This window comes from Oreochromis aureus, linkage group 23 (assembly GCF_013358895.1).
Source record: "Oreochromis aureus strain Israel breed Guangdong linkage group 23, ZZ_aureus, whole genome shotgun sequence".
Classification (NCBI taxonomy): domain Eukaryota; kingdom Metazoa; phylum Chordata; class Actinopteri; order Cichliformes; family Cichlidae; genus Oreochromis; species Oreochromis aureus.
This window is the reverse complement of record NC_052963.1, coordinates 18,003,909-18,142,633: the sequence shown is the minus strand read 5'-3', so window position 1 is coordinate 18,142,633 and position 138,725 is coordinate 18,003,909. Positions and strand designations below refer to the sequence as shown.

Here is a 138,725-nt window from a genome sequence, read left to right as displayed (position 1 = left end):
ATCGCTGTGTGACTGATTTCAATTGAAAGCCTGGCGTGCGCTAGAATAGAATAGAATAGAATAGAATAGAATTCAACTTTATTGTCATTGCACATGTCACAGGTACAGGGCAACGAAATGCAGTTTGCATCCATCCAGAAGTGCTTTAGCCATGATATAGATATATCACAACATATATTAGCAATAATATAGATATGTAAGTATATTACAGAAATGGGTCTATTATGGTATGTTATAATGTACATGGTATGAAGTATGTTATGAATATTCTATAACTATAAGTATGTACAGGCTGTAGTGAGTACAAGCTATGTACAGGCTATGAACAGGATATAAATATGAAAAACTATACAGAATATGAAATAAAAAACTATACAGAAATATGAGATATACAGTTATACAGAAATGTGAACTATGCAAGTTATGAACAGTTGTAGGATTAAAAATTATCGTATGTACAGAATGATTATTTACACAGAACTATACAGTAGTGCAGTTAAGATAAGTGAGATATGTGGATAATTTCTACAGAGACTATATAAAGTGCTAGTGGTTGTGAGTGGTGGTTCAGTCCATGTTATTATTGTGTGTTTGAGGGTACAGTTGTCCATTGTGTGTGTGTGTGTAGGTGGTTGTGGGTGTGTGTATGTTCAGTCCATGAGTTTAAACTCATGGGTCAGATGTCAGGAGGCAGAGTTCAGGAGTCTGACAGCTGTGGGGAAGAAGCTGTTCCGGTACCTGGTGGTCTTAGTCCGGAGGCTCCTGTAGCGCCTCCCAGAGGGCAGGAGGGTGAAGAGTCCATGTGATGGGTGACTGGGGTCTTTGATGATTTTCCCAGCCCTTTTCAGACACCGCTTCCTGTAGATGTCCTTTATGGCAGGAAGTGGTGCTCCGGCGATGCGTTGGGCAGTTTTCACGACCCTCTGCAACGCCTTCCGGTCCGAGGCAGAGCAGTTCCCGTACCAGACTGTTATACAGTTGGTCAGGATGCTCTCGATGGTGCAGCGATAGAAGTTCACCAGGATGTCTGAGGACATCTTGCCACGAGTTCCCAGAATCCTTTGCGGTTTTACCCCTGAATGACGTCACATTTTCAATCTCCCTCTCTCTCTCTCTCTCTCTCTACATATATGTATATATATATATATATGTAGAGAGAGAGAGAGAGAGAGATGTATAACATACATAGAGCATGCATTCCCTGTGTAGGTACCTCTTAAACCTAAGTCTAAGTCCGTTGGGCATCTTTCTTCGCCTTTAGACAATAATTCTGATGGCAAAAGAACCAAACGGGACAGGTAAAAAAAAAAAAGAGAGAGAGTTCCACCACACACACACACCCACACACACACGCACACACACACGCACACACACGCACAAGGACGAAGGACAGCAACACTAAATATACACATGTCCATAAACTAACTACAAAGTCATTTTAGTTTGAAGCTGTGGAATGTTTTTATTGACTGGGTGAAATGTAATGTGAGTTTTTGAAATATAAAAACCAACTTTGTTTTTCAGCTTCACTCAGATATGACAAAGGAAAACAGGTTTACATACAAACAGTGTGAAATGGTGAAATGAACTGTGTGAAAGTAAATCCTGTAAAATGCTCTTCTTCTGAAGCTAACATGAAGGTTATAATCATTACAATAAATCCATTGAACGTCTCGCTCATAAAAGGAAACACACACTAACTTTGGTTTGATCAGGAGCAGCTGTACCAGTTAAGACAAAAGTATAAATAGATTCAACAACATTTGTGGCTTTAGGTACAGATGCTTTTGCTGATGCAAACAACCACATCGCCAACACCACCTGTTGCTTTTGATTCACACTGTTCTTGGATCTACTGTCAGCTGTGAAAATGCGTAACCATGGCAACAAAGACGATGACAACGCGCTCGTGGCCTCGTAACCATGGCAAGAACCATGGCAACAACCCGTAACCATGGCAACAACCCGTAACCATGGCAACCACAACTCTGCCAACCTGTAACCATGGCAAGAGCCATGGCAACAACCCGTAACCATGGCAAGAGCCATGGCAACAACCCGTAACCATGGCAACAGCCATGGCAACAACCCGTAACCATGGCAACAACCATGGCAACAACCCGTAACCATGGCAACAACCATGGCAACAACAATGGCAACAACCCGTAACCATGGCAACAGCCGTGGCAACAACCCGTAACCATAATTAAAAGATCTCTCTGCAAAATTATGCAACATTTTAGGCACTATTGCCCCGATCAAGTCAGTGAGCTGGGATTGTTTATTCTAAACATGAACTACTGTTACAGCAACAGACATGGACTACTGGTGCCCCACACAACAACTCAATGTCCACTATGTGAGGGAGCCAAACACATGCCTTCTCCTCTCGTTAACTGAGATAAACTGCTGGCATATTTGTTTTACATCTATACTATCCAGTCTCTCCTGGTGGACATGGCGACGATATTCATGGTTACATACAATTTTAGACTGATGTGGGCCAAAGCCTAAAACGATGTGCCGGGAGTTTGCTGTTCTCGTCGGCTCAGATATTTGAAGTTTACACAGCTACATTCTCGCCTGAAAATATGTTAAAAGTTTATTTTGTGACCCAGAAAGAGTAATAAGAGTAATATTAAAACTAAGTAACTGGAGTAGTAGTAGCCATTGTTGGAAACTGGAATTGGCTGGGCCAATCTGGGATATGGTTTTTCAATTTTGTTGTCCGGGTGGAAAAACGGGAGAAATTCTCGAGAATGGTGGCTCCGGGAGATTTTCGGGAGGGGCACTGAAATTTGGGATTCTCCTGAAAAAATCAGGAGGGTTGGCATGTATGGCCTAGCATAGCCTGTAACGTTGTTATGACAGACACATTTTATGAGTGAACTTGACTTTAAGTGACTTACAGGTTTCTTTGAAAAATACTTTCTTATATCCAGGTTCCTTCTTTTTTCCTACCATCCTCCTCTCCTCCTTGCAGGTCCTTGCAGCGCAGGCTTCCCGCTGCTAAAACTAAACAGAGCTCTCTGAAAGGCACAGCCAATCACATTGGCCATATTTGTCACATGAGGTAGGACTGCTGCAGCGAACATAATTTAAATCTTTCTGCACCGCTGGGTGAATGAGACGTTGATAGATCTTTTTTTTTTCTTTCTATCGGTTTTGTTTTTCTTTACTCGAAGAGATCAAATTATTGGTGGGGACAAATCAATAATCGCTAGATATTGGTGGGGACACGTCCCTTCCGTCCATGCCAAATCTACGCCCTTGCTTCAGACACACTTAGACATAAATTGAGGTAGACTGGAGAGATTGAGTAGTTGTACTGACTGTGGTGCACTTACATTCCATTAAGAATGGTCCCAAGTAAGAACGATAGCCGGTTTATCCACACTACCCTCATAATGATAACTCATTGATTGCGTAACGAGATAACACCTCAGAGAACACATAAGGTAAGCTCAGCTACTGATCTGACAGGATGGACTGGTTTGTACCTCCTTTCCATTGCATATAGCACGTTTGGGTGGAACACCAAGAAGCAGAGGAAAGTATTTACATGCGTGTTTATTTGACAGTCTTAATTTTTAACGTAATGATCAATGTATCAAATCAAATCAAACCACTTTTATTGTCACATCATATTATTGGTACACTGGTAAAGCACATGTAAGTGAAATTCTTGTGTGCAAGTTTCACAAGCAACTGTGGTGTGCAAAATGTAAAAACACGAGTGTGTATGTCTATACATATATATACAGGGTGGGCCATTTATATGGATACACCGTAATAACATGTGAATGGTTGGTGATATTAAAGTCCTGTTTGTGGCACATTAGTATATGTGAGGGCGCAAACTCCTCAAGATGGGTGGTTACCATGGTGGCCATTTAGAAGTCGCCCATCTTGGATACAACTTTTGTTTTTTTCAATAGGAAGAGGGCCATGTGACCAGTGTTGGGTAAGTTACTTTAAATTAGTAACTTAGTTACATTACTAGTTACTTCTATCAAAAGTAACTGAGTTACTTCAAGTTACTTGTTACTTTCAATGTAACGAGTTACTAGGGAAAGTAACTTTGGTTTTACTCAGAATTCTCTTGTTAATGTGTTGCTTCCGTAACTGGATACCCAGCAAGATTGCCAGTCTTCTAGCTTGCTTACATGCCACAAGTGCACTGTGCCACCTACCAATAGAAAGGAAAAAATAATGTTCATATTTCCACGAGAGAAATCCCACACCGGGACCGTCGTTGACCAACGCCATGGTTCTAGCCTACGTCACAGCGTCATGTGCGCTTTTTACATCCAACATGAAAACTGCAGTCTTGGTGCTTTGATTGTACTCAGAACTCGGAAATTCCACCTTCTGAATAGGAAGATGTAGGCAACACCAGATTGCAGATGAGCTGCATACAGGGCTGGACCGGGACAAAAAATGGGCCGGGCATTTTGACTAGAGACAAGCCTTTGAATGAAAACAAACGCTGTTGTGACAGTGATGTGTACATGGTTTTGATGGTATATATGCATCAATCTATCAACCGTTTGTTGTAAGATTCAGATAATTATTTAATAAAAGCTAGATATTTTAAATGAGAATAAGAAAGAAAAGTGTCTTTTCTCAATCATCCAGGAAAGTAAACCCACTGATCAACACATTGATCAGTGGGTTTTGGTCAGTGATTGTTGATCAATGGTCATGAGAATTTGCATAATTAAGATTAAGAAACTGACCTCCCAGCCCATTGTTCCTTCAGTGGGCTGGTTTCAGTCATTATGCAAATATACTGTTTATAAGATTGGGGAAACCTGTAGTCAGCTGAGACTGAAGAAGTCACTTGGATAAGTGACGAAACATTTCTCCCACCAAACGCTACCTCCAGATGAACAGAATCAACTTTTGGAGAAAGAAAGAAAAGTATATCTTTGTGCCCCCCTTTCCCTGTTAATGCCCTACATGGACCCCTGGCAAAACTTTGCTAGACCCGCCCCTGCACAGTTACCAGCTGTCAGCTACGTAAAAAAAGAATCCTGGTGTTATATGTCTCTCAGAAACAGTTCATAACTTCCCTTGAACTCATTCATATTACCTAAAAGGTAAACCTGTTTCTCCATCACCTGTTCACAGCTGTGATGATTCAGTAAGGACGTCTCCTGGTTTCATCTTCATGTTTCCCTCTCACCAGATAACCAAACCGATATCATGACCAGCAGCTTTACAGCTGTGGCTCCAACAAACATCAGCTGATACTAGAAAGTAATATTAAATAAATTCTAACAACAGCTGATCAAGCTTAAACGTGCTGCTGTTCTTTAACGTGACCTCCGCTGGTTTATTCTTTTTGGTGCAAAGTGGGCGATAAACAAATGTGAGAAAAGCCGTTCAGCTGATCATTGATCAGTTTCATGATTGAAGTAGAAACAGGAGAGAGAGGGGAGAAAATGAGAGAAGAAGAGGCAGCTGTGCAGCGTAAAGACACAGAATAACTTCAGGTTTGTGTCTTTTTCATTGGTGGTTATAGGTTATAAGGTTATAATAACGCTGGTTTGAGCGCGGAGTCAAGGAGGCCATTTACGTGAAAAGGGAAAGACCATCTCTGAATCGAGGAGGGGGCCTAAGGGTACATCTTTCGCCATCTTACAATGCTGTGATTGCAGCCATTCCCCAACTCTCTGTGAATGGTACTCATGGCCATTGATCAGTGGTCTTTGATCAGTGGGTTTTTGTCAGTGATTGTTGATCAATGGTCATGAGAATTTGTATAATTATGATTAAGGAACTGACCTCCCAGCCCATTGTTCCTTCAGTGGGCTGGTTTCAGTCATTATGCAAATGTACTGTTTATAAGATTGGGGAAACCTGCAGTCAGCTGAGACTGAAGAAGTCACTTGGATGAGTGACGAAACGTTTCTCCCACAAAACGCTACGTCCAGATGAACAGATTCAACTTTTGGAGACATAGTATTTGTTACAAATCATAGTATTCAAATCAAAATATAGTATTTGTACCAAAGCATTGTATTTGTACGAAGTACAGTATTTCTGCCAAATCATAGAATTACTGCAATTTCATAGTATTTTGAGGAATCCCTTTTGTTATAGTATTACTTCTAAGTCATAGTATTTCTGCTTTGTCATAGTATTTGTACTGAAACGTAGTATTTCTGCCAAATCATAGTATTACTGCTATTTCATAGTATTTGAGTGAAATTACAGTGTTTCTGCAAAAACATTGTATTTCTGCTAAATCATAGTATTTCTGTCATCTTAAAGTACTTGTACTCAATTATAGTATTTGTGCCAAAGTTTAGTATTTCTGCCAAATCGTATTATCTCTGCCAAATCATAGTATTTGTGCCTAAGCGCAGCATTTGTACCAAAACATAGTGTTTCTGCCAAATCATAGTATTTGTGCCAAAGCACAGTATTTCAACAAAATCACAATATTTCTGCTATGTTATAGTATTTGTGCTAAAACATAGTGTTTGTGCCAAACCATAGCATTCACCCAAATAATAGTATTTCTGCTATGTTATATTATTACCGCTCATAGTATTTCTGCCAAATCATGGTATTTGTTCCAAAGCATAGTATTTCTTCCAAATCACAGTATAACTGCAAAATAAAAGTTTTTGAGCCAAAACAAATTTTTTGTGCTAAACATAGTATTTGTGCCAAATCATAGTATTTCTGCTAAATCCTAGTAATTTTGCTCAATGATAGAATTTCTGCTATGCTGTAGTACTTTTTGCTAGATTATAGTATTTCTGCTAAGTCAAAGTATTTCAAGTAAATCATAGTATTTCTACCAAGTCCCAGTGTTTCTGCTAAATCATAAATAATGTTTTAGCACAAATTGTATGATTTGGCTCAAATACTATGATTTGGCAGAATTTTCTATGTTTCAGCACAAATGCAATGATTTGGAAGAAAAAATATTATTTAGTATAAATACTAAGTTTTAGCAGAAATACTATGTTTTAGCACGGATTTAGCTAAATACTATGATTTGTCACAAATGCTATGATTTTCAGTATCTTCACCGCCATACAACTTTTTGCAACTTTTCATCTTTTTCAGCTATTTTCAGCAGACAGCTTCAGCGTTACGGCATCCACACAGCATTTTCGCAGGAAATGCAAATTTTTCTAGTTGCAATAGTCCTAAAAAATAACCTGCTCAGGGTGGAAGAACTCAAAGTTTAGGAACCAGCTGATATCATACACATGGCACAAACACCTCCCCTCTTGTTCTGTACCTCTGAAATATGAATATGTGGCTGAGCATGGAAACTGGAGAAGTCTTTATTCAGAGTTACTTGTAACGCGTTACTGTAATCCGATTACTTTTTTCAAGTAAGGAGTAATGTAAGGGATTACCATTGTAAAAACGGTAATTAGATTACCGTTACTTTCCCGTAGGAACACTGCGTTACTGCGTTACTAAAACCATAATTTTTTTGCGAGTGTCTCATGACAATGACATAAGCGAGTGCGACGTTCGTGACAACAGCTGTGTGCAGATCAACAATGGATAATATATTGAGTGTGGGAGAGAGTATGAGCATGCAGCGTTTAAAGCGTGGAAGTACTGACCTTATTTTGAGTTTGATTCCATAAAAAGTGACAAAAACATTAGTGTCCGTTGTGCGTGGGAAGAAAACTTCTTTTTACAGCGAAAAACCCCCTAAACTTCCAAGCAAGCACCGAGTGCGCTACGACTGTAATGGGAAATTCACAGAGAAACTCGCGGAGTCTTCGACTGACCGCTGCGGCACACCTGCACCAGGGTAAACCTCCGCCTAACACACTCCTGCTTTATAGGTGAAAATAGAGCAACTAGTCTTTGACTTTATTTATTTTCTGCTGTGTTTTACTTGCATCTGTTTGAAAGAGTGAGTGTAAACACAAAAACATATTTTATTTTATGTGCTGGAATGTGCCGAAAATAGGTTTAAATGTTAAACAAATTTCTTCCAGTCAGAGAATGTTGCATATAATTTAATTTTTGCTTGATGCATAAAGTTAAAAGATTAAAACTAATAAAACAAGTTTTAAGAAGAGACTTTTCCATTTGATTACATTTTGTATGATGAATTATGCAGAAAAAGTAGAATTGGACTGAAAGATCTATCGCTTTATCACCTATTCAGGTTGTAAATTGTGTTTTAAAAAGTAACTAAGTAACTAAGTAATTAATTACTTTTGAAAATAAGTAATCAGTAAAGTAACGGGATTACTTTTTGGGGGAAGTAATCAGTAATTAGTTACTGATTACTTTTTTCAAGTAACTTGACCAACACTGCCCATTAGTGCATCGGTGTTTGGGCATTTAGCACCACTAACAGTATTTCTCACTGCAGCACCAGGTGCTGAAACTCACGTCACCATTTTTAAGAAAACACCTGCTTTTAGATGATCCTGAGAAGTGTTACAAAGCTTCAACGTGAGTCCACTATCCTAGCCACTTGGTTGTGCCTCTCAGTGTACACACTCAAAGTTTGCATCTTACATCCTGCTACTTTGTGTTGGATATTCTCCAGGTCACTTTTGCACAGTCTGTAGCTTGGGTCCTGTCTGCTGTGGTAGGCTCCTCCCTCTGTGGATCGGTTGCTTAGTGCCTGTTCTTGTTCTGCCATGATCAGAGTCTCTGCTTTCCTTTAAGTTGGCTTATCCAGCCACTGGTAGGATTTGTTGATATCAGCCTCTTCTTCTGTGTTTCTGGTACATCCCATGCAGGGGCTTGGTCGACCATGACGGTTCATCGTTTCTGGTGTGGCCATATCACTATCGTCCAACTTCACAGCAGAGGAAATGTGTGAAATAGTCAAAGTATTCCAAAGGTTAGAGAAATCATTTGAATTATAAAAATGTAGGCTATTAAAGTTGTTCATTACAAAACCTCTACATGTGAAGGTGTTCTACCTTTTGGGTGTAATAAAAAAAAAAAAAATGTTTTCTTAGAGTTGATATTTTCTGCTGCTGGATTTACAACGTCCGACTGAAATGCAAACATGTTTTTATCCAAGTATGTGCTGTTAGCCCAACAAAAGCTCAACTATAAACATCACATGACTTGTAATGTTTATAGTGTTTATAAAGGTATAAAGTATTGAAATGCTGTTTTTTTTATGGATTTTATGGTTTCTCCCTTTTTACACCTCCAAACACAGCTCACTCATGAAGAATAAACCTCTCAAGTTTGCATTCGCCCCTGTAAGCTGTTGAGTCCTGACTGCACCCAGACGGATTAATAGCAACACAACATTAGAAACCAAGAAGCAAGACGTTACTATGTTAACGAAGCTCAATAAATGTATAAAGTCATATTAAAACTGTGATTTTTCCCAATGTACAAATTTGTGACTTTAATCTGTACATATTTCTGACTATATATTCTTATATTTATTATTTATTTCATATAAATTATATACATATATTTTGAGGGTGTTCTTGTTTTTGGTCCTCTGACCCCTCCGTATTATTCTCTTCCTGTGTTTCCAGGATCAGTTAAGGCTTTTCTCCGGTGGTTTATGCAACACCAACTCTTCTTCATCCTCATCATCACAGTTTGATCCAGCACTGCTCTATCTCACAGTGTTGGTGGTGGTGGAGCGGCGGTGACTTCGGGTCCTGCGGGTACAACAACTTTTTACGTGGACAAGAAGAAAAAGACACCAGTTAGAGCAGGGGTACGTTACAGAGCAAAGCTGAATCACAAAGAACTAAAGTAAAATAAAATGAAGTCCATCTGATTATAGCTAAATAAAATTAATATGTGAAAAACAAATAAACAGTACAATAAAATAATGCTGATAAACTTGTACAGAGTAATCTTTTGTGGATTCTTACCAGCATTTGCAACAAATAAGCCCAAACAGGAACACCACAATCCCTACAAATGGTAAGCTCAGTAAAGCCCGATTCCCTAAGAAAATATAAAAAGATTAAATTAAGTTTACACGAACAATCTGTTCCAGTCTTTACATGTGAAAATGTATCAGTAATTAATAGATACACTACCACAGTCTCTGTTGTTTTAGTAATATAAAATTTAATATTTTACTTATATATAATTTGTTGAGCTGATAACTCACTGATTAAGAGTGGATTCAGGATTTTTTCACTGTATTCATGGCTGACTGGGTTTTCCAGCTGACAGCTTATCAAACGCTCTCTGTTTTCCTACAAATGATAAGAAAAAAGGGGCTTATGAACACACACACACACACACACACACACACACACACACACAGCATTTTAAATAGATAACAGAGTTCCTTTTTATTGTTTAACTTTTTTTAAGCACATATTGAATTTTACCATTTCCCAATGACTGAATTTTTGTTTTTTTACAGTGGGGCTCAGGGGTGCCAGAATACACCCAGATTTCCCTCCAACTCAGGGGTGGGCAATTCCAGGCCCCGAGGGTCGGTGTCCTGCAGGTTTTAGATCTCACCTTGGGTCAACACACCTGAATCACATGATTAGTTCGTTACCAGGCCTCTGGAGAACTTCAGGACATGTTGAGGAGCTAATTTAGCCTTTTAAATCAGCTGTGTTGGTTCAAGGACACATCTAAAACCTGCAGGGACGCCGGCCCTCGAGGCCTGGAGTTGCCTACCCCTGCTCCACCTTTTGAACTAATTGCCATGAAGCTAAAGATAATCATTGGACAGTCTGACTTCACTCTGTTTCTGATTCTGTTTTTGTAACATGTTGTTTTGTTTGTGTGTGGATTTGGATGTGCCAACATCAGTGTAATCCTTGTGAATTTTCATTAGTGCTGTCATGAGAGTTGCAGAAACAAGAGCCAAATACAGACTCCAGACTCCAAATTTCTCTTTTAAGCTGGACTTTCTGCTTCCAGCTATTTGTGCGCTCACAAAAAGGGACATTTCACACATCAAGAGACACTTTTAGAGCACAAAGGGATCCCTATGAGAGATCACTATCAGATGATGATTATTTTTTTAATCGCTGCTGTTTGTTTCTCAAATGAAGGCTGCACACTGGAGGTCTGAAAATCTGGATAACTCTTCTGAATACAGTGTACAAAATTCAGCATTTAAGCTGTTATCTTCTTTGGTCTATAAGTGTTGCCATGTACAATACAGTATATGTGTAATAAACTGAAGCTTTTACTTGACTTGTGGTCACTTTTGGTCTTTAAATAATGAAGAAAAAGCAAACAGGTTCTTTATATATTGTGTAAAGGCCAAATGCACATAAAGCTACGATAAAATGTCTTGAAAGTATTTAGATCAAAAAAAAGTTTTGGATTCATTAGGTTTGGATAAAATGACAAAAATAACCAACAGAGCTGTCATGTGATTCAGTAATCAGATCCTGTTTATACCTGTGTGATGTTGAACTGATTGGTTGGAGACTGTTTCACCATATCACCAGTCACCCAGTAATAGGTGATCGGTTTGGCGTCGTCTGTGACGTTGGGTTCACAAGTGAGAATACAGTAGGTCATCTCAGGGTTGCACCATGTGGACACAGTGGGATTAGGGACAGTGGCTGGTAGAAAAGGGAGAAAACCAACAAAGATTTAACGTAAAATCAGGTGAACTAGTCCGTGCTAGCTAGAGTATGAATTCCTCCTCCCACTTACTGATAACAATGATTTCTGTTGTGCTCATGACTTCATCATTAATCTCCGCCGTGTAGCTGCCGCTGTCGTTTAGAGCCAGGTTTGAGATCCTCAGGACCCCAGTGGAGGTATCCACCTCACAGCCATCTAAAAGTATGAAGCAAAGGTATCATCGTGGATCATTTCAATATATTAGCACAGAAATTCCCTTAAACTTAAACATAGTTTAAGGTGCTAACCAGTAGATGAAATTTACATCACTGGAATCCAAAAGTTATTTAAAGGTTAATACCTCATAACACTTTAAATATCCCCTAAAAATCTACTTAGCCTGTTAATGAAGGCTTAAGTTACACAGTCCTTGCAACCTCTGGTTGCTATCGAAAGATATTTAGTCTCTGGCCAGTTGGTGAGTGTTTGCTGAAGGTCCCGAGATGTCCCGGGGTGAATACTCACAAAGAGGGTGCTTCACCACAAACCTCCTGGTGCCTGCAAATTAATTCTGTCCATCTGGGTGTAGCAAGTACAGTGGCTGAAACATTCACTCTCTCATCCAAGTGACTTCTTCAGGTCTTTTTCAGTGAAGTCACGAAAAAGAGCGAAGAAGTCACTTGGATGAGAGACTTCTTTCGACAAAACTTCCACTCACTGAATATATGTTATGTTGAGATGAACAGAATCAACTTGCTGGGATTTTCTTACCTGGATGATTAAGCAGGCATCAAGACTACTTGTGATTGCTTTAGTCACCATCAGATTGACGTGAAAACCAGTAGTTTGCTTAAAGGCGGTGAATTGTCTGTGTGACTTAAGACTTAACTAACTTGCCAACTAACCAGTGAGTGGAAGTCAAAGTTGAAAAAATGCAGATACTTTTCTGCCTTACCTGCTAAATCAACATGTTTCAAAACCTGCAACTTTTACTTTGAAGGCAAACGAGCTCTGTTTCCAGTTTGTGTCACACTTTTGAGTTTTACATCTGCTTGGGAGCAGATGGCGCATGTCGGCAGACAAGTCTGCGTCTTTGAAAGTAGAAATTAAAAATTCCAATTACAAACTACTGCTCATTACCAAACCAATTGCAAGGAGGTTTTCAGTGGAGCACCAAATACGTCTTTGCGACCAATTCCACCTTTCTACAGTCAGCAACTTCCCACAACTACTTGCCACCCAATCAGTCAGAGAAAACACATTTTTCCCTGGCAACCGATGGTTGTCAGGCAGTCATCAACTAGTCTCTAGGTCTGCGTAAATGTGTCCCTTAAAATATTATTTAAGCAAAGGTTTAAGTTTATTTAAAGGTCGTCAGTACCAAAACCTTCATGTTTGGTGTATTTTCAAGGGTTAAATTAAAGGAAAAATGTAAGGATACTTTTAGGCTTCATAGTTTTACAATGAGAGTCAAGACTTTTTTTCTAAATATGCTACATATAAACATTAAAAATGTGTAATCTGTGTATGTATATGGATTTAAATTTTGAGTGAATGTACCTCGGAAGTGCCAGGAGGTGTAAGGTTCCCGTCTGGTCCACTCCAGAGCAATGTCCTGATCATGTGTCCACTTGATCCTGGTGATGGAAGCAGGCGCAGAGCCTGGTGTGAGGACGACTTTGTCACCCACTTTCTTGTAGATGCCTTCTTTCTCTGCAAAATCAACATGTTAAGAGTTTCACATTCAATTCTTTAAATGCACTGTTGCTTTAATTTACAGTTTGGTCTTATGCAATGTAGACATCCAGGTTGTGGGGGCAGCAGTATAAGAGTAGATGCTCAGACCTCCCTCTTCTCATCCACCTCCTCCAAGTCTTTTGAAAATACACCGAGGCATTTCCAAGCAAACTGAGAATTGTAACCTCTGCAGGATGTCTACTCTGAGATCTTCTCTGTTTGTATCTGTGGTTATATTCTTTTGGTCACTACCCACAGCTCATGGTCATAAGTGAAAGCATGGCTCAACCGGCCCTCAGCAACAAACCTTCGCCCCAGTGTAAGCAGGAGATAATGCAGAGAATAGAATCACATCATCTGCAAACAGCAGAGATGAGATCCTGAGACCACCTAACATGATCTGCTCCATCCCTCGGCTGTGCCTAGAAATTACTTCCAGAATCAGTGACAAAGGGTAGCCTGGGTGGAGTCCAACACCCACCATTGTGAGCCAAGCTCTAACTGTTGATCAGGGACCAAAAAGCCCGTAACAAAAAGCCACTCCTGGAGCGTCCCCCACACAATACCCTGACAACTGTAGTAGAATGTTGAAGTGCACAAAACACATGTCAACCGGTTGATCAATTCCTCTTCAGTCTGATTTGATTAATGGTCAGACTCTCATCTCCAGCACCCTGACATAAACCTTTCCAAGGAGAGGTTAAGAAGCACGATACTCCTGGAGTTGGAAGTCAGCACTGAGCAGCTTCCTCTACCCGAATCACCACCCTTAAGTCTGGTTCCATGGCCAAACTCAACTCCTACCAGGAGGCTGTCTGTCAGCCACCTCCAGAGTTTCATGGGCCAGAAAAGCTGGATAGGACTCCTTCTTCAGCTTGACAGAACTCTTTACTTCTCGTTTGGGGGTTTCTGCCATGGTAGACACCGACCACTGCATGAACCATTCTGACTCAGTGTCCCCAGCTTCCCCCAGAACACTTTCAAAACTCTGACTGCTCTATTTTAATTTCCGTTTTTTATTTTTTAGCATTCCTATTATGTGTTCTTGAGTCTAGTCAGCTGTGGGAGGAATTTCAGCAAATTTAATTTACTGTATAAGAAAAGGCAAATTTATACTACTTACAGTACTTATTGATCACACTAAATAGCTTAAGCAGCAGATCCACTGTAACTATTTATGACTTTATAGACATGAATTCTATGTGCAAAACAAAAATGTATAAACATTCATCTTGATGCTAAAAATGATACATCAGCCTTTTACAACATTGTACTTTTATGTGATGAATCTATTTATGACATCAGTAGTAAATGAAGTGAAATGTACAATACTTTGCACTGAAGTCTAAGTGAACATACTTGTGAAAACTGGTATTTAAATGATTTAGGTTAGTATGCAAATGTTAAGCCATGTGAATTTGCACCACTGAAAGATCCTCTTTTACAGCATAACACTGATTACCATCGAAGCACAACAAGGATTTCCTTAGTGAAGTGAACCATTCACCACAGTCACAGGTTTCTGTCTTTAACAGTCTCAGAGTTTTTTCTTTCCTTGTTTGTATACATGGATTTCTCCAAAACATGTGTCAGTCTTGATTACTGATAGGTTGCTTTACTGTAATATGGAGCCTTATTTACAGTTGTGCAGCACTGGTTTGTCTCGTTGTTTCACAGAATTATGTTACCAAGATGTGATGGTAGCAAAAGTGGCCATTAGGGGTCACTGTGGAGTTGGCTGTCGGACTGTTGGGAAACTTGTTAAGTTGCTTCAAACCTTTCAGTGTTTCACAATGTCATCACTAATTTTAAATATACTAATACAATTATAAGTGGTAGGTTACATCACAAATACTTTATGTTATTATTATTACTTTTATTCAGGTTTGTAGCTTAACAGCACATTAAAATAATTAATTTTAGTCATGAACACTTGTTTGTATAGCAGTGTTATTGTTATTGTGTATTTTTAAAACTTAATGCAGCACAGGCGAAGCCTCAGGCAACCGGGCAGACTCAAAACAAAGGTATGCACAGTACAGCTTACAGGATGTTAACATAGTATTCTGGATAGTAAACATATAATATGAGACTGATGACAAGAAGGAGAAAACACACTTATACACAAACACACCACACCAATAAAAAATGTTCTTTGGTTAAGTTAGGCACAAACTGTGTTGAACATGCAGTACTTTCTGATTCTGGTTTATATTCAATAAATATGTCATTTGTCACTTCATTTGTTGTACCTGTAGCATTTTTTATATGTATGGCAGCCAATCCCGTGGTTGTGGTTGGTTGCCACAAATGCACAGTATGACTTTAATCATGAATACAAACATTATATAGAAACATTTTAAATTTTTGTTTGCTTACCTGAAACTTTCAGTTTGTACCAGTGGGACTGTTTCACTTTAGAGTGAAAAGTACACCAACCCGTCCCAGTCCTGTTTTTTCTAATTATCTATCAAACTTCCACACAGAGTATCCAAAACTCACCTGAGTTACCACCCAGCGTCTTCAAAGCCACCACCAGAATCATAAAACCCAAAGAGCGTGACGGTAACATCATCCTGAATTAATAAAAAAGAGCTGGGAAATAATCCACCATTCTGGTGCAAATCCCACAAATAATTCTAGGATGTGGAAGTTGTTGGAATAAAGGGAATAAAACAGGTCACAGGTGCCTGCTAATCTAGAGAAAGAAGATATGACATTAAAATGAAAGTCAAATTTTAAAAAAAAAAATCCAGGAGGAAACAAATTCCACTTTGTAAAGAACTGGTCGAACAACTTCCAGAGCAGGTTGTGGCAAGTACTGCAGCACAGGTTTATTTTACGCACAGTTTACGTGTGTCTTTGTGGTGCTGCTCTCTCTTTCTACTCCACTTATTTTCGGTGTAAACATTGGGCTCCGTGCTCCAAATGATTCACTTTCACGCTGTGGTTTCTCAGAATTTTGTAGATCTTAAATCTGCTAAAATATTGTGCCGTTTTTACTGCATGCATTAATCACAAGAAAACAGTACGTCTCCATTTTTGCTACAAAATAAAGAAATGCTTCTGTAATGACTTTTAAAGCCTCTAAATATTGTATCAACCCTTTCTAAAAACGGTTGCTGAACACAAAATTGCCTTTATACTCTTGTACAGCCAGGCCTCCTGTCATTTGTCTGTATCACAACACAGGGCTGCACAAAAGGTTATGTCCATCTTCTTCAGTGAGGCTAAATCTACATTTCCTTGAAAAAGGAAGACATTTTTATTAAGTATATTCATTTATTATTTTGGTTGACTTATTTAAGCTTTGAAAAATGAAGCACTCAATAACTCAAGAAGCTGCCTCAGCTTTACTTAGTTTCACAAATATAAAGTTGCTATAAAAGTTCTCACCTCAGTGTATAAAAATAAGGCAAATAGTCAAATTGTCAATATCTTAATATTAAGGAGACCTGTCTTCTCTTTCTGAACACCAGGACCAGTTAAACCTGCTACAAGGCCACCAATGCTGCAGCTAGTACTGAAAAACACTAGAGAGAGAGCATATGGGCTTCTCTTCATTGGCCCCCTGCTAAATCCAGAATCAAGTTTAAAATCCTTCTCACATATAAAGTCTTGAATAGTCAGGCCCCATCTGATCTTAATTACCTTACAGTACCATATCACCCCAACAGAGCACTTCGCGGACTTCCCAGACTGCAAGCTTACTTGTGGTTCCTAGGATATTTAAAAGTAGAATGGGAGGTTGGAACCAGCTCCCAGTTTGTATTCGGGAGACAGACAGGCTTAAAACTTTTTTGATTAAGCATATAGTTAGGGTTGGATCAGGTGACTCTGAATCCTCCTTTAGTTATGCTGCAGTAGGCGTTAGCTGCTGGGGACTTGCCATGATGCAGTTTCTTCTTCACTCACTCTGTGTTTATACACCTTTGTTCATTTAATCATTAGTTATTAATATCTCTGCCTCTCTTCTAGTGTTTCCCTTCTGTCCCGTCTTCCTCACCTCACCCCAAATCAGTCCTAGCAGATGGGCGCCCCTCCCTGAGCCTGGCTCTGCTCTAGGTTTCTTCCTATTAAAAGGGAGTTTTTTTTCTTCTCACTGTCACCAAACCGCTTACTCTTGGCGGTCCTCTGATTGTTGGGGTTTCTTTGTATTATTGTAGGGTCTTTAACTTACAACGTAAAGCGCCTTGAGCCACCTATTGTTGTGATTTGGTGCTTTATTTAATTCAGTTTTATTATAAACTGGTCTCCACAGACTGAGACATGGGAATTCCCAGTAGACTGCTTAATTTTTAGTCTTTACCCCCAGTGTACTTTAAAACTAGACGTGATTCTCTCACATGCGTTTCTGCACAGCAAAAAAAACATCAATGAAGCAAGATGAGACTGCACCGATAAATCTCAATAATTTTATTGTCTTTGTTCTCATGATTTTACAAATATGATACTTCTGCAATTCAACTTTAACTGTGCAACACAATGGCATTATGGACTGTTAAACTCGACATCCCGATGGGACGTCTGTGACTCCAGGAAGCTGTGAATCCTGCAGACCAGAGGGCCTCACTCAGATATATATCTATTTATTTTTTAGTGTCAGTTTATGAGTGTTATGCATCAAGAGTCAAAGTTCTCATTCATCTCCCACCTGCAGTCTGTCCGCAGGATTCACTAGCAGCTTATGCACACACAAAAAAACGATTTTTCACCACTGATGACGGCTACTGTCAGGGGGGAGGAGGAAGCCGAGTGCCTCCCCTCCCTCTGTCCCTCCTCCCCTCCCTCTGTCCCTCCTCCCCCACAGGTCAGCGAGCGGCTCCTCGGACGTGGGCTCGAAGTAAAGTTGTACAGTCTCTTTGGATGAGGCTGGCGGTACCTGGTCAGAGCTGCAGGGCTGCTTGCCTTTTTAGAAATGGGTGATCTTGCCACGTAGGTTTCAGGGACACCAGTACAGATAATAACAATGGCATGCAAGACTCACATACAGACCCACTTGTTGTTGTTGTTTTTCTTTTTTTTCCCTTTTTCTTTTTTGGGAGTAGAAAATAAAAAGATCCTGACAGAAGTACAAGCACTGAGCCCTCGCAAACACCCAACAGCCAAGCGCATCGAAAACCGTACGGAGGACGAATGGTGCCTAAACTCACAGTCTTTTTTTAAAAACAAAAGTATCGGGGCCCTAATGGGATGCTTAAAACCATTTCAAAACACAACAGCTGGCTTCTTTTCATATTCAATAATTCCTGCGTCTGAGGGCATAATACATCTTCACATTTATAATATTTCTTCTACACCTTTTTGTTTTTTTTTAACTTTCACTACAAATGTATGTGCTTCTGATTTCAAACAGCTCGGGAAAAACTAAAGATCTGTAATTCGACGACAGTCCCGCTTCCCTCCGGCCGATTTTTATTGCAAAATGAAGTGATAACCTCTGAAACAGCAACACACACACTTCAATATGGCACAAGCATCTTAGAAATGGTCTAAATGCATCGTCGTCGTGGTTTGTCGTGGGTGAATATCAAAAACCAAAACCACACCATATCTAAAAATATTAAGACATTAATCATCAGTAGAGCAGAAAAGAAGCTTTTTGTCCCCCCATTAGTTCAAACATGCAGTCTGCCGCTCTGTAAGCAAAACTCGACCGCCAACTCTTGGTTAACGCAAAAGAGATAGGATAAAGACATAAAAGTAAACGGCTCGCCTCGACTGTTCATCCAACTTTATCACAGGAGCTGCAAACTTTAAATCCACGCCTTTCTCTGATTTGAGGGCTGGATGACGATTCCTTCACCTGAAAACTGCAAAGTAAAGCATGTAGTGACTAAACTCGTCCGCTTTAACCACACAAACGGAACAAAAACGAAGAAAGTTCATCATTTAAAGCACTCTTAAGGAGGATTTCCCCGTTTATCTAGCTTCGTGGATCACCTTAAGACATCTGATGTGCTTATCTTCATCAGCTTTGGCACACTCCGTGCCCTCACCCGCACATCCATGCGTCTCACTGAGGATATCGCTGTTGCATCTGGAGTGTCTGAGAATAACGAAACCTGAAGGCATTTTCCTCCAGCCCTTTTTCTCCGAGGCCGCGCGCCTCATCTACCCACTCATCATCCCCCCCTCCCACTACAAATAAATATTGGGCAAACTGCTAAAAACACAAGGAATAAAAAACATAAAAGAAGCAGAAATCAATTTAGTGGCCTCGTAGTGTGAAACAAACTCTCAAAAAGTAACAAACCCATCACCGCCCAGTCCTCCTCGTTAATCAAACAAAGTCACAAAGAAAGAAACGTTACAGGGAAGCTTATATCTAGAGTAGTGGTCGTTTTATAGCGGCGACTATGTCGAGAGAATGACTGAGCATCGAGTCTGTCATGTCCTTCTTCAAAAAAACCCTAAAAAGCTGCCTCCACTTCGCCTCCCTGCTCTTTGCTCTCTTCGCCCGGAGGTGATCATGCTCTGTTCGATCAAAGTCTTTGACCTTTAACCCTTCCCTCCCCCCGCTCCCATCCCCAACAAGCGCTCCTCCCGCTCCCTCTCCTGCTCAGGGAGGCGCCGCTCAGTCGGCGTAGTGCATGATGGACTCGACGTAGTTGCCGGGGAAGAGGCCCGTGGTCCCGTTCATGACGCCCTCGAACCAGCCGTCGTCGTTCTTCTTGATCACGTAGATGATGGCGCCCTCCTGGAACGAAAGCTCGTCCTCTTTGTCGCGGGTGTAGTCGTAGATGGCCACCACTGCGGGATGACGGAATAAAATATCTAAATAAAGATGGAGTGGACTAATATTCTGGACTAATATGGACTAATATTAAGAAAAAAATATTTTTTATTTCTGACAAGTTGTAAATTTATGGCAAGAAATCCTTTTCCATTTTTTTTAGTTAATAAAATGAAACAGTAACATTTTCTAGTCATTTTTTTGCCAAATTGTCCTCATTTACACATTTTTTTCTGCTTATAAAATAAGCAGAAAAAAGGAAAATATTCAAGTTTTTTTTTTTTTTTTTTTTAATTTAAATTCTTCCCTGAATCCATTTTTCCCCTCTTGGACCCACTAATCTTCCACATTACACTTCCAACATTTTATTTTATCTCACACACACACACACACACACACACACACACACACTTCCTTGACCAGCAAAGGCAGACCTTTCTCCAGGTAGCTGCGTGGGGCCCAGGGCGGGTCCTCCTCAGCGTAGGGGTCGCTGTACTCCACCACCGCCGACTCTTCTTCATCCTCATCGTCCTCGTAGTCTTCAGGTGGCGGCGGAGGAGGTGTGGGCTCCTCAAACACTGGCTCGTCGGCTGGCGGAGGTGGCACGTCTGAGACTAGGAGTAGTTTCCAGGTTGGGCAGTAAGGGGAGGGGAAGACAACCAGTTAGAGATGAGAAGAAGCTCAGAAGCAGAACTCTCACGGTCATGCAGAAACAGCCCATGCTGGTTGTTTGTCAGTTTTACAGAGAACCTGAGGACAAACATGCTGAAAACAAAAAGTGCACGCAGCAACTCAACATGCATTTACAGAAAGACCCTCCGGAGTAATCAACGAGGAACACACGAATACAAACGCCTCATTATTCTCATCATGCTTCACACTCTTTGCTTACACACATCATACCGAGCAGTCAACCGCCACCATCTGCTGCCGCTCCACCTCCTTCAGGCTTCGAAATCCCTCTCAGATTTTAATCAATGGGAAAAACCTAAAATACTTTTCCTCTGAGCAGTTTCACTTCTCCATTTCTTGCTTTTATACCTTTACACTAAAATGAGCCTTTGGTTTTTAAAAGCGTCACATCTGCTCGTAGTCTCACATGCTCTGCATTACTTTTACTCAGTAAGTGAAGTGGTTTCAAATGTTCCTGGAGCAAAACACATGAAAGGGGAACTAAAATCTTCAATGAACACTCAAAAGTCATTATGTACCCAGTGTGTTTTGCATACTGGTACAAGGCGTTTCAGATGAATGCACCCAACCTGCATGCTGATAGTGGGTGAAGCAGACATCAGGTTAACTGAGACCCCTGGGCCCAGATTTCCTTTATAAAACCTTTGAGAGCTTTTCTGCCACCACGCTGTTCACTTATCCCCTCACACATCATACATTTGTGATTATTGGCCTTCACACACTTTGCTTTTTCCCCCAAAATTGGATTTGCACTAAACGTCATTAGCACCAAGCTGGCCTGCACCATCTGGTTTGTTTGTTTCAGGAGGAATCATTTTGTTTCCAAGTTCCCCTTTTGTTGGCACCACATCAGCATTAGTCACCTTCTCCTGACAGATGACGCACTTCGACAGGGTTACAGCTTTCCCTATAGTTTCTTTGGATAATTCCATTCGTACTGGTGTTTTTTTAAGTTTGCTCCACACAAGAAAGAGATCGCAAGTTTTGTTAAACTAAAAGTTAGTTTAAAACCTATCCTATTATAACATTTGTCTCCATGTTATTGAAAAGTGCTCATTTAGATCATTTAACAGTCATGTGCGGTTCTACAGTAGTATAGCAAGGTTACCACAAACCCTAAAGCACGTCTGAACCTGCCTCGGCACATTTTTAAAAAATCCAAATGCAAATTAAGGCAGCTGTAGATCCAACAGCTGCCAATGGCAGAATAGCGACTTCTGTTATGCTAGTGTGAAGTCTGGCTCCGGGTGTAGTTGCTGCACTTGGTGTCGGTGTAGTCCAAAAAAGGAAAAAACAAACAGGCCACCGCAGCCCCATGATGTCCACATGCTCCAAATAACCCAACACTTTCTGCTTCATTTCCTCTGTGACAGTGTCAGACAGCTGGACTGTAATGTCTTGAGCTGCATGAATGCAGGTGTTTGCACATAAAGTTGGTGATAGATTGTGTTTTTCCCCCTTTGTCGAGGTAAATCTGTCAGGTGTTGGTGGGTTTTTGAGGTTGAGTCAAATTATTGTTTGACAGTGCCCTCGTGTTTGCAGTATTTTACATTCACACGACATCCATGTCTTTGAGTTAAACGCAGAAAGTGCTTTTCTGATTTATTCTTTGCCTCAGATGAAGAAAGAAGCCCCTCCACTTTGCCAACTTCTTCCTGACGGTGCCAACCTCACTGGGGAAAAAGTCAACAGCACCACCTGCTGGACTGAAATCGCAGCTAATTTTATTCTTCCTGAACTAAAACCTTCGTATTTCGTGAACCTGTATCAATATAATGTTGCCATGCAAAATACTGTCATACTATGCTTGGAGTGTTTAGCCCCGAAATATCTCAGTGATTTGAATCAATTATCGCGCTTTGAGCCTTCTGGAGCTTACAATCATATTTCTGGCATAATCTCCAAACGTCTCACACAGTTTAAAGATAACTGCTCAGAACGAAGCCTGAATGTGAGGGCAGCAGCTGATGTTGGTGGCTGTTTACTTGAGAAAATATTCACACATAACAAAACACCCAAAAACGCACACACAGACACCAGATTGAGTGGAGGTCATGCAGAGGGGGCGAAGAGCTAAAGGCCACTTACTAGTCTCCTGAACACGGGCCACAAAGCCCATCAGAGGCAGCTGAGGGGTGATCTGCATGGAGGGGGGAGGGGGCACGAGTGGGCCTGCTATCACCAATCAGAAATCAATACACAGAGGAGGAGGGGGCGGGGCCAGAGAGAGGAAGGCGACAGACGTGAATAGGAAGAGGTTAGAGAGACCACAGCAGAGAGTTAAAGAACACTTAGTAAAGAACAGGGTTCTCATCAGAGTCCTGCAGGCCTGCAACTACTTTAATTATACATTTATTAATGAAATGCCAAAAAATATTAACCAAAAAGAAAAAAAAAAAGAAAACCGTGAAAATTAAGAGAATCCAAAGAATTGGCAAGAAAGACCGCAATTGTCACATCTTAAAAGATGGAACCAGAGAATATAAAAGTCATCTGACCAATAATTAATAATACAATTAACAACTAAACTGTTTCTTGAACTTCTGTGAGAGGAAAGTGAACCGTTTTGGAGAGCTTCACAGACATTTTATGATCCAAATGTTTCTTCAATCAATCAGGAAGATGATGTGCAGCCTAAAGTCCTCATTCTTCATCTGGCTGTCAGACAAGCGTCTGAGTCTAATCAAAGGAATAATTGATGGGTGAAGATCGCAGGACTGACAGCAGCAGCAGACACAAAGACTGAACAGCTGTGCAGACAGAGAGCTGGTGAGGAGGTGAAGTCCGCTGAGGACGCTGAAGCTGATGGGAAATGGCAGACTACAAGACCAGACAGGCGAGGGTTTAATAGAAAATGCAGACAACCCCCGCCCTCAAAAAAAACCCCAAAAAACCTAAAGGTTCAATGAAGTTTAAATTAGCAGATAAGACTGTTGAGTGAAACAGAGGTAATAATAAAGTTTTATCATGCACTGCTCACACACGGGTGCTCACGAGCAGAGCACAGAGAAGAATTCATTACATTTCATTTTACCATTTTTTTTTTAAACCATCTCTCTAGTTTACCAGTAACTAATCCCCCCCCCGCCTGTATTCTAAAAGAAGAGCCCCAGTCCTTCAAGTACGAGTTTGAAGCTTGAAGCAGTCTGACCATGCTCCTCTGACCCCAATAAAGCATCTTCACCCAGACATCTGCTCCCCACTGGATATTTTCATCTGCAAAGCTTAGACATGGTTGTGCTGCAAAATCCCAGCAGATCAACAGTTTATGAAATATTCAGACCAACAACCATGCCATGTTCAAGTCACTTAAACCTTTCTTCCACATTCTGATGCTCGGCTTGAACTTCAGATGGTCACCTTATCCGTGCCTACGTGGTTAAATGCACCGATTTGCTCCCACGTGACTGGCTGATTAGATATTTGTGTAAATGAGCAGGTGAAAATGTGTACCTAATAAAGTGGCCGGAGTGTAATATTGGTTGGTCTGTTTAAGTTAAAAACAAATTCGTTTGGCGTTTGTCTGTGTGTGTGTGTGTGTGTGTGTGTGTGTGTGTGTGTGTGTGTGTGTGTGTGTGTGTGTGTGTGTGTGTGTGTGTAGAGCTGCATAGATCCATTAATATATGGAAAATGATCAATTCTTAAAAGAAAAAAGAAAAATTGTGTGATTAGTTGCCTTAAACTACCAAATATATTTCAGTTTTATTGTGTTTAACCCAAGTCATGATTTGATCATTTACAGTATTTTATATAGCAATAAATAAAACGATTAACTAGAAGGTCGTCTGCAATTTAACTGATTACAGAACCATTAGCTGCATTACCATTGGCCCAAACCTTTATAGGATAAAGAATAATCTTAACACATTTTTTTTATGTTCAGACTTCATAAGGAATGAAAATCTTATCTATAGAAATCCAAAAATGAAACAGTGAAGCATACAGAGAAGCAGTACCTTGGTTCTGGGCGAAGTGTGGCCCCCCGTTAAGCTGGCTCTGGTTGTGGGTCACGTTGGGCTGACCGGTGACAGACGAGGGTCGGCGGTACGGCAGGGAGCCTCCCACCGGAGGGTTCTGAGGCTGCTGCGCGGGGCGGTTCATGCTGTAGAACTGAGGAGCACCTGAGAGAAGACGGCAGCAGGGGGCAGCAGAGAGCCATGTGAGTCTGGGAGTGCAGGCAGCAGTTGCATGGCAGCACCATGTGCTGCTGTCTTACAACACCAAGTTTATTAGAAGAATAAAGCTCTGAAATCTGACAATAATCTATTAAAGTTCTATTTTTAAACAGCCACATAGATGTCAGGGACACAGCAGGGCTGTGTTTTAGAAATGAATGTTTTATTGGATTTTTAATTCACCTTACTGTGCTCCTCTGCACTGGTTTACTATTAGCTCAGACAATAAGCAATTCTTTGGATTTTGCATCAAAACTTTGCAGTTTTACCCGCCCCCCCCCAAAAAAAACAAACAAACAAAAAAAAAAAAACATACCTTTTCCATTTGCAAAGTTTAACATTTCTTCATTTTGAGCCAAACATACTTAAGTAGTTTGGTTCAACGCTAAATTGCTACAAATTTCTGTTTTTCTGCAGATATTTCTACAGAAAAACGGCAGGTAAAACTAGAAAACTTTGCATTTTATACTTTTTTTTTTTTTTGCATCTCACCTTCAAATGAAAAGTGTCAGGAAAAAAAAAAAAAAAAAAAAAAAAAAAAAGAACTAAGTAACACGTTCCTTAACTTGTCCCAAATCTCTCTCTGAGCCAACTCAATATTAACATTTGAGTAACAGCAGTTCCACCCTCCAGAGCTGCATGATAATTACAACATTGAGCCACAGAAAAACAGAAGAACAAATCACCTGGACACCATTAAGAAAAGAACAAATAAATAAATATACACAGGAAGAAAGCGTATCACCACACAGCTCATGCATTAAATATCAGAACATCATCATGAACAGAGATGCCGGAGGCCGATGAGAGGCTGAGAGGGAGGACGAGTGGAGCATCTAGCAGCAGCAGCGGGATGATGGAAAGTTGGAGGCAGATGGCAGAAGAGCTGCACACAAACAGGACTTGTGGAAGGTTGTTTGTTTTGTGTGTTCCACAGACTACAGCAAAGACATGTGCAGTCAAAGACCTGTTTTACAAGTGTTTTCTAACACTGAGAGAGTAAAGTCTCCCAGGTAAGAGACTCATCTTCTTTAAATTCATATCCTGCAGTCAATATTTAATTCATGTGTGCAGCCCTTATGAGGTGAGAGTTTCTCTTTAATACCGACCGCAGTGCTCATCAGAGCTTTAAATCCAGTCTACATCCTGAATAGAAAACCATCAAATTAAAATAATGCAGCTCCACTGATCAGAGCCCTCTCAGTTTTCTGAATACTTCAGTGGCATCACTGAGCGCCGGCCTGCCAGGTCTGAAATAAAACACTCAAATTTGTTTTTGCAGAGAAGAGGCCAGACAAACTGCAGTTACATCAAAAGATAATCCTCTTAAACTTCACTCAAGTTTTGAATTTAAAATCACAAAATCTTTGGGAATTTACAGCTGTCAGGAGAAATTATTCGACAGGTATAACCACTTCACTGTTTCTAGCATTTTTTAAGCAACTTAAATGATCAGGTACCAGCTTAAACATTAAAGCCTTATCTGCCTTTTTCTTAAAATTACTGACATTTTCACTGTGTTCAGTTTAAACTGCTCATTTCAACTTAGTATTGGTTTGTTTTCCGCTTGTGTAAAGGGCTTCTTTCTGTCCATTCCTTTCACACTAAAAGTACTTGACACTAAGTGACTGCGGTTTATAAACTGGCTTACAGAAGTATCAAAGCTGTTTCCAGCAGAAACTTCTTCTTTACTTCACCCTGAATTGGACAATCTGAAGACTAATGGATTTTTGTAGTTATCAAGTGAATGTAGACTAGCAGAGTCATCTGGGGATCGCAGCAGAAGTTATTGTATTCATTCAGGGAACATAACAGTTGTCTTTGTAGTCTAAGTAATGTAGTTGTCATAGTTGTAAGGGAATTAATTCATCGTTGTAGTTGTCAAGGGAACATCGTCTTAGTAGTCGTCGTCAAGGGAATCTAGTTGTACTCGACTACTTGTTATCATCGAGGGTTCGCAGCAGTAGTTACTGTATACATCGAGGGAGCGTAATAGTTGTGGTCGTTGTCTAATGTTTTCATCTGAATCCTGTCAATTTTGTGTTTCAACTGTTTATAAATTTTTATCATTGTTTATGTTTTGCTTGTTATTTTCTGCTACTTATTGTGATCATTATTTCCTTAAGCCAGCTTTTATGCTGAAATGTATTCAGGTCCACGGTATAACTTCATTTTTTTTGTGTCTTCTGCACAGCTACCTGTAGTTTGAAAATTACTGGTGTAATCATCGCAGATACAATAAATCCTTTTTTCCTGCCATTAAAAACAAACAGGTTGAATTTCTAAATTTAAACTGAAATTTCAGATCTGAAAATCTTTCAAGAACTAATTCAGACTTCCAGATGAAAAATAAATAAGTAAATAAATCAGGGTGATGAATGAGCACACTGGGATCATACAAGCACGTCACGGAAGGCGGGATGGAGGGCGTGCAGGGGGTGAGGAGGGAGTCGCACTCACCTTGTACAGGGTTGCCATAAGAAGCGGGGCCTGTGCCAGTGGGTACCGTGGAGGCAGGGAGTTGGGGAGGGGTGGGGTACAGGCGGGATCTCTACAGGGGGATTGGGGGCTTGTGGGGGGCCGTCTAGGGCAGAGGAAGGGGGCCCAGGGGCTGTGGCAGTGTTTGGGGGAGGTTTGGTTGCATTGGACTGGGGAGGGGCTGAACCTGAGGGGGGAATCGTGCAAGGATACAAAGGGGGAGGAAAGATAAGTGAGGGAGGTTAAGAGAAGAGTGAGAAGGGGAGAGAAAAATCAATCCAGATTTCCTGCACACTGATTCGCCTAATGAAAGCCAGAGTGAGCAGTACTCCCAGATTACTCAACACAGATTAGTGTAGTTAGTACGTTTCAGTAACAATAAGGTCCTGCAGCTCCGAGAAGAGAGGAAGGGGAAAAAAGAAGGGGTTACCTGGAAAAACGGTGGGCGGGGCTGGGGTCGGAACGGCGATGGGCACGCCCACGCTGCCACTGCCGCTGTTCTCTCGGCTGCTGCTGCGACTGCTGCTGGGGTGGCTGCCTCCGCTGCTCCCACTGCTGTCGATGGGTCGGCAAAAACGTGTCAGTCCACAAACAAACACGGCAGCAGATATTGGAAGAAAAAAAAAAAAAAAACTGCACCTCTTCTTCACAATCACAGGAAATAATACAGCCTACATGTAACATGGTGTGCAGTCTGCCCTCAAACCAGTATGGAGCTTTTTTTTAACCCAACTATAGAGCCACAGGAACAAAAGTCAGGAACTTTGAGAACTACTGATGGGTGGAAAAGTGACAGTCTGTGCTTTACTTTAACCTAGTGTCAGTATAAACTTTTGAGTTTAAGTACAAAACTACTCAAGAAGGGGCAAAAACCATGCTGTGAACAAGAAGCGTGAATTGTCTCAGTTATGATTTTAAATTAACGATTTTGCACTTGCAAATAGTCTGTATAAAAAAAGATGGCTCTAGCCTCGTTAAGTAATCTACTAGTCTTTGAAATACAGTTTTGATATAGTTGTCTTCACATGGGGGAAGGTGGAGACACCAGGTTATCTTCTCTGTCAGAAGAGAGATTGTTGAAAGACCCGAAACCCCCAATGACCCCAGGTTACATCACTGATGATGTGTCCAGGGGCACCAGATGGTGCATCATAAACTGAATCAAAGAATCTGGAATTTTGCTTTTAGTTTATTTTAAATCAGATGTGAATATCCAACAAAAAGGGTCCAGCTGATCACCTACCACTTGCTAGCTGGCTAGCACTGTTAGCAGGATGAATCAGTTGTTGACTATGACAAAAATCTGCATAATAATTGCAAAAAAAATAAGGAACACAAGACGTCTGTTTTTTTTAAATGCAGCCAAGTGCTGTTCAACAGAGAGATGAATCTGCCGTCTCATAACAAAAGAACTTGTCAATCACAGGTTTAACCACACTCAAGTATATGCTAATTTATTATTATTTTTATATTTTTACTTAATTTAAAAGAGTAATTTTACATTCATTAAGACCTAAAAACAATTGAGACCATGAACTGACTCAAGTGTTTACCGAGTTCATCATCAAGTTAGAAGCAGGGCATGTTTTCCTAAGATTTGCAGTCCCTGAATTAAGTAGACCATGTACAGCAATGGGTCAAGGAACAGACCCCAAAAGGTCTAAGCAGGCAGCTGTTGGTAACGCTTCCACAGATTCAACTACAGAAAACTTTAGCTTTAGTTCCACTAGACAGAACGTGTTGCCTGAAAGCTCCCATGAACTAACCAGTGAGTGTGTCCAGTACCTGATTTATCAAACAGGCAAAACAAGACCTTCAGTGTGAATGAAACAAAAACACTAAAAAAAATTTCACCCGATGAACCATTTATAGCCACAAAACAAATACATTATAAAATTAGGTTTGTGGTTAGACAAATTAAGGTTACTCATGTTGCTTTGCTAGTGACAGCTTTTAATAGCATTAGCTAAATTCTGGGCTAATGCTAAATGACTGCTACAACAGCATCATTGGTGATTTGCAATGTTGATCAGTGACCAATATTAGCATGACGATATAGGAATGCCAACTCCTCAGGATATCACATGGTGCTTTGTTTTCTGACCTGCACTAATTTCTTTTTTTAAAAAAAATATTGACACATATAAAAATGCAAACAAACACACACATACAAAAACACTCTCCAGTGTTGGTCTTGTAAAGTTTTGTCGAACTCAGATCCCCAATCCCAATCTTGAAAAGATGCTGGAGTAACCGTTTACACTGAACCCGACTTAGTTTTAATCCTTTGGGGAAAACAACAGACATTTCCTGAAAGTTCCTGACATTGTTCCCAGGCTCACATCATTTACTTCCAAGTGAAATTTAGATCTATAAATAATTCACCTCTCTAACACACAGTTTTATATTCAATCTGCAACCAGCCTCAAGCAACACACAGTTCAGCTGTCTTTTCTGTTTTCCTAATAACTCACTTCATTAATGTAGCACCCTCAAGAGCATTGATGTGTTAGCGTGAGCTGTATGCCTTTGAAATGACTATGTGACAGTGACAATATTAAAAAGAAAAAGAGGGGGCAGCTGGAAGCCTTCACAGGAACACATGACACAGGTGACGCAGTGGCCACATGGGACAAAGACAAAGATATGAGACGCCGTAAAAGCAGCAGGAAAGATTGTGACACATGGGGCAGACTTTCTGTTGATGGGCGGGAGAGAGCATGGATGAGAGATGATGAAGATGAGCTATGGATGGAGTGGAGCGGATACACACTCGTGCTGAGAGGAGAGTCGGGGAAGTTTTCCTATTTCTAGAAATACTTGAAACATTTGGCCAACAGATGGGACGCCGTGACGAAACTTTCCATGTTGTTTTCCCCCTCCCAAAACCCCTCGTGCTTTTACTTCTGAGACGGCAAGCAGAGTGGATCTAAGAATATCACTCCGTGTTGGGCATGAAAAAGCCTCATCTTGGGAGATGAGCTGACAGTGGATTGACAGGACTGTGGGGGCGACGCTGCCTATTTAATGACTATTACCATAGGAACCTGTGTCTAGCCAAGCTAAATAAAGCTCTGCATCTCTACCTCATGCTTGTTTCTTTGTTGTTATCTGAGCAGCGAGGGGAGCAAACAGGTGAGGAGGTTTCTAAATAATGTGTCAGTCTGGGCTTCTCCTGGGAGCTGGAGCTGCTGATGTGGGCCTGGATGTGAGGTTTAGGGAGTAAGAGTGGTTATAATTTCCACAAGGTGTCATATCAGAGAAGATGCTCAGAAGCTGGCTCGCATTTTTAAGTGTAGGAGAGGAGAAGAAGAAAAGGCAAGTAGAGTGGGGGAAAAGGGGGGTGGGGGGCTTGTTTAAAAAGTGTAGAGAAGCATGCTGGGAAGTGGGGTGGGGGTACCTGTACGTGCGGTTCCTCTGATTAACGGATGCAGTGCGTGCAGGGCTCTGCTGGGGGTGCGCCATGTTGCGCGTCGGGCTTGAGACGTAGTCGTTAGGGACAACGGGTGGACGCACCGGCTCAAGCGTCCTATAGGGGGAGTGGCGCCTGCGAGAGGGTCAGGAGGACAGGAGTCGAGAGGAAGGGGAGGGGGGGGAGAAAGGAGGGCATCCATAGAGAAGTGTAGGGGGAGGGGAGGGGGGAGAGGGAGGAGGAGAGCAAGAAACAAACAAGTGCAAACTTAAAAAAAATGGGTGATGGCAGGTGGTGAAACATCGGGGCTGGCTGGGGTCCACAGGTGAGGGGGGCAGAGTCAGAAATGACGTGGCTGCTGTCAGCTGAAAAAGACATTTATTGCTTATGTAAAAATGTATCTATTTTACAGCAACGCTGGACAATTGTGGTTTATGGCTCAGTCACACTAGGATAAAAACAGGACGGCAAAATCCCACAGACAAGGAAAAAGAAAAAATTGTGGTTGCCCACTGACTGCAATTACATTTTTTTGCATTTGAAAACCACGTTAAATCACAAAACAATTGCAACCTGTCTGCAAACAATCACAGTCTGACGTAGACTGTTGCAATCACTCCCAGACACGTTGGTGAAAGTTCGCAATAAACTCAAGTCAGTCTCCAACCTGTCTGCAATTAATTTCTTTACAGCAGGGGAACCAACTGGACTGGTTGCCAAATGTTGTATCCTATATAAAACCAAAGTTACTGAGTTCCTATGTTATTTTGCAGTTAAATTGTTGTCGTGCAGACCTTGTTACTCGACCTCATTCGATTCCAAAACTGATAGTAGACTGACTGCAAGTTTAAAATGTTGTACGAGCTAGTTTCAGGTTAGTGTCAGTTAAATGTAATAAGCTTGGCAAGACATGGCCCACCAGAGGCGAACTGCAATCTAGTTTTTATTATATATTCAGCTTTTGAACAAAGTGCATTGCCCTTCATGGTGAGGTTACACTAGCAGTACGTTAGAAATGCTTGGCACATTTTCACCCTAATTCTTGTCATAAAGTGTAAAACCACTTTATCTGTTTGGCTCTAAAAACTCTACAGTAACTGTACTGTGCTTTTATAGACCCCCTGGTTCACTCAAAGACAACGTTTACTTGTAGTTTACATAACAACAAAGGCAGGTTATGGTGCATTGCCTTATTGGCCTGGCTCCCTTGAGACCAAAATGGGCTTTATGTGGCTCATTACAAAGAGTGAGTCTGACACCCCTGATGAAGACCAATGAGAGATGAAGCTTGTTTTGTTTTGTTTTTTCCCCATCTTTCTGGCACTAACTTCAAAGATATTTAAAAGGGACTGTATTTTTCATGGATCACAATGTTATGGAGTCACAAGCTCGCCCGTTTCATGATGTTAAATTGATGCTAGAATTTAAACCTTTTTTTAAGAATTATTGGAACAAAGAAAATTTAAATAAAAAAAATAATAATTGTACTACTGCTAGTACAGTTTGTGTTTATAAACTCTTTTTTCATGAAATGAAAAAAAAAACAACACAAAAAAAATATTCCTGTATGAAATATTATGATGCCACTCAATCATTTTAGTCACTTAGCAACAATTCCTGAGTTATGTAGTTAATTCAACACTTACAGTCTCAGTGTAAATTAGCAAAAGCAATCCTGAAATTATGAAATTGTTCAAGGGATCTAAAATAACAAAAACAGAGCAACAGGTTTACATTCCCAAGTGATCCCACCCACATCTTCTGAACTATAAAATTCTTGAATAAAAACCTGAAAATGTGGTTTTTCAGCCAGCAGCAGCTCTACGATGATCAGTTTTTAACATGGGAGGGATAGAAAAAAACATAACCCTGAGGTTTTATTGATCTGGGCCTGCAATAAGATGTGTTGGAAGTAAATTTCCCAGCTGACACAGTGGGGTGACCCATCTCTGAGCACTGTTGCCATGGCAAAACGCTGCTATGAGGAATATGGGGCAGCCAGGAGTGGGCGAGTTGGGTCACAAACACACAACTCAAAGTGAAAACAGAGGAAGTTGAGTAACAGAGGAGAAGGCGACAAATTAAAAATCACACAGAGGATGTCCGCCTGTAGCCACAGGCTGCGGCTGAAGGTGCGTCATGGAGGGTTGGAGCGGTGGTTGATCGACATGCGTCTTGAAGGGACAGAAAGAGACACACACACACTTTTTCCACAGAAACACAAACAGCACTTCATACATAGGACTGTCCCAGGGGTAACACACACACACACAGCATTATGAGGTGCACTAGCAGAGTTCCTGTGGGATAAAAGACACCTCCAACAGTCAGACACAAGACAGACAACACCAAACACCTCCGCAGCTTCCATGAGCTCCGACACAGAACATGACATTAAAATACTCCAACACTAAGAAAGGACCAGAAAACGTCTCAGTGAAAAGTGATACTCTAATTAAAGTTGCTCCAAAACTACACCTACATTATACAATTAAAATTAAAGACAATTAAAGCCATTAACCTGCCACAGCGTGCCTGTATGGCTAAATCTGGCTGATAGTGCTCAATTTAATGGTTAAAGATAAAATACATTTATTGCAATTACTTAACAGCATGACCAAGATACAAGCTGAGGGACACATTTTATAGTTAAAATAATGATGATGCCTCAAAAATACATTTTTAGAAAAAGACTAAATCAGTTGAAAATGAAATTATGAGAGCAAACGAGAAAAAAACTGTTCAATTTAAATAAACAAAATGCAATAAGAATGGGGCTAATCCGGGATTTAAATAAATATATATATTTTTTTCCTTTTTTAAGATACCTTACTTTAAGAAATAATGGGATCACAGCTCATATGATTAATAGTTAGATTCTTTTTTGGAGCTTAAAATGTCTTACTCTAATGATCATTACATTTGTATATATAATACAGTGCAATATATATAATATGTACCTTATTTCCATGTTAATGGGTCGGCCAATCTGAATGAAAAGTTGCACGAAGATTGTCACACATGAAGTGATTAATAACATGTACAAACTTTAAAAAAGATTTGTTATGAATCCTAGTTGTTTTGATTTTGGTATTCAGCCTCCCCCTTGCAAATACAGTTTTTCGTTTGTGTCATTTTAAATGTACCTTGTTTGTACTTAGCTTGACGATCACCACAAGTACCACAGGTCTTATATATAGAAGCTAAATTTGGACAGGTCAGCGTTTGTACATTTTCCATTTTGTTAAACTGAATCTTCTGTATTTTACTCTTTATTTACCCCTTCTTTTTACAAAAATAATTTATATCAATCAGTTGTAAAAATATTAGTTAAGCATGCAAGTACATCAGTTTCTTTTTACTCATCAGCCAGCATGCATACGTCAGTGCCGGGATATAAATAGTCACAAGGTAAAATAGGCTAATATCAACCATGTGTCTGTACTGCTAGGCAGGCAGGATTTGACGGGTTTAATGTAGCTAATTGTCTTCTTAAAGCTAATAGAAATGAAAGTTAACCTTATTGGGGGTTTTTTCCCCATTTGATGCTTTTTCCATTTTAATGTCTGATCTAATTTCAGTCAGGAGGAGTTTAACATGTTTGAATTAAGAATAGAATAAAAAAAGCTTTTGTTTTTTTTTCTTAAGATGACATTTTAAGCTCTTTCAAAACAATCTCTTCTTCTACAAACCCAAAAATATAAAGTTTCTTTTCCTAAAATAAGGGATTTAAAAATCCTCGTTCTGGTCTTGAATGCCAGAAAAAAAGCCAGGTATTAAAACAAAAACAAATTTGTGAACAGACAGCAGCTTGAATTTTGGAAACACTGCTGCTGATGTTCATATCAAGTCCATTGCCAAAAGACTTTAAGCATTCCAAAAAGAGCGAACTTTAACACACTTGCACAAAAAACTAAAATAATTTAGGGAAACCTATTTAAAAGATGCATGCTGCATGTCTGAGAGCAAGAAGCCCTAACAAATCCAAAATTCAGCGTGCAGCTTGATGTAAAAATATTTCTTGTATAAAAGAAATCAGGTTGTCTCAGCAGCACAGAACAGCACTGTAATGTGAACTGGCCCTAAAACGGATTTCAAAACCACCCTGAAGAGACTAATTAAACAAGGAGGTAAAGGAGCGATGATGAAACTGGGAGTAACCACGTCCATATGACGGGCCTTGTCGCTACGCTCCCAAAACCGACCCTGCACTCCGTACGTCCGTGTCAACACACACCAAGGTGGTTGCACAGCTTACATACCCAAGCGTCCCTTTCCCCGTCATGGGTGGGCTCGGGGGCTTCTGTGTGGGGGGGTTGGTGCGAGGGAGTCCGCCTCCTCCGGCCTTCATGTTCTGAGCGCTGGCCTGTGGCAGGTAAGTGGACATTGGTTTAGAAATCTGCTGGTTAACCATGAGACTTCTTACACAGCTATCAACCTTCAAATTATCCTTTATTTTGTGATGAGAGTTAGAAGAGAAGATTAACAGCACTCCTACAGGAGGCAGGTAGCTTAGCTCAGCATGAGGAGGTAACAACATCTGCCCCAGTAACAAGAATTCATCTCCATCGTCCACACAAAGGCTCAGTTGGTAAGAGCAGGTCATCTACTAATCGGTTGGTGAATTTGCATCGGATGCATGGAGGCATTGGGAGGAGGGGCATCCAGCAAGCATGAGTGTGATTGTGTGAATGTTAGATAAAGTGCTTAGGTATAGATAATATATGAATGCTGAATAAATGTGGTTGACTAAGACTTGAAGCAGTTTAAAAAGAAAGAAAATATATTACATGCTAATGGGCTGGTTTTAGAAGTGCTGATGGATAGATTTTGCCTTTGCACACTTGGTCGTTACAACCAACTTTCTGGGGGGTTTTTTTGCTAAGCTAACTTGGCTCTTACACTCCAACTATAACTTCATGAATTTTGGGTAATGATAATAAAGGTCTTGAAACTTTCTGCTTTTCTTTACGTTCTGTCACAGATTCACAAATTGTCACAAATTCAAATTAAAAGTTGCTAAAATGTTAAATTAGGTCAAAGCACATAAAAGTTTGGGGGGGGGTTTTGGTCATAGCACAACAATAAAGTACAGGGAGACAGCCCTCAGCAGGCTTATCTAAGTCAGACAGTCTGTGGAGAGGGAAAACAGAAGTGCCAGAGTCAAATTAGGTAGGCAAAATTAGGTTCTAACACAATATTATTATCATCAACTAAAATACAAAATCATAAGAGTTGGTGTTGATGATACAAAGCTGGTTGTTGTGATTCAATTCTGGTTGTAGTAATCAAATATAAATTGTCGTTTACGCAATACATGGATGCAAATAAGCTCCAAATTATGGTGTAATGCATTTGCATTTCCTCTCATACCAGCTGTAAATTTTGCATCTTTAAAGGTTTCTCCAGGTTTTATTTCCAAAAACGACAACATAAAGCGAATACTGATATTTCTACTTTTTTGTGCATTAAAATAAGACAAGCAAAGGATTTTTCACAAGTTCATTTTTAAAGAATTTTTCTAAAATATAATCTAAATCTCTGTAAGCAAAGACATTTTTAACTGCAAACAAACCAAAAATGTAAAAGAAACCACAGACAGGACAATTCAAAACATCCACAAATCACAAAAAGCCCTTCCTTGTTTGGGGCTCTTACTTTGAAAATCTTACCTTAAACCTTTGCAACCACTACAGTTGGTAACAAAGATAAAGTTAGGCAAGCATAAAGAGAGAGAGAAGAAATCAGGTGATTAGTGTGCGAAGGAGGGGAGGAAAACAACAGTTGTTCAAGCTTGTGCTGCACAAAGCCGAGCTGGAGAGCTCCGGCCAACAATAGCTCAGTGTTTAAAATCTGAGGAATTCGACCTTCGTAAGGTTGAAAGCCAGCGCTTCAGTTTTCTGTATAAACAAGCTTGTCATTGTTCAGAAAGTCAGCAGGAACAAAGCTTTAACAATCAGGCTCTCCCATGATTTTATTAAACATAAAATCATGAGAAAAGCCTGTTTCCAGCTGCAGGTGGCAGGCTTAATGTCCTGGCCGTCACTGGCTTCCCGTCCATGTGAAAAACCTGAGTCATTGATTTTTTTCTTAGATTTCTTGACTTTGAAAACCACTGAAACCTAATAAATAATAAAGAACATGACCTCTACACGTCCTTTGCTTATCCTTTAGATTTTCATCAGTGAGCAGCCTGGATTAATCCCAACATGCAAACACATTTCCATGGTCTTCTTTTGACCCCTAAAATTAAGTATTTGACAGTACTGCATACAAAAAAATACCAATATAACCTAAATTCTATCCCTTAAATCAATATTATTTCATAAAATATAAAAATAATCACATCACTCTTATAAACTGGCTTGTGGTTGGTGACTTTTTAAGACTACTTGTGGCCAAATTTAAGGGAAAAAGACCAGAATCAGCACCTTAACTCCGTGGCCCATGTCGTCTAGCAGGCTGTAGTCGATGGGCTTGCGGATGTATCGCACAGGCCTCTCGGGGTTGGCCGGGGCGATGATCTTGTGCGTGCGGGACGTGTTCTTGTTGGTGGTGAGAATGCCGATCTCCCGCCGTGCTACCTTCTCTTTGTGGATGTCCACCGTCTAAGGATGAGAGGCATGTTTTCATTTTTTTTTTTTTCATTTTTTAATTAAAACACTTAGTCCTGAAAGCCTTCCAAGACTTTATTAGGAGGAAGAGGTGTTTCAGTGTTTCATAATTTAAGGTTTTGATTGCTTTGAAGTATCTGTTGCATGTTGAAACCCTTTTATCTTTCGATCCAGCGTGCAGCTTCAGCACGCGTATTTGCCTGCAATGCAGATACACTGAATTATACATTCATTATCCGCACAGTCACATCAGCGTCTGATCCATATGGATAGTAAAACTTTATTAAAACCTCATGAGGCTTACACAGTGTTTAATACCCAATAGAAAAAGGACAAAGAGCATTAAAAGGCGATATTTAACTGTTAATTGTGCTTTGAGAACTGATGCAGGGGGTTCCTTCTTGGCGGGTGAGTCAAAAGCCTGATTTGTTTAACTTCCCTCACCTGTGAGATGTGGTTGATGGAGGACTCCATGCGGCGGAGCTGCGAGGCCTGGATGTCCAGCATCTGCAGGACATTGTTGGCCAGTGTGTTGATCAGGTAGGCTACACTGGCCAGAGACTGGGTGGTGTAGTTCTTGGTCTCCTCCAGCGCCCTCTGCTTGTCTGGAGACTGAAGAAGAGAAATGGATATTTGACTTTCAAAAGACATGATTTGCATTTCATGGAAAGCAAACGATGCAGGTTTTACAAAGTGATGAAAACTGAGAGAGGAGAGGGGAAAAACACAGCCTGGGTTACCTGAGGACATTCTGAAAAATGCGGACTTTAAGTGGGCCACCTTTACACTACAAGATTCCTGCACATTTGTAGTACTTGTTGTACTCAGATGAGTCTAACAGTTTAGACAAGGGCCATGTCAAAACACAGAGGAAATCCCACAGGGGGCATTTACACACTTCCAGGGCTACTTCTAGCCTGCTGCATGAGGGTGGGCAGCTACAAAGATTAGAGGTTGCAGCAGATGACTGGTACCCCCACAGGGTTCTGGCATCTCTGAAACGACTGTGTTTGCATTTGATCCCTGACAAAAACAAGCAGAATATAAATGGATTGTTCCAGTCGGCTTGGCTTCTACAGGAAGAACAGCAGTCAACATCTGCACATTTATTCTCTGCAAGTGCAGAGACATAGGAAGACTAAACTGTCACAGACAAAGTTGTTCTGCTTTTGTGTCAAAACACTTTCTGTAATGAGTACTACAGTATTGTGCAAAAGTCCTCATTTCTTTACATTTTCTTTGTGTTTTCATACTACACCATACTAACATACTACACCTACTTCCCATTTTCCTAACAAAACATAAAGGAATGCACAATTTTGCATTGCAGTGCTGTACTATAATCAGTGCCCTGATGATTACTGTAGCAGCAGGAACAGCAAGATACATATTATTATAGGCTAAAGGTGATATCCACTCAAATAAAATGTCTATTATAATGCCAGCATCTCTTCAAAGAAAAAAAAGATGTTATTAGGCTGTTAATTCTGTAAAATTGGTCCATAAAAAGTACACAACAATGTTTAGGAATAACAGTAACAAAGTAATTAAAAACATAGTCCTTTCAAAGAAAAATCAGCAAGAAACAATCTCCCGTGGAAGTCGTGATTCGCTGAGTGAGTAGATGGCAAGTGATGTCAGCATGCAAACCAAGCAACTGCAAGGAGGTGTTTGCACATCTATACGCACATTTTAGCCTATAATCAGCCTGAAATCACCATTTAACCTCATGTTTTTGGCCTCTGTGGGGAAGACGGACTATCAGAAGAGAGCAATACAAGCACAGAAAAAACACAAACTTCACAAGAAAGTTCTCAGGCTGGAAATTAATCTAGGACCTTCTTATTCAGTATTCATTTACTGTCATACAAGAGATTACAAACATGAACCTCACAGCCTCAGGAAGAACCTGCACCTCAGTCTTGTTGTATGAGCTTTGAGGCTACACAGCCTTCTGAACAAGGAGAGGATGGCGAACAGAGACAGACAGCTTTCATTTGAACTTGATTCCAAATTAGCTGAGCTATGGGTTTGTAAAAAACAAGCCCCAGTGGATGGAAGCAGCTAAAAAGACCCCTTTCCATGTAATTATCCAAACACACTTTATGAAGGACGATTTAATGGGGCTACAGGTTATGTTGAACCTGGCACATAGTTACCATTTAACTCAATGCTGACCCACTAATGATAAATCCCCACATGAGCACTTCAAAAAGGTCATTAAAGAGGTTAGAGCTACTTCAATGCTAGAGAAAATATCATCCCAACACAAAAAGCAGTGCACAAAAAATGGAGCCTGAATGCAGTTGGTGTAAGCAGGATGGAGAGCAAAAGGTTTCAGCACCAAGAAGCAAATTTGTAGTGAAGCAAGAGAAAAGAGCTTAGCAGCAGTGAAGTGAGTAGCAGGTAAAACAGCTGCAGCTGGCGTGAAAGCGGTGTTCAGAGGCAGCCGATTGGCCGTGGGCACGGCGTGGGCACGTCGACAGGAACATCAAAGGGCAGATGGATCGGCTAATGTTTCTGCTGGGAAACTGTGTTCCTTAATCCTCTGTGACACTGCACCGAGCGCAGCATGCGGGGTCGAGCTGCAGCACAAAGCCAGCACATAATGGTGTGAATGAAAGCAAAAGCAGACACCAAAAAAAAAAAAAAAAAAGCATTTTTGCTTCTCAAATGTGGCAATTTGCAGCTTTAATTTGGTCTATGTGATCAAGCACTGCCTATGTTTAGATTTAAACAAGTAATGTTAGTCTTTTAGCAATGATTAAGGGCTTTTTCACCGATTTTTCTGAGCATTTTAGAATAATAAAATAATCAGATTACTCCTGTTTTTTTCTCTCAATCATAAGCAGCTACTTTAATAAAGATGAATCATTTTTAAGGTGTTTTCTTAAAGAAGCAGAACAAACTTGATCGTTCTTGCTTCTAAAAAGACCAACATTAGTCTGTAGATTTAAGCTTGGACAAAACAAGCTTCATTAAAATGTCATCTGAGGGTCTGCAAAAGTCTGATTGCTGTAGCTCGCCATTTCCAAATAATCTGCAGTGTAACCAACAAAAATTAGTGGGGACAAAACCGCTCATTAGAGTTTCCTGTGTGTGAGTGGCAGCAGCAGATTAACTGCATTGTTTGCAGCAGCCTTTAGGCTGTGATTGGATATTGCCTTATTGATTTTACTTTAAAATTCAAATTTAAGCCATGCTGTTAACTCCCCAAAATCCAGGGCTGCGGTGCCAGGATAATGGGAAAGCCCACGTCTTTCCTTTTCTTCTTTATTATTTATTTATTTGTTAGTTTTGACAGTGAAGCCAGGAAACCTTTGTACAAACACATCGAATCAGAATGAAAGGATATCTGGGCTAAACTGACATAAGACTGGGGGGAAAAAAAAAAAAAACAAAAACAAAAAACTGAGAGGCAGCATCAAGCAACAAGCCGGGGAGTCCCGACGACTTCAATGAGCAGCACCCTCTGTGGTAATCAGTCTATTCCCTTTCATGTGAAACATGCAGCGCACTTTTGATCCAAGACAAATTTTAAAGAATCTCACACTCACACTCACACACACACTTACTTAATCCAACTAGTTTAAGCATCTGGCACAGCCTGCAAACAAATGGCATCATTTACAGGAGAGCAGAGGACGCAGCGCTGCTATAGAATGAGGACAAGCAGGTTATGTGGTAAAAGTCACGAGAGCACCTGCTGGCACAGGAGAGACGGATTTAATCCAGTGACATGTATCCGGAAAGAGAGAATGGATATTACTCCACTACTAAACCATTTTAAGTCAAAATGGGCAGAAAGAATTTTTTAAAAAAGGCAAATTTCACTTAAATAAGTCAAAACAGACTCAGGGCCTTTGCTGCACCCTTACTGATTGGGCTCACATGCATCCCCCCCCCCCCCCCCGGAGCCCATTTTAAGTCAGAAAAACGCTAATTAAAACAATTATTTGCTCTAAGAAACACATCTCCCCTCATTTGTACTGGCACCTGGTAGGCTGTCATTCACTACTAAAGCTCAAGGGTAGCAGTAACGTTTGTCAAGGCTGCTTTCAAGCCACCACGTAACAAAAAAAGAAGCAGCAGCAGCACTGCTCTCTACACGAGTTGGACCAGTAAAACGAGCCTCTGTACAAACAGTACGGCAAACATTCAGCCAAATACTACCACAGCTGTCAGAAAGCACATTTTGGGCCTATTGAAAACAATATATCATAATGAGCTCTGGCACCAAGTAAAGGTAGCACATTACAAATATACCACAACTCTGCAGAGTCATTTCAGAGCAAATACAGTGACCGAACAGCTCCCTGTCAATATCTAACTGGATCTCGGCTTCAAACACCCATCCCTGGTGGCTACAGCATAACCTCACATGCTTTATATTGACATGAAGAACGTTTTCTCTCTACTGTGGAAGGCATGTGCATAATTTTTTAAAGAAATACTATGGCAGGAGGGACACCAGACCTGGGAATCAACAGTTCTAAATAGTCACCCTGGTCAAAAGTGTCCCAAAGCTTAATAATTCCTTTGACCAATGTTTCATCACGTTGTCTTGACAACATCAAACCACAGACTGTATGTTTGGTGTTAGAAGTCCCGTTCTAACTTCTTGAGCTAAACATTGTGGTTTTTTTGAAATAATGAGTGGCAGATTCGGCTGAGAAACCAAGGACCGGCTCATACGGTAAGAAAGCTGTCGACCACAAGGTAGCACTCTATCCTCATCTTTTTGACTCTGATGGGAACCACAATTAACAAAAATAAACATCACAACATATCCAAAATGGCTTAAAACTAACAACCGAGTCCACACACACACACACACACACCAGAAAAGTAACAATCATCGCCTCAGTATAAGGAATAATAATTACATGCCAATGTAAGAGATTGCTCAAACCATCAGAACAGATGTGAGAGATAAACATGGCCAGAACAAAGAGAATTTTATTGGTTTCTATCATGGCTGTCACCACATGTAAAGCACCGGGACATGACCACACATAACACCAATGGCAATGACCTCAGCAACTTGGGTAGGTTGTGTTATAGGCTCCACAATCCTTCATCACAAAAGTCTGAATCACCCGTCAAAGATAATAAGACAGACGTATTGATGCTGAAAACATTTGCAGGACTGCTTTTGCTCCCCCACAAAGAAAATTGTGAAAATAATTTGCTCATTATTTCAGTTGTCGCCCCTTTTGTTTGTTGGTTTTGTAAGAATGTAGTTAGGCTATAAGCGCAAAGGGTCAGACAGGTAGTTAGGCAAACAGGCGTAGGACCAGCACGGACTTTGTTCTTTTTTTGCCAGCTGTTAAACCAAACAGAATTCATGCACTTTTGATGGCACACAGTGTTTGCCAACAGCGCATGAAAAAAAAAAAAAAAAAAAAAAAAAAAGAAAGTGACTTTTGTGATAAATGATCACTCCACGAATTAAAAAGTTGAAAAAGTCTGAGAGAAAGTAACTGATAAATAGAGGAAACACTCAATTACCCACTAAATATGGTCATTTCAGAGCATCGGTGCATCAAGCATGAGTGACAACCAACACTGTGTCCTTTATAAAAAAAAAAACCCAACATAATACTGACTTTGAAGTCTGTGAATACAAACATCTCACACACTAGGGGTTGGTTTTGTTAGTGAAACATCCCTTGACTGCAAACAACTCCTGGGCGTGGAGTTCCAGCAAACACACCTGCAGCATCGTGTGAATGACAACCCGAAATATTAGTTAGCAGGTTTAAATTCCTCAATGACTAATGCTGGAAGAAGTCTGCTCTAAAGTGAAACAGAAAAGGACAGAAAATATGAAAACGTAAGAGGTGAAGCATCACACTAAACATTCTCCTGATGCTTCCTACTTCTGTCCAGCTGATCTATCAGTGATAACATCCATCTGACAGCAGCTGGGAAAACCTCACAGGGCAACCTGCCAGACAGCAAGCTGCCAACATCCACCACCTCTCTCCTCTTCCTCCTCCTCCTTCTTCTTTGCAGGGCAACTTGTCAGACCTGATCAGCCCAGCTCATCAGGGATGTCAGATTTCAGCATCGCACCTTGTGTACTAGCTTATTCCCCGATTTCTCACCTACTGAAAGCTGGCCTGCGAGTGTGTAATGAGTGGAGATGCCGAAATGACATGAGATCACACCTGCAGAATTTCAAAGCGTCTGAATGGCTGCACTCACACACAGGCAGAAATGTATCCACACACCCCTCCCCTCTCCATCTCTAAACACGGAGGTGCACATGAATGGCTTCAGGCTGAGCATGTTTTTTTAAAGGGTTTTAAGTGTGGCTGCTACATCAACAGCATCATAAATCAGTTGTTTGTAACGCTGTCACGGCGGGTTATCTCCTGTCACAGCCTATCAGAGGTTAATCTGCCTTGATATCGCGTCCCACATCTCCGGCCGGAGCCTGATCAGCTGGCTGGCAGTGATTGATCCCCGCACGGAGCACAGAAATCGATTTTCACGGTGCCTGCTCGGTGGTTTGAGGGGTGATGACGAGCAGCAAGCTAACGAGCTACCCGGCTAACCCACCACGGTGGGATGCACAGCTCACACACATCGTTATACTGAGGGGAGGACGTGAAGCAAAAAAAGCGAGGCCAGTAAATAGCGGCATGAATCAGGTGGGAAATGCCACATTATGAGTTTGTTATCTAATTTTAAAAAAACAAACAAACAAAAAACGCCTCGGCAGCAGGTTGTTGCTGCGCTAGCCGAGGCTAGCTGACAGCACGGCTGCGCTGCATCGGCAGCGCTAGCATCAGTTAGCCTAGCACCACTTCGCTCCATTGAAAAAAAAAAAAGAAACAAACTACACCTTCTTCCCCTCCACGGTTGTGTCAGCCTACCTGGACATAGTTGCTCTCGCAGTACTCCGCGACTCTTTCCAAATTAGTGAAGCTGTCCAGCAGCGCGCTTCGTCCCGCTGGAATCTCCTCTTCCAGAAGCATTTGTAGCTCCGCCATTTTCACATCTTTAGCGGAGAGGTGCGCTCTCTGGCGCCCCCGTGGCCGCCCGCGATACCGCAGGGCTCTCCCCACAGCCGGGCTTCCCAAAATTAATAACAGAGCGGCATCACAGCACACTCCCACTGCTGAGTGCTTCAGAGGTTATTTACTTCTCTTTCTTTCTTTTTTTTTTTTTTTAAATTAGTTTTCAATTCAGAAATATTTAACTCAGTGAATAAAACATTTCATAACTATATATTAACTACTATACTAAATAAAAACCTGTAATACATTTCCTGGACTCATTTTTTATTCCTCTCTAAGGCTTTAGTTACAGTGCAGCCAGTCTGGAGTAGGGGAAGAAAATAGGATTTTGCTTCCTCTTCTGTAAAGCTCTCATAACATTTAATTTAAAGCTGCAAAAATCACTCAATTAACTGAATAACTTTCAGAAGCTAAAACCGCCTCCTTCCCCCTGTAGAAAGCCGAGTTGCTTTTACTATTTTCTGGTCTCTTATACACCAACCTGTTGATCCAATAAACAAAATAACAACTATTATTTATTAATTATACATTTCAGGCCCAATTTCATTGAAAATGTCTTGCACATGTGGGCTGGAAATACACACTGCTTAGCACTCGATCATCACAAGTTAATGGATCTTCAGGGATATCAGTGTTTCCAACAGCAGATGAACTGGAGAGGCAACAAGAAGACAACCCCCACAAAAGGTTTAGGTTGTGGCCACAGACTTTTTTTTTTTCTCGAGTTCAGATTTTTCCTGGTAGCATGAGGCGATGTCTGCCCAACACAGTCTCAAGGATGTAGAGGAGATACCAGGATGGTAGAAGGCTCATCAACCTAGAAGATGCTCATGAGCATGTTTCTTTCCAAACTAGAGAAACAGAAACAGACTCCATGAGGGTGGCCCGAGGGCCCGACATCCTTTACAAGGATCTGTGTTCAAAGCCCAGTGCTTTGCAGCTCGACTGGCTTTCACCAAAGACCAACAGAACCTAGCAGCTCCACCCCTTGTGTGTCGGCAGGTTCAGACGTGGAAAGGTTTGGAGATGCCTGCCTACAGCATCACGCAGCGTGATGGTTTGGAGAGACATATCTTTGAAGGGTTATGAAGACTTGTTTTGTATTTCTTTAAAAAACAAGTCTTCACTTTTGTTTCCAGCAGGGGCAAGAACAAAGAGAAAAATCAGTCAAGAGGTGTCAGGAGAAAGCAATGGCCTGTCTGCTGTGGTACACATGTGTTTTGAAATTGCAGATTATTTAAAAAATATCTGCAAATATAATCATGCTTGTCCTTAATTTATTTAGAAACCTCAAACAAAACCAGTTTTTGCAGCTTTTGACCCTTCATCACCCAAGTATCATACTGCACCAATGATAATGGACTCAGATTCATTTAAAGAGCGCTTGTAAAACGTGCCCAACACCAGGCTGGTGGTAAATAAAGTTTCTCAAAGGTCCGGGTTTAATCTAGAAACCCTTCACCTTTAAAAATCGGACCTTTTTGAGACATTTTATGGTGTTAAACTTTAAGACTTTAAGAACCTGAAGATAATCTGCATTAGGGAGATTTACTGGGGGGGGGCCTAGATTCACCAGAGACCACCAGAACTGGGGGGACTAGTAACTAGTAACAGAGATAAAAGACAAGAAGTGACACAAACTCAAAATCTTCATCCGTTTTTTAATATACAGGATGTAAACAAAAGGAATGAAATGTAAATGCAGCTTGGTTCATTTTCACAGACACAAACAAGCCCCCTGACTCTGACTCTAACCAGCTGTTCTGAAAATACAGAAAGTTTTAGCAGCGCAAGTCATTTTTCTCGACGTCACAGAGCTTTACTCGTCAAGCCTCCCTCCCTGAAGAGACAGGAAGCGTTCGACAAACTAAACCTGTGAGCGGAAAAAGCTAACATCATGCTTAAGGCCTCAGTGGTGGTACAAAGTGGGTGAAACAGCCTTTAAAATCCTACAAATTAAGAGTGTCAGTCCAAACTACTGGCATCATGATGGGAAACTACGATGACGTCTAACAGGGAATACTCTGCTGGTAATTTCATTCAGTGATGTTAAATGTGTTTCTCTTTGCTCTTCATCGTTTGCTCTAAATCTTTGTTTTAGCTGCTTCTTCTGCTGACGGTGATCCAGGTTTCGTCCTTCGGTGTGGATACCAGCTCGGATCGGATCTCGGCCACTTGCCCCTTCAGCCGGTGGAGCTTCAGCTGCCGCACCAACGTGCTGAGGACGACCGTAGCCACAGTGTAGGCAAACCTAACGGAGACCAAATAATGACTGATGCAGGACATCCAGATGTAGAAGAGCTTCAAATAGTTATCAAAACTTCCCAAAGTTGGTCTAATAAAGTCTGCTCTCACTATTAGCAGTCTGAGTGACAGACAGTGGATAATTTTCTCTTACCTGAGCTCTGGACACGTCTGATTCCCTGAGAATCCGAGCAGACAGAAGCTCTTTGTGGCCGATTCTTCCTCGAATCGATCTGGGTCAAACCTGATGGAGGATTGAAGTAATCACCAGTCCAGTAAACAGACATATTACAACTTTAACTTGGAGGAAAAAAAGCCCCTCACTCTGAAGCTGTCACTTTATTTTAACTACAGTTTATTTGATGGCTGCCGGTTTATGTTACCTGGTGAAGGCAGATGAATGCCCGGTGATAACTTTGACATGCTCAAGTCGACTTCACAGGAAACACCTGATATTCCAGCGAGCTCTACATGGTAATGCTAGCAGGTTTTATTTACACCCACCGGTTAGAATTAACTTCAAAACAACCCCCCCCACAAATAACAGCTAAGGCTGATGACAAAATGCCATTAGTTTTGAAGTTACTTACGAAATAGTGGACAAATTGAGTTTAGATGTGGTGATGATCAACTAAATTATTTGAGCTCTTCCTGTAAAATTTTGTCCTAATCCATTAACTAAATTTTGACCCCCAACAAAAGTTTCAAGCTCACCAAATCCATATTTGAGCCTCTGGGCAAGTCTGCCTCAGTAATGTTGAGGTCCAGACTCTGGGGAGGCCAATCCATGACTGATAGTGTTCTACTGTGTGTTTGGGGTCATTGTTAAGCTGAAAAATGAAACCACTGCCAATCAGACGCTTTCCAGATGGTATTGCGTGGTAGATCAAAGTCTGATGGCAATTTTCTTCATTTATAATCGTTACTTTTAACAAGATCAGATATGCTGTCACTGATTTTCAGTCCAGTTCTTGTGTAATTTTCATACCTCAGCCTTTTCTCCTGGATTCCCTTCATTAAGAACGGCTTCTTGATGGCAATCCTTCCACTGAGACCATTTGATGAGATTTCCATGAACAGTAGACAGATAAGCTGAAGGTTAAGATGCATCTCTCAGGTCCTGTGTCAGTTTTTTGCTGGCTTTGTTCCTGTTTCTTAAGGTCATGACTTTCAGATACTGTTCACCTGATGTAGATAGCTTTTTTTTTTTGTCCTGAACTTGTTCAGTTCCCTCAACATTTTTAAGGACATGCTGCACACCACGCTGAGATGTGTCAACCTTTCAGCTAATAGCTCTGGAAAAATGCTATTTTATGTCTGTCAAACTAGTAACAAAGAGCTTAAAGATCAGATTTAAAATCTTTGCCAAGTTCTCTTTTATGTGTAGACACGACACTGGTTCATAGTTGATTTAGGTGCCTTTTTTATGCTTTAATAATTCATTGGTTAAGGTTGCTTAACACACACACAAAATATATTCCACTGAAGATGGTCAGGTACAGGGACTGGACTGAAAATGAGTGTAAAAGCAGACAGTGTCCAAAGAAAGCTTTGAAACACTTTAAGAAAGCCTGGAGAACTATTGCTTAAGAGCACTTAAAAAAAGATTACAAGTAAGACTGGCTGCTTGGAAACAAGATATAAAGAAATCAGGGACTTTTGCACAGCATGATACCTCTTAGTCTAGTAAGAGATACCATTCTAGTCCCAGAATATAAATAAAATACTGGGAATGAGCGTTACAGATCCTGTTTTATAGAGTGATAATTTAGTGACCCAGTACAGTTTTCTTTCTTTGTATTGCAGATTTTGAATGAGTGGGATTTGAACCGGCAGCCATTTTTAAACTGGCTGAAGAACATGTCAAAGCCAAAAGGTCAAACCTGTAAGGGCTGCTCCAGGTTTCCTCATCTTGCAGAACCACTCCTAAGGCGTAAATCACCAACGTCTGAAAGTGACAACAACAATGCTTCACCGTGTTTACGTGTAACAAAACTGCTGTATTTTAACCTCAGCTGGGAAAACTGAGGGAATAACACACTTTAATAAGGAAGGAAGAAAAACAAAATAAAACAGGAATAATCACTCACTTGACTTTAAATAAACATTCAAAAGTTGCATATAAAAAAATAAATAAATAAAATAAAGTTCTCAGTTTATGTTTCTTACGCTGTTTAATGTTTCTATCTCTTCTTGTTTACCATTAACACAGCAAACACTGTGTTTGTGCAGCTGAAATAATCTGGCTGAGAGCCGCAGACGGCGGGAAACCGGATACCTCTTTGGGGATGACGTGCTGATCGACTTTGCCCTCCACTTCCTGAAGCCGAGCCGCAACAGGGGTGAGCTTGGCAGTCCTCACCGTCTCGTTCAGGACCTGTTGGCAGTATCTGTGCGAGGACGGAAATGCGATCGCATCAACGTTATTGACTGCACCACACGTGAAGGACGACTCAAGAACGCCTAAATACTGAAAAGTCCAAAAGTCTTACCTGAGCTGAGGAATCTTGTCGAGGGAAACCGGATCAGAACCCAATACGTCCTCCAGCTCCTGGTGCAACTTGTCCTGCACTTCCTCTGAACTGGACAGGAAGTAAAGAGCCCAGATACACACTGCCAAAACACCACAGTGTGTAATCTTAGAGTCAGAATAAAACGTCATTTTGCTAATAAAAGATAAATAAAAGTTAGCTTTTGTTTGCTTTTAGAGCTAAAACAGTTCATTAAATTATTGTTAAGTGCCTATCAGACAACTCTGGGAAACTGTAATTATAAAAATTGTGTCTGGCAGGCTTCACATCCTCTGATTCAGGCCACTTACAGTTCGCAGCGATGATACATCCAGCCAAAGTGAACACCATGCAGTCCTCCATGATCTGAAACAAACAATCCAGATTTCAGCGTTTTTTTTTCTTACCTCTGTGAAAGCGCTGAGGATGTAAAGCAGAAGCTCATCAGCATTCACCTGTCGCTCTGTGAAGTTGGACTGCAGCAGAGCGTCCACAAACACTGTCTGCTTCCTCTGGGCTTTCCTGTCCTTCGCCACTGACAGCAGCATGGACTCCATCTCTGACAGAGCTGACCACCGAGGAGGAAAAAACAAGATGAGAGCCGTGGCGACTCCGACCACATTCAAGGGCTCAAAATCTGACATCCTACCCCGGCACGGTTCACAGATTTTGTCCCACAACTGCTGGACAGGCCCTTTAAAAACATCTGGATCATCAAAACCTGGAATGTGAGCTTCCCCTGTCTGCACTAATAGGGTAAATTATTCTCACACCTGGAGAGCCTCTTTTTGAGAACTGGGTGTCAGAGTTACCTATTTCCCATTTTTCTAGCAAAAATATTAATCAAGACTGTACATGTGACATGAACAAGTGCCAGACACTCTCCGTGGGGTTACACGTTAAATGCAGTCTTTTCAGCCCTTTCAGACAGCACCCAAAATAGCATCTGTCCTTGGCAGGTAAATCCCTATCGATCCTATCCAAACAAAGCCTGTCTGCTGATTAAGGTGGTAACCGTGAATGTGCTCGGTCTGTCTGTCAAGAGGCTTAACACAGAGATAACATCGGAGCCTCTGCAGACTTTCCATTTGGCTTCACCACACAAAGCCAGACGCCGCTCCCACACGTTGACACGCCTCCTTCGCTCACCCTTCTCATAGTGCGCTTTCCTGCTGGAGCTCTTCTCCAGGGAGCCGTCCAGGTAGCCCTTTCCAATTTCTGACCAGATCTGGAGGCGTGAGTCAGAAGAGCAAAAAAATAAAAATCAATGATCAGTTACAGAGACTTAAACTCCCTGCAGAACTTTAGCATGGTGCATTTTTGATTAGCATCCCAATAAAGTAAAGTTTTGTGTCCCCCAGCGGTGAACGTAGCGGACAAAGTCAGACCTCATGCTTCATTTAATGGCCTCTGAAATGTTCTAGCATAATGTTCTGGTCTAAGGGCTAAGAGCAAGAGAAAGTTCTCTCAAAGTGAACTCTATCAGAGGAAACTGACCGTACCAGAGGTCAAAAAAGGGCTATTTTTTTCGCCCTCAGATCCTAAAAGCGTACTCCATAGAAGTTTGTGCTAAAATTTCTCACCGCATCGTGGTTCTTGCGGAAGGCAAGGACCTCGGCGTCGTCGCTGAACCGCTCGCCCAGAGCCAGCTGGGTGACCGTCTTCATGGCCAAGCCCAGCAGGTGGGCACACAGAGGCGTGTGCTGACCCTCTGGGAATGACTTCCACTTTTTCACCAGCTCATCCACCAGCTAAGAAACAAGATATCAGTTAGCAGGAAGTGTGAGGAAGTTTTTGGTTCTTTTCTTATTTTTTTTAGAAAAATTATTTCTTGGCTGTGGAAACCTTGAGCACGAGCGGGAAGTTGTTCTTCAGCGTGCTGTTGATGGCACTTTCGTACACTTTTTTTCTCATGACGGACTCGCTGGCCCCACCTCCCATCCCGGACTTGTAGCCCAGCAGCGACTTCAGCATCGTTTCAAAGGAGTCGGCTAAAAAGGAAGCAGGAAACAGCAGATTTATGCATGAGGATGTTCTTCTATTCAATTAGATATTCTGCCCAACAAATTCTTGAGTGTAAGAAAAGCTGCTGATCCAAACTGGTTTGCTTACTGGTGTGGTTGGGGTTGATGTGTTGTTGTAGCTCGCTCACGGAGCCCAAGCTGACCACGGGGCGACCGCCAAACCAGAACGATGCCACGGAGCCGTACTCATCATGCAGGCTGACAAGGAACTCGTGCAGACTGCCTCTGTCGATGATATCCTGCAGGTTTCCATCCCTGGAGAACAGAAAATAGAACATTGATGCACATCTGCTTATATTTACTTATATTTACTGACAAAAGCTATTAGGATGACAGGACCCTTAAGGAGCTAATTATTACGCACAAGGTACTATATTTTACAAAACGCTGTTATTGAATAAGAGTTAACAGAAGCAGAAAAAATAAAGGTAAAGATGAAAACTTACTTCTCATCCGTGGGGTTGAGACCTGGGATACCAGAGGCCCTTCTGGATGACTGAAAATATGATTAGAAATGAGATTTTGTTGTTGAACACAAAATACAAGTCATTAAACATGAGTGGTTTTGCTCACAGTGGTGTCCACATATCTACTAAGTCTTTACATAATTTAAAATAATGGCTATCGGAAAGCGGGTCCCATTCAGAACTTCTTTGAAAAATGCGCGAATTTAACAATTCCTTATTGAGTAGCATGCGCATATAGAACATGATATAGTTTAGGGATGTGAAGTCATTTAGTTGGAGTTTAGAAATAAATCGGCTTGTAACACAAACACATAAAGGAAACTGATAAAAATGAAAAAAAAATGTTTTATTATCTCGTTTTCGCTCATTCCGTCTTCTTGAAGTTGGGTTTCACTGGACTAGGTCAATGAATACTGTATTAAATGGGAGCCGAAATGTGCAAAATACACTCCTTATTCAATTTATTTCTTAAATAGTTCAGAATAATGTGCTCCAACTCGTGAACAAGAACTAAAACATTAAAAGGCGCTTTTTGGTTAGGACACTGGGATGAGGGCAACAGCCCGCTAATGTTGCAAGCTAACGCCAAACTTGCAGGAACTTACCGGGTACAAATAAAGGACAGCGCCCACCAGGATGATGACAAACGTAACAGCAAAGATCGCAAAGTCCAGCATGATTGCTCGCTGTTATCTAAAAGTTTCTGCTAACTTTTATTCATGTATATTTGAATGTTTCCACAAAAACCCTCAAGATATCACTACCACGTCAACATCAGCTGGACAGTGCTGCTTGGTTATCTGTGTTCGATTATACAGCCTAGATCGCAGGCAGAGCAAACCAATGGATTCCAGGAAAAAACATGACACCAAGGAGACACAAAACACGGGCAAAGACAGACAAAACGACGACAAAGGGACACAAAACAAGATCAAAGAAACAGAAATGTTGACAAGTGAGACACAAAATGGTCACAAATACATAAAATGACACAAAACAACTCAAAGGGACACAAAATGACCATAAAGTCATTTTATAATGATGTAAAAAGACACACACAAAAATCACACTGAGCAAAGGCATAAGAAACAACTACAAAGAATAAAAATAAAATCACACAAAGAGATACAACATGAGTAAAGATATACTCAAAAACACAAAAATTAGAAATAAGCACATAAACAAGAGCAAGGACATAAAACAACTATAAAAAGAAGAAGGAACAAGACCAGACACACTAAATAACCAGAAAGACATAAGATGAGACAAGAAGAGACACAAATGACACCAAAGGGACAAAAAACAACTACAAAAGGGACCCCCAAAAAACAAAGTCATGAAATAAAGATATAAAAAGAGACAAAAATCATATAAAGAGATGCACAATCACTAAAAAGAAAAACAAAAAGAAAAGTGACAACAAAGCGACACAAAATGATAACAAAGGGACATTAAAAAACATTAAATGACATAAAGAGAGACAAAAACATTATGAGATGAAAAAATGACTAAAAAGGGCACAAAAACACCAAAGTGACAGCAAAGAGATGCAAAACATGCACAAAGACATAAAAACAACACACTAAATGTCCACAAAATGTCCACAGAGACATGAAATAAGACACAAAATTACAAGAAAACAGAGACAAAACAAGACCAAAGTGATACAAATGACAGAAAGGTGATATAAAGCAACTGAATGGGGACTACAGTGACACCAGAGACACAAAATGACTACAGAGGGACACAAAAAAGACCAAAGTTTACAATAAAAAGACCCAACATGACGCCAAAGACACACAGGAAAAAGACCAGACACCACATGTCCACAGACACAAACTAAAAACCTAAAACTGGACACAAAATCACTCAGAATGTCGTTTTTTTGAACAAACGCTTTGTGACTTGACTTATGCTCAAATTAAAACTGATCCATTGACACTTGACCTCAGGTGTCACGTGTAAAACCCGCCGTCAGCGTTACATTTAGCTGTCTTTCTGTTCCGTTCCATCACAGCTGCTCTTCAGCTTCTCTAGAAGTCTTTTAGGATCTCAGATGATTTTTGTTTTTTTGCTTTGACTCATCTCGGTGTTTATACCTCAGCTATGTCATCCTTTGGTTTATGCACTGGCCTGAATTTCCACCTCCAGGTTAATTTCATTAGCTTTCAGTGCAGCGTAGTAACACCATTAACTACTCCTTGGCATGATAAGTGCTTTTACTTTTGATACGTTACAATGCTTTTGCATTTAGACCATGTAAATCACTTTCTTCATAGCTCATTCAGTGTACTTCAGTAGTCTGGGCAAGCAGAAAAACAGTGTAGTGAATGTAGTGAATGCTTTCTTTCATGGGTTTCATGTAGAGAAACAACTGTAAACAAAAGAGATAAAAAACTATTGTTGGGTTCTTTAAATCTCTGTATTTAAAAAGAATTGAACATATTTCAAACGTACAAAAATAACTTAAACAACATTCATGATAAAATGCAAAAATATGTGCAAAATGACAACAAAGCTGTACAGTAAGTCCTTAATTTTCTCAGGCGGTCATTTCTGATTTGTCATCTGGCTTTGGAGGCTCAATCTCCATGGCCATTAGGTAACCTGAGGAGGAAGGATAAGACAACAAAAATAAATGTTTTAAGTTGGATTTTCCTTTTTTTAAGCAGAAATGCTCATCCCACACTGCTCTCTCTCACCCTCCGTGTAGTCTGTCTCAGGTCTGATGGCAATTAAAATCCAGGCCAGGCCCACCAGCAGGGCCACCACCAGGTTGACAGTCACCCATGGGTGGAGAATCTGGTGCTCCAACCCTGTAGGCCTAAAGCAGAATCAGGTCAGCCTCAGTATCAAAACCAGACTTTTTAATAATATCAGAATATCAGATTATTCTAGCAAGCTCACAGTAGTGTCGTGTTGTTGGAATAGAGGTTGATCCGATCGCTGGTCATTTGCTGGCTCAGAGAGAGGACGAGCGCTGAGAAATACACTGTGTGCAAAAAGCAATGCGTGTCAACTGAATCCCAAACAGATTCCACGATGATGTGTGTCTGAAGCACAGACAGAGAAGGAAGGAGGACTCACAGAACGAGGCGAGAGCCACCGGATCCAGTGTGATGAACTCCCGCAGAGCCACGGGGCCTTTGGCCAGATTCACCCTGAGGAGAATTTCATTTGTAGAAAACACAACAGCTAATTCATAGCGTAAATGGATGCAGTATTCATTCACTTCACACTTTTAATTACAAGATCTATGAAGTGAGATCCCTGTCCCACCCCAGCTCTATAGCCCCTCACCTGAGCTCAAAGTTTCAACACGCTCTTTTTACAGTTTGAACTGCGCCACCACTTTTCTAATGTTGCAGAAGATGACAGATTTACTTAAGACACCTGCTCCTATCAAGCAGTTTGTTTGTAAATAAGAAAGTTTTATTTGCAAAATAAACAAATAACACTTTTTGTTTGCAAACATAAAAATCTGAAAGTTTTGATTGCAAAATAGTAACGTTTTATTTGCAAATACAAAAGTATTTATAATACAATAAACCTGTTTTTTGTTTGCAACTGTTAAATCCAAAATGTTTTGTTTACAAATATATGCTTTTAAAAATTATACAAACATGTTTTTTTGTTTGGAAAAAGCAACATTTTGATCGAAAATACCACATTTGTTAGCAAATATAAAAATTCTAACATTTTGCTAGCCAATCATATTTTTTGTTTGCAAATATTACAAAAATGAAACATTTTTGTGCACAAATATCAAACTTTTTTTTAATGAATATTAACATTCTGGAAAATATACAAACACCAACTTTTTGGTTTGCAAATACTAAATTTTTGTTAGCAAATATCAAAAATAAAAAAATTGTTTTGCAAGCTCATATCTTGTTTCTTGCAAATATAAATGTATAACAAGTTTTACTCACAAATACCAAAGTTTTGCTTGCAAATACCGTGTCTGCGTGTGTTCTCTTTGTGTGCTCCATTTTGCTCCCACAGTAGGGTTTGGCTATTTGGTGATTCTAATTTGCCAGAAGGTGTGATGTGTTTTTGTTTGCAACGTGGCGAACCATGATGGATTTCCATTGTGCAGCTTTACCTGTCGAAGGCTGCCACCGTGCTGATGGCCAGCAGCATGTAGAGCAGAGACTGGGAGGGATACGCCACGCTTTGGTACTGCTCCAGCAGGTTGGACAGGGCGGTGAGGTGCTGCCCGGCTAGCATGTACACCATCACCACGTTCCACACGGCGTAGCCCGCCAGGAAGCCCTGACAGTATAGACCGAACACCCTGGAGCATGAACAGAGGAGAGGAGGAACATTGGGACGGGAGGACAGACTCGGGATTTTTAAAGTCAGGAGACACTTTGCTGTTACCTGAAGCCTCCATGCACTCTGATGGAAACGTCTCTGGTGGTCCACAGCGGCTGCATGTGCTGGAAGTCTGCCATGTTGTCCATCGCGTCGCTGGTCTTCCTCCATTCGGAGCGTTCAGCAGCCTGGAAACGCTCTGCATACAAACACATAAAAAAAAGTTAAACAAACAGCCTCATCATCAATATCGTCTTCTTCTTTTTCTGTCACTCACTATTTCTCTCCACAAACACCTTCCCGACCGGCTGGCTCTGACTCTGTGGGGCGGCGAACAGGGAATGCTGGGGCAATGGAGGAGGGGTGTCGCTGATGATGTCATCCTCCGGTACGTCCAGCTCATCGGGAAGCTGCGTCTCGACAACTTTGGACTTCCTGAAGAGCGTATGGCAAGTTAAAAAATTTATTTTTTTAAACTAAAAAGCCAGACTATTCTCACATCACAACATCAAAGATAATAAGTTGCGAATATCGAGGCCCAGCGTACGTTTGAATTTGTTCTCCTTCAATGATGGTTTAAAACAGCTCAGTTATTAATTTATAGTGAACACTTGTGTGTTTCAGAGTCAATAAAGGGGAATAAACAAGAACAGCAACATTATAAAAATCGACTGTCCGCCAAATGATTTCTTTAAATGTGGATTTCAAGCCAGAATTTCACAATTAGTGCACCTGTATTAAAATAATAAATTCTTACTTTTTCTTTCGGGGTTTCCTGACCACTTCTTCTCCATCTGTGGTCTGGTCCGCGGTGTCTCCGTTCACCAGGTCGGCGTGGTCGTCCTCAAGATCTGAAATCCAAGATTGTCACATACACAACGTTAAAGCGTTCACAACATGGGCAAAGTTTCAGTTTCAGCCAAAAGTTCAGTCCTCACATTGCTCTACATGCTCACACTCAGACACTTTTTTCTAAATTTGGCTCTTTAATCTGTCAGAGAGTCGCAGAAGCTCCGCCCACCTGCTGTTTGTGAGAGGCAGACAATCATAAGAAAGCTGGTTTGAAGTGGGAAGAGCTAAAGTAGCTTGTTTCAGGCAGATGATGAACTGAGGGGGCTGACACAAGATTCACAATGAGATACATAAGGATTACTTTGAGCTGTGAATCATGCAAAGCCACTCCAGCAGAGTCTATAGTTAAAAATATGGAGCTAGCTAAAGTTATTATTAAACAGTCTTTCTCCCCTCACCCCCAACTGGTGGCGGCACACGGTTGCTGGAGGTTTCTTCCTGTTAAAAGGAAGTTTTTCCTTCCACTGTGGCTTGCTCTTAGGACGTCGTCTGATTGTTGGCGGTTTCTCTGTATTATTGTAGGGTCTTTACCTTATAGAGCAGCTACAACTAGCGGAGACAGAATTCTTGAATTCACCTATAGTGGCAGTTTTCTTCTTCTTCCTCCTCCTCTGTGGCGGGGCCTCCACTGTGGCTTCAAGGGTCAGATGATCCCCGATTCCAGAAGCCCTGCGGCTGCCCATGCCTCCCATCTCCATCCCCTGATCTGAAGGCGGCACAAGAAGCTACAGCTTTATTTTAAACAGTGCGTGGAGGCAAATGAGGAAATTGAAATTTTTATACAGAAATTTTAGGACAAATTTGAAAAATCTACTCTCCTTCTTTGTGGTTTTATGTTGTTATCCTTTACTTAAAATTATTCTCCAGAGTTATGAAAGAATTTTAATGGTAACAATATGTTTTTTAGGAACTTAGTGAACATAAATGCTGTTATATATGTGCAGGCTTTCATGAACAAGCCATATATAACGAGTTCTACACTGCTCAACAGTTCAGTACATAATGCAAAGCTTTCTTTGGGCTCATGATGGCAAATTGAAGATAATTTGGATGACCCTTATGAAGAAAACAACGAGGGAACAGTTTACCCTGCCCGGGATAGGGTTACCGGGGCCCCGCCCTGGAGCCAGGCCCGGGGAGGGTGCCCGAGGGCGAGCGTCTGGTGGCCGGGCCTTAGTCCATGGGGCCCGGCCGGGCACAGCCCGAAGAGGAGACATGGGCCCATCCTCCCGCAGGCCCACAACCCGCAGGAGGCGCCATAGGGGTCGGGTGCATTGTGTGCTGGGCGGCGGCCAGGAGCAGAGGCCCTGGCGGACTGATCCCCGGCTGCCAAGACTGGCAATAGGGACATGGAATGTCACCTCTCTGGTGGGGAAGGAGCCTGAGTTAGTGCGTGAGGTTGAGAGGTACCGGCTAGATATAGTCGGGCTCACCTCTACGCATGGCTTGGGCTCTGGAACCAGTCTCCTAGAGAGGGGCTGGACTCTGTCTCAGTCTGGAGTTGCCCCTGGTGAGAGGCGGCGGGCTGGGGTGGGTATTCTAATATCCCCTCGGCTTGCTGCCGGTACGTTGGGGTTTTTCCCGGTGGATGAGAGGGTTTGTTCCCTGTGCCTTAGGGTCGGGGAAAGGGTCCTGACTGTCATTTGCGCTTATGGGCCGAGTGGCAGTTCAGAGTACCCAGCCTTCTTAGAGTCCCTCGGGGGGGTGCTGGAAGGTGCCCCACCGGGAGACTCTGTTGTCCTGCTGGGAGACTTCAATGCTCACGTGGGTAACAACAGCGAGACCTGGAGGGGCGTGATTGGGAGGAACGGCCCCCCTGATCTGAATCCGAGCGGTGTTTTGTTATTGGACTTCTGTGCAAATCACAGTTTGGCCATAACGAACACCTTGTTCGAACATAAGAGTGTCCATAAGTGCATGTGGCACCAGGACGCTCTAGGCCGCAGGTCGATGATCGATTTTGTAATCGTATCACCAGACCTGCGACCATATGTTCTGGACACTCGGGTAAAGAGAGGGGCTGAGCTGTCAACTGATCACCACCTGGTGGTGAGTTGGATCAGGTGGCGGGGAGGATGCTGGACAGACCCGGTGCACCTAAACGCGTGTAGTGAGGGTGTGCTGGGAACGCTCTAGCAGAGGCCCCAGTCTGCGAGATCTTCAACTCACACCTCCGGCAGAGCTTCAACAGCATTCCGAGGGAGACTGGGGACATTGAGTCCGAATGGACCATGTTCAGCGTCTCCATCGCCATTAGCGTGCTGCCTGCTGTAACCCTAATTTCCCTCGGGATTAATAAAGTATATTGATTGATTGATTGATTGATTGAGCTGCGGCCGCAAGGTGGTTGGTGCCTGCCGTGGTGGTAATCCCCGAACCAAATGGTGGACACCAGAGGTGAAAGGAGCCACCAAGCTGAAGAAGGAGTCCTATCGGGCTTGGTTAGCCTGTGGGACTCCGGAGGCAGCCGACAGGTATCGACAGGCCAAGCGGAATGCGGCTCGGGCAGTGGCTGAAGCAAAAACTCGGGTGTGGGAGGAGTTCGGAGAGGCCATGGAAAAGACTTTCGGACTGCCTCGAAGAGATTCTGGCAAACCGTCAGGCGTCTCAGGAGGGGAAAGGGGTGCTCTACCTGCACTGTGTATAGTGCTGGCGGAGCGCTACTGACGCCGACTGAGAAAATTGTCAGGCGGTGGAAGGAATACTGAGGACCTCCTTAATCCCACTGACACGCCTCTTCGAGGAGGAAGCAGAGTCTGGGGATGAGGGAATGACCCGCCAATTTCCGGGGCGAGGTCACTGAGGCAGTTAAACAACTCCTTGGTGGCAGAGCCCTGGTGTTGATGAGGTCCGCCCGAGTTCCTGAAGGCTCTGGATGTTGTAGGGCTGTCCTGGTTGACACGCCTCTACAATGTTGCGTGGAGATCAGGGCAGCACCCTGGACTGGCAGACCGGGTGGTGGTCCCCATCTTTAAGAAGGGAGACCGGAGGGTGTGTTCCAACTACAGGGGGATCACACTCCTCAGCCTCCCTGGGAAAGTCTATGCCAGGGTGCTGGAAAGGAGAGTTCGTCCGTTAGTCGAACCTCGGATACAGGAGGAACAATGCGGTTTTCGTCCTGGTCGCGGAACACTGGACCAGCTCTTTATCCTCTCAGGGATACTTGAGGGTGCATGGGAGTTTGCCCAACCAGTCTACATGTGTTTTGTGGACTTGGAGAAGGCATTCGACCGTGTCCCTCGGGGTGTCCTGTGGGAGGTGTTGCGGGAGTATGGGGTGTCTGGCCCATTGCTACGGGCCATTAGATCCCTATACAACCGTTGCAAGAGTTTGGTTCGCATTGCCGGCAATAAGTCGGACTCGTTCCCGGTGGGTGATGGGCTCCGCCAGGGCTGCCCTTTGTCACCGGTTCTGTTCATAATTTTTATGGACAGGATTTCTAGGCGCAGCCAAGTGGCGGAGGGCTTTCACTTCGGTGGCCTCAGAATCTCATCTCTGCTTTTTGCGGATGATGTGGTTCTGTTGGCCTCATCAGGTAAAGGCCTCCAGCTCGCACTGGAGCGGTTCGCAGCCGAGTGTGAAGCAGCGGGAATGAGGATCAGCACCTCCAAATCTGAGGCCATGGTTCTCAGCCGGAAAAGGGTGGAGTGCCCACTCCGGGTCGGGGATGAGTTCCTGCCCCAAGTGGAGGAGTTTAAGTATCTCGGGGTCTTGTTCGCGAGTGATGGGAGAAGGGAGCCAGAGATCGACAGACGGATTGGTGCTGCGGCTGCAGTGATGCGGATGCTGCACCGGTCCGTCGTGGTGAAGAGGGAGCTGAGTGTAAAAGCGAAGCTCTCAATTTACCGGTCGATCTACGTCCCTACCCTCACCTATGGCCACAAGCTGTGGGTAGTGACCGAAAGAACGAGATCGCGGATACAAGCGGCAGAAATGAGCTTCCTCCGAAGGGTGGCTGGCCTCTCCCTTAGAGATAGGGTGAGAAGTTCGGCCATCCGGGAGGGGCTCAGAGTAGAGCCGCTGCTCCTCCACATCGAAAGGAGCCAGTTGAGGTGGTTCGGGCATCTGACAAGGATGCCTCCTGGGCGCCTCCTGGGTGAGGTGTTCCGGGCATGTCCCACCGGGAGGAGGCCCCGGGGCAGACCCAGGACACGCTGGAGAGATTATATCTCTCGGCTGGCCTGGGAACGCCTTGGTATTCCCCCGGATAAGCTGGAGGAGGTGGCTGGGGAGAGGGAGGTCTGGGCTTCTCTGCTTAGGCTGCTGCCCCCGCGACCCGGCCTCGGATAAAGCGGATGAAGATGGATGGATGGATGGATGGATGGATGACAATGATAAATATGCTCATGGTGTGAGTGGTGAAGATACAGTGACATGCATGAAAAGGTTATATTAAAGAAGCCCTTCAAACCTTTAAATTCATGTTCGTGAAGCATCAAATATGAGAATACGAAAGTGTTTCTTACCGTCTGTATCATCCACCCCATTTGTCTCTTTTTTCACTCTCTTCTTCTTGTGCTTTGGTGCTGGAACATCTTCTGTGCACATGAAGGAATAAATAAATAAAGCTAAGTCACATAAAAAATGAGTTTGAGAAGAAATCCAACTCGTTTATTAGAAATATTTTTACCCACCTGTTGTGTCTTGACTTCACATGTGCACAGGTCGCAAAAACAAAGAAAAGAGAGAAGAAAGGTTTAGTTTTGCTGTTTAAAGTGGACCTCGTCTCTCATTTACTGCTTCAGTTTTTTATTCTTGGACTCTACTAGAGTCACTTTGCATGAATCACAGCCCAAAATTATCCTCATTTATCTTATCCTGGGCTTTGGTGCAGCCCTTCAGTTCATCCCCTGTCTAAAAGCAGCTGTTTTAGCTCCTCCCCACCATAACTATATTATAATTGACAGGTGTGTGGGGCTTTTGAGTCTGGGATGACCATATGACTGACAGCCCTTTTCTCTGACGTCATACAGAGCCAAGTAGAAAAAAATGAAGATACAGAGCAGTCTGAAGTCTGACTGACTTATTGTGACCTCGATTTCAGTAGGTATTATCATTATTATTATTATTAGTTAATTTTTATTTTGTTACATGCTTCTTTGATATGATGGCAATCCATTGCTGCCTCATCAGTGTTGAAAGTTGATCAGAGTTCAGGTCTTGTGCTTTTCCACCCACTGTTTAAGGACTGACTATATATATAAATTCAATCGGATTGGAAAGTTTCCTGGCCATTGTTCCTGTTATTCACTTATCTCAGAGTTACTCAATTGCTACTTTTGCCTTGTGACATGGTGCGGGAAAACACAAAGGTTGTCACCGGGATGCTCCTGGATCATTGAGACACACACACACACCCCTCTTGCATCTGCATGGCAAAAAAGCTTTCAAAGGTCCCCTTTAGCATTACACCCCAGTAGCTGCTTGAAATGAAGATGTTTACCCACCTCAACATCGTGGGAAGAGATCGCTGGCCTCTCTGGAGAGACACAGTGAAACACAGAAGTCAGATTTCTCCCTGTGTTCACTCATAAAAACCCCCTCTAAAGAACATTTTTATTCCTTCTTTTATAGATTCGTGTTGAGGTTTAACATGTTAAATGCAGTTTTTTCATTTCCAAATCAGTCACACCCCAAAAAAAAAAACACCTATGTAAAAATAATTGGGATAATAAGACCTACAGTTATATTTTCTGAATTTCTGTCGATACCAACAGAACAACACAAGTTATGCACACATTCTAGTAAATCTAGAAACAAAACTAAACACTTTTTATTCAAAATCCTGCGAGAACAAAACACTACAACTGACCCTTGAGTATACACCGCTACCAGGCACACCAGAGTCTGATAAAATCTGACTGGAAAGCTTTTTGGTGCCATCAAACGCAGCTTAAACATATCTAATAACTATCACTCCTTCATTAACAAGAACACAAGAACCAAAGAAACTTAATTTAGAAATTTAGACACAAACTGCCTGAAAGTGATACGGCTGTTCTTACAAAACAGGATAAGCCCATTATAAGAGATTATCTAAGCCACCAGTACTTGCATAACCAATGAAAAAGTGAAGATTTTAACATAAAAAGTTCAAGAACTTTCAGTTATAACCCAGAATCGGATAAAGCAACCAAGGCGAGCATCTTACCGGCGTCTTTCTGGCCATTTCTTCCTCAAGAAACCAGCGAGACAGGAGTTAAGTGACACATGACATCCTGACTGTTTTATCCTCGGCTAAATCTGTGTTAGTACATCTGCCAGGACTGAGGATTACCCCGAGCACAGGTCAAGCCCCTTTTTCAGCATCTTGGAGCCTCAGTGTGTATTTATGAGTGTGTCAGTGAGTAAAAACATCCAGGAAATACGTCATCTGACGTAAACCGAGAAGGAAATCACTAAGATTTATCAGAAATAAAAAACAAATCACTTAAAAACAGGCTTTAAATTCACCAAGTCTGAATGGATAAGTCTGTGTGAGGAGTTTATCAGATCTCTGGGTGCTTTTACTCGACTTTCTCCTGTTTCACTGAATAAGTTGTTGCTTAAGAGCGCAATAGAAAAAAATGAGGGGTGGCTCAACACTTTTGCACAGGACTGTATGTCTCTAATGTTTTAATGATTTTAGTACATTTTGCGAGGTGCTACAGAAATAAAACTTATTATTATTAAAGGAAATGTAAAACCCAGTGTCGATCACTTTAATATTTTTCTAATAAGCTGCTAATTCAATATTTTCTATATCAATAACTTTTTATCTCATAATTTAAGACTGAAAACGTCTGGATAAATAAATGTGTAAATAACATAAAGTAAATAAAATGAATAAAAACCAGCCACCACGTGACAAATCAACAGGTTCTTGTTGATTTTTATTAAACGTTATTACAGAGGAGCTACAGAGCTGTTTGATTTACTCACCGGTGGGAGAGGCGGCAGCTCCCTCACCCTCCGCGTCTACACAGAAAACAGGCAGGTTACAAACACCGTCTGCTCTTTATTATCATCGTTTTCGCTCTTATTAGAGCTCAGAGAGAGATTACACAAATACAGCCTTTAAAGTGAACCAGAAAACGAGCTTTCTGCCCCACACAGGTACAGTTCACGTTCACAAATCACGCCATCCATTTAAATATGACCGTTATGTTGACCATTAATGCATTATGTGTGCATATCTCTCACCGTTGCGCCTCCTGTATCCATAACCCGTTTAATATTGTGCAGCTGGTAACTTTGTTTTATTCGCTTCAGTCGTTTAAAGCGAATAAATCGCTGCTTTTGTTGGTTTTTCTTTTCCTTTTTTTGCTTTGTTTACGCTTACTGAGCGACGGGGTTGTGGCCCGGATGTATTTAGGAATAGTGTGACGCATTTCCGGTATCTTAATGTTTAGCAAAAATAAAATGAAAAAAATATATTAAAATAGAAGTATTAATAATATTTTGAAAACTACTTTGCTCCCCCGCCTTTTAATATGTGTGTGTGTGTGTTTGTTTGTTTTTTACCATGGCTGCTAATCTTATTTATTTTCTTTTTGGCTGGGAAATTACAGGTTTTCTGCAATTTTAACAACTTTGTTTTGTTTTTTGAAGACGTATATATACATAAATTGATATGCAAACAAATGCATAAATTACTATAAGAAGGTTGTTGCAAACTGTTTTTTTGTTGTTGTTTTTTTTACTTTCAAGGATTAGCAAACATCAGTGCTTTGGGTGTACAGTAACATACCTTTAAAGATACAAAATCTTTTTTGTTTTTATTTACTTTGGTTGTTCATTTTACCCACCATTTGACATGAAAATATCTCATTTTAGGTTGGAATGCATCAAGAAGTCATTTATGACCAAAGGGGGAAAACATGCTTAATATATACGTTTCTTTTATTGGAGGTCCGTGTACAAGAACGGGGAGGAGGGCAGGAAAAGAGGCAGTTTTGTTTGAATTTAAGTCCTGCGGGCGTCTTTGGTTAAAGAGGTGCTGAATGTGTTCCTGCTGACTGAAAAAATAAAAAACAAAACTGTGACAAACAAACACAAATTCAGGGATTTCTTTGAGCTTGGATCCAGCTTCATTTCATCTTTGGGGATTTGAAGAGACTTAAAGTCCAGCTCACATGCGTCACACACACACATCAGTATATTTAGAAAAGCAATCACTGAATTTACATGTCAGGTTTTCATTTTTTTTTAAACTGTACAGTAAAAAAAAAAAAAAATCACTGTTTTGACCCGACGTCCTCTCCTCTACTTCGCTCCTAGGACTCAGACGTGGGTCGAATCCAGCTGGCAGGGACCCACTGTGGCTCGTCCTGTGCCTTCATCACTGCTGTCAGGAGCTCGACGCAGGAGTCCTGTAGCTCATCGTTGATGATCACATGATCGAAGAACTGCCAGTAGTTTGACTCGATCTTCCGTGCTGCTTCCTCCATCTCCTGGAAGTCTTCATCCTGATGAAGTAAAACCAAAGATAAGACTACTTCTACTGTATGAGTAGGAGGTCTCATAGGCCGATATAGATTTTGCCTATTCTAATTAAAACAGAAGAAGTCAAGTTGGGAGTAAAGAAAAAGTTCCTATAAAATTTGAGACATCCCAGTTCAAATCCCTTCCCTTGTGTGTGTTTGGGGTGTACCAATATCTTTGTAATGCTCTTGGATGATAGCAATCACATGTAAATGTAAATAATTATCTTATTAGGAAAAAGAAACATTTTTTTCTCCAAATTAAGAGTGGACGTTTTAACCAGACAACTAAGCCCAGCGTCATACTTTGAATGGCCGGTTGACGTAGTAGTTGGTGGTGATGTACGAGTCCTGTCTCGTCACCCTGAGGCGCTCCAGAGTCGGAGGCTTAACATAGATGACGAAGGCCCTCAGTTCGTGTGTCCTCACTGCCTGGAGGGCCTAAACAAGGATACACAAATTTACATGAAAACACTTTTATTTCTCTATTGGCTCTCTTTACTGTGTCTGAGTTAGACTTGCGTTTGGCTCGATGTCGATGACGCAGATCTTGCCGTTGTTTAAAACCTCCTTTGCAGACTCGATGCTGGTGCCGTACATGTTCCCTTTGTGCTCGCCGTACTCCAGAAACCTGCCAGACAAAAAAGACACAGAGACGGTGGGACTAAAATCTATCGATTGTGGCTAAGCTCACATCAGTTCCACCTACATTGGTCCTCATTAGAGGTTTTAATGTGTCACTTATGGATGCGCAGACAGCTGTACCTGTTGTGATAAACCATGTTCTCAAAGACTTCTCGGCTGACGAAGAAATATTCTCTGCCAGATTCCTCATATCCTCTGGGTGCTCTTGTAGTGTCTGGAGAAGGAAAAAGAAAAAGCAACCATTTAATCTGATTATTACAGAATCTGACACAAAAACACAAAGAGCCCAGAAAGAAGAAAATGCCTAGGATTTCTCAGGTAACTCTGCTTTTTAATAGTTTTTTTGAATTCGATTAAAATTTTTCATGACGTCTGTGACTGAAAGATGATTACGTACACGGCACTGGTCCCTGGAAGATGTTTGGGTTCATCTCAGCCAAACGCCTTCGAAGTTCATTCACACCTACACCAGACGGACCTGAAAAAGCATAGCTCACTTTGTTTGTATATATTTTCATTCTACTGCTTGTTAATGCATTAGGAATTTAGACATGATCCAGACGACCTGCTGATGTTCAAACTGAGCATCAGAATGAGGAAGAAAGATGATTTAAGTGACTTTGAATGAAGTATGGTTGTTGGTCTGATGATTTCAGAAATGGGTGATCTGCTTGGATTTTACTTAAACATCAATTTGTAGTTTACAGGGGATAATTCAAAGAAGAGATAATATCCAGTTTGTCACAGTTTTCTATGTGACTGCTTCAAGCTAATAGGAAGGCAACAGTAACTCAAATAACCACTTGTTACAACCAAGTTATGCAGAAGAGCATCTCATGCAGAAGAGCATCTCAATGGCAGCAGAAGACCACACCTGTGAGCTAAGAGTAGGGAAACTGTGGCGACAATTCACATAGACACACAAAATTAGACAAGTTTAGAAAAATGTCGTCTGGTCTGAAAACATGGATCCATCCTCCCTTTTTATCAGCGGTTCCAGCTCGTGGTGGTGGTGATGTAACAGTATGGAGGACATTTTCTTGGCACACTTTGAGCCAGTAGTACTAACTGAGCATCATCATCGTCTTATGGCTGCTTCCAGCAGGATAACACACCATTTCACACAAATCTCAAAACATCTCATACTGGTTATTTGAACAGCAGCAAATGTGTGGTGCTGTCATGTTAATATGGGCCAAAACCTCTGAGGAGTGTTTCCAGCACCTTGTTGAATTATGACAGCTCTGAAGATAAAAGAGCACCCAACCTGATTCTATCAAGGTGTATCTAAAAGGCTTATGAGTGTAGATGTTTGGTACACTAAACTAAAGGACTGAAATGTTTTCTGTACCTAAGAGGGCGATGAGGCGGTGTACATCCTCCGGGTGGCGCTGGTAACGAACCACCTCCTCATATGGACTGTTGAGGGCACTGTAGCAGCTGCTGGGGCAACGGGTGTGGCAGGACGGCTGGGTGGTGCTGTGAGCCCGCCTCCGACACAGACGCATGCTGCGCCTAAAGCCCGCTGATGAAAAAGATGTCAGTAGATAAACCTCCAAAATGGATCCACAACACACACACACACACACAGAACTAAACTCTAAATATACCAACAAGTTTGAGCAACACTATACGAGAAATAATCTGCTGCTCGAGAAGGCTTACCTAAATATATTCCTTCAATGTTGCTGCTAAAGTCATCCTCCTCTGGTTTGGATTAAAGAGAAAAAAAAAAAAGCAGGACTTAACACGGTGAGGCATGTGGAAAAAAAGATTGGTAACAACAATAAAACAGATGTAAAAAACACAGATGTTTGCACACAGTGTAATCAAAAATAATTCTGCAAAGCACAGTGAATAATGCAGAGCCACTACTCATGGTTCAGACATCTTATCAGGATGCATCCTGGGTGCCGGCTACATGAGATGTTTCAGGAAAGGAATGGAGGCCCGGGACACACTGGGAAGATTACATCTCTGCGCCAGCTAGTCTTCTGTGTATTTCAATTATTTTTATTTTAGGGTTAAATTACCCCCAAATGGTTTTGTTAATAATTTTTTACTTGAAATTACTGAAAACTAAGCAATACCAGAGTCCAAGGATGCGTAGTAACCTTTAAAGTAATAACGAGGGAACTTTAAGTTATAAATTTGAAATATATACTTTTTTTCCCTTTACATTAGATTTATTAATTGTAAGTTGTTCCTGGCTAGTCCAGATGATAGTCCATGTGTGTTGATGGGGAGTGAGACAGAGATACATAGGGTTGGATTTTATCTGTGACCTTAAACCAATCAAAGCAACTACGTCAGCCCCCGTGTCCCATAAAGCCTCCACCCTAAAACAAAGAAAAGTCTAAAATATTTCTGCAAATTAAAACAGTACTTGAGGGATTTATGATGCACTGCTGGACTAAAAGAAAAAGTCAGATAAGCATACATACAGTATTTAGTCTTTAGTGTGGTTCATGCCACAAAAACACTGGATCCTTCCCATTTCCCACAATGCAACACACCTGTTACAAATTATAACAGAGGATTTGTGCTAAAGTTATGGGGTACTTTGCTAGCTGCTTGTGTCAATGTTTTATGCTTACACTTTTTCTTTGCTTTTCCAGCGCTACTATTAAATATTATGTTTAAACCTTCATACCTCTGTTAAAAACTGCTATCAAACCAGTTTTACATTGAAATATAAATCTCACAATTTACGGCCCAAACCTTAAACCAATAACCATCTGTGAAGGCAGTATCACAGGATATAACACACTTTCAATCGCAAAAACTAAACCAGTTTAGTGTCAGTGACTGTTACATGTGCCTCGTTGAGCCAGCACATTTACTACCATGTTTTTCTTTTTTCTGTCATTGTTAATAATCTGAAGCTCAGCTGCATATATAAAGCCAGATGCAGCTGTGCTATGGGCCGCTCTTTCTCCTTCCTCTATCAGCATCAACCTTTTGCTTTAGTTGCTTTTTGAAATTTGCTTTGGTGAGGTGAGAGAAACAGCAATCAAACTGATGAAGCGTTGTGAGTTTGCTTCAGTTTCTCTTATTTGCTTTCTTTGTGAGAAATTATTTTTGTATTATTAAAAAAGTCTTAGACTTGCTACTCAAATGTTTCGCTGAGCCATGGATGTAAGAACTGTAACATTTTTGGGGGCTAGTCCGGGATTCAACTCAAACCTCTTGCACCCAGACTGAGAGTCATATCCCTAGATCACAGTGAAGGAACAGAAAGAAGCATTATTTCAAAGTGCATTTTGGGTAAACTTTCACTGGTCACCATATGGGCTAGATGGCTGCTCAAAGCACGTTGGAGCATATGAAAAGGTCTCCTTTTTATCTACTATTTAATGCTAGGCTCGTCTTTTTGTAAAAATCTTGGTTGTTTTTTATGTAATGACTCCAGTAAAAGCCCTACACACTAAAGTGTCAAACATTAGAAAAAAAAGAAATCACACAAAATAATACAGTGCATCATTTTGACCTGAAATCAACCAAAGCAACTGCGTCAGCCTCCATTTCCCAGACGTAAATTACTGGAAAGTCTAAAATACCTCTGCAAATTAAAACAGCACTTCAGGGATTTATGATGCACTGCTGGATTAACAGAAAAAAAAGTCTGCGGCAGCAGAGAAACCCCGGTGATAAGCTACAAAAACACCGAATGCTACATTTCTTATAATGCAGCACACCAATTATAAAACAGAGGACCATTATGCTCATATTTTGTGTTTCTATACCTGCTCCTGCACTCCTGCACTATTGAATTTCATTGTTTTAATATATGATTTAACATCAGTCCAAGTAAGAACATGTGACCTATCTCGGTAACAAATCAGGAGGTCTGCTCTTTTAATTAAATTAAAGAAATGTATAAATTTACTCGTGGGAGGCAGATAAGAACACAATTTTTTAAGTTTTTCTCACCTTCTCTGAGCTCCTCTGACATTTCCCCATCAGGCAGCAGGAACGTTTGAAAAAGAAACAACAACAAAAATTTCCTTTGAAGGGCACGAAACAAATTCAGGGACAGAATGGATTACATCAGCAAAGACTTACCTACCAGAATCAAATGCCTCCTCGTCTATCGGGGCAGGAAACACAAACAGACACAAGTTAAAGACAGCGAAGCAAAGACATTTTTGTGTGGTTAGTTAGTTTGTGTGTAAAAGATGAATAAGAGGCACATTACACAGTAAATGGAAGGTAAAGGTTTACCTGCTTCCACACATTTGTCATCAATGGCCATCAAGTCTTCCTCTGTGGGTGGAAAAACAGAGATAATTAAAGTCAGATCAGTTATAGAACAATTCAAGTTTGATTAAGTTTAAGCTAGTCTATTCTTACCTTCCTCTACAGTGCTCACTTCAGTAAGCATGGAGCAGAACACAAAGAAAACTCATCTGTGAAGCTGTACAACAGTTACTTTAATGATGATTAAAAGAAAACCTGAGCGCACTCACAGGTCTGAATGCAGGTGTGTGGCTGGTAAGGCTGCAACCACCAGAACTCCCTCTGCTTCCTGTTACAACAAGCAGAAACAGAGTAAGATGAGACAACTTTTATGCCACCTTTAAAATATTATGAGATGTCAAAAAAGACATTTCTAGGTGATGCTCCCAAATTATATTTAAATTTTTCACTTCATTTATGACTCCAGGAAACACTTTCCTGATGATCTAAATTACTCATTTTAAGTCTCACTGAATACATTCAATACATGTCGCTTTTCAGTCTGATTCAGTTCAGATTCGTTGCTCAGCATTCGATTGTACTAGAGGTTACTTTAAAGAGTTGGCTGCTCAGTATACTTTGCTTTAACCCCATTCACTCACCTAAACTAGCATCACAAATATTACTGCTAGCTAGCTAGCCTTAGCATTAGCTGATCAGCTCCATCGATCCAGTCATCTGGATATGTCAAACAACTAAATCTAAATCAGAAATTTGAGGCTTCAAACCCAATGGAAGAGCATTTCATTATTATTTAAAGTCTCACTTTTATCACTTGTTCATGCAGACATGGCCATCCTGGAATAAGCCAAATATGAATTTTGTTTTTTCATGTAATCCTGACCTGATAAAGGACATGCTCTTGCACTTCTGAGGTTATACATTGTAGGACATAACAGAGAGTCATCTGGTCTTGTTGCATGATCAGTTTCAGCCAAGCTTTAGCTGTCAGACAGACGACCTCACATTTGATTCTAGAATACTTTGATATACAAAGGAATTCATGGTCAATCACTGAAATGTGCTCAGGACCACAATCTTCCCAGGAGTTCACATCCCAGCAACAAACACATCACATAACTGAATGCTCCAGTGCCAACACTTCTGCTTTCATAGAGGTGCTAATACTTGGGAATGATCAGTTAAAGCAATTGTATTTGATTATCAGCACCTGGGTGCTAATTACCCTCCTAATTATGGAAGCAGTAGACTGTACTTAGTTTTTCACACACTGCTTCTCTATTTTGGCTTGAATTTCTGTTAAACAAATAAACACACAGTGTAATATTTGTGTCATATTTTATACTTTATCTGAACTTGTATTTACCTCATTTTAAAGACCTGGTAAGCATCACAACATTTTGATTATGTCTGGACATATAATAGCAAGAAAAAGAGGTCAGTTTTACTGAATTAGAAAATCCTCAGGCCCGAAATGAGACAGTGCAGCAGTCAATTCAAGAAGAAGAAGAAGAAGCTGAAGAGGCCAGCGTTACCAAACAAGTAAATCTTAAGGGCCAAAGTCAGAATATGTCAGCCCAAAAAGGAAAACAACAGAAATTATAGTATGTTAATTGTATATAAATTTGTCCTCAGCTCCATTCTCCAACCCACCAACTGGTCACGGCAGATGGCCGCCCCTCTCTGAGCCTGGCTCTGCTGGAGGTTTCTTCCTTTTTAAAGGGAGTTTTTTGTCCCCGCTGTTGCCAAGTGCTTGCTCAAAGGGGATCATCGGATTGTTGTTTTCTTTCTTCTTCTTTTAATCAGTTCAGTTTAATTCATTTGTATCTCAATACTGTTAAATTGAATTGAACTGAATTAAAGATGACTTTTAGGAGATGGAGTTGAATGAATCAGGGAATTTTAACACCTTATCCATAAAAATGACCAAACAGCAAAAATAAAAACCTATTACATGCAGTCCAAGATTGGAAGAGCATGCTTAAAAGAACCATATCTGACCGTTTGAGGAGGTTGGTGGAGGGGATGAGGCCAGCACATGCTGTGCTGCTGGGTAGTTTCTTTGCCTGCCACCAGAGGGCATCTGTCTGGTCCACAATCTCCAGGATGTCGCCTCTTCTGAAACTCATGCCGGCATCGGCGCAAGGGATGGCCGGGTCCTGCTGAGGGCTGTAGTCAGTCATGGCCCGTACGTACAGCTAGCAAACAGAAACCCACAAAATAGTGGTGAATATTTTTTTATGTGAACAGAGGCAATAATAATGGAGCTGTGGAAAAAGACTCACCATGGTCTGGTTGTGGACCGGCCTTTCTGTGATGGGAATGACTTTGAACATGATGGTGCCATGCGACCGAGCTTGCTGATTGGTTGTAAGAAAACAAAATGGAGCATGAACAGAACCAGTGTTGGATGGAAACAACACACAACAGCAAGAGCACATTTTATTTGATGAACAAGTGACCCACCACAACTTGGATAACTTGCTCAGGCTCCATCCCGTCCACAGGAAAACCGTTCACCTCTATGATCCGGTCCCCTGCATGGAGTAGACCTATGTACACATAAATGCAAACATGCATTAAAAAAATATATATCAGTTTTTCATTTCATGTTTTCTTTAGTTTTATTGACTTTTATGTGCTTTAATCTACTGTAGTTTATCTTGTTTGTAATACACTAAAACCTCAACAATCGATACATTGTTATAATCAATAACAAAAGCAATCAAATTTAAGCACAACTTGTCATTTAAAAGCTTACAGGTCCAATCACTGGCTGTCAGAGCTTCTTTAGTATACTATATGACCAGTGTGGATGTTTTAAAATTGTCTAAAGTTACATTTCTTTTCATGGTAAAGGTAAAAGCCACATGAGGATGTGTCTGTAACCAGAAGGAGAAAGTCCTGTCTGCATGAACATCAAGAAAACTTTGTCCAACCCAACCAGTCCATGTCTCTGGTTCTGAACCTTTTATTTTGCCACACCTTTTAATATTTGAATTCAGGTATTTTGAGTCCCATTGGCACAGGTGTATAAAATCAATCACCTAGCCATGAGACCTGTCTTTATGATAACCGCAGAGCTCCAAATCTCCTCCAGCATTAACATCAGCACAAAACCTATGAGCTGGGAGCTTCATGGCTGAGCAGCTCCTGTAGGTTTAATGTGGAGATGGCCCAGCCCTTTTGTCCATACAGTATAAGCTTTGGGTCTGAAAAGTGATGCCAAAGCAGAAATACGATAAACCTCCTTTTTTTTTCCTAATGGTCAGCAGGGGGAAGCTTCCCTGGAAGCAAAGATCCATCCTTTTGTCTAGGAGTGCAGACCCTACCCACCACCTTATTCATGACCTCAGTAAAAAGTTCAACATGGTGTTAATTTTGTCTTCACTTGTGAAAACTACATAATAAAGAAAGGTAAAGTTACTGTATTATGGACCAAAAAAATTCTCAACCTGGAGCTCCACGAATTACTAGATGAGATCCATGTTTTATATAAAGCGCGTGATTGCGACTAGCACTAGAATTTGGAAGCAAATTGATCAGGAACATTTTTTTTTGTCTTCCTACATGAATCACCCCAACATTGAAAATGAACACAATGTGATGGTCCGTGTACATTTGCAGAATAAAGAGTGTAAGATGAAGTTAAAGGCCCCAAAACAGATGTTTGCAAACAATTTGTCCTCAGCACAGAAAGTTCAGTTTTGCATTAATGCATAACTTTAAGCTCTATATGTCAGATGTTTTCCAGTGTAGATCGTCACTGATGTTTTCTTTTAGTCTGGGACTAGGCTTAATCTAGGAGTCCTCCAGTGAAAGTCTAGAGTTAAGATTAGAGTTAGGGTTTACACATCTAAACAACAAACATTAACTATAGGGGGTTAAAAAAAAAGGCTCACCACTGCGATCTGCCAGCCCTCCATGAATCACCCGAGCTATAAAAATCTCCCCTGTGATCTCGTTTCTCTTTATAGTTGCTCCCTGAGAAAGACGAAATGAAAAAACAGAATAAACAGTTGCTGCCAGGTCAGACAAATGAAGATAAAATGGACAGATGTGGCTCTGATGGATATGCAAGAAGAGACTTGAAGGTTTAATTCAGGCCTAAATAATGTAATAGTGACACAAACGAAGGGAAACTGGAGCTGATTTGCCACGGATGAAATGTAATGAAACAGACAAAAGAAACATGAACTACCACTGTTTGCAGGGTAGCCACGGTGCTCCTACAAAGGACCCAAAGAAGGCCACTTTCTGGACAGTTCTCATGTCGCCTTCTTCCTCTTCTTTTTCTTCCTCTGGTTTGAGCGACCTCCTTTCAAGGGACTGAACTTCTCATCAAACAGGCCATTTGTAAGCTGATGTTTGGATGTTTCCAGATCAGTGTGGGTGTGCTTCTTCTGTGCCACAGGAGAGTTTTTTGATTTCACTGTGTCCCAGGGAGTTCCACGACAAGACCTAGACTGGCAGCTGCCCAACTGGGAGGTGGAGGGAGGGTCCAAGGAGCTGCTGAGGGAGCTGGAGGATGAGCTGAAGGAACATGGGGACTGGCACCCTTGAGGCTTTTGAGTTGGGCTTTTCTTCAAAGTGTCTTCCTGCTCAGCAGCTTTAAGGCTGTTTACTTCAGATCTGGTGGCTGTGAGGAGCGTCTGCAACCGGTCCACAACCTGCGTGAGGAGGAGTAGAGCCTGCGAGTTGTCCTGCACTGTCACCGACATGTGCTCTGTGGCTGCTGCCATCCTCTCCCCAAGGAGCTTTATGTCTTTGGTGCTGCTCTCCATGGAGCTGGCGGCCAGCTGCACAGTCGTCCTCAGCTCGTCCAGACTCTCCTGTTTGACGAGCTCCACGGGCGGCACCCCCAGTACGCGGTGAGGCCGCATGGGGCTGGGTGGGGCTGTTCGGATGCGAGGGCTTTTAGTTCTGAACCTTGGAGACAGGCCTGGCTGGAGGTAATCATGCATGCTGAGACATGGGGGAGTCATGGTCAAACGTTGGGTAAATGGTGATGGAGCACCGGTGGACTGTCTTACTTCGTACTCATCTCCACTGTTGAGCTCGTCCACGTCTCCAATGAGAAAACAGACATTATTAATCCATGAGTGGATGGGATGGATGCATGGATGAAGACAGTGCAATGAGAAGTGATGAAGAACCAGCTTGTTTTCCAAAAGCATCTTAGAGGTTGGAATAACAGCAGTTCAAAGATGCACTCATCGGAAAACAAGGCCCAGATCTTTCCTTACCAATCAGGACCGAACTGCAGACTGAAGGTGCAGAGCGATTTGAGCTTTGCTCCCACAACAGGTTGGAGTAACAAACTCTGCACTGGCTCATCGGCGTGCTGCAGCACACCTGGCAGCCAGTCATAGGCTTACATTGTGGTAACGGGTATGGTCGAGCCTCTGTCAGGTGATGCACTGGCTCGGTTGGCGGGTAGCTTCCTCTCCGGACTCTGCACCACGACGAATCATTTGCTTTTAGCGTCCAACTCTGAGCTGAGGGGTTCTGGACCCTGAACCCTGTCCCTCTGTGAAGCTTCTGCCGGGTCAAATGCCTCAAGGTGTTCAAGTGATGGCGGATCCCCCCTCTGGGGCTTTTTACACAGGGAGGACAAGCACTGGGCAACAGCTTGCCAACTCTGTGGTGGTTGCAAAGCTGTGAGACAACAGAATCATGTTCCACTCGGATAAAGCAAGGTTTGAACTAGTAATCATTGCATGCATTTAAGGCATATAGAGACTGATGCTAAATTAGCATCAGATGTCTCCTAACTGTCTTGTTTCCTTTCTATTCCAGTGGCTTTTGCTGTTCGAAATTCATCGAAATTCATTCATGTAGCATCAACAGACAATTATACAAATGACAGATTATGAATCAAACATCTGCTCTCTGTCAGCTGTTTGACTTATTTTGAGTTGGCCAAAAAGCCAACATATTAAAATATTCAGGAGCATCTGCCTATATACATAGTCCTGAAAAAAGTAACTCCTTCACGGTCCAGATTAAAGGGTCAGTTCACCCAAATTACAAAAACAGTTTTCCTGCTTCTCCACATGATTTTGGTTTTATATCCACTTCTGCATCCACCTAAATACAACGAACTTGCTGTAAGTTCAAAAGTATGTGGATGCCTCTATTTAGGTCATGCACTGCACACAACAAACAAAGCAGCACTTTCAAAATGAAGCCAAAGCTTAAAGTGGAAACTGGAGCAAACCCCAAAGACTTCTATGTAAGTTATCCAGCATTAAATCAGAAATAAATATGTTTAAAATAAACTGTTTTGGATTCTATCCCTTCATGATAACAGTACACCAAAATAACTCGGCACTCAAAACCTACTTATGATTGCTTTAGACACTAGCAGATTGCTGGAGTTGGCCATAGTTTGCATGGAAGACGCCAACCATCACTCAGTGACGTATTTTGAAGATGAAGGGTCTCTGTTGGAAGTTTGTGTTGCACTCCTCACAGTCTGCAGCCAATTAGCCAGTATTTAGTGAATGTTTGTTAGCGTCTTCTATGCAACCTACAGCCAAAGCCAAAGCAATCAAAAGGGGGTTTAGGTGCAGCACCATGTTCCTATTTGCGACCAGTTTCCCCTAGACACAGCCAGAGACTTCCCCCTGGCTGGGGAACTGACTGGCCATAGTTATGTTGAATTAATATTTAATTTACATACTTTCTTCTTTGATTTGAAAACTGAAAGGTTTTGATTTTCCTCGTCCCAGTAAGCTTGTTAATTAAGGAGATAATAATAAATTAGATTCATACCTAACAAAAAATGTGGCCTCATTAAAAGCTTGCTTAGTTCCTAAACAGCTGGTCTACTGATGTTCTACTCAGCTCAGAACCATCTGTACAAACCAGACTTCATTTGCCTGTTGAGGAGGTATTAGCTCAGGAATCTCACCAGTGGCTGTTTATTCTTCACCAGGCAGACGATCCGGGTGGCCTCCTCATCGTCCGGCAGGTCTTCCGGCATTGGGGGCAACACCGGCTCATAGTCCTTCAGGGCTATTGTATCATGAGCCGAAAGAAGGGCCTTGATGGAAAACAGACAAAGCAGACTGAAGCTAAGAACTGTAACAATAACAGCAGCAAATAACAATAGAAAGGACACAGGTACATATGTAAATCTAGTTACATTTAAATCATAGTTTCACTAATACTATAGTTCACTAATCAAATACAGAAAAGAAACATTGGGAATTTTCACTTGGATTCAATGTCATTTATATAGTGCCAAATCACAGCAACTGTTGCCTCAAAGTGCTTTGTACTTGTATTTTATTGGATATTTTAAGGTAAAAACCCCACAATATTAGAGAGAAAAGCTCAACAACCAGATGACCCCCTTTGAGCAAGTACTTGGTGACAGGAGGAAGGAAAAAGTGAGGGACAGTTAACTGCCACTATGAGGTATTTAAGATAAAATGGGGCCTGATTATTCAAGACCTTGTATGTGATGAGAAGGATTTTAAATTTGATTCTGGAGGAACAAAGGGCCAAAGAAGAGAAGCTAATCTGAGAAAAAATGTTCTCTCATTTTTTAGTCCTTGTCAGTACTCTTCTTGCAGCATTTTGGATCAACTGAAGGCTTTTTAAGGGTGGTTTTAGAACAGCCTGATAAAAACCGAATTCAATAGTCTGGCCTAGAAGTAATATATGCATGAATGTGCAGAACCACATATTTGTTTGTAATGTGCATTGAAGGTCATATCCTGGTCAAAAACGACTCCAAGATTCGTCTGTGAAGGTTCTCAGTCATCCAGGTCATCGTAGTCAAAGGAGTTTGCAAAGAAAAGCGTCTGGACTTATTTGAGTTGCTTGAAGACGTTTCACCTCTCATCTTAGAACTGAAGAAGCTTCTCGGATGAGAGGTGAAACGTCTTCAAGCAACTCAAAGAAGTCCAGACGCTTTTCTTTGCAAACTCCTTTGACGACTCCAAGATTCCTCTCAGTGTTACTGAAGGCCAAGGTAATGTCATCCAGAGTCAGCATCTGGTTAGACACCACATTTCTGGGATTTTCAGAGCCTAATAGAAGAACCTCAGTTTTACCCGAATTTATAAGCAGGAAATTAAAGATTATCCAAGCCTTTATATCTTTAACACATTCTTGCAGTTTAACTAATTGGTATATGCTATCTGGCTTCATGGACAGATAAAGATGGGTATCATCTGCATAGGAATGAAAATGTCTGCTATGCCTTCTAATGATACTGCATGTATAATGTAAACAGAATTGGTCCTAGCACTGAACCTTGTGGAACATAATTAGCCTTAGTGTGTGAAGAAGACTCTCCATTTACATGAACAAATTGGAGTCTATTAGAGAGATATGATACTGCACTGCAGTGCAGTACCTGTAATACCTACAGCATGCTCTAATCGCTGTAAGAGAATATTATTGTTGACAGTATCGAACACTGCACTGAGCAGGACAAGTACAGAGAGCAATAAAAATGACTATGATGTACTATGATGAGATCTGAATTCCCACTGCTTTGTAACCCATTATTGTAAATTTAAATTATTAAATTATTATTATTACAGATGATCAGACAAAGAGGGTTTTCAGGGCCACAGCTTCTATGCCATGTGTAAGATCCAGAATGTGATTAAAGTGGTGGGTGGGCTCTTTTCCATGTTAAGAGAAGGCAGCTGAATCTAATAATAGACTGAATCGAGGCTGTCATTTTCAGCATCTACATAAATGTTAAAATAACCCATAATAATAATTTTATCTGAGCTGAGCACAAAATCAGATAAAAGTCAGATACTGTAGAAACTCGAAGTAAGGATCAGAATGATGATAAATAACAACAAATAAAACTTGTTTTTGAGTTTTCTGGCTGGAGTACAAGGCTAATGAATGAAAGCTTGCTGCTACTCCTCCTTGATCTGTGCTTCGAAGATTCTGACAGTATGACTCAGGGGTGTTGATTCATTTAAACCAACATAATCATCAATTACACTCCCCCTTTTTAATCAAAATATGCACTAAACATGAGTACATGAAAATTTAACTACAAAAAAATAGGATTTACAGATCTGCCTGAGCTACAATGGGCCTTATAGGCCCTTAACCTCTTCTGTACTTCAACATGAAACCAATAGTGGTTGATTAACCTGCAGGTGTGGCTGTCGCAGAAGATGGTACAGCTCTTTGGCCTCTTCAGAGCAACTTGGTAAGGACCTGATATCAATCAGCAACTATAAAGACAGAAACATTCAATACCTTAAAAAAAACCCTACCAAACAACATTTGAACATGACAACTACATTAAATTGTTTTGGAAGATGAACCTCAAGCGAGAGTCCCGAAGAGTAATCCAGAGCTGGTGCAGGAGAATCTCTTAGATATCTTTGCAAACACTCATAAACCTGAAAACAGTCAAATAATAAAAACAAATATCAAAACTACAGTGAATGAGGAAACATCTGACCTTAGACACTCTGAGGGAGGCATACAGTCCTGTGAAAAACTAAGTACACCCCTATGATTCAGCAGCTTGTAGAACCACCCCTGGATCTCCCTGCACATGTCCACTAAAGCCTACTGACACATTTTACCATCTCTTTACTAAAACTAAGGAGATTAGCAGAGAACATTTAGGCTTTGCATGTACTTTAGATTACATTACCTGCATTTTGTATTTTATGTTATTTGTAGAAAAATCTGGTGTAAGTCATCTTTCCTCATATAAGATAAAAGATTTTGGTGCATGACCCAAAGTATAATGAGGAATGCTGAAAACTAACCACTGAAACCAGGATTTTTAATTCTGTTTTTCAAGTTTTCAGACCTTGAGAAGTGACTGCAGCCAGGCGGCGTTGAGCAGACTGTGGAGGATCTCTGCTCCGTCGATGTCCTGACTCACAGACTGCCTCACCTCATCTATGACGTCAGACAGGATCTGACGCAAACCTGCAGCAGAAACTCAGACACGTTAGCAGAAGGCTGAAGCTGTGGTTAACATGTGTAAGCACATTAACCTTAAACCATAAAACACTCCTACTGACCGTGTTCTCCCAACTCACAGTGCGGACTTAACACCTGAGCCTCCACCGCCTGCCTCATGGTTACAGAAAGCTTGACCCTTGACCCTGACCACCTGCTGCTGCTCGCCAGGATGGGCAGTGACCTGGAGATAAATCAGTTTATTATAAGATAGCTGATCCAGCTTTTTTCCCCATTTAATCACAATCATCTAACAAAGAAAAAACATTTTGATTGTAAAAGTTATTTATATTCTAACTGGAAACCCTGAAAAGTCACACCCTGGAAACCAGAAGCCACTGGATTACTAAAGTATCCTGAAATATTAGATCAGATGATTCATAGAGCTGGAGCTTTTTAAGGTGGAGCTGATTGAGTTTTAACTCTTTATATTCTGTATGTTATATCCCTTTCATGTATGGAAACCTTAAACCACTTAGTAATGATAATAATAACAATGTTTATGATAATAATTATCACAATAATTATACAACATATGAAGTAAAAGCAGACTTTGTTCTTCTGAGCTACTGAGGACTCAGCAGGGTGAAAGAGAGGGTCTCTAACAGGTGGTTATTTCACAAAAGGCCAGTTTGAGCATTGCACGGTCTGATCTTAGGGTGAATTTTACCCCAACACCCTGATTTATAGAAGTGCTCACACTTATTAATTATTCAGTCAATCAAGTGCATTTGACTAGCAGCATCTGGCTGACAGGATGACTTACTCTGATGTTTTAGGCTTCATTAGCTCTGAAGTTGCTGCAGCTTGTGGCACTTGTCTAGTTTTGCATTGTGTTTTTGTGTCTTACTAGTCCGTATAAAACACCATCTGAGCCTTTGACTCTCACGTTTCTACTCAGATAATGAAACAGTTGCGTTGAAACCTCTATAAGCCTGTTTTTATTCAGCGCAAAAATATGAGGAATGAATAAAAGAGCTCCATCAACTCCATCTTATCCAGGGATTTTACAACTAGCAGCTACATCTGGTGTAATCTTTTTCACCGCAGTTAACCCTGGGAGGTCTAAATACTCCTAACCCCCAACCCTAAGCCATAACAAAGTAGTTCTTTGCAAAAAGATGGCAAAATTTAGTTTCTTTCCAAAAAAATAAGTGCATTTTTTTCCTTTTTTAAAAAAAACATGAAAGCTAAGGTGACACTCAGACTTCACAGGGTTTAAAAAACAAATCAGGGGTTCAGTAATCCAGAGCATCCATGTCCTCCTGCACTGACTCCAAAGTTTGAGAACCGCTGCACGAAACAATAGCATGCGCTGACTTAAACAAGCTCAGATTTATCCTCTTGTCACTCGAGTCTCATGAAAACCGCCGACATCTGTCACGTCATGAGCGGCCGGGTCTTTGAAAAGATTTTAAAAAGCAAGAACCATCACACGGTCTGCTGGTACAGCTTTAAAAGATGAGCTTCACTTCTTAACAGCCACCAGATCACCCACAGCTAGTTTAGGATTAGAGCTGAAAAGTCACATATTCAGAAACAAAACTAAACAAAAAATAGTTCAATTGAGGGAATCTGAAGTCTTTTTAAATGTTTATTGTTAAAACTGAGCTCCAGCACAGAAAAGAGGTTTGCATTAAAAAAAAGACAATACAGGAGTACTAATAACACTACAACAACTCCATCTGCCTTCGGATTACTGTGACTTCCCTGTTCAAAGTCTACGATATCCCTAGGTCTCTAAGTGAAGTATCTACATTAATATTTAGACAGTACCATCCATCAAGAAGGAAACACACCACATCAAATGTGGCTACAGTAAGATTTACGCCTTTCTTACCTAACCCAGATATGCATGAATTGGATGTCCTTTTACCTTCAGGCTTGCTTTAACTCTTCATGGCATTGGTTTTCTTGCTGCGGGAAACTTTCCTCTGAGATTTTGGACCATGTTGAAATGACAGCATCAAACAGTTACTGCTGATTTGTTGGCTGCACATCCATGATGCCAATCCCTGTTCCACCGCATCGTTAAAGGTGCTGGTTTAAGAAACCAGTTTGAGATGAGCTTGTGACATGTGTTATCCTGCTGGAAGCAGCCATCAGAATATGATAAACTGTGTCAAAAGGTTGATAATGTTCATCTGGATGTAACGTTTTCAGTGGGAGAAACGTTTCGTCACTCATCCAAGTGACTCAGTCTCAGCTGACTGCAGGTTTCCCCAACCTATATGATCAAGGAACTGACCTCCCAGCCCATTGTTCATTCAGTGGGCTGGTTTCAGTCATTATGCAATGAACTGTTTATAAGGTTTTTGTTCTTTTGTTATTTTTGACACAGTTTTTCTGTACGAGTTAGAGGTGGACAAGAACTCAGCCCTGAACCGACCAGGGTCACAGGTGATCTGGTTGATGTTAGAAGGTTAATGATTTTAAATTTGTCACTTTTAAAAGGTCCGCAGATGCCCTACAACCATACAGCAGCCTAACAACCAAAAACCATAATGTCAAAATTTCACCGAAGTACAAATGCATGCAGCACCCTTTTAATTCCCCAAAACGTTCGATGATGCTGGTCCTTAGGCGATTTCATCGTCTACATGCATCACATTAAAACTTTTCTACGCACATAATCTCTACAAATTCAGGTTCCGACTTGATATGTTCAAACTTAGAGTTAATTTGCAAAACGTCTGTGAAACGTGCAGTTAAAACTTTTAGGACCACATTTATGAACATGCAGAGGTGCAACCGCAGCTCCAGCAGCCAGCGCGAACAGGATCAGTGCTTGAAGGCACACCTGACAGCAGCTGCCAATACAGAGTTTATAAATCATCTCAATATCTGAGATGGTTTATGATGTACATTTGGTCACTTTGACACGAATAATAAAACCAAAGAATGATGCTGAGTGATCTTTTTTTTGCCTTTGTTTCCACCAATATGTCTGTAAATACTCACTTAAAGGTGAGAGTAGACAGACGTGACAGAGCAAAATAGCTGCTGGAAAAGTGGATATTTTTAAGGAATGAACCAGTAGGATCTCCTCAAGGAGTAAACACCCATCCGGGATGATCCCTGTGGCCTTCCTCCAATCCAAGCCCTCCTCTCTTCAAACAAATCAACCCTGGTGAAGCTTACCGCTACACCTGCAGCCTCGGGGACTCCTCGCGCCGTCACCCTCCTCCTCCTGCCGGTGTCAGCTCCAGCACAGCAGCAGGTAAATGTTTATATGATGGGAAAATATTCCCAGGAGAGCAGACAGAGCACTATGCTTTCATCGAGCTGGACAGGAGAGAGAGAGAGAGAGAGAGAGAGAGGGAGGGCTGTAATCTCTCCCGATCCCACTTAATCCCGGGCAAGTGAGCCGCCTGCCTCTGGCCACCGGAAACCTGTTCCTCCCTCACTGGCTGGCTGGTTGCTGCTGAGCTGCCAAATCTTCTTAACTCTTTCAGCTTCTATCAACACACATGGAGGAGGGCTGAAACAAAAGGGAGAAGCAGTTACTTCAAGAGACACGAGAGAGTTTATGAATGTTACATTGCACTTTCTCTACAACAAACCATCAGGAAAGTCAACAAAGGACACAGAGGTAACACGTTTTGAGGCTGAAAAAGACCTAAAAGAGTAACTAAAGAATCAGATAATCTGCCTCACCAGCTGGAATTAATGGAGAGTTGACATGATGCTCCGATTAGTAATCTTAAAAGAATCCTTGGTTTTAAAAAAAAAAGGGAAGAAAAAAATCTGGCAGGAGTGAATATAATCTCCTGATTGGTAATCCAATTCCTACTGAAAATCAACAAGATCTCCCCTCCCTCCACGTGAAAACAGGTCTAAGGCATCTCATTGTACCCAAAACACTGAGATTATTGTTTAAGGATCTGGATACACCGGATGGATTTTCCCCCTTTCAGCAGAAAAAAAAAAAGGAGCAGTGATGCCAGTGGGATTTACTGAGCCACCCTTGACATGCAACAAGCTCTTTTTGACCTGTAAAAAAGGAACATCTGTTATTAAAAGTGAAAATATTCTCAAAATACCTTCAAACTATGACCTTGCAAGTACAGATTATCATCCGCTGTTATACAGATGATACACCACTATACGTTCCCCTTATTCAATACTATGGCTTGTCTATATGATGTTAATTACTTCCTTAACCACATCATTTTCCAAAGTTGAGGTCCTTTCATTAAACTTGAAAGGAGAATCTGTCCTCGATCACAAGGAGTTCCGCCTGTACCCTGGGTGTGATGACCAAGGTCATACAGTGAGGTTTTCTCCAACTAAGAAATGTCGCACATTAAAATATTTTCTATCGCAAACAGAACTTGGAAAAAGTCCTACATGCCTTCTTCTCATCGTGTTTGGACTGTTGAAAATTTCTTGAATTGCACCTCCTGCATCCAGCTCATTTAAAACTCAGTAACTTTACCAAAATCAAAGGATCAAAGGCACCACACTCATTACACTGGATTAAACACAGTGAGACGTATTGTGCACAAACTTTTGGATTTTTTTTTTTTTTTTCATAGTAGTCTTGAGGAATAGTTCTTCAGGCTCCTTGAAGAACTTTTGGCCTAAAAATAAAAGCTTTTCTTTTATTTTTAGTCCAGTCCTTGTATCTGAACATTTTCAGAGGAATCTTTGTTTTGTTTGTTTAAGCCACTTAACACTATGAATCATTCAGGCATAAAAAGGCACCTAGCTCAATAGATGAGCCAGTGTCACGTCTACACATAACAGACAACATAGCAAAGAACCCAACTGTTCTTAAGGAGGAGAAACAGGGATAAAAGGCTGAAGTATGCCAAATTACATAAGAACTGGATTGAAACTCTGGTCTGATGGAGAGATTATGTTTTTGCTTCAGATCATCATCATCATCATCATCATCAGTATGTACAGGGGAGGTCAGGAGAGAGGAACCACGCGAGCTCAACATCAGATTTTGATTCATCATGTAATACCATCTAAAAACATCTGATTGGCGATGGTTTCCTTCTTTAGCATGAAAATAACGCCAAACACACAAATATTGACCTTCAAGCTTGTTAGAATTGTATAAATTGTTTTTGCTGTTGTATGTTTACATGTTTTAATAAATTGCTGCACCATTTTCCTAGCAACATACAACAAAAATCAAAATACAAACAAATGAAGGGTGGGTCAAGACTTTTGCACAGCACTATATAACTTGATAGTTACCTGTTTGACAGTGGAGGATGTAAGACTGTGAGTTGCAATTTAAAGTTAAAAAAATCTCAAACATGAATATGGTTATTTGAGATTTTACATATAAGTGACAGTATTTAACAATCAGTTCTGTAGGATTCTGTTATTTTTTCTTGTGTTCAGATTTTTTGTTATAAATTTTTAAATAAAATATAAATATTGCAGTTACTGAGAATATCTTTTTATTATATTAAAATATCATTTTGAGTACATATGCAGGATTGCTCCTCTATATTTTTCAGCTCATTATGTGTGAAGTTGACCACTTTATACAAAAGAGAAAAAAAAAGATGCAACAGCAGGCATAAGGATAAATTACAGTTTAAGGAAAAGGCTGTAAATGACATGCATTTAGTTTTACTAAATTATATGTGCAATTTAAAACGGATTTAAAAAATACAAATAAAATATATATTCAATGAAATGTTATGGATTTGATGTGGAACATGGCCATCATTATTATTATTATTCCAATACAGTATCCAAATTTTTCCCGAGTTACTTTTAACATTCACATGTATGTGAAAATAAATAAGTTGCCAAGTTTTGCAAAAAGAAAAGAAGTTTACATTGTAGCAGTCTGTGGTGCCTGTAACAGGAGAGCTTTTTTTTTTTTTTAATTTATTATTTTTTTTTTTTAGCAATAATATTGTTTAATAAAAAGTTGTCTTGACAAAGTAAGATCCTCTTTTCAAGTTTAAAATGAGCATAATGCACACAATCTTTTTTTATACACACCTTTCTTTTCATTATGTAAGTAAACATACACCCATGGATCTTTATTTAAACTCAGGTTGGAATAAAGTAAAGTTTTTGTTCTCTGCGTTTTGTGTTCTTCAGGTGATTCCTCAGATTTCCTCGCTGTCCTGGTTCACCACTGTCGTCCCCCTGATCCTCGTGCTGACGGTCACTGCTGCCAAGGATGCAACTGATGACATTGTGAGCACATTTAAAAATGTCTTCTGCTTTTTTTTTTTTTTTTTTTTTTTAATTTTTTTATTGCCACTGTACATGTTTATCTACATTGGCACTCTGTTGGCACAAAAAACACAGCTTGGCTGTTCAGTTCAGGAAACAAATGCCGTATAACACATATGGTTTGGGAAAACACATGCACTGAATACATGCTTCGGCAAAAGAAAATACATTTTTGTCTATCGTGGAGCATTGATGTTGATCTCATTACAGAGATGTGAAGTTTTTTTTATTAATCATGAATTCTTCACAAAATTTTATAGCCCATCTCACAAGATGATCAAGTTGCAGAAACCATCCTGAGAGCTAGTTATGCAACATTCGTAACTTTTGCCAGTGATGCACAGCGTGTGAATGCTTGACTGTGGCTGACCCATCACACGTAAGTAAAAGTAAAAAGTTGATACAGAAAATTTCTAACTCTACTATATTTATAACGATTTTTCTCTTCTTTTTTTCCCCTTTTTTCTTTCTTTTTTTTTTAAACAATGGAGGCAAAACATCTAAGTGGATCTCCACCAAAATTATTTTATTGCCCTTTGTTATCAACTAAAAGTACAACAAGTTTGACATCGTGCAAAAGACACAGGTGGGCCTCGAGACAGCGAGGAAACACCAAACTCCATTGACAAACAGCCGTTGTTACACACAGTGAGGTGCAGTTGCTTAACCAGTTGCAGGATTTAAAACATCAGCGCTTCCTTCAGTTTACACTCAGCACAAAAATACTCAGTCTGGACTGAATAAAGTCAGTCAGTGTGCGAACAACCACATCATCAATAATCTGGTTTCAAAGTCAGCCGCGTCGCTGTCAGGAAAAACAGTTTTCATAGCCAGCAGTGAATCATGTCAGCCTTCAATTTTAAGCTAAATAAAATATACAAGAGATGATGCTGAGGAACACCCGAGGGCGCCTTCTCTAGTCAGTGAAATAAGAACAGAACCTGGCTTAAACATCAAATAAATGTTAAACCCAAAGGCTAAAGTATGTAGGATGCATTCTAGGGATGAACTCAGTGAACTCGGGGGGGAAAAAAAGACAATACTGCTTCATTTCCACGAGGATCGGGCACATTTGGGCTCATGAACACAGACGGAAGATTATAAAATGATTTTTACTGCACGTGTGGGGACAACACTTTACCTCAGATACAAGCAGCAACATCACCACATATCAGTTTAGGTTCAACAGTATAAGAAGTTCACATGAGCAGGTTTAAATTTTACAACCTCTGACAAACAATTTTCTGCTTGATTTTCGAATATCCTGCAGGGCGAGAGCAGCGGCTTCACCTCTGATCTACTGCCTTTTCTATTGTCGAAACTATCAGACCAGGGCATGAACAGCAACAAAAGAAAGAATCCCCTCTTAATCCCTTTTTTAAAGTGGCATGTGTGACGCAGATCACAAGTAAGCAACAGTGCCTGATGGTTGGGGGGGAAAAAGGAGCAGCATTAGCAGATGGTGTGGAGCTTTGAACTCTATTATATCTATAACAGCAACATTAAAGCTGCCCGCTTCTCGGCTCAGACATCACTCGCAAAAGGCAAAATGCACATTTCTGTTCTTCTTTTGATTAAATCAGAATTCACATTGGACCGCTTGCATTGATTATTTTGCAGATCAGTGAGGCTTAGACCTTTAGCTGGTGGTTAGTTTCCTTCCTTGGCTGTGTGACCTGCCTCCATGTGATTAATAGAAACACTGTCAGGATATTTGCAGCTTCCTGCAGCATACAAGTCAAAAGTCTCTGCATGCTGCTAAAGGACGATTTCTACAAACAATCCAGCAAAATGAGTTTCTGCAAACATTTCAAACAAGAAACGAACAAAGGAGATGCTAAATATGTCTTCACATTAGGTAAAGGTTACAGACACTGCTGATTTGCATAAAGCTAAAAAGATTTTTATCTCAGTGTAACCGCAGAGTGAGCAAGTGGATGGCTAGTTGCTCAAAATGAAGCAGTGATGAACGAGAAAGCTTCACAGGTGGCAAGAAAGAATGGAAACAAGCTGTTAGGTAGCACTAATACAACGTAAGTGAATTGCACAACGGTCATTATACTGTAAAAAAAACAAAACAAAACAAAACAACACAACAAAACTTTTATCTCTAAAAAGTAGAAGGAATTTTCAGCTTTTTTGGGAATAACATTTAAAAAAAAAAAAACAACAACAACCCCCCCCCCCCCCCCCACATCTTGTCCTCAACTCCTAAGATTAAAGATTCAAAGAGTTATTTTATTAGTGTGTAATAAGACTGTAATAAAGAGCAACACAGGTTCTCCAAAAGCGCCAAATTTCCACCTCCTACCACCTCCTTGCTGTGTGGTAAAACTGTCTGTGTGAACACTGGGCTCAGAAATACAAACCAAAGACACCTCCTGCAAAACGCTGTCAATGAAAAGACATTTCTGTGGACTGAATAATGAATAGCTCATCTTAAAAAAACAAACAAACAAAAAAAACAAACATTTTTCCTCTGGCCTGCAGTGCTGGTTGTTTATTATTGTTTCCTCTGAAGGTATGAGTCTTCTCTTTAATCTTACGAACATAAAACAATAAACCAGGTGGCACTGCACGCCTTGTGGTGCTCAAGGCATTAAGAAAAGTCTTGAAAACTCATCATCAATTTCTAGACTACAGGAACTATGTTCTTCCAACCACCACTGCTCCCAGTACACCTGGAAATGGATCCCTGTGCAGAAAGAAGCATCATGTGACGGGATATAAACATGGACGGCGGCCGCTTGGCTGAGCTCTAATGTTAGCTTGTTCGGTCTGCAGGTGGTCAAAGAAAATAGTTCCACCTTTTTTTAAAAATAACCAGATCATGATTTCTAAAAATAGACATCGTTTCTGGAGCCTCGTTAATGGTAACAGAACCTGTTGTGTAGGCGATTAAAGTGACGGCTCTGTAACCAGTAACATGCTGGTGTTAGCAGAAGCAGGAAGTAAATTAAGCTTTTTCCAGAAAGTCTTTTCAGCATCTTTTTTAATGATATGTCAGAAAAGGAGTTCAGGTATTTTCAGATCACAGAGAGGTAAAGACCCACATGATCGCAAATTTGCTTCTCTAATTGAGCCAAAGACTCCAAAGTGGTGGTGAAGTCGCTTTTGATTTTACATTAGATACCACTTTTTGTGCTTTAGAACTGTGGGAAAGTGTTGCTTATCACACTGTGCGCCCCAGCTGCCGCTCTGTGAAACCTCACGGCTTGCTCACTCAGAAGGAGCACGCTGTGCTTGCAGCAGGAAAAAGAGAGAAAAAGCTGCTAAATGGCATGAAAAGCGACTAAATCCTCATCAAGTCAGCAGCTGCTGTGAGTGACAGTGATGCGAGGCGAGATGAGGTGAAACAAAAGGTTTTTCAGTCTTACTTACAAGATATTTAAACGCATTTGCTTTGCTGCTTTGAGCACCACAAGTTGAGCATCTCTACAGCTGATATCCCCCCCAAAAAACAGACACCAAAATAATGTAGGCACTAAAGGCCAGAGGAAGGATACGCATTTTAAACGTAACAGTCTGAGGTTGTGTTCAGAGGACGTGTGAGTACGCTTTCAAGTCAACAATCCGGCCGAAGCTTGTGCTTCAAATGAAGAAATAAAAAAATCTTTATAAGCAACTGTTTAGATTTGGGTCCGTTCACTGATGCTGTAACACGTTCTTTCTTTAAATACAGTATGAAAAGGGGCTGTCAGCTCGGCCAGATAAATTCTCTCTAAAGAAACTTTGAACGAGTGTCAGTTTTACTTGCAAAAAAAAAAAAAAAAAAAAAAAAAAAAAAAAAAAAAAATTCCTTCAGGACCGTCTCCCCCCTGCAGTGCATAACAGCCACTAACTGTAGGCATCCATCTCAGATTATAAAGTTCATGAATCCACAGTTTATGGAGGTACTTCCTCTTCGTGTTGCTTTCACTGAAAATAATTCATGTTTCCAGATTTACTGTTTTTTTTTAAACATTAAAAATTTTAAGGAGAAAAAAAATGAGGTCCGGTATCCCACAGACAAACTTTGCACTCCCTCCCTGCTGAAGGTGATTTAACAACAGTCATCTTTATTTCCCAACTCCACCCACATGGATGGTGCGACTGTGCTTGTGTCTGTCATCACGGCCACATTTCTACCTTCATCACCTGTGGATGATGAGTGTTTCAGGGAGGGAGGGTCTGTGACGGGATGTGTCCAAGCAGCATTCGACGACCTGTTCTTATGACCCCTCCTCCTCCCTGTCAGTCATCCTCATGCCTGGCTACTGGAGTTGAGAGGAGGGGAGTGGAGGAGCAGCAGCATGAAGGTCACCGAGGACGTAGCAGCGGTCTCGTCTTAAGTGATCTTCTCATGCTGGATCTGGTAGTAGCAGGCCTGCAGGGGGGAGAGACACCTGAGTGACCTAAAGGCTTTGAAACGCTTGCAGACGAAGCAGCGTGAGCTGCATGTGCGTTACCTTGAGGGTGGTGAACATGATGCCGTGTTCTCCGTGCTGGACGCAGAGGTCCATCAGGTCTTCGATCAGACTGACCTCAGAACCGAGGTTCCTGATACTAAAGAGAGAAGGAAAAAAAAAAAAAGCCAACCTTTGAGTCAGATCTGCTCCTTGCTCACCATGTCCGGTTTTTCGTATTGTGCCAAGGCTGTGACGCTAAAAGAGTCCACTGTGAGGCGCCCTATCTGGACCTAGCAAACGGTAGCCACTAGCTCTTCTGCTCTGCCTCATTTTCACTAAATTCAGCCACTGAGCTGAACCTCTTGACCATGTTTGATGATGGATTATCTGACAAATATAAAATGACTCACCTGTGTGCTAAAAGACAATCCAAGACCTTTGTTCTCATGTGTATGTGTTTACTGCATGGGGATACGCTCCACACTCTCATACCACCAATGGTCATTAGGTACACCTTCCTAGTTCAAGGTTGGACCCTCTTTTTGTTTCAGAGCTTTATTAATTCTTCATGGCATAGATTCAACAAGGTGCTGGAAACATTGCTTAGAGATTTTGGTCCTGAAACATTGATGTGAGGCAGTAAGGCCAAATTCTGACTGTAATGTTGGTGAAACCAAGACTCATCAGACCAGATGATGTTTTTCCAATCTTTTATGGTCCAATTTTGGTGAGACTGAGCGATTTGTAGCCACGGTTTCCTGTTAGTAGCTGACAGGAGGGGCACCTGGTGTGGTCTTGTGCTGCTGTCGATGTGGTCTTCTGCTTACGTGGTTGTAACAAGTGGTTAATTGAGTTACTGTTGCTTTACTATCAGTTCAAAGGAGTCTGGGATCAGCAAGACATTTTCACTGCTGCTCACTGGATTATTTTCTCTTTTTCAGACCTCTAGAGACCAAAATCTAGAGATGGTTGTGTGGGAAAATCTAGATCAGCAGTTTCTGAAATACTCAGAATAACCACCATGCCACATAAAATCACTTAAATGATCCTTCTTCCTTATTCTGATGCTCAGTTTGACCTCCAGCACGTCTCCATACTTAAAAGCATGCGACTGGCTGATTAGATATTTGCATTAATGAGCAGTTGATCAGGTGTGCCTAATGAAGTGGCCAATGAGTGTACATTTCTCATGTTTACAGTGCAAACTCCGTCCTGTGAAGCATGTCATTGATCTGCTACAACTGTCAAGTCATTTGAGAGCAGCTGGGATGGATGTAGGTATTCGAATAACTTGAACAGCAGTATTATTGACTGAAACTGCCTTCCCCACAATCACGTAGAACAATCTACACATTTAAGAAGCTGAAACCTAAAATTTTTGGTATTTATGCTTACAAAAATAGCAAAAGCCCTTGAAGTTTTTTTAAGCCATTCTCCACTGCTTGTGTTTCTGCCCACACCTCATTATCACCATTTATTTCTGTAAATGTGTGCATTAGTGTGCTTTTTTTGTGGTTCAATGCTCACCGCGCTCGTAGTACCACATAGAGGAAGACGGGGAAGAGGTCGTCCATGGACCACAGGAAGTCCTGGTTCAGAAGCGCCTGGACTTCCTGTGTGATCTCCTCAAAAGTTAGCTGGATCACCTGCAGCTTGTCTGATGGCGTGAAAGTTGTGCTGCAAAAGAAAGGAGGACTTCTAGATGAAGGATGAAGGAACCCACCACTGCCCCCCCCCTCTGCTGTATTTTCTTTAAAAGTATTAGAAGCCGTTGAATGGAGCCGTACCTGATCTGCTGTAGTGTTTCCACTGCAGAAGCAAAGCAGGCGTCTTTGGTGCTGGAGATGACCTGGACGAGTCGCACAGCAGAGCAAACACGATTTACATAGTTATAAAAATAATGGATGCAAACAACATCCCCTCATCCCCTTTGTCTTTAAAAAAGTACTACAGAAATAAAATTCTTAACAACAGTAAGGAGACTTAAAAGAGTGAACTGAGGGATCACTATCAATTTAAACCCATCATAAAAATGAACTAAACAGGATCTTTTACCTTTGAGATGAATTGTCTTTCACAGTGTCATGTATAAATTAGCAAATATTTAATTTAAGATTAAATTAAAAAAAATTCAAAACAAAACAAAAAAAGTTAATAAAAGAAATTAACAATAACCAATCAATGTCAGCACTGCCCAAAAACATCTGAGCTAGTTTTGGAAAATATGATAATGATAAAATGATACCTGTTGCTTCTCGCCCGGCGCAGGCAAAGATGTCCGGATGGAAACGGGCCAAAACTTTCTGATAGGAGGAAAACAGAAGAAGTAGTAGTAGTTATGGATCTGCATAAAATAAAAGCAAACTCTTCTTCAGCCGCATGTTCAGCTCTGACATACTGCTGGACGCCCAGGAAGGCGAGCAGGGCGAGGTCGGGCTGCTTGTTGAGACGCAGGACGCACTCCCAGTACACGTCGTCCTCTCTCTCCTTGTCCAGGGCATAGAGGGTGAAGAGCGGTGGGTAGAGACGGGGCAGAAGGACAGGAAGCAGCAGAGCCGAGCTGCTCACCACGCGGCTGAAACACAAACACACGGAGGAAGTCGTTAATAACAAGAGCCCGCTCACCGGAGATATAGACAGCAGCGGGATGTGGATCCATCCTTACGCAGGTTTGGGCGACTCCGGCGGGGCATCAGTGGAATCGGGCTCATTCTTCTCCTGCAGGTCGGTGGTCGGCTCTGGGATTAGACCGCCCTCTTCTGGCAGGTCTGGGAATAGAAATCTGAACCAAAGCAGACAAAAACATACAATAAAATCGTGTAGACTCATCTTGAGACATGTTTATTTGCCTTGGAACTCAATAAGCTCATCTCACAGTTCCCCCTCTTCTCCGCATTACTGACAGCCTGAGGACATTATGAGGCTATCTTGGCTGTTATGCAGACATGAAGGACATTGGATCCATTCACAGTGACTACCTGACAATCAGGAAGATGCGGTTGAGGTAAGACTTAATCTCGCTGACGGCCTGATGCAGGAGCCGACGGTTGGCGCCGACACCCACGTAGGTCATCCTGTAGACCGCCACCAGGGTCTCCAGCAGCCGACCCAGAGGGTGCAGCGGAGTGTCACACGCCTGGAGGACAAAGGATCATTTTGTCAATGCTGTGCCTGCTCAGGGGTCTCATCGTTAATGCTCTGCAACACTCTGACCAGGAAAACAAGACGACCAGAATTTGATGCCCATTTATTTTTATTCAACGTTAATGATTTTGAGGTTTAGCTGTTAAATGTATGTGTGTAGACTTATTCATTTAGGACTTTCAGTTTTATGTTGTGGTCGTATTTCTCATGATTGTTTGAATTATTACAAACCAGTCAATAAATGCTCTAATCAAGAAAAAAATAAAAAAATCAATCAGCACAATAATCATTAGTTGCAGGCAGTTGAACAGCTCCAATATATTCTAAATACTACACTAGTAAAAACCTGTTTGCAGGCTAGCATATCAGCAGTTGTTATTGCCACTGGTACTTTTACTTCGTCGACTCGGTGAACCCACCTTGATTAGGTAGAGGCGGATGGCGTTGTATCTCTCCATGGTGATCGGCCCTACGTGCTGTGGGATGACTTCCAGACTCTCCAGCGTTTTGTTGTGAGATCGAGACAAAATCTCTGGACTGGAATGCAAAAACATTGGGAATCTTAGATTCGAGATGTTTTTACTTCAACGGGAAGTTTTATGACCAATAAGAAGGCGTCAGGTGGTACCTGTCCAGGATGTGTCGCCGGCTGGTGGTGAGGGCCACAGCAATGTTCTCCCAGGCCTTTTCGGGCTCCCCTTGGCCTGGAGCCTCACATCCCAGCTGACTCCAACACTCCTCAAAAACCGCCTGCCACTTATCCTCGGCGCACACACACAGACGACCCAGCTTCCTGCCGCATCAACAAACAATATAAAGTATATACAGACAAATTAAAGTTTGCTTGAGCAAACACGAGACCACTCATGAGCTTACATGGCTTGGGTCTTGTCCTTCTCGGTGTCGAACAGGTGTGGTTTAAAGTAGGAGCCCGTCACTTTGAGACCAGAGCCCCATTCGCCATTGAAGGAGCCCTCCAGGTAGTCACCATTGGCCATGGTCAGCACGCCCTGAGGGAGAGCCAGGACATTTAATACTAAGTACCTGCACTCGGTATTAGATTTAGAAGAAAAAATGAAAAGTATCCAGACATTTGTTTAGTTACCTTTCCACTGAGGGTCCAGTCATCTGAGAATTCGCCCTCGTACGTCGTGTCGTCCTCTGACAGAAGGACACCGGTGCCCTGAAAGAGTCATCATCTCCCATTTTAAACACACATTTATTATGTATACATATAAATATGCATACGCGCACACACACACACACACACACACATATATTTATATATATGTAACAACAGTATATATTTATCTGACTCTAAAAAGCAGCTGACAGCTTGTTCATTAACCAGGCTTACTGTTGAGAATCTTAATGATAGTAAATGTTTTTAATGATCTTTTCTGTGTCACAACTTTATTTTGTATTGCTATCACCTGTATTTTAATTTTCTATTACACTTATATTGTGATTATTCTTTGTTTTTATTCATTCTATTTTGTTGTACATCTCTTCGTGACCTCATGGCTGTGAACATTGCTTTATTTCCTTCCTCCCTTCCTTCCTTCAGGCATTTCTGATGATGCCCAGCTCCACTGAGAATTTAATAAAAAGCGTAAAGCAGCTCCGGTGCTTACATCATCTATATATATTTGAAGGAAAATGAAGAAGAAATCTTTTCAAAAATGACTGAATATTATACTACTCAATGATTTAAATTGTTCTACTTCAGGGTTTTTCCTGAATATGAAAAAATTTGAGTTTGTCCTTCCATCAAAAGGAAAATCACCAGAACTGTGGAAAAAATATTTTTAAGCAGGGTTTATTGAATAGTTTTGCTTGTGAAAGGGCAAAAATACCAGGAAAATACACAGACTAAAGTCATACGCCCACCGACAGATGTGCTTTGAAAAAACATGAAAACTGAAGAACATCTGCTGCTGTGACACACTGAGACAACTGGGGATAAAACCTCTGAGTTGCTCACCATCATCTTGTTGTCTTTAAAAGCTCCTTCATAGTACAGGCCAAACTGGGTGACCACCACTCCGGTGCCCTGCCGCTGATGGTCCTGCCACATGCCCATGTACTTCTCTCCTCTGGAAAGCAAACAGACAGCAGCCTGTTTATCCCTTTAATATGTGTAAGATCAGAAAGCTGCCAGCAAATTTATAGGCAGAACTGCCCGAGTGTGGGAATGAGCGTACTTGGTGATATCGTCAAACACTCCATAGCCGGTCTTCTTGTCCTGCAGCCACTGGCCAATGAAGACGCTGGGGGACGAGGTATTCAGCTTGCCACTGCGCAGCATGCCGTGACCGTGCCGCACGCCCTCCTGAAAGGACCCGTCATAAACTTCACCGCTGGCATACCTGCAGTCAGATAGAGGAGGGGTGCTCTCTTAGAACATAGCTGTTTCATCTATGACTGAACCTCAATCACTTCTTTTATTTAGAAATTTCACTGTTAAAATACTTCCTATGTCATCTCTGATTTTAAGGAAAGCAAGCAAGAAGAACTTCTTTTATCGGGTGACAACATTTGCTAATTAGAAATCCCCCTCATAACTGTTTTAAGTATGTTTAAAAATGGTTGCTCATAGTTAGCTCATCTTCACAAGAAAGAAAACACACACTGGGTCAAATATATACTGCACTTCGACCAGACGCTTTTTGTAGCAATCAACATTTCATTGTTTGGTTTCTTGGCATGGATCCGGCTTTTAAGCAGAGTTCGCAAATTTTCAAGGGTTGGGGTGGAGCTTTGGAAACACCATTCCAGAAGCTTAATGCTAGCATGCTTTATCCATTTAATAAAACCAGTTTTGATGTGTGTTTGGGATCATTGTCCTGTTGGAACACCCAACTGTGTCCAAGTTTCAACAGTCTAGCTGCTGATTTGAGATGGAGTTGAAGAATTTGGAGGTATTCCTTCTTCATCATTCCTTCCCCTTTGTGCAATATACCAGTACCCCTGATACTAGTAATACTGGCAGCAATACAGCCCCAGAGCATGATGATACCCCCACCATGTTTGACAGCTGGCACAGTGTTCTTAGGTTTGAAAGCCTCACCTTTACTCCTCCAAACATGTGTCTTGTCATTGTGGCCAAGAAGTTAAATATTTGTGTCGTCTGACCATAAAACTTTTCTCCAGAAGGCATTTGGCTCGTTAATGTGGGCATTTTCTTTGATTTTCTTTTTGATCAACACCCTCTCAGTCCCTGGTGATGTTCTTCGCTGTTGACAGTGATGCTGGTGACTTCCACATTGTTTTGAGAATTGGTCAAACTAATGAGGCAAACGTATAGAGAAACTACCAGTTGTAGACAATCATGAACACTAATGAGAAGTTAATAGGTCTTAGCCTTATTAGGTTAAAGGCATTGTAAGTGAATGCATGTAATATACTTGAGCATGAATGTATACGTTAGACCGTGTGTGGATTAGAAATCCAAAATGATCTCAGAATTGTGCATTATATCTAGCCAAACATCATCGTAATAATAATAATAGTAATAATAAAGGGCATGCTGCTAAAAATAATAAATTTTCATGCTGCTCACCTGTATGTGCCCAGGCCGTGCATCTTGCCATCCTTCCAGTAACCTTGATAGTGGTCGTTCTTGTTCAGCGTCTTATTGGGGGCCACAAACTCACCAAAGCTGCATAAACAAAAGGTGATAAATCCCGCTCTCAGGCTTACACACCCACACACAAATTGAACAATTACCATAAACAACTAGGAGATTTTAGGCTCCAGCACTCACCCATCTTCTAGTCCATTCTTGAATGCCCCAGTATATATTCTCCCATCAGGCCATTTCAAAACACCTCTGAGAAAAAAGAAAAAAAAAAAACCACTTTAAATTTCTCAACACATAAGTAAAATGATCTAAGTGTAAATGCAATAGTGTGAACATCCAACCTGCCATTGGGCTTTCCAGACAGCCAGCGACCATCATATGTCGCATCCTTCAGTCGCCCCTCCTTATAAAACGTGTACGAAGCCGTTCTGGAGATGGGAGGCTCCAACTTCTGCACCGAGCTGCCTGACGCCGCGTCCTGTCCCTTTCCGCTCAGGGCCTTGTCCACCGCCTGGTTGATGGAGCGAAGCCACTTGGCCTAAGAATGAACAAACAGCCCAGTTCAGAAATAGAAATGGAGTTTTTAAAAAGGTAAACATCAGCTTTTAAAGATTTACCTTCTCCATGGGAGACGAGGCGAGCAGGGTGAGCGTCTCCTCAGGAGTGATCACCTTTAACCCATACCTACACGCACAGATACCCTTTGTTTTACCACAATATAAAAACTACACATGCAACAATGAGGAAATATCAAGACATGGATATTTACAAGTTATGACAAAATGACCCTACTTCTCCCTTGAATTAAACCTCAGTAAACACTTTCCATATTATGCTCCAAGTCACTAGTTTCAAATCTTAGTGAATAAATCATGAGGTTCATTTTGTAAACTATGGTCCCTATTATTGTATAAAAGGATGTTAAAGAAGAATATGCTTTACGATGAACATGCAATGCCCCTCAGTTTCTCGGTCAGATCCAGCCCTCACTGCTGATGATGAGTTACTGAGGGGTCAGAATGTAAACATTCAAGTATTTCCCAGGAACAATGGAATAGTATCTCTGCTTCATGTGCCCATGTAATAACAGTTGCATAAATATAATACGGTGCTGTGCAAAAGTCTTGAAGTCTTTTGTTTTGTTCTCTGTCAACATGATCCCACACTGCTTCAATAATGTTGAGGTCTGGGCTCTGGGGAGGCCGATCCATGACTGATTGTGTTCCACTGTGTTTTTATTTCCAGGTATGCTTTTACTTTATTGGAAGTGTGTTTGGGGTCATTGTCATATTGAAAAATTAAACTGTTTCCAATCGAATGCTTTCCAGATGGTATTGCAAGGTGGGTCAAAGTCTGATGGTACTTTTTGAGTTCATAATTCATTAATTTTGACAAAATCTCCAACACCACTGACTGAAATGCAGCTCCAAACCATGACAGAGCCTCTACTGTATTTTACAGACACTTACTGTTGTACCTCTCTGCTTACCTCCTCCCTACATACTGACGATAATCTGAACCCCAGAATGTCAAATCTGTATTCATCACTCCATCAGACCTGTTATCACTGCTTTTCAATCCAGTTCTTATGTAACGTTCATACCTCAGGCTCTTTAAAAGAGGAAGTTAAAAACTAAGCATGATCCTTTTTAAAAATGTAAATAAGAGTGGAGACTTGGTCATGGTTTGGGGATGACTAGGAGAGTTCAGGCTCTGTTGAAGAATAAAGGTGGTCACACCAAATATTGACTTTCAAGCTTGTTAGAATTGTCCAAACTCTGTTTTTGCCTATTGTATTTCCATGTATTTTCAGTGCACCCATTTCCCATTTTCTTAGTAACATAGTTTCCTGGCTCAAAACTTCTGCAAAGTACTGTAAATATAACTATAAAGATAAGGTTTGTGTAATAATGACTCCAAAAGGTCCCTGTGAAATTCCTTCAATTACCATAGAAAATCTGCAACTAAACCAACTTACAGGCCCGTGTCCTCCTCTGGGATCGGCTCCACCCACAGCGTGGCCAAAGGGAAGATGTGATGGGTGGAGAACTGGGGGAGAAAAAATGATGAAGGGAGGATAACAAGATAAAATGGAAAAGAGAGACAAGAAGAGAAGGCATCAAAGAGAATATAAGCACTGACGGTGAATGAGAGAGACAGCGACATGAGCCCAACCACTACGAATGAGCACATCAGGTGATCGACAGACTTCACCAACGACTGGGACGCTTAAAGGAGAACAAGCAAACTGGGAACGACAACATCATAAAGTCCAAATTTTTATATCTGTAAACCACTGCTTGCTTTAGACACCATTATTTATTACCTTTTGCTTATTGTTATTGTCTGTTTTTAGTGACCTGCGCTACAGTAACTCTGTTTCAGACTGTACTGGTAACATCAGGCATCATAATCCCACTTTTTATGAGAATACGATGATTATAAGGCTGAAATTCTACTTCTGGATCCACTGTTTTGAGAATAACAGCAGAGAGAGTTTATTCTTTTTAAAGAATAATTGTAAAAATTAACTATTTGTATTTCAGGCTCATAAACAAGTATAAAATAGACAATATTAATATTAACTTCCATAAAAACATGTTTAAGGTTAAAACAGAAACCCAAGATTAAACATCAGACTAAAGCAGTTGTTCTCATGTCTTTAAAGAGAAAGTTAATCCTTTTTTTTGGCTTCTCATTCATTAGGATGCTTGGGTCTTCTGCTTTCAGACACTACTTTGTCTGTCCTGCTAACAGCTGCTGCTGAAGGCGTTTAAATGGTCAAACTTGTTTGTGCATTTCTGGCTTTTTAAACACTGACAAGACAAGGATGATTCAAGGGAGGCGCCAGTCAGGGAGCGCGGAGATGCACACAACAATCACATTAGAGATGATGAAGAGGAATGAAGAAGAATATTAAACAGAACAAAAAAGGAAAACAAGCAAGGAGAGGGGAAAGGAAACTGCTTTGGAGAAGTGAACCAGGAACTGTTGGTATTTTAACACTTTAAATGGAAACAGATTTGTGCTTTCAGCCAACAGCAGAAACCAAGCCTTTACCGGGAAAGGAGAACTTAACATGAAAAATTTTAGACTCCAATGAGGAAGACAAACAGAAGTGTGTCAGAGCAGATTTAAAAGAGCTTTGTTTACTGTCCGTTCATCTTTCCAAGCAGAATCCCAAAGGTGGGGAGCAGGCGAAGGGCAGAGGAGGGGATGGAGGCTGGGCATCAGTGGACATATTCACGTAGTTTAGGTAGTGATGCACCCACAGGTTCTGATATTGTCTCAACGAGTGCGAAACACGAGGCAAACCGCTGTAAACACGTGTGCGTTTCCAAAAGTTTTTAAAATATTTTAGTGCAAAATTTCCTCCTTTGTCTTTCCGTGTAAATGTTTGTAAGCAGAGAGAACATAGCTGCCTTCCACTGAGCTCATGCAACCCACTTTATCGCAAAAAAAAAAGAAAGAAAAGAAATGATTTGCAAATCTCATAAACCCATTCACATTATTACTCACATTAGAATATAGAAAATATATCAAATGTGTGAACTAATTTGAAGTCATTTGACTGTTTCATGAAAAATATTCGCTCATTTTGAGTTTGATGGCAGCAACAAGTCTCAAGAAAGGTGGGACGGAAACAAAAGGCTGGAAAAGTAAGTGGTACTTACCCACAGAAAAAAAAAAAAAAAAAAAAAAAAGCTGGAGGAACATTTAGCTTTTCAATTAGGTTAATTGGCAGACTGAGTAGGAAGAGAGCATCTTAGAAAGACAGCACCCTCAGAAGTTAAAGTGGGGAGAGTTTCACCAATGTGCGAAAAAACGTTTGTCTGAATTGTGAAATAATTTCAGAACAATGTAAAATTGCAGATACTGTGACCGTCTCACATCTACAGTAAAGAAAATCATCAGGATATTCAGAGAATCTGGAAATTCTGGAGAAATCTCTGTGCGCAATGAACAGGGCAAAAAAAAAAAAAAAAAAAAAAAAAAAATCACTATTATCTAAATTATTCAGTCTGATTTCAAACGGTTGTAAAGTGTTGGAACTTATTCGTACGCTTAAAAAAATATTTTATAACTATTGGTATAATCATTTTATATATAATCAGTATAATTATTTCTTTGTTTCCTGTAAAAACCTAACTTATTACCCCCTATCCTAGCGTACCTTTAAGTGTTTGTAGGTAAATATCATTAAATTGTAATTTCAAGTAAAATACAGGAAAATATCTTTTAATTACAGTTGAATTAAACCCTCAGTTGCAGGTCGTTTACAAAGTATTACCGATATTTGTTGTAGCACAGGTGCATCACTAGCATAAACTCATTCAGATATTTGGGGGGTGGGGTCCACCTTGGTAAGTGTGTCCAACAGGACCATATGTTATCACACAGGGTCCCCCTGCGAGAAAACCAAGACACACACCCACACACACACACACACACACACACACACACACAGACACACACACACACAACAAGGAGGAGGAGGTGGGAGATAGGGTGAGTTGGGGTCGCTATGCTGAGTTTTGCTGCTGGCCGCATACTTACAAGATTTTTACAAGGCGCCACGCCCTGACAGCACGGAGGCAAGCACACACAAACGCTTGAAACACACCAGGTTACAGTGTCTGAAATATGATGGCTTCATAAAGGTGAAAGAGGCGAAGAAGTGACGGGAGCGTTCAGTGTGAGCGCGTGTGTCCGTGTGGGTCTAACCTGTGCGTGGACCAAAACATCGTTGAACAGGATGAACCAGTTGACGGAGAACCTGCCGGCATTCTGTAGGGTCAGACTTTTGTTGCTGCTCTCGCAGATCAGCCGCCGGTAAGGCTTCCGCAGAGAGTCCTGAAGACACACAAGGATGCCAATTGGCATTATGGGGCGTCACATGACACCTTGGGACTGAACGTGGAAGGCTTAGTGGGAGCAATGATACAGAAGATGAGGACAGAGAGTTTACCGTCATTTTTCCAGGAAAGATCTTCCAGAAGTGAACGGTGTAGTCGGCCTCTTTCTTTTTTCGCTTCAGTTGCAGGACTGAAGCTTCAAACTTAGAGCAGCTGTCCTGAAGCTTCTGGTACTCAGTGGAACACTAAAAAAAAAAAAAAAAAAAAAAAGTTAATTTAGGCCAAAAATCTGAAACCTATAAAGATAAGGATTATATCTTTCAATATCACAAAAACATCTTTATATATTTTGCAAGTATACAAATAATTTCCTGTATGCCAGTATTTATTAAGGAGGAAAGTGAAGGCTGTGTAAACACCAAACACTTGTTAGAAATATCCAAGTTACTATAAAATAAGGAGATTAAACTGTGTAGAAATGACAACACAAGATGAAACATTATCTTAGTAAAAAGAGAAAATAACAGAATACAAACTTTGAGGTCACATGCGCTGCTGCTCGTGTTTCTTCCACCTACCACTTCGAAGCAGGTGGCCAGTTTGAGCAGCAGCCGGCTGTATTCGTGAAGGTGGCGTGAAGGGAGGTAGAAGAGCACCACCAGGAGGTCGGCCGTGGTGAGGTTCTCCTCGCTGCACTCTGACAGCTTCTGGAGCAGCTCCGGACTTTTCCCAAACAAGTCTCTACGAGAAAATCACCACCAATTCATCATAAAGGATTCACCTTTTTGTTTTTCTTTTTTAAACATGTGGAGTTAATGGCAGAAATAGTTTGTGTGCACTCACACGGATGGTTTGGTCAGAGCCTGGAAGCCTCCCATCACCTGGAAGTTTCCGACGGCGCTGCAGTAACTTCATACGTAAACACAAAAATTAAAAGTGTTAAAGGATTTAAACTCTTAGCAAGTTGTGTTTTGTTTCTGGACACGTACTCATGGTAACAGTCGAGGAAAATACTGGTGTGCTCCAGGATGAGAAGGCTTTTGACCTCACGACCACGCCGCAGGTTGGCAGTGAGGCTGGTGGCGTGCTGCCCAGTCAGGTGACACAGCCGGCCAAACCTGCTCGCCAGCGTCTGCAGGAGGCCGAAGATGACCTGCCCGAGGGCCGAGCTCAGAGACTCTGGAGAAGGATGGGAAGGGAAAAGAAGAAAATCAGGGTTGCTGAAAACTTTTTTAAACTTTGGGAAAACCTTTGTCTTCCTGATGTGTCCTTCTTACCCAGCTCCAGCAGGGGGCGTAAGATCTGAGACTTGACATTACACAGCTTGCAGTAAAACCTCCTCTCAGCTGACGCGAGCTCGTGGAGGCTGGCGATGAAGCCCATCACATTCCTGTCAGAGAGCGCCACGCACCGCCGCCCACCCGCGAACACACTGCTCACATAACCAAGCTGGGAAAAACACAAGAAACACACATTCACACTCGTACCGACACACAACCTGAAGCTAAGTGCTGAGCTAAAAGCAAGAAACTGTAGCATTAAACCACGTACATTCATGCAGAAGGGCAGCAAAACAGGCTGCTGGGTGTAGCCCCCCGCCTGCTCCTCCTCTTCCTCCTCTCCTCCTCCCTGCTGATGGAGCGCCTTCTCATTACCCCCCTCCTCCTCACCCTCCTTCACCTGCTGCCCGCTGTAGTAAATGATGGGCTGGATGCAGTCTCCATCTGCGAGCAGCAGGGTGTGCCTCTCTCCCGCGCTCACGTCCCACACTCGGATCCCCTCTGACAGCTGGATGAGGAAAGCAGATGTTGAAAAACACCAACTTACACGATTGATGTGCATGAACGGGAAAAAAGTGATGGTCTCCTGACCTTGGCGAGGCGGGGGACGGTGCTCGGTGACTCCATGTGTCCCAGCTGACCGGAGCTGTTACTGCCCCATGAAAACACCTGGAAGGTATAAAGTACACACACACACGCAGTCTCTGAATGAAAACACTAAATATTTTCATGATGCTTTTCTTTATTTCCTGTCATATCTATATACTTTTCGATTAGTAGTAATGGCGTTGATATAGGAAGACACCAAAACCGACAGGGTTAATGTCGCTGCTCTGTGGCAACAGCAGGTTTATTTTCATGCTTATTTCTGGATCCTGATTGGTCACTGTGGCGTCAGGGTTATGGATATACATCCACCTCTTAGTTTTGGATGATCATGACATTGCTGATCTGTGCTTTTGTGCTTTTAATGTCAAAACAAACGATGAAAAAACAAAACAAACAAACAAAAAAAAAAAAATCCCTGTTGATGTAGAACTGCTCATCCTTTTAAAATATAGTTTCTACTTTTCTACTTGGATTCAATGACCAACCTGAGACTGAGCCGTCAGCGCGAGGGAATGGTGAGCGCCGGCCGCCACCCGCACCACCTCCTTGTTGTTCAGACTCTTGATGCAGAGCGGCTGCAGTCTGCAAAGACACAACACACTGCTGGTTTATATCAGAGTTAATGACATGCTATGTAAACACAGACGTGAGTTCATTGTCAAGACAACAGCAAAAAAAAAATAAAAATCCAGCCTAAAAACTTGTATCAGAGGACAACTGATATTTTTAAGACCGATACCTGGTGATCAAACAACTGGATACATCAGCTGATATTTTCGGTTAAACAAATTTCCCTAACATTTGTTAGGTGTAGATATAAGTTTTTATTATCATAATTTGAAAACGCAGTTTAAAAACAATTTTTCTTTTCATTGTCACAAGTCCTGGATTACTCATTTGGCACGACTGCTCAGATCAGCTGCTTGTTGTTTGTGGTGTTCAAACCACGTGTTGCAAAATTTCCTCTGAAGAGCAAACTATGCAACATCAAACCCTCTTCTTCATTTACCTTTTTAAATTTTCATTTATCGGATGTTAAACGGACGATACTGACATATCGGCGAATAGGTAATATTGGCCGATATATTGGTCAGGCTCTAATCTGTACTCATTATGTGTGCTTAACTGAAGGCTAGTCATCGATGACCTTGAACATTTGCCTTTATGGTGCAGACATCCTGTTATAAACTGTGACAGGTGTGTCCTACCTGGCCAGGTTGTCTCCGTGTCCCAGCTGCCCGTGCTCGCCATGGCCCCAGCTCCACACCTCTGTCTGCAGGGTGGGCAGCACCTGATGGTCCTCGGGGACGGCCCCTCCCAGAGGGGTGAGGGCGACAGCTCGCATTTTGGGACGACCGGCTTTCCTTAGCAGTCGCGGTGACACTGCAGAAGTCAAAGACAGAGGTCTGTCCACTGCACAGACATTTAAACAGCTTCAGGATTTTCCTCTGTTATTTTCAGTCCTTAATATTCTAATTACCAGCTTCCGGCTGAATGAAAAAGTTCAAGCTGAATTTTTAACGAGATAATAAAATGATGAGAATCAGTTTAGGGTGTAAAGTTCAGCCAAACAAACAGGAGTTTAAAAAGAAAGGCAAGCCTGCACAGAGACACATCAGCCACTAAACACATGACAAACACCCAAATGTATGGAAGCCCTGAGCTCCAAAAATTCAGACGGTCAACTTTCAAAGTCAAAAGTTTTTCCTGTCCCGAGTAAAAAGGTTATTGTAGGTTACTTGTTGTATGTGTGAGGCAGGAAGTGCATCACTCCCCTGGTTTAAAGTATCTTAAGAAGGTTCCAAGTAGTACATTAGCAACATGTGCAGCATTTTAGCTGTTAGGTGCAACTAACTGGAGTTTCCCAGCATGCTCTGGCACATGAAAGGCTACTAGGACAAAACTGGAAAGAACACAAGCCTTTACCACAAGTATCAGTCATGTAAATGTGAGCAGGGTGAGATGGTGGTCAGAGTGTTGTGTAACTTAAACTGAACAAAAACAAAGAACATGCAGATGTACAGGAAGTCCGGAAGAAGGCCGTGTCCTTTGCGATCTCCAGACCAGGTGATCCAAATCAGCTGGTTGCTGAGCTGTTAGCCACAGTACACATTAGTGTTACCGTGCCAATTGTGGAACAAAGCAGCTAGTCAGCTTAGCCTTTGGTCGAAACAGGATCAATTTTCAGGATATCCAGACAGCAGATAACTGATATCCAGCACCAGCCACTCTTTATGAATGCAAATTCATTAAATATTATTATCAGTTGATAGTCGATGGTTTCAACAATGGATATGGACCCACGCCATCCCTCCTTCGAGGCTGCAGATAGGCTGTTTACCTCCATGCGTCCCATGCAAAACCTTCTCCACTCCGGTCTTTCAAGTTTTCATTTAAATACTTGCTACTAGCACCAAGATCTGGACCCACATCTATGTCTTCCTCATTTTAATCTTCTTCCCTTTACGGATCGCCACAGTGACCGCCTACATCTGGCTTCATTTCTAACATCCACCTCTGTCACACCAACCCTCTGCATGTCTTCCTTCCCTAAATCTGCAAATAGTCTCTGAGGTCTTCCTCTTTTTCTCAGGTCCAAACCATCTCAGCCTTGTCTCCAACTTTGTCTCTAAACCGCTGAACCTGAGCTGTCCCTATGATGTACTCCTTGCTAATCCCGTCCATCCTGTTGACTCCCAGGGAAAATCTGAACACCTTTAACCTCATGTCTTTTTGTTAGTGACACCGTCTCCAAACCTACACCATACCAGGTCTCGCTACCATCTCATAAACCTTCTCTTTCAGTCTCGCCACTATCCTTCTGTCACAAATCAATCCTGACACTCATCTCTACCTGCTCCACCCTGCTTGCACTCTAATTCACCACTCTTTCTCAAAGGCCTAACGATAATCACCTACACCCTCCGAACTCTTGATTTGGCTGTTAGCACGTGTATAAAGTGTCTGTGTGAACTCGTCTGGCAGTTTTTAGGGTTTCCTCATCAAACCTTATCTATCAGGTCTTTAAAAACTGACAGTCATAAGATGTCAGCTTATGACCCAATGATGAAATCTACAGGCAACCGTGTCAGGCTCCCTCTGTGAGGAAAGAAAGATATGATGACAGACAGGCAGAGGGAAAGTCCATCCATCTAATTCCCGCTCGGGGTCACTCAGAAGCAAAGGGCTTTCCCATAATGCACCAAACACCTTTCTCTCTAAATCACACCTAAAACCTTCATTCTGCTCTATTAAATCTCCTAAATCCTTTTGTTCTTGCTGCCATTTTCTAAAGCACGCTGCCAGGGGGAGGTGATAATTTCAGCAGCATTTTGCTTGCTTTTAGAACTAAAATATATTTTTCCCCAATGAAAACGTTGATGGCTATGTGAGTGAGTGTGAGAGGGAGAGAGAGAGAGAGAGATTTGGTGTGTTATTCATTTGTTTGGATACATCTGTTAATAATTAATAAGTGGCGTAGTGACCTTTGACCCTTATACAAGTCACACACATTAAACAGATGACTTGACTTTCTTGTCATTTTTTAAAGTGCTCTTGAGCAACAGTTCTCCAGGCTTTCTAAAGGTCCTTCAAAGGTTTTCTTTTGCTGCTTTTTCACTCATTTTCATTCCAGTCCTTGTACCTGACCATTTTCAGAGGAATGTTTTTTGTTTATTCAGCCACTTAACACTGACCTATGAATCATTCAAGTATAAAGAAGGCTCCTAAGTCAAGGGGTGAACCAGTGCTGCAGCTACACATAACAGACAACTCAAGATCCAACTTTAAATTTTTATCTTTAGGCACTTTGTTACTGTATGTTGCCATTTCTTTAATTAAACCTATGAAAAATCTGAAAGATAACACTGATAGATAGTCTGATAGAAAACAGTATTTTTGCACAAAGAAGGTGATTCCTAAAAATCCTAGCATGCTGTGAAGTGGGGGTCTAATAACTATCTACAGTGAATTAAAACAACATGAAAGTCATGTTGTTAGGAAACATTAGGAAAAATTCCATTAAAGACACAGGACCTGACAGATGCATCTGGACCTTCAGTTGATCCATCTACTGTTCACTAAAGCTTCAACAGAAATGGTCTCAGTACAAGGGTGGCTGTCAAGATGCCAACCTTAAGGAAGGAAAACAGGGAGAAAACGCGGAGGTACGAAAATTACATAAGAACCATCAGTCTGATGGAGAGATGATTCCACACTGGAAATTGTACGCAGGAGGTTAGGAGAGATATAACAATGAGCGTCTACAGCCATCTGTGAAACACTGTGAAGGCTCTGTTAGGTTTGAGCTGCATTTCAGCCAGTGGTGTTGGGGATCTTGTCAAAAGTGGTGAAATTATCAACACAGGAAAGTACCATCAGACTTTGATCCACAATGCAATACAATCCAAAAAGCATCTGATTGGTAACAGCTTCATTTTTCAGCATGACAATGATCCCAAACACACTGTTAATGTAGTAAAATCATACCTGGATAGAAAAACACACAGTGGAACTCTATCAGTCTTGGATCGGCCTCCCCAGGGCCCAGACCTCAACATTATTGAAGCAGTGTGGGATCATGTTGACAGAGAACAGAACAAAAGGCAGAAACATCCAAAGAAGAGCTTTGAATGTCCTTCAAGAAGCCTGGAGAACTATTCCTGAAGACTACTTAAAGAAATGCCAAGAAAGCTGCCTAAGAGAGTTCAGACTGTGCTGAAGACTAGAAATGAGCACACCAAATATTTTAAGCTTTTAGAATTGTACAAACTTTTTTGCTTTCAAAGCAATTAAAAAGAAATCTTCCAGAATACCATCTGCGACACGTTCATAATACTGGTAAGTGCATTTGCATATACACAAGAATACTCCTAAAAACCTTGAACAAAACAAGTCATCTGTATCTTTACAATCAATCAGGCCTGGTTATTGTAAAAATTGTAAAAAACAAAACGTGCACTTCACTGCCAATCAGAGATGGACTGGCTGGAGGTGACACTGTGCTGAATATGACAGAAACATCACATGGGCACGAAGCATGCCACAACACTGAGCTCACAAGTTCAATAATGAAGCCTGAAGCGTGCACGGACTGCCATCGACCTGCACGAGCGCAAGGCGTACTTACGCAACAGGCCATAGGAGGAGGATAAGAGGTGAACAGCGTATCTACCCTGTGAGAGCAGCCCTGGCAGTGATAGGCGGCGCCGCAGACCCTCTGCCTCCTCTTCACGGATGTCCCCTGTGCTGGAGCTCTTCTTCCCCTGCATAGAGTCCTCCTGGCGGACACGCTCAGCAGAGTTATCGACCACTCCAGGGGATCCTCCTGACCGCGAGGCCCCTGAGGGGAGGTAGAAGTTCATCATCTTTTTCAGGGACAGGGCCTCGTAGGTGGAGGCCACCCGCTCGCCCACTGCAGAGGCGCAGGAGGCAACCAGGTTGTTGAGTGCCGAGGTGGGCGTGGAGGAGATCAGTCCTCCAGGTGAGGGCTGGAAGAGAAGTGAAACATGGTCACAAGTTTAAAGGAGTTTGAGTGGAAGACGGGAAGTTGTAGCTTTTTGTGACTTTTCAAATAAATTTTTGAGTGAAAGCCGTCATTAGATTTTAAAGAGTGGTGGTCTCCCATCCTGATGCTTTTGTTCTGGCAAAAAAACGGCTTCACACTACACTGGCAGTATTTTAGAATCAATAAACAAATACTGTCAAAAATCACGCAGTTATCGTAGCCACAAGCTGAATAAAACAACAAGCCTAATGGTCAGATTTTGAACTTTGCAGTTATCCTTGAACATATCGTGTGTGATGCACTGTTTCTTATTTTAACCAGAATCCATACAAAACAAAACCACGATGTGGTGATGAGCGGTGCGTCTGTCTTTTCCCCACACACCTGAAAGTTTCTTCTATGTTTTCTGGAAGCTCGTTTCTGTCACTGATTTATCATCTCAAAATTTTTATTTTAGTCAACAGGAAGTGGAAACAAGCTTCCATCATGTTTTATACAGTATACAGGTGAAACTGACTATGGCTGCACAAAAAAACTATTTGTACGCATTGGTGTCAACACCTGTGGGCAACTACACTTTTTACACAAACTCATTAATCACACAAATGCCACTTTTGCTGTTTTCTTTTCTTTTTTTCTAATGACCACATAATTCTAAAACTTCACAAAGGCCATTCCTCAGTTATTTCTACTTCTAAAAGCAGTTGCTCCGGACTTCAAATTACAGCAGATAAGCAAATATTTAACAAGAAACATCCAGAAACAGTTTGAGAAGTTTAAGATTAAGTTGTCAACATGGCCCCATGACCTGCTGGAGTCTGCTCCTAAACCATAGCTGTTGCTTCCTATATTGGAACAGATGAAGTCTGAAGTGAAACTGTGGCAGCAACTTTCCTGTGTTCCAGTGTAACAGGGTCATAAATCACATTGTTATAATTACACAGAATGTGTTCTAAACCCCCAAACCGTTCCTTTTATACCCGACTTTTAGGACCTCCAAGCCAGTAGTTACGTTCATTATCAGTTAGAGCCCCTCCTCATTCTCTTCTTCTTCTTCTTTGGTGCAACACTATAAATACAGTGTACCCCTTTTGCCTCTCCCCTTTTCTACACTTCCCCTGTGGGAGAGGTTGGTGTAATTTCTTTCCCAACACTGTAAAACGCTCATATAATGCATATTTATCCACCCGGATGTTTCTGATTGCAGTCTTAGTTCAATTATTGTCATTATTATGCCTGTTTTTTTGTTAGATGTTATAAGTGTGTAGTATGTGTATATCATAAATGTGTTTTAGGCGCCATAAATGCTAGCATGAATATATACTTCTTGCTAGCTTGGAAGTTGTGGTGGGTTGAGCTAACCCTCTTCCCCACTGTTTGTATTTGGTCGTAGGAGCTGGAGTGGGCAAGCTATTTACTTGGAGGTCTTTCTTTCTTTTACCTTTTTTTTTTTTTTTTTTTTTTAAAAAATCACACAACGCAGAATCACACCGGTTACACCAGCAGGAAGTTCCTCCACTGATGTTTCAGACCCACCCGTTTGCTGACTTGTAGCTTAAACTCGTCTGCTCCAAGTTTACAAAAGGGGGAGGTAAACCACAAGCTGAAGTCACTCCAGCAATCATGGCGTCTGATTTTTCAAGTACTATTGCATTAAAGGATAACAGCAGTGACCAAGCCTGCTCAGTTATTTTGGTCGAAATAGATCTCATGATTATCTAACAAGACATTTCAAAATCTACTTCAAATAGATTTAAGTAGCAGATTTAGGGAATTTAAAAAAACCCAAATACTCGTTTTTTTCTCTCTACTGTCACGCTGCTCACCAGCAGAGCGTTCAGCCCTCCGCTCGCCTTTGTGTCCGTCTGCGTGTTGTCGGACAGCTTCTTCAGGTAGTCCTTCACGGCTTGCTCGTCTGGATACGGTGAGCTCTTGGCCCCGGCAACAGCATCACTCTCACCTCCAGATAGAGCCGAGGTGTCTGAGTCTGAGGCCTGGAGCACCCCATTAACCAAAGATGCTTTCCCTTCCTCAGAGGCCTGAGGTTGGGAGGGGTCAGAGGTGGGGTCAGCATCTGTAGTCGCTGCCAGGGACTCTGACTTTGAGGTGTAGGAAGGGAGGACAGGCTCTGATGGGGATGTTTTGAGACCTGTGGTGGGAGTGGGAGCCTCCAGCTTGCCGTCATCCTCGGTCAGCTCCACGCCAAGCGGGCAGTAGTGGCTGTCAGAGATGATGACGTGGTCCTCTTTGTCTGTCATGGTGTAGAGCAGTTCGTTACACCTCCCACATTTGTCCACATGAGGCCGGTGGCCATCGTAAGACCCCAGGCAGCGCACCAGAGCGAGGCTGTGAGATGCCCCGCAGGCCACCTGTAAAACATACCGACCCGCCAGGTGCTCCACCTTCTGAGGCTTCCACACAGGGAAGACGGCGGCGTTGAGGCCCAGCTGGCAACCGCTGCCCCACGCCCACACCTCACGCTGCACCGACAGAGCCAGGGTGTGCTTCTCCCCACAAGCCAGCTCCAGCACTGGCGCCATCTGCGGGGGGACAGTGACAGTGTCCAAGTCCTGCAGCGCGACGGGAGTCGGGTTGGGAACAGTGCTGAGGCCCGACAAGCCACACTGTCCCGCACTGTTCTCCCCCCACATGTGGATGCCGCCATCCTCCGTCACTGCCCCGCTGTGAAAGCTTCCGGCTGCCACTGTGACCACCCGCTGCCCACTGAGCGCGCTCTCCAGGGTCGGTTTGGTTGGCTCTGGCACTTGACTCTGCTTCCACGGCAACTCGCCGAAGCTGTACACCTGTCCCCCTGCACAGATGTAACAACAGACAAGCAGTGTGGGTTAACTTTGATTTATCCAAAAAAATCAGAATAAAGAATTAGAAATCACAACATAAAAGCATGACTTCTGATCAATACAAACAGTAAAGACAGAATTAATTCATGAAGATGTGCTTAAGTATCGACTATGACTCTGTGACAAGTCATAAACATGTCCCTCCAAAAGAAAAGAAGTTTCACCTTCCACCAGGAGAACGCCATGCTGCGAACCCAGAGCAACCTGGAGGACCGGCCGGGGGAGGAGCAGCCTCTCTGGGGTGACGCTGTAAGAGTAGCCCTTCCAAGAGTGGAGCAGTCCTCGCTCGCCGCCGCTGCCATCGTCCCCAGAGCTAGGGGAGAGAAATCGTAGAAATTAGCAAGAGTGAATTAGGAAGGAAGTCTAAGGATCTTTCCCTAAGAGATGTAGGGAACTGGGTACTGTATTTTGTATTTAGAACCTCATCTAACAAAACTGAGGAAAAACACGACAGAAAATTAGAATCAGAGGTGCGTGGGTGGCTGATAAAGCAGAGCAGACGCAGACAAATTGCCTCAGTAGGCGTTTGATCCCCACGCCCCTCATTTCTCTGAACAACAGATGTTTTGTCAGTGAAAGCAGAAGTGAGCACAACAACTCCATCCTTAGGCGATGTCACATGGTGATCACAGGCAGCCAGCTGAGTGGCATAATCCTGCAGAGAACTAGGAGGATGAGGGGGATGACTCTGGGTAGACCTACCTCTTACTCTGGGTTTCCATCAGTGGGGTTGATACTCCTCTATCAGCATATCAGATTTAGGACTCCTCCTATTCCTCCTCCTCCTGCTGCCGCCGCTGCTGCTGCTAATTACGGTTCTGAAAGCAAAAGTACAAACAGTCAAACATTATCAGTCCACCTCGCAGCCACAGTAACTGAACTATGGGGGAATATCCAGAAGGAAACCCCTGAAACTCAAGCCAACAGACTGGGATGTCACAATAAAAGTGACAAGGGCACATTTTTATGTATTGAACCCCTTAAAACTCCTCAGGCATCTGTTATTAGCCGCTGGTAGATAACATTAGCTGATTAGCCACAGAGCTAGTTGAAACCACAGGTGTCGCTGCGCTGTTTTCTGGATTTTAAAAATACCTTTTTTAAAGATAAATTTCCTCACCAGCCGGCCGTCTGCGCTGCTCCTCGAGGTGTTCACCTAAAGAGGCCGCTGACACACGCGGTAGTTAGCGCGTTTAGACCTGTCTGCTGTTCATTTCTCTAATGTTGACACGCTGAAGATCGTCCAACTGTCAGGAGGTCCCACTCCTCCGCGGGAGCGAGCCGCAACGAAGAGAGCGCGCCTTAAAGGGACAGCACACATATTTTTATAGGACGTGTTGCTGGTATCACAAGTTGGGAGATTTCAACAGATTCGTATTATCTGCCATATTAGCAGGGTTTCATAGGCGGGAAAGTGTCAGGGCATCAGTAGAAAGTTCACAGATTAAAATACAACATATTGGACGAACATAGTCAGGCAGACATGTATATTATAGACAAAAAACTAACAGTAAATACAGCACTGTGCAAAAATGAGCCACTTCTCACATCAGTGTATTTTTCTAGGAAAATTTTTCTAGGATCCAAAGATCTTCTTTGGATGTTTCTGCCTTTTGTTCTGTTCTCTGTCAAGATGATCCCACACATTATGCTTCAATAATGTTGAAGTCCGGGCTCTGGGGAGGCCAATCCATGACTGATGATTGACAGTGTGTTTTTCTATCCAGGTATACTTTTACTGCATTGGCAGTGTGTTTGGGACCAGTGTCATGGTTTTTCCAATCAGATGCTTAAAAGATCTGAAGAAAGCCTGGAGAACTATTGCTCAAGAGCACAAATTGTGGACTTTAATCCTGGACCGCCAGGGCTTCTGCATCTTATCCACCGGAGCACTGGATCCTCATGGTTCCTTGTGCAGGTTATCCACAACTTGACTCCAGAGTGAGGTAAAGCAATGTTTTTAACTTCACAAGGGTAGTTTGAATCTAACTCAGTGTGGCCCCTTACCGAGGACCAATTGAGGAGACCAAGGGCAAAGTTACCTCTGACAACAGCACTTCTGGGATGCCTCTGGATGTGAGGTGTTTTGAGCATGCCCAAAAGCAGGAGCCCCTGGGGCAGACTGGCAGAGTGGGAACATTTTTAAAACAGCATAGAAATAGGAATATTGAGTTTTTCCTCACAAATGTAAGGTTTAAATGCCACACACAGTCCAATGGGCAAGCTTCAAAAAGAAACTACAACAGAGTGAGACCTCTTATTTGTTTCCTGCTCTCAGGCCCGGCTCAGCTGCTGCCGTTGTTGTGACAGGCTCTACGGAAACCCGGAGGGCTCAGGATAGAAAGACCGCAAAGTCTTAAAAGGGGTCAACAAATACCCTTATGCAACTCTTAATGACTTTAAAACAGTGACTGGCACTATTTCACAACAGGGCCTTTATATAAACAGGCTTTTGTTTATTTATATATAAATACTGAAACATATTTCATTTCTCATAATTTGCATTAAATAAAAATCCTGTAATATTAAAGTCTGTAGTCTGATTTATGGTATTGACTTAATTTTTCTTTGTTACTTTCATTTTATAAAACAAAAGAAAAACAGAAATATAAAAAAAAAATCTCAAAACACAAACCAATCGCCTCTGGCACCTAAAATATAAAGGGGAGGTTGAATAATAAGAAGTTTTAAATATCAAACAGCAACCATACATGTTATTTATCCTCCCAAATCAGATCCAATCTATACACATTTGAGTATCAGAAGATCAAAGTTGGAAATGTTTCCACAAACTGATAACAAATAACACTATCAATGTGTTTTATACAGATGTGTTCAAGGAAGATTTTTTTTCAGTTGGTGAAGTTTTTCATAAACTTTGAACTATGAGCTATAATTACAAAAAAATATTGTTGCCTGATATTTTGATGTATGAATAGAATAGAATAGCCTTTATTGTCATTGTACAGGGTACAACGAAATTGGAGTGCCACTCCCTTGGTGCAAAATACAATAATAAATATAAATGTAAAATATAGAAGGTACAATAAAACAATCGTAAGCACTCAAACAATAGTAAGTACGATATATATACAGGATAGCAGCATTAATATAATGACAGTATGAATAGCAGCATAATATAATGACAGTGACAGTATGATATAGCTAAGCAGGTTCAATTGTTTTTGTGTTTATTTACTACGGTGATAGCTCTGGGAAAGAAGCTATCCCTGAATCTGTTTGTCCTGGTTTTATGTGACCTGTACCGTCGGCCTGACGGTAATAGTTCAAACAGATGATTGCTGGGGTGAGAATGGTCCTTGATGATATTGCCAGCTCTGCTGAGGTACCGAAAGTTTGCAATGACCTCCAGGCTGGGCAGAGAGCAGCCAGTGATCTTCTGGGCTGTGTTAATGACCCTCTGCAGTACTTTCCTGTCTGCAGCTGAGCACCCTGCATACCATGTTGTTATGCCGTACGTTAGGATGCTCTCTATGGTGGCTCTGTAGAATGTCACCAGCAGCCTCTCCTCCAGGTTGTTCCTCCTGAGCACTCTCAGAAAGTGGAGACGCTGCTGGGCCTTTTTTACCACCGCCGTATTTGCAGTCCAGGAGAGATCATCAGAGATCTGCACGCCCAGAAACCTCATGGAGTGTACCCTCTCCACACGGTTCCCGTGAATGTAAAGTGGGGCCGGGTCTGCTCTGCCCTTCCTGAAGTCGAAGATAAGTTCTTTAGTTTTCGTGGTGTTCAGTTGGAGGTTATTAACTGAACACCACTCAGTCAGTCTGTTGACCTCATCTCTGTAGTCCGACTCATCCCCCCTTGAGGATGAGTATGTTTTGGTTTGTTTGGTTTTCAGTATTTAAATGTGTCACTTGAAGAGAATAAGCAAGATAAAAGATTAATGTAGCTTCTGGGTCGTAAAAGTGAAGCCAATGTGGAAGTGCCTTAAACTGTTATTCATACTCATGTCCAGCAAGAGGGCAAATCCTGTGGTTGCAGAAAGACTTGTGGTTGTTTGAAAGCTACATTTACTGCATAATTTATGATGTACACCTTTCTAGTACTGGTTTGGACCCTTTTTGCCTCGTGAGCTGTCTCATTTCTTAATGGCACAGATTCAAAAAAGTTGCTGGAAACATCTCTCGTTGATTTTTGTTCCATGTTGACATGGCAGCATCACACAATTGCTGCAGATTTGTTGGCTGCACACCCACGATGAGAATCTCCTGTTCCACCATATCCCAAAGGTGAGGACCTTTGGGATATGGTGTTGGATTGAGATCTAACAGTGATCATGTGAATGTTGCAGCAGAAATTAAAATTCATCAGTTTAGACAACGTTTTTCAAATCTTCAAATTTTGGTGAGTTGGTGTAAACTGTAGCCTCAGTTTTGCTATTTTTAACTGACAGAAGTGGGAACTGGTGTGGTCTTCTGCCGCTGTTGAGATGCTCTTCTGTATACCTTTGGTTGAGTGGGATTTTTTGTGTTACTGTTGGCTTCGAATCAGCTTGAAGCAGTCTGGCCATTCTCCTTCGACCTCAGCAAGACATTTTTCCTGGGTGAACTGTTGCTCACTGGATATTTTCTCTTTTTCAGTCCATTCTCTGTAAACTCTAAAGGTTGCGTGGGGAAAATCAGCAGAAAATCAGCAGTTTCTAAAACAGTCCGACCAACAACAATGCCAAATTCAAAGTTACTTAAATCAACTTTCAATCCCATTTGGATGCTTAGCTGCCATGTGATTGGCTGATTAGATAATTGCGTTAAGAGCAGTTGAACAGGTGAGGTGTACCTAATAAAGTGGCCGATGAATGTGTGGGAAAACAGCCATCAGCTCATTCATTCTGTGACCTCAGCAAACGTTTTCTTGCTGACTTTACTTGCTCAGTCGCTAGTTTCAAATCTCACTGAATAAATCATGAAGCTCATTTTGTAAGTTACGATCATTATTAGATTATCCTGGCTGTAGCGTCCTCAGTTCCACTCATCACATCCAGATTCAAAATACACTCAGCTCGAGGTTTCATAACAGGAATTCACTAACCAGAGAGTGACATCACAGTGGTTAGGTCCATCTTTGACACTGTTGAGGGCTAAAAGGCAGGTCAAACTGTTTCTTATTTTTAGTTTTTGTTGGGAGCAAAGTTCAACTCCTTGTTATTATTATGTTATAAATGTACACGTTGGCATTTCTAGTGTGGCCTGGTGTCAACACACAAACTTCTGGACTACCTAGAAATGAAATGACTTCTGAGGCCTTTGGATGTAGCAGCTCCAGAGATGCTCATTCATCTGTCACCCCTCTGCAGTCAGCACAGTCATACTTAAGATTTAAAGTCCTCCAGCTCTCCAGTTCACTTCTCTCCTTCCCCTGGTGTCGTTTCCACTCACCGAGTAAGGTGGCACTAAAATCAGCACTTTAATCTGCTGATTCAGGCACTTTGCATGTCTGACTTCCAACCTCAGACATCACTTCATACAAAATAGAGAAATAGAGTCAAGGGATGCTATCGTGCACCGCCTGATTGAAGTTGAGAGACTATTGACCTTGATGGAGTGTGTGTGTGTGTGTGTGTGTGTGTGTGTGTGTGTGTGTGTGTGTGTGTGTGTGTGTGTGTGTGTGTGTTTGGCCTCAGCAGACACTTATAATCTAACTCTGATCTTGGGAAAAGTGCTTACTTTCTGACCTCTTTCCCTTAAAGGGAATATTAACAGGAGCTTTATGAAGAGGATTCAACTTGGATTTAATACCATCAAGGAGCTAAAAAAGGAGCAATTTTTATAGGTTGTCATATCTATAGTACTTTTCTAAGCTCCACAACACAGGTTCTTTGATTTTTCAGCCTACCAGTACGTGACCAAATTGCAGTATTGTTTGATCTGATTATACTGTTGGCAAACTGGTTTACTTAAGAAAACTACAAAATCGGGGCCAGTATAAAAATTAGCCAGACATTTGTTCATGTCCTCTTTAATGTTCTCTTTTTTGCACAAGTCGAGGAGCATTTCAGGACACATTTCACTGTGTGTTGTACTCATATAACTATACATGTGACAAACAAAGAATCTTGAATCTTGAATCTTGAATCCTGCTCTACTACATACAGTCTTACCTCACTGTGTCCATTCTTGAAACATCCCTCTGACATTAATGTGAAGATAATAAGTGAGTGAACTGTTTAAAAGACAGCATATAATCCTACAAAATACAGTCCTAATCAAAAGTTTAAGACCACTTGAAAAATGGCAAAATGGTTGGATCTTAAAAAGGTTCCAAGTAGAGCTTAAACATCAACAAAACGAAATGGTAGTGAGACAAAACAATTGTTTTGAGCATGCAATTTATTGCAAACAACGCTTAAACTGAAACAGGCTGTTTTACAGCTGATCAATAGGACCACATGCCTTTAAAAGGCCAAATCTGTGCAAAAATGTGGATTCAATGTCATTTTCTGTCAGGTAGTCACACTGTCATGACGTTCTGATGGCAAAGTCAAAAAAGCGTTCCCTTTTTGAACATGGTCGGGTTGTTGAACTGCATAAGCAGGGTCCCTCGCAGCGTGCCATGGCTGCTGAGGTGGGATGCAGTAAGACAGTCATTTGGAATTTCTTAAATGATCCTGAGGGTTATGAACAAAAAAGTCAAGTGGAAGACCCAAAAACATTTCACCAGCACTGAGCCGGAGGATCCAATTGGCTGTCCGTCAAGACACTGGACGATCCTTGAGCCAAATTAAGGCCGTTACTGGTGCTGACTGCAGCCCCATAACCATCAGATGGCATCTGAGCCTGAAGGGCTTCAAAAACAAAAAACATCTTCAAAGGCCTCGTCTCCTTGAACGCCACAGAACTGACCGTTTGGACTGTTTGGACACAAGACACTGAAAGGTGGAAGACAGTTTTATTTTCTGATGAGAAAAATGTAACCATGATGGTCCTGATGGTTTCCAGTGTTACTGGCATGACAAGCAGATCCCACCTGTGATGTTTTTTACGCGCCATAGTAGGTGCTTTTTCCTGTAAAACAGCCTGTTTCAGTTTAAGTGTTGTTTTCAATAAATTGCATGCTCAAAAAAATGTTTTGTCTCACTCCCATTTCTTCTTGTTGCATGTTGAAGCTCTACCTGGAACCTTGTTAAGATCCAACCATGGAAAATATTGTTTTTTGCCATTTTTCAAGTGGTCTTAAACCTTTGATTGGGACTGTATCTAAACACAGCACTGTGCTGGAAAAATGCTCTCACATTTCTATATGTTACTAGAAAAATGAGAGGAAGGTATTGAGATTTATTGAAACATGAGGAAACACATGGAAATCCAGCATATAAGGTAAAAAAAACAAAACAGTTTGTATAATTCTAACAAGCCTGAAAGTCAGTATTTGCCGTGACCACCTTTATTCTTCAGCACAGTCTCTTAGACAGCTGTCTTGTAATTTCTTTAAGTCGTCTTCAGGAATAGTTCTCCAGGCTTTTTGAAGGACGTTCAAAGCTCTTCTTTGGATGTTTCTGACTTTTGCTCTGTTCTCTGTCAAATATTTTAAAAATATGAACAAATGAGAGGTAGCTTAAGAGTTTTGCACAGCATTGCATATGGTAACAGTGAGAGAATAAAATTTGTTTTTCCAACTTAAGTACTACTTAAAATGAGGGAAGTCAATGATAAGTGGATAATCAGCGCTATGTGATGTCAGTGAACAATGATATGTTTTAGCACCATGGACAGCTGCAGCATCTCTACTATTCTTTACTGCTTGAAAAACAATACCAGGCTGGAAGAAATAAAGGATCTTTTATACTAAGTATTTACATTGCATGTACATTTTTCCTACCTGGAGTTGTGTGGCATAAAATTGTGATAAAAAATAGGAAATATTTGCTTATAGCAGCTTTCATACTGAGGAAATGATGAGGAGTTGGAGAGAGCAGAGCAAATGACTGAAAGCTAGTAATTATTGAAGAAATCCTAATGCTGTGATTCCTGCAGGCTACTCTCAGACTGCAAGAAAAAGAGTGAAGATGGGGACATCCAAAACTACATGAAAAATGAGAATAACGCCCTAAAGACTTTCAAGATTTTAAATTAAAATTTCCTATGTTATTGTTACCTGGACATATATTGCTATAATCTCACTCCAAATTAACATTTAAATGGAACAAAATTTCCTTAAACATGAATATGATTTACAGATGGGGGTTTGCCTATCAGCATTACACCTTCAGCAAATTAAAAGTTTTTATTAACTTACTCATGAGATGATTAAAAAAGCCTCGCAGACTTAATATCACATTTTTAGCAGCGACTTGCTAATTAATTCAGAGGGTATGCCTCACAGTCGGAACAATTACGTAACGCAATGATGAAAGATGCAATATCTCCCGGGTTATTACATCTTTAGGTTGCAGAGGTGGGAAATAAATACCATAAATAAATGTCTTTATGTAGTATGTAAAGAAGTAGTGAAAGTGGTTAAACCTGGGCTATAGTTTTCTACTCTGTCCAACATATCCTAGAGTCTGAATCTTTTGAAGTCCAGGTAAGTAGAACTGTAACAAACACATAAGACTGGAAAATAATCTGTGGTTACTACTGTAACCCCAGTTCCACCCCCAGTGGGTGCTTCCCATACTGAGAGACTGAATGAGGTTTGAAATACAACTCCAAATCTTTATTGAGCTATTCAGTAGTCACACAATAGGTAGACAGGCAGCCTGGCAAACGGAGTGGGTAAAGCCCATGAAAAGGAAGATTCTCATCTTGGATGTGCAGCTGGCAAATCTGCAACAACTGTGTGATGCTATCATACATGTTTTTGTCCTGGCTCCCTTCCCTCACCTGTGAGGATGCAGATTGTTTCCCCTCCCTCAGCCTAGTTCTAGTGGAGACTTTGTCCTGTTAAAAGGGAGTTTTTCCTTCCCACTGTTGCCAAGTGCTTCCTCTCACAGGGTCATGTGATTTCAGAGTTTACTATGTAGTTTACTATCAAGTTTCCAGCACCTTGGTAAAGGTGCCACAAAGAATTATGGCAGTTCTTAAGGCAAACTGGGTCCAAACCAGTACTTGCACGGTATCTCTCGTTAACAAAGTTGCCCATGAGGGCATATGCTTTAGAGCCTTTTGGCAGATTTTATTATTGCTCTTGGACAGAGTTAAGCTACAGTGTTTAGTTGATTGCTAGCTTTATATTTAGCATTAGTTTAGCTAATGCTAAATGTGAGGTTACAAGGTTAAATAAATATAAATCTGTGATGACAGCACAATATAATGCTGCGGGGAAATTGCTTTTAAAGAGCCTATTTATGTTGTTACCAACCTTTTAAGCATTTCTTCATCAACATTGGCTGGTGAGTAAACCAGATTTGCAGGCTCCTTGAATGCCTGCAAACCTCACAGCTTCCTACTGGTTAATAGTTGGTCACATGCTTTAAGCTGACATATGGTGCCAGAAATTGATGGAAATGAACCCATAGCAAACTGCAGGATGGCAACAGTGATTTAAAGTGGATTTATAGACCCCACAGCCAGAAGTTGTGTGACTTACTTCTCAAGAGACATACTTTTATATTTCCAGCATCCATTGGGCTTTTTCTTGTTCTTGGTAGTATTTTATTACCACCATCAGTATTTAGATCAAAATAATTTAATTAAAATTTAGTCAAAATTTGAAATAATTTACTGGGAATTATTAGGGATGATTAAATTAACCAGATGATATCCCGCCCTCTCATTAGTACAGACCTGAAGCAGGATTATTGTGGAGATGTAAGACCGATTAATCAAGTCCAATGGGAGCTTGATACCTCAGCGGTGATGTGCACTGGGAGGCTGTGACTGGGATCCCTGCAGCTGTGTGGAGAGGAGTGTGACAGTGTGGAGATGAGCGCTGGGAAAACAAAGCTGGGAACCTCGGAGTGAAGCTGATCTTCGTGTGAACGCTGCTGGGATCCCTTTGTAGCGCTTCAAATGGGGCGCAAACGAGACCTGACGCCGCTCTGCTGCTGCTGCTGGATCCTCATCAACTCCGGTAAGAGAGGCGGCGAAAGTGATTGATGGGATTTATACGGTAAAAATCAGCCGTGACTTCCCTGGAGCTTTTAGTCATCTCATGCGGATTTCCTGACTTTATAACTTTGTTGCCTCCCTTTTACTTAAAGGAATCAGTGACTATGTGAGACTTGGGGTACTTTTTCTTTCCCGTTTTGACATGATACATTTATAAAGCGGTGTTGCTAATTAATCGAGTAAAGGAAGGCTGTTAATAATCATATCGCATATTCCTGCAATGTTCTGACAGTGCAAAAAAATATTTGAAACTTTTAGTCCTTTATTGCTGGCTCGTATTGAAGGTCAATAGTCATTTATTCACATTCACATTTATTATTGCTATGAATAATGCACTGAAGTAGCATTTTAAAGGTGTTTTATACTATCTGTGTTGGGGCATCTACACAAAGGGCTATGCTGACTTTAAGTAATTTGATTATATGTAATTTTTTCCATGTAATTTTGCTACACAAGTAAAATGTGAAACATTAAATTTAATGGAATTTACTTAATTGCTATACTTTTAATTGGTACTGTTTTAAAAATATATATATATTTCTCTTTTTTTGAGTGTATATTCATAATGACTTCATTTAAAAATTAACATCCTGCAGAGTCAGGACTGAGCTTAAATCCAGATTTAGTACACAGCAGACCCAAACAGCACTGCAAAAGTTCAGTTAGTCTCCACTCATTTAGATGTGTATTATGTGATGAACAGGTGAAGTGAAAATTATGTGTTTTTTTGACGCTGGCACAGCACAGGAAGCTTTTTGAGGCAAAAAACGATCAGATCTGTGATGCTGTCACTTTAAAAACACTTCTAATTATCCAGGTTTTAATGCAAAAATGTGTAAAACAGTGTTCAGTGATCTGTTTTTGTGTGTGGAGCGGAGCAGGCATTTGTGAGCACTCAAAATTCTGAACACATTTTGGACATTTGTGACTATTTTCATACCAATTTCTCTCAAAAGGTATCAGCTGGGGTTTTTAAAAGTGAAAAACCAAAAACTAACATGCATATATGCACAAACTATCTGGAATTAATGACTGCTTTCAGGGTATTTCAAGAGGGATGGACGAATGTTTCCCCTGTTGCAAAAGTGGTAATAAGGCATTATTTGTACTCTCCTGTGAAAGGTTAAGAGTTGTTAACCCCCCTTCTTCTGTTCCTGTAAGTCTTTTTAGGTGCTTAAAATTACACCCTAGTTTCAGAAACTGATGTGGTAGAACAGTGGGAAATTAGTGTGACAGAGCGTTAGGAGTCAGGAGTCAGGGCTAATCGGAAGAGTTTAGGTGAGTAGGAGAAAATAGACAAAGCTGTTTATCTGGTGCTGGGGTGGAGCTGAGAACAGCATATAAGCTGCAGCAGGGGTGGGCGAGCTGGCGCACCTGAAATGAAGCATGGAGAGAATAGAAGGGAAGGGGGTGAGAGAGAAAGAGAAGTTCCTGCTAAAGTGGCAGAAGCTGAGGCATGGGAGACAAATTAACCTGAACCCTAGACCCCTTACAGTGAGGCGATCATGTGGCTCTGTTAAACTTCATGCAGTTGAATGACCATTGATCACCCACAGCAAAGGCAATGATTCTGAGAAACCTTAGTTGACACAAAACTACGCATTTACCTTTTATTTTGGACCATTTGATGGACAAAACTGCCTACGATACTCAAGTAAATAAGTCCCCAGTTAATAAAACAGGCTCGAAATGTTGGCTTTTTACTCTTAGTAAATTAGGACAGGTAAAACCCCTGCTTTGTGGTAGTGACACTGCCCCCATGGGCTGGGCATAAGGAGTCACTGAGTGTGAAAATGATACAAGTCATATGTCACAGGAAGAAGAAATGTTGAGGATACCTGAAGCACTGGCAGTCTCAGAAATGTGCTATACAAATACAGCTGTATTGTATTGTATATGCAGATAGTACTTTCTAAAACTTTAAGAACTTTAAGATTTCTTTTTAGACCTTTTAGATGCAGAATTTTAAGAAATCATGCAAAGATTATATAAAATGTTTGTCCTTGAAATAGAAATGGGAAGTATTCATTTTGTATTTCTCTCATGGTTTTGGTAGTGATCACTTGTGATCCTCAAATTAGTGCCTACATTTGGTTAAAATCTGAAAACCTGTCTTTCCAGGCTTTTAATAGACTTTAATTCAAACTCATCTCAATGATTTCCGATTCATGTTAAACCACTGAGTGATTTGCCTGCTGATTAAAGGTCTAATATCTTTCTAGATGTTTGACTGCTGAATAGTATAAATTTGGTTGAAAAGAGTTTTATTTTAAATATGCATGTTGATTGTCAGCTTTTGTTAAGAAATGGTGGTGATCAAATTCTATTTTTTAATTTTCAACCAATCTGTTTTTAGATGGGTTTTCACTCTTTAAACAAATCTCAGTGTTTGACATTTGTGACAAAGTTTTCTGTAATATCCCAGCCACATGGAGACCGGGATATTAGATATCCCTACTAGATTCGAACTGGAGTAGTTTCTCAAAAATAAAGAAAAAAGAACAAAAAGAAAGATCGATTGTGAGCCTTCTGATAGGTCCACCAAAAATGTCTGCCAAAAATGTCTGCAGAGCTACTTCAGTGTCCTGAGTAATCACAACATCTTCGGCTTAGCCTGTGACATCCATAAAGAGCAGGCCCCTATTCAAGAAAACTGGCTTTAGTAACCCAGACATGAGGAAAACTCAGGTTTTTTAGAAACTAACTTAAATAGTCAGACCTTACCAAACGCGGAGTTCCTTTTTGTGTCCTCCCCACCTGCTGCACCTGAGGCTGGATATACTCGGAGTTGACAGGATTTAGTTCGCCCATCCAAGTTCCTTATCAACTTTATTGTTTCTGCTTTAGCTGCCAAAAACTTAAACCTCATGGGACCGTTTTCTGCCAATATGGCTTCCATTTCATCACCTTTGTCCGCTTCTTGGCCACAGCCTACTCATGTCACCATCATCTTTTTGGGGTACGCTTCACCAAAGTTAGTTAGCTTCTCTGTTTTCCCTTTTTCCTCTGATTGTTTGGCCACAGGTTGTCATCAGAAAGTAGAGCAGACCAACATGGTGCCAAAAATGTCTGCAGAACCAGCAATATCTGTCATTGAGACAGAAAAAACAAAATTATAGATGTTAAAGGAAAAGTTCAACATTTCTTCTAAGCTGGTTGCTGTTACTGTCATGTTAACACTTTGCAAAAATGGGATTTGGATTTGGCATTTAGTCAGAGGCCTGCAACGTGAAGCAGGATTTGGTCTGTGGAGGAATCCTTCAACGTTTGCACTCTTAGGAGGATTTTTTAAAATAGCATTGGAAGTCTTTGTGTTTCCTTAAGTCCTTGACACAACTTTATTCTGTGATTCAGTTTTATTAAATTGTTTAATTTTTATTGAAATGAATGTGGTCCATTTTTATTTGTGAAATAAATATGAACTTTAAGCCTATCCTTCTATTTTTGTTCCAGTACATAAGACTCAAACAGCACGATCACTCAGTGTACAGTTTCAGAAGCTTTAATAAATAAAACTTAAAATTATATAGCTTAAATAAAACCGTATATTTTCTTAAAAGCTGAATGTCAAAAAAACGGGTAAGGACCTTCTTCTCAAAACACACGGAGGACGTCCTGAATATCAAAGTCAAGTAATTTTTCACAACAGGGTCGGGTAAGGCTTCTGGAATTTCCTTCTCCAAGGCCAGATGTTTTCTGCTTTTTTCTGCGAGATAACATTTTCCCCAAATGTCTTGGGGATCATCAAGATGTATTTGGGTAAATGTGAGATGAGACTTGATGAATTTGTTTGATCTGAAATGTGAAAGTGTGACAAATATCAACAACTAAAGAAATCAGGAATTGAGCAAATACTTTTTCTCAGCACTGCAGATGGCTATCCTAACTGAAAGTTACCTCTGTGTACTCTTCTGGTTGTTATTTTTTATTATAAGACCTGTGAGTAAAAACCATCGAGGACTTGTAGTGATTCTAATGATCCAACCGTAAAGTGAAGCACGCTTGTTTACAAAGCTGCACACCCAGCGACACGTTTAAAAGGTGCATTTTAATTAGTGCATTTGGTGTGAAAAAGTAACGGATTATAGACTTAACATAATCTTAAGTATTCAGGCAAAAAAGGATCAACTCATCCTTCAGAAAAACTGAAGCTCACTGATAATTCTCCACACAAATTAGCTTAAACCTGAATCATGTCCTAAATGAGACACAGCAGCCGGGGTCTTTATGCTAAATCCAGGGACACAAACTGCTGCGGAATCCAACAACATAACTGTTTGTCCTCCACTGGCACAGCCTTACCTGAGACATCATTTTGCCAGTTATAAATAGCCAATGTAATCAGAAAAACTGGCATCACATTTGCACAGTTTGTGCTGTTGGCTCGCCGTTTCTTGCTCTGGCTAATCCTAAATTGCTCGCTGGCGATGCCAGATGGCTCGCCAGAGTTCAAAGCTGAGACAGAGAGTGAGGGAGGGAGTGCTTTCTTGATGCGAGCTGAACAGAAAAGCAAGATAGTTACCATCAGTGTTCATTTATCCTGCAAGAGAAATCACATCTGATACAGAAAGGTCAAACACCGAGAATTAAAGAGTTTTATTTCAAGCGTGAAAGGACTCCGCCAATGAGTTATGAACGCTGGAAAACCACACTCAGTGTTTTACACTAACTTCAATTATCTCTAATGGTTTGTGTGTAAAATCAAATTAAATCCAAGTGTAGTAGATCACATCCTAATCTTTGAAATTTTATGAACAATAAAATTCAGGTAATAGCTTTTCCTCCAGAGATTGGGTACAGCATCTCTCTCAACTGTAATGACTTTGGTTTAAGCGAAGTATGAGTGAAAATGCAGACTGGTCCTTTAAAAAGGCTGGAGGGGGAGAAAAGTGAGGAGATAAATCAGGAACACCTATGACCCATGGGGGAAGAGGAAGGTCTTCAGAGAGGAGGAACGTGAAGTGAAAGTGCTGAAGAGTGCAGATATTTAAATGTTTCTTTCAGTTTCTACACAGCAAAAGTGCAGTGAACAAGACAGTGATCAGTGAAGAAACTATTTCCTGTTAATGACAAGCTTTAAAGAGTATAAGAGCTATAAAGAGCTTTTGGTGCTTTCTGGTCAGTAGGACGTGTCTGTGGTGATCATGACCACAACAAACCGAAGTCTTGTGATCTCTGTAGTGCTTGAAACAGCTTACATGGGATTTATGGTCCTGTATGTGTATTTATTTTGCCTCATGTAGAGAGAAACTGCAGCGCAGTGCAGAAATGCAGCTCTCCAAAGAGCAAAAAGGATGATAGCACTGTGTGCAAATAGAAGGGTAGAGGTCAAAGCCATTATTTCTAGCAGGCTGTAAACGTGTTCTTTTCTGCTGTAACATTGGTAACCAAGGTATGCAGAAGACCATCTCTGAACAAACTACACATGAAACCACGAAGCAGCAAAAGACCACACCACACTGAGGCTACAGTTCTCATGGCCTCACCAAAACTGGTATTGAACCCCGATCCTTTTTTCCCCATGACAGAACAGAGAAAACCGACTCATAGTGTGTTAAAACATTTATATTTCTTTTTATTCAATCATCTTCCAGAAGAGAGAGACCCCTGCACAGCTCAAACGCCAGTTGCAAGAGCTCTCTAACATTAGAATCATAAGCTGTGTCTTATATGGTGTTATTTTGGTACTTTACATGTCACACAGGCTCGAACATTGCTTATATGGAAAGTCCCTCTTTTCTGGGTCTTATCTATTAATATACCTGTGCACTAAAACTTCCTGTTTTTCAGTCTGGCTGAGCACTTATTTGTGAGTCAAAGGTGGCCTTGCTCTACAAGCCTTCATTATTAAAGTACATAAAACAATATAATAGGAAAATAAGGATACTAAGGATATTGATTTCCTGACACTGGACAATAGAAGATTGGAAAAATGTTACTCAGATTGTAGGGTCAGAATCAGACATACGCAACGTAAAAGGATGGCTCCATCGTGCCTTGTATGAGCAGTTCCGGCTGCTGGTGGTGTTATAGTGTGGGGGAAATTTTCTTTGCACAATTTGGGCTCCTTAGTACCAACTATGCATGCATTAAACACCACAGCCTGCCTGAGTGTTGTTGTTGTTTCCAGCACCTTGTTCACATTTTCCTCATAGAATATAAAGTTTACTTGCACTCGCTTTAATAATATTATGATGCATATAATCATGATGAGATCTGCATTACATAGATAATAATAATTTATTATATGTTTTTATGTGAAAGAAGGAAATGGGACAAAGTGAAAGACCTACAATATGAAGGATTCTGGTGGGAGGCGTCATTTTTTTTGTCTTTGCTTAATTTTTTTTGCAGAATTGCACATATGGTTGAAAAGTCTTGAATGCTTTGTGTTCATTTACTTTTTGGAGTTTCTAATAAATTGCTTGCGCCTGACCTGACAACACTGTACGGTCTTGAGCATAAAACCTGTTTTGATATGTTATCGTGAGATCAGAGGTTCTGAATTTAGTTTGAAAACCAGCTTTTGGGTTCAGAGTTTTGAGAAAAAGGACAGAAACTTTCCAGAAATGTGTCTTAGATTTTGAAAAGTGAAAATCAGACTCTCTCGATAAAAAGCATGAAGGACACCAAGTTCTTCAAAGTAGGAAAATACGTCACCAAATCTTTAACTGGTCCTTTATTGACAGGAATAGTTATTGAAGCAAGTGTGGGTGTTCACAGACCTAAACTCCGGACCAGGTTATGTCTGCAGCATATGCTACCATTGATTTTCATCAAGGATCACCTCTGAAGTTACTCAAAGTCCACTTTCTGGCACAGGCCTCTGTGTGTGTGTGTGATTGACTTTTGCCTGTATAAATGTGTTTTAGTGAGTGAGAGCTTCCTTAGAGATTTGCAAGAAGGTAAAATGAGACCTGCAAAATGCATCAAACTGGATGAAAACTATTTAAGGTTTCATGACATGAACGACTGATTACATAAGCTGGCTCAGACAAAGGAAGCACTTTCAAACTATTGCAGGATGATAGTCTGAACCCAACAGTGTTGCTGATCTGTCTCTGCCTCTCCGTCAGTGCTCTCTGAGGACTGGGATCGTGTTCACACTGAGGACGAGCTCTTCAGGAGTTTGTTTAGAGGCTACAGCAAGTGGACTCGACCGGCGAAGAACGTCACAGACGTGGTCATCGTCAAGTTTGGCCTGTCCATCGCCCAGCTTATAGATGTGGTAGGAAATTTAACCATACCTTCAAAGCTTTAAAAAATATTCCCCCTTTCTGTTTTGCGCCGTTGCACCTACTAATGCGTTAAATGCATGGCTCACTTGCTGTGTCCACTTCATTTACAAAAAACAGGATGAGAAAAATCAGATGATGACAACCAATGTGTGGCTGAAACAGGTGGGTGAAACCAAAAAGTGGGTCTGAATGTTAATTAAATATAATTTAAATGTGTTTTGTGTCCTAAAATGACTTAAAAAATGTGTATTCATTGAAAGGAATGGACGGATTACAAGCTGCAGTGGAGTCCCTCCGACTTCAACAATGTGACGTCCATCAGAGTCCCTTCTGAACTCATCTGGGTGCCCGACATTGTGCTGTACAACAAGTAAAAACCACACACATGATTCACGAGTCCACCCTCCTCCTCGTCCTCCTTCATCCTTTCAAACTCATCTTAAAATTCATTGAGAGTAGCAGAGAAGCAATGACATCAGTCTGTCCCAGGAGGCCTGTACTGTGAAGCAGGATTTGGGGGCTTAGCGAGGTAACCCCAGGTTAAACCCAGGGCTTTCAGCGTTACAGTGGTGCTCTTTACATCTTACCAGATTGCATCGCCACGGTAACTTGCGCTGCACGCCCAACCTTCTTAGGCACAAGTTATGTTTGAAATGAGAGGTTTGCAAGTGCAAAACCACCTTCTACTGACCGGTAAGTTCTCTGGAGGACAGCATGTCTGTTCCTGAAAGATTCCTCTGACCTCAATGAGCAGATAACAGAATAAACATTTCAAGAGACAGCCTATGATCCTAAAAAAAATCCAAATACAGTTTTTTCCCCTCATTTCTTTATATTCTATTGGGAAAACAGGGTACCGAGCAACACATAAATACTAAAATATTTTGTACTAATAACAAATAGTATTTCTGCTTCTAGTGCCTAAATAATTATAGTTACAGCTTTCTTGTCATGTCTTTAAGTAGTCTTCAGGAATAGTTCTCCAGGTTTCTTGAAGGACATTCAAAGCTCTTCTTTGGATGTTTCTGCCTTTTGTTCTGGTCTCTGTCAACATGATCCCACACTGCTTCAATAATGTTGAGGTCCGGGCTCTGGGGAGGCCAATCCATGACTGACAGTGCTCCACTGTGTGTTTTTCTATCCAGGTATGATTTTACTGCATTGGCAGTGTGTTTGGGATCAATGTCATGCTGAAAAAGGAAAAATGTTATCAGTTAAACATTTTTCAGATACTACTATGTGGTAGATCAAAATCTGAAGGTACTTTTCTGAGTTCATAATTCATTCATTTTGACAAGGTCCCCAACACCACTGGCTGAAATGCAGCCTGAAACCATGACAGAGCCTCCACCGTGTTTTAGAGATGCCTGTAGACCCCTCTTGTTGTACCTCTCTCCTGACCTCCTCTGTATGTATATACTGATGATGAACCAAAGCAGAACCAAACATTTCAAATTCATCACTCCAGCAGACCGTTTGCCACAGCTCTTGTTTAATTTTCATACCTCAGCCTTTTCTCCCTGTTTTCCTTCACTAAGAATGGCTTCTGACAGCCACACTTCCACCGAGACCATTTCTGATGAGGATTTAGTGAACAGTAGATGCATCAGCTGAAGGCCCTGGTGCATCTCTCAGGTCCTGTGTCAGGTCTTTGCTGGATTTTTTTCCTGTTTCTTAAGGACATGACTTTCAGATAGTGTTCATCTGCTGAAAATATGTCTGTCTAATTGTATTTTTTGGGTCAACTAAATAAATTGATGTGTTTTTGTGACAGGCTGCTAGTACAGTGCCTAAAGATACAATTTAAAATCTTTGCTAAGTTGTCTTTTATATGTGTAGACACAACACTGGTTCATCAATTTTAGGAGGAGCTTTAGAAAGTTTGGAGAAATATTGTTCAACACCTCTTTAAACATGACAAGAAAGTCTAGCTCCTGAGATACAAAATATAGAGATTTTTGCACAGGCCAATAATTCTGGATAATCTGACAGGCTGCAATATAGAAACTGCCAAATAAACACAATTAGGGTAAATCTTAAATTCACTTTGATCAATTTAGTACAGCCCATAATCTTAATTTAGGACATTTTTTATATATAAAAACGTATTCCCTCTGTGCAATGCACCAACATCATAAGAAACAGACTGAAGGTTTAAAACAAATAAATGGACATTTACATGCTCTGTGCCACTTCTCAGCCATGTGGATTATTTGTTTTCGTCGTTATGATTTGTGGGATGGTATTATCTCCTTTAATAACAGGTGTTCCAGATTATCCTCTCCTAAAGATAATAAAGGAAGCACTGAAGCATTGTCCTTCGTATTTACAGAGCCCGACCTGTTCTTACAATGCTTCCCATGCAGATATTTCAGGATCATTTCACTAAGTTTGAACCTTCCTGAAAAACTTGACTATTCAGCTACAACTCTTGAGTTTTCAACCACTGTCATGTGACCCCTATCCAAAGAGCAAATGAAGCCAGATAAAGATCTCTATAAACCCTGCAAAAACATCTGGGGGTAAATAAGGATTATTAACTATTATTTTATTTGGATTTAAAATATTGAGTCATGTTCACAGCAGATGCTCAAGGACACACATACTGTTCCTGAACAGAGACGACTTTTTGTAGGTGGACCTGGATATTATCTGTAGTGATCAATTAGCTGCTTGATCCATAACACGGTCCTCCTTCATTGAAGAGCGAAAGAGGAGCTGAGGTCACTTACATGGAGCCAAACAACTCGATGGTATTTTCTGCATTTTCCTGCATATCAATTGGCGATGCATGCAAATTATGCTGTTGAATAAATGACCCTGATTCTGTTGCGGATGCACGACGATGTTGCATCACACAGTTTTAGTTGAGTTTCCAGCCCTCGGGGCTCGGGGGAGTATTAAAATTGGTCTGGATGGAGATGAAACTCTCTCCGCTTTCAGTGAAAATGAGCTTGCATCAGTGTCGTTTACATTCAGCTATCAATTATTAAGCATAGCTCGTGTAAATGGGCATAGCTCCAGGTTTATTGATTCACCTTCTGAGGTTAAAAACTAATGAAATTAAAACTTTTTACCCGAATAACAACTCCGCTGTGAGGTCCTTCTTTTCTTTCTTGTCAGTTTTCACTCCTCTTTACCCATTTTTCCTTCCCCTGTCTTTCTCTTTTCTCGTTAAAGTGCTGATGGGGAGTTCGCCGTCACCCACATGACCAAGGCACAGCTGTTTTACACCGGTCGTGTCCGCTGGGTACCGCCCGCCATCTACAAGTCCTCCTGCTCCATCGACGTCACTTTCTTCCCCTTTGACCAGCAGAGCTGCAAGATGAAGTTCGGATCCTGGACGTACGACCGCGCCAAGATCGACCTGGAGCCATTTGAGAACACCGTGGACCTGAAGGTGGGAACACGTGGGTGGAGGTTGCTCTGCTTCCCCTCCCCCTCTGCATTCCTCCCTCATACTCTCTTGTGATTTCCTTCCTAACACCTGCTGCACCTCTTTACCTCCTCTTATCTGCTCTTCACATGTGTTTTGTTTTACATAAGAATGCCCGCCAAACTCTCAGGCTGCTCATATTTTAATTAACAAAGTATTTCCCAGCGTCATGTTTCACTGCAGCAAAAGGTTCTGGAAAAATTCACAGAATAGTTTTGTAAGAGAAAGAAAAACCGCAAATCCTGGGGAGATTTCTGAGTTGTAAAACGTGAGGTTTCTTTAACTCTTTACCCCTTGGACACCTACTAGGAGGAACCCTTGAAGCTCTTCTCTGAGCTTGGGTTGAAAACATGGAAACTTTTATAATGGTCTGCAAACTACATCTTAACTGATATACTGAGGTGCTAAAAGGTGTCATTAAGGCTACAGGGGAGGTCATCAAATGTTGTCTTTATAGGGAAAGAGTTAATATGGTGTGATTTTGAAGCACAGAAGTAAGTTTGTTTCTTCAATTTGTCTCCACATGTCTGCATTTGAGTTCTCTATCCTGCAACACTTGGAGACTACGCTGTAACAAAGGACAAAGGACAGCACGATTTATACTCACAGATACACAAAGGGGTAATTAGGGGCATGAGGCACAGCTGGGGAAAACGAGGAACAGGTAACATGAATGAGACAGGGGAAGTAAAACTAACTGCAACACACAGGAGACAAATGACTATCAAAAGAAAAGAGGAAAGAACAATAAACAATAATCGTTGTCGGGCATTATTCTCTCCAGTGTCTTCATGACATGTAAGGTCAGAGCAGCTGGCCTGTGGTCGTGGGAAGTAGTTGGGTGAGACACTTTTGTGGACAGGGACAAGACAGAATGTCCTTTAGAGAGTCAGGAGCTTCTGCAGTTTAAAACTCAGGTTGAGGATAAGACACAGCTGAGCAGCACAACTTTGGGGCCGATGCCATCAGGACCAGCCGCTCTGCCAGAGTAGAGTCAAGACAACTCTTTCCTGACTTTTTCAGTTGAGAGGGACATGGAGGTGCAAGCTGTAGGTGCAAAGACAAGGGAAGGGGACAATGTTCATGAGATGAACTGTATGCTGGGGAAGGATGACCAGCAGGAGGAGGTGTGTAAAGCCAGGTGAAGTTTTAGTTGTTGGTACTCTTCACATTCCACTCCAGCAAGTCCCTGCTTTGTTTGCGTCCTGTGCAGATTCTCAGTCCAACCCCTCCTTGTTGTTATTCTGTTATTTCCTGGCTTTCTCCTGTAACAGGCTTTCCCCCTGCTGCTTTAACTTTAAACTCCCTCTGCACGATGTCAGTGTGGCTAAAAAGAGTCTGACTTCTAGGACTACTGGGAGAGTGGAGAATGGGCAATCGTCAACGCTGTAGGAACCTACAACACCAAGAAATACGACTGCTGTCACGAGATCTACCCCGACATCACCTACTACTTCGTGATCCGCCGCCTGCCGTTGTTCTACACCATCAACCTCATCATCCCCTGCCTGCTCATCTCCTGCCTGACCGTCCTGGTCTTCTACCTGCCATCAGACTGCGGCGAGAAGATCACGCTGTGCATCTCCGTGCTGCTGTCGCTCACCGTCTTCCTGCTGCTCATCACCGAGATCATCCCATCCACATCGCTAGTCATCCCGCTGATTGGGGAGTACCTGCTCTTCACTATGATCTTTGTCACGCTCTCAATCATCATCACCGTGTTTGTTTTGAATGTGCACCACCGATCATCAGAGACTCACACCATGCCCCGGTGGGTTCGGAGGCTCTTCCTGTCTGTGGTGCCGCGCTGGCTCTGCATGAAGCGCCCGCATCATGGACTCAGGCCTGCAAGGTGAGGCAGCCTCTATGACCATTAGAGGCACTGCAGGTTTTTATAGAGTCATAAATAGCTTAGTCTAGTTGACTTCTACGTGGTCAAATGTGTATGAGTTGAAGCTTAGGATTGGCTAATTCAATCCAATTGATTAGCTCTTGACTGAGTTGGTGCGGTAATCCACACAGGAAACCACAAAATCTCTGCACAGGTTTATTATTTTCATCATATGCTTGAACCATTTGGCTGATTTTAATACACATTGCAGATAGATAACTTAGCAGCCCCACCATACATCAGCAGCCTCCAAACTCTTCTTCTTCTTTTTGTTGTTTAATTGTGTTTGGCAGACAGCTTCTAGGCGTTTTACCACCACCTACTGGCAGTAGAAGTATATTGATAATTTGAGGTAGTTGTAAAAATAAGGAAAATATATAATTTAAGGTGATAGTTGTAATCATTTGTTTTTCTGTTTTATAGTTTCACAATGTTTTGCTTGTCGTTACAATGTTATTGTAATTTTTCAACAAACCCATCTACCTTTCTTAGGCGACACCACCTGAGTGATAAACTCCTCCCTCTCCGGACTCCGGGCCCCTCCCACAGCATCTGGATCACTCAGGAGTCCGATGTGGATGCTGGAGATGAAATTAACCACTGGGACTTTCATGGTTACTCAAACATGGAGCATTTGGAGAGGTTTGGGTCCCCGTCTTGTCTTTCTGCTCGGTCTCTGGGCTATACACTCCTACCCCAGACACGGTCCACTGTCAGGTTAGAGTGGGATACGCCTCCTGTGGAGTGTGGTTCGACCCAGAACCAGTGGGACTCTTCTTTGTCTCCTGCTGTCATATCCGCCCTGGAGGGAGTAACGTACATCGCCGAACACCTAAGAGCAGAAGATGCAGACTTTTCGGCAAGTATTGGATTTTTTTGGTTATAGATTTGCGGTCAAAAGTTTACATCAGGGGTGTCAAACATAAGACAGCCTGGGTTTTACATATTTCTCCAAGTTTACCGGCTCATTTTTGGTTTTATGTCTTCTCTCAGGTGAAAGAGGACTGGAAGTATGTGGCCATGGTCGTAGACCGGATCTTCCTGTGGATGTTCATCATAGTGTGTCTGCTGGGGACCGTTGGACTCTTTCTGCCTCCGTGGCTCTCTGGGATGATTTAAAACCAAGACTAGATGTTAAAAACAATAATATGTTATATAAAAAAGTGGAAGAGCATGGTTAACTTTTAAATTTGTTGCAACAGACGAGTCTAGGAAACTTATTTCATGGAGGACGAAAAGTACAAAAATTAATAATAAAGAGAAATTAATTATTAATGCAAATATTCATAAAATGAAATGGCCTTAATGTATAAAATGGGATATACTGATAATGTGTTTTATTTGCTTGTGTCTTATTTATTCTCCATTGTATCTGTAATTTTCTTCACTCTCACATCTGCATATGTGGTTCTGTTTGTCTGTCTGTCTGGTTGTTAACAGTTTTTAAATTTTGGGTGATGGTAGATAACAAAAACAACTTGAGCTAAATTACATTTTGGTGAAATCTGGTCAAAGTCACACTAAATGTGAAAATCAGTAAAAACATACTACCCACAATTTTTTTTATTGATCGTCTTCAAACTTCACAATAATATACTAGGCTGTGGGGACATAAGTAGTGCCCAAGGTCAAAGTTCACCTTGAGAAAAAAATTCAAGAAACCATGTCGAGTAACATGTCATATGGAAGGGCATAGAGAGAGCTGTGCAAAACACTTTTATTTTTTTCTGCTCCAATCATGTGGGAAAAGATAATAAATTACAATATTTTATATGCAATGCTTCATCAGTAGAAGGTCAGCGTCACGGAAATTAGAAACATTTGACATGAATACATTGGTTAAAAAAGGAAAGCACTGAATTCTGTTGCATTGAAGTTCTACTTCATGGTCATCTGCCTCTATCTCACCCTATTCCCACCCTATCCTTTTCTGATAATGGAGTTAAAGCTGTAACATTGCAACACTGATACCAACCAAAAAACCTGAAGGTTATTTCAAGTTATAGTAAGTCAGTTTTTCATTGACTTGAAGTGGTAGCCTACAGAAATCCAGCTTTGTGCACACCACCCAACAAGTCTGACAGACAAGTTTCATTAGCCAGTACGGGGATTGAACCCATGACCTTGGCATTATTAGCACCATGTCTAACCATCTGAGCTAACCGGCCTTCGCAAACATGGGCACACACCATATTTTTGAAGATTTAAATCCATTTGTGTGATCACATTGCATTCCTAAATTATCTCAACAACTACTTTAGTCGCTTTGAGAAACTCAACAGCACAGCAGCAGCAAAAAACACCCTAAGGCATGATGAGCAGGTGCTATGTCTGGACCCAGCTAACATTTGCTGGGCTCTGAAGAGAATCACCTCAAGAAAGGGAACAAGCACTGAAACAAGGTCTGCGCTCAAGAGATGTGCAGACCATCTGACACGCCCCTCACGGAGATATTCATCTATATTCATCCATCTCTCTGTGCCGGGCTGTTGTGTCAGCATGGTATAAAATCTCAGCGATCACTCAGTAGCACTTACACCCACAAAAATGAAACGCTTTGAGAGACAGGATCACAGAACCTCCGTTGTACCCTGTCACAAACCGTTCCACTGATAACGCTGTATCCACTGCTCTTCGATTAACCCTGGAAGACCTGGAGAAGGAAAATGCACAGGTCTGAAAGGTCTTCGTTGACTTTAGCTCAGCCTTCAACACGATAATACCTCAGCATCTGATCACCAAACTAGGCCAAGTTGGACTGAATCGCCCCCCTGGAAAACTGGACACTGGCCTCAATTTGAGCAGACAGGACATAAGAAATCAAGCACCATTTCATTATGTACAGGCTCTACAAAGGGGCATGTCACGAATCCCCCCTGCTTTCACCATGATGACCCACCTCTGTGGTGAAAAGTTCAGTAATAACTACATCACAAATTACGTGGCTGACACAACAGTGGAGCATCTCATCAAAGACAGCAATGACAGAGAGTACAGGAGGAGGTGAGACTTTTTGCAGAATGGTGCAACAACCTGTTTTTTTTTTTTTTTTTTTTTTTTTTTTTAAAGATCTGGTGTTCAAAACCAGCCCATGCACAGCCCGATCTACATTACAGACATTGCTGTGGGGATTGTGGAGCATGTGACCAACAATCTAACCTGGAGCCTGCACATCTCCTCACTAGCTCCTGCATTTTCCCAGGAGGTTAAAAATAACTTATCTTAACCCATCTGTCATCACCACTTTCTACTGAGGCACCACATAGAGTGTGCAGCACACTGTCTGTGTCTCTGTGGTATGAGAGTAGCAGTGTCTCAGACCGAAAGGCAGCTTGCTGAGAAGATTGTTGGGGTCTTACTGCCACCTGTTGGGGGCTTAGTGCAACAACGCTGCCTGACAAGGCCAAAAAGGATCACGAGGGACATCACTCATCCCCGTCACAGACTATTCTCCTGCCTTCAGGCAAAAAGTATCACAGCATGGAAATCAGAGCAATAACAGCTTGACAGTTAATTTCAAATGCACATCGTAAACGGATGGACAGCACA

At 41.4% G+C, this 138,725-nt stretch overlaps 7 protein-coding genes across 13 annotated transcripts; 1 reads left to right on the top strand and 6 right to left on the bottom strand.

Annotated features, from left to right (window-relative positions):
• Positions 1-8,847: 8,847 nt before the first annotated feature.
• Positions 8,848-16,009, bottom strand: LOC120436408. Its single transcript, XM_039607397.1, has 7 exons — positions 15,775-16,009; positions 13,096-13,248; positions 11,626-11,751; positions 11,365-11,531; positions 10,103-10,190; positions 9,858-9,933; positions 8,848-9,653 (listed from the first exon to the last, which is right to left on the bottom strand). Exons 1-7 carry the CDS (start codon positions 15,845-15,847, stop codon positions 9,593-9,595), a joined length of 744 nt encoding a protein of 247 aa, XP_039463331.1. The 5' UTR covers positions 15,848-16,009; the 3' UTR covers positions 8,848-9,592.
• Positions 16,010-18,991: 2,982 nt separating this feature from the next.
• Positions 18,992-44,459, bottom strand: abi2b (abl-interactor 2b). 3 transcript variants are annotated; one of them, XM_031729632.2, is made up of 10 exons: positions 44,265-44,459; positions 37,825-37,992; positions 37,198-37,374; positions 35,029-35,132; positions 30,755-30,901; positions 27,785-27,909; positions 24,658-24,822; positions 22,790-22,876; positions 20,443-20,622; positions 18,992-20,025 (listed from the first exon to the last, which is right to left on the bottom strand). In XM_031729632.2, the coding sequence occupies exons 1-10, from the start codon at positions 44,379-44,381 to the stop codon at positions 19,850-19,852; spliced, it is 1,446 nt and encodes a 481-aa protein (XP_031585492.1). In that variant the 5' UTR covers positions 44,382-44,459; the 3' UTR covers positions 18,992-19,849. The 3 variants fall into 3 exon arrangements, with proteins under 3 accessions (XP_031585492.1, XP_031585493.1, XP_031585494.1); XM_031729633.2 differs by having other exon boundaries at positions 22,790-22,873; XM_031729634.2 differs by lacking the exon at positions 22,790-22,876.
• Positions 44,460-46,049: 1,590 nt separating this feature from the next.
• On the bottom strand, positions 46,050-52,470 carry LOC116312254 (cytochrome P450 20A1). The gene is made up of 13 exons (XM_031729630.2): positions 52,259-52,470; positions 51,633-51,682; positions 51,275-51,441; positions 51,008-51,153; positions 50,746-50,913; positions 50,312-50,390; positions 49,618-49,730; positions 49,474-49,528; positions 49,145-49,265; positions 48,931-49,042; positions 48,536-48,600; positions 46,807-46,896; positions 46,050-46,659 (listed from the first exon to the last, which is right to left on the bottom strand). The coding sequence occupies exons 1-13, from the start codon at positions 52,328-52,330 to the stop codon at positions 46,506-46,508; spliced, it is 1,392 nt and encodes a 463-aa protein (XP_031585490.1). The 5' UTR covers positions 52,331-52,470; the 3' UTR covers positions 46,050-46,505.
• A 1,592-nt stretch (positions 52,471-54,062) lies between these two features.
• Positions 54,063-64,160, bottom strand: LOC116312253 (transmembrane protein 237B-like). Of its 3 annotated transcripts, none has more exons than XM_031729628.2 (14): positions 64,005-64,160; positions 63,744-63,779; positions 62,270-62,301; positions 61,457-61,470; positions 61,289-61,360; positions 57,400-57,528; positions 56,728-56,821; positions 56,248-56,405; positions 56,037-56,169; positions 55,759-55,950; positions 54,741-54,814; positions 54,561-54,645; positions 54,356-54,477; positions 54,063-54,260 (listed from the first exon to the last, which is right to left on the bottom strand). In XM_031729628.2, exons 1-14 carry the CDS (start codon positions 64,023-64,025, stop codon positions 54,196-54,198), a joined length of 1,227 nt encoding a protein of 408 aa, XP_031585488.1. In that variant the 5' UTR covers positions 64,026-64,160; the 3' UTR covers positions 54,063-54,195. The 3 variants fall into 3 exon arrangements, with proteins under 3 accessions (XP_031585488.1, XP_039462166.1, XP_039462165.1); XM_039606231.1 differs by having other exon boundaries at positions 54,196-54,260; positions 61,289-61,357; XM_039606232.1 differs by lacking the exon at positions 62,270-62,301.
• A 266-nt stretch (positions 64,161-64,426) lies between these two features.
• Positions 64,427-83,375, bottom strand: mpp4b (membrane protein, palmitoylated 4b (MAGUK p55 subfamily member 4)). The gene is made up of 22 exons (XM_039606229.1): positions 83,240-83,375; positions 80,161-80,282; positions 79,944-80,065; positions 79,444-79,521; positions 79,267-79,350; positions 77,046-77,177; positions 74,032-74,113; positions 72,596-72,681; positions 72,415-72,489; positions 72,131-72,327; positions 70,399-70,457; positions 70,283-70,300; positions 70,154-70,195; positions 69,999-70,019; positions 69,863-69,877; positions 67,595-67,636; positions 67,281-67,454; positions 66,327-66,407; positions 66,050-66,143; positions 65,807-65,915; positions 65,591-65,725; positions 64,427-65,269 (listed from the first exon to the last, which is right to left on the bottom strand). The coding sequence occupies exons 2-22, from the start codon at positions 80,216-80,218 to the stop codon at positions 65,078-65,080; spliced, it is 1,896 nt and encodes a 631-aa protein (XP_039462163.1). The 5' UTR covers positions 80,219-80,282; positions 83,240-83,375; the 3' UTR covers positions 64,427-65,077.
• Positions 83,376-87,412: 4,037 nt separating this feature from the next.
• On the bottom strand, positions 87,413-113,796 carry als2b (alsin Rho guanine nucleotide exchange factor ALS2 b). 3 transcript variants are annotated; one of them, XM_039606992.1, is made up of 34 exons: positions 113,662-113,796; positions 113,244-113,359; positions 112,706-112,854; positions 111,507-112,492; positions 109,348-109,663; positions 105,383-105,557; positions 104,660-104,756; positions 104,157-104,234; positions 103,837-104,073; positions 103,563-103,734; positions 103,275-103,464; positions 103,129-103,194; positions 102,822-103,026; positions 102,399-102,530; positions 102,155-102,283; positions 99,408-99,478; positions 98,047-98,113; positions 97,771-97,967; positions 97,613-97,678; positions 97,409-97,507; positions 96,051-96,215; positions 95,831-95,942; positions 94,952-95,029; positions 94,723-94,856; positions 94,475-94,639; positions 94,266-94,383; positions 93,681-93,838; positions 93,368-93,484; positions 93,101-93,277; positions 92,948-93,005; positions 92,490-92,551; positions 92,230-92,379; positions 90,763-90,859; positions 87,413-90,680 (listed from the first exon to the last, which is right to left on the bottom strand). In XM_039606992.1, the coding sequence occupies exons 2-34, from the start codon at positions 113,261-113,263 to the stop codon at positions 90,642-90,644; spliced, it is 5,082 nt and encodes a 1,693-aa protein (XP_039462926.1). In that variant the 5' UTR covers positions 113,264-113,359; positions 113,662-113,796; the 3' UTR covers positions 87,413-90,641. The 3 variants fall into 3 exon arrangements, with proteins under 3 accessions (XP_039462926.1, XP_039462929.1, XP_039462928.1); XM_039606995.1 differs by having other exon boundaries at positions 102,864-103,026; XM_039606994.1 differs by having other exon boundaries at positions 113,637-113,778.
• An 8,643-nt stretch (positions 113,797-122,439) lies between these two features.
• Positions 122,440-136,697, top strand: LOC116312265 (neuronal acetylcholine receptor subunit alpha-2-like). Its single transcript, XM_039606535.1, has 8 exons — positions 122,440-122,573; positions 129,688-129,839; positions 129,967-130,011; positions 130,110-130,219; positions 133,030-133,249; positions 134,635-135,137; positions 135,669-136,035; positions 136,170-136,697. The coding sequence occupies exons 1-8, from the start codon at positions 122,513-122,515 to the stop codon at positions 136,293-136,295; spliced, it is 1,584 nt and encodes a 527-aa protein (XP_039462469.1). The 5' UTR covers positions 122,440-122,512; the 3' UTR covers positions 136,296-136,697.
• Positions 136,698-138,725: the final 2,028 nt, after the last annotated feature.

Bases quoted from the DNA above. Each gene is read 5' to 3' on its own strand.
- LOC116312254 (XM_031729630.2), bottom strand. From the start codon at position 52,330: ATGCTGGACTTTGCGATCTTTGCTGTTACGTTTGTCATCATCCTGGTG. The intron at 51,683-52,258 runs GTAAGTTCCTGC...TCATATTTTCAG, and splicing joins CTGTCCTTTATTTGTACCCG to TCATCCAGAAGGGCCTCTGG. The intron at 49,529-49,617 runs GTGAATGCTGAT...TGTTTGTTTCAG, and splicing joins CCAACTTCACAGAGCGACAG to ATCATGGAGGACTGCATGGT.
- LOC116312253 (XM_031729628.2), bottom strand. From the start codon at position 64,025: ATGGATACAGGAGGCGCAACG. The intron at 56,406-56,727 runs GTAAGAATTTAT...TACGCTCTTCAG, and splicing joins AGGAAACCCCGAAAGAAAAA to GAAGTCCAAAGTTGTCGAGA. The intron at 54,815-55,758 runs GTAAAGCTGCAC...AATTCTCCTCAG, and splicing joins ACGGTGGCAGCCTTCGACAG to GGTGAATCTGGCCAAAGGCC.
- abi2b (XM_031729632.2), bottom strand. From the start codon at position 44,381: ATGGCGGAGCTACAAATGCTTCTGGAAGAGGAGATTCCAGCGGGACGA. The intron at 37,993-44,264 runs GTAGGCTGACAC...TCTCTTCTTCAG, and splicing joins GCGAGAGCAACTATGTCCAG to TCTCCAGACAAGCAGAGGGC. The intron at 30,902-35,028 runs GTATGTAAGCTG...ACCCTCTCGCAG, and splicing joins ACGGGGAAAGGGACGCTTGG to GCGCCACTCCCCCTATAGGA.
- mpp4b (XM_039606229.1), bottom strand. From the start codon at position 80,218: ATGAGGCAGGCGGTGGAGGCTCAGGTGTTAAGTCCGCACTGTGAGTTG. The intron at 70,458-72,130 runs GTCAGATATGGT...TTGTTGTAACAG, and splicing joins TCCACCAACCTCCTCAAACG to GAAGCAGAGGGAGTTCTGGT. The intron at 66,408-67,280 runs GTACAGAAAACA...ATGCTTTTTCAG, and splicing joins CCGCCTCATCGCCCTCTTAG to GTCCGTCTGGTGTAGGTGTG.
- LOC120436408 (XM_039607397.1), bottom strand. From the start codon at position 15,847: ATGATGTTACCGTCACGCTCTTTGGGTTTTATGATTCTGGTGGTGGCT. The intron at 11,752-13,095 runs GTACATTCACTC...TCATACTTTTAG, and splicing joins CACCTCCTGGCACTTCCGAG to ATGGCTGTGAGGTGGATACC. The intron at 9,654-9,857 runs GTAAGAATCCAC...CCACGTAAAAAG, and splicing joins CTTATTTGTTGCAAATGCTG to TTGTTGTACCCGCAGGACCC.
- LOC116312265 (XM_039606535.1), top strand. From the start codon at position 122,513: ATGGGGCGCAAACGAGACCTGACGCCGCTCTGCTGCTGCTGCTGGATC. The intron at 122,574-129,687 runs GTAAGAGAGGCG...CCTCTCCGTCAG, and splicing joins CTGGATCCTCATCAACTCCG to TGCTCTCTGAGGACTGGGAT. The intron at 130,012-130,109 runs GTGGGTGAAACC...ATTCATTGAAAG, and splicing joins CCAATGTGTGGCTGAAACAG to GAATGGACGGATTACAAGCT.
- als2b (XM_039606992.1), bottom strand. From the start codon at position 113,263: ATGGAAACCCAGAGTAAGAG. The intron at 112,855-113,243 runs GTAGGTCTACCC...TCTCTCCCCTAG, and splicing joins ATGGAAACCCAGAGTAAGAG to CTCTGGGGACGATGGCAGCG. The intron at 95,030-95,830 runs GTGAGCAACTCA...TGACTCTTTCAG, and splicing joins TTAAAGACAACAAGATGATG to GGCACCGGTGTCCTTCTGTC.